We start from the raw sequence: 144,179 nt of genomic DNA on the forward strand, positions 1-144,179 counted from the left end.
TGTTATTGTTATTCATTCTTTCACCTAATTATATCATGCTTATTCTTTCCTCCCCAAGAGTCCTGTTCTAGATACTTCAGGACTGACCTTTGGCACTGTAGAAACTATTTTTCTTTCATCCAATGAAATTTTTATGCACATTTCTCTTCAAATATAAGTAGAAGGGCTATGGTGCACTATTTCACAATTTTTTATGCCCAAAAGTCAGACATGTCTTTGAAATAAGTTGAATGCAATGGAGGTACAATCAATTGAAATAAGACACTTTTTCTCACCTGCTTTTATAACTGTTTTGGGTAGGATGAATCACTTCAGATAATTCTATGCAAAGATATGATCAACACTTTCTGAAAGCGATGCTAAAAAAAGTCACATGTAATGATGAGACTCACAGTAGCTTTTAAGTAGTTTATACAGTCATCTGTACATAACTCCTACCTGACAGCAAATATGCATGAAATTCCAGATCTGAGATGGATGGCCTGCATGTAGAGCAAGGATCTCACATGGGAGGGCATCTCTGTTTATTTCTGTGCTCTCAGCTCTTGCTGTGAAAGAGGCACCTCTGTGGAAGCACAGGATCATCTGCATTTCTGCAATGCTTGTAAAATATGAGTGGATAATAAAAGTCACAACCTAGCCTACAGGCAATCCAAAAGAATTTGCAACAGTTTTACAGTTTTCCTTAACCCTAGGTACTGAATTCTGCAACCAGGAAAAACAGACTTTGACTGCATAGATACAAAACAGAGTTTTAACTGCAGAGGGCATGAAAGAGCTACTGAAGAGCAGAGTTCTTTACTTCCAAGGCATTATTACCCGCAACAAAATTTCATTCAAGTTTATTTTTTTTCCACACTAAATATCTACAATATGGCATTTTTGTTTCTAAAGATCCTCTGAGGATCCATCTGAATCCTTTCTTGCAGAAAAATACAAACATAATAAAGAATATAAATTATTAGACTCATTCTAAAGGATATTTCTTTATGATAATCATTCTGTTATCCTCGCTGAATCTAGTGGATCTCTTTTCTTACTGAGATTTCTTTCCCATTTTACTTCACATTCAAAACAGGAGTTTTTTAATTTGCATACAAGATTGTTAGTGTAGGCTGTGCTCACATTCATCTGTTTCCCACTTACTGCCATTATGCCCAGCCATTCATTAATGCTCATTTGAGTCATGGACCACATCTATCACAGTGCAGTACAGATAATATTTTATAGGTTTTTTCTGATGCTTCTAAGGTTTTTATCAAATCTGGCTTAATAATTATAAAAATAAAAAATTTTTTTAAAAAAAGGAAAAGACCTGAGGTTTTCACTAAAGTACAAAATAGAATTCAAATCAACCACTTGAATATTCATAATTTGAACACAGAATTGTTCAAATGCCCATTTCATCTGTAATTTAGGGTTTTCCGGAAAGCTGAAACGAATCTTACTCAGTGTGTGTTTTGAGAGGAATGAAAAAGGTCTGCAAAAACCAGTACCAAAAATTCAGCCTGAGGCTGATACCTGTTGGCAGGAGCCGTCCCAGACAGTAACAAATGCCTTGCCATCCTCCACCCACACACCCTGATTAGCATAAATCCCCATTTTTCCATTAGCCCACATGCCAAGGGTGTTTTCCAGCCTCCTCTTGAAGGTAGTTGCGTCTTTGTTTTTCACTTTGTAGCCGACACCATGCCCAGAGTTTTTTCATCCTATCTCAACACCTTAGCTTATCACTGCTGGGAGGGAATCTGAAAAGATGGAGAGAAAAACATTGACCCTTCCTCTGCCATCAGCAGTATTTGTTGGTAGTTAACTTGGGGAGGATTTTGGATAAAATATGGATGAACACCAGCAGAGGGTGCATTGCTGCCACTGTAATGACCATTCTTATACTGTAAGTAACCAAAAGTAACCATGGTGCTGCAAAGCTTTGGACAAATTCTGCACATTCCAAGGCTGTGGAGCTGCCTACATAAAGCTGCACAATCGGTAGCAGGATTAAAGACCAAAGTCAGTGAAGCCAGTTGCTTTAAAGATTAAGTAAAAACCAAACAACCAAGGAGAAGTAATCAGTATTTTCTGCTCTGCACTCAAGGCATTTTGCAGCTTTTCTTGAAATATCCATCATAAAAGTGCTTCTTTGATCTGCTGTAAGCAGCCACTCCCAGAAGGGGTGAGAGACACCTCGTTTCCTTCCTTCCTTTTCTTATCCTGACCTACCAGTCTGGAATGCAGTTCACCTCTGAGCATTTTCAGATTTATCATTTTCAGAGAGGTTTGCATGTCACAACACACAGCCAGGCTTCCTTTGCTGCTCACAAAGACTGCACTGACAGCCAAGGAGAGGAGCCACACCCAGCAGTGCCTGACCCTCCTGCACTTCACCCATGGATACACGTCCTTGTCTGCCGAAGGGGCACGACACTGTCAGAGTAACACTCTCATCTTGCCCTGAAGTTGAGTCACCGTTTAGGCAAATCTGTGATTCTGCTGCTGCAGCCCTACAAGCCTCCAGCACATCCCTTAGCAGCAGGAATTACAATGAACCTTCTCCCACAAAGGCATCTCACCTGGTGACTGCTGAGAGCTAGCCACTTTTTGCAGGGTTAGTTTGCAGACAGGTAACAGTTTTTCAGCTTCCTTGTCTAAATTTCTACACAGCAGCACAGCCCTAAATGCCAGAATACAGGAGAGAGGGACAAAATACAGTGTCCAAAAGAGGCCAAGTCTTTTTCTAGCCCTGCACAAAATCATTGTTTTAGGCTTATTGTGCTGTCATTGGATTCAGAGTGAGTGCTCAAGACAGACTTTAAATTCTGAACTTCAGAAGTGTCCCTATAACCCCACGTACCACAGGCCTGTGGGTACTTAAGCTGGAGTCACAACTAAATTCCAAAACATAGTGGGCATAATGAAGACCATAATGTTCCCCATAAAATGCAAAGGGAGTCGAGCACAGCATAAATACACACTTAGAACTGCAGCACAATAAAAATAATGATGATGATGATAATAATAAGCCCCTAGCATAACCAGCATGTTTATGTGTGACTTAGCTGAAGATGCCTGGAGGGAGGGGATGCCGTGCATTCTTGAGTGCACTGCAAGGAAATTTCAGTCCCACTGACTTCGGTGGGGCTTCAGTGAGGCCACGTCTCTGCTGTGCAAAGGAGCTGCTGAACACAGCGTCGTGGGGTTCCTTGCTTTCTGTCTCTGAGCAACTCCTGGCAAAACCACTGGTTACTAAGTGAAAACACACTTTTTCCAGTCACCAGGACTGTAAGCCATACCTGGATTTGGCTTTTTTTTTCTTTCACTTTTTGTTGCTGTTGCCATTCTGATAGATTTGCAAATCTGGCTCCTCGACTAGGCGCTGACTTTACAAACACTGGTTTGGCTACCGAGGCAGGGGAAGGGGGGTCTGGCCTTGGGGCGGATTGTCCCCCCTCCGTGGGATGGCTCTGCTTGCAGCCTGGCTCGGGCTGACAGGCAGCTCTCAGTGTCAGCCCAGCAGCTGCCATGCAGGAGGTCTGGCCCTGGGGCAGCTGCTGCTCATCTGCCCGCAGCTGGCAGCGGAAGTGACATCTGTTTTCAGTCCCAGCTGTGAGCGGCGCGGAGGTGCCAAAGCCCAAGCGCCTCAGTTCTCGATCCAGGAGCGAGGAAGGGTTTCTGATGCCAGACCACGGCCTGTCTTGCAAGGGAAGGGAGGGGGGATCGTCCCTTTCGACCATGGTGGGCCGGGAGGAATGGAAAAAGAGTGACAAATACAGGGAGAAAGAATAAGCAACAGAAGTAGGGGAAAGGATGGGAAAAGAGCACAGGAGAAAACAGGAATGGCTGAAATGAAAAATAAATTTGAAATTTGAAGTGACTGGCGTGAGGCACAAAAACAAAGGAGGCAGAGTAATGAAAGAGATGCAGAAGTAACAACAAAGAAAGACTCAAGAGAGAGAGTTATCTAAAATGGCTGCTGAAGAGAGAAATGCCTTGTTGAGCTGCCATCTGAAGTGCTACTGAACCTGGAGAGCATTCCTGCCTGCAGCCCTTAGCCCATTGTGCCATTCAAGGGGTCTCCCCTGCAGGTTTTGCCATCTGGTGGAGCTCTGGTATATTCTCCCTTACCTCCTTCTTCTCTATGCTATTTAAATTCACGTCACTTTTTTCTTGTCCAAGTCTCTTGCTCTCTCATTTATCTTGGTAACTGTATTATATAATTTGGTGTTGTGGCATTTTAACTGAATTATAATTTTAGTTTCTGAGACAGGATAGGTGCAGGATGAAGGACAAGATCCATTTCAATCTAAATATTGAAAGCATACTTTAATTAACCTTAGAATAAATGTATTAAGAAATGCCACTTTGCTCCCCAGGTTTGTGTTTGCAAGAGAAGTAACTTTATCACAAAAAGTATCTTTACAGTTGGGACTGTTTCCTCAGCACAGGTGCTGAAATTGTGTTTTTTAGATCTCTAAGCTAATTGAGTATTCCTGGAAGAAATAATGAAGGAAAATGAATATTTAACAAGTGCTTTACAGCCCTGTCAATCAAAATCAAGCTACACTGGGAAAAAATGCAGTGTCAGTGACTGCTTCTTTTCCTTGGTGCTTGCCAGAAGCACAATAAAAACTGAATTCTGGTAAACAATTGGGCTGGGAAATGGGCTGAGGGAGACAGATGTCATAAAAAATTACCAGTCTGAAGCTGAAAGTGCAGGCACTGGGGCACAAAGATTTGAACCCATTTTCACTCTGCCTTTGGTATCTCACTGTAGGCACCCAGAGCAGGGCATTAGTCATCAAACTGTGTGCCTTTACAGACTATTCAAAATCAGGTGCAAATTGGATTGAGTTGGGCAGGAATAATCTTGCTGCAAACTCTGGCCTACAGGAACACTGTTAGCATCAGCTTATTCTTGAACTCCCAAACCTCCCTCGACAGCAATGAAGGGATTGTCTGCACATTGGTGGATGGTTGATAAGCTGAACTACAATTTTTCAGATCAATGTTATGGGTAAAGAGGAAGGAGATACAAAATAAAAAAACACTTTTTCAGGTCTCAAAGTGAATGTGCTTGTCTTCAGAAACAAAAGCCAAACAAAAAGCAGTGAGGAGTGGCAAGTGTCTGAGGCAGGGAGAACAGAGCAACCAAAGTGTGACCCTTCTCTGGTGGAATGACCTACAGACAGGAGAAGTTGCTGTATCTTCAGAAATTGCCAAGTGATTGGAAACTTTATGTCTTTGGAAGCTTCTCTTTGGATGGCACATAGAACAACACTGTGGGGATGATGATATTTTGATGTCACATAGAAATACAAATCTGAATACACCAAAGGCTCCACGAGATCCAAAAGATTTTTGTTCTGCAGCCTACATTAATTTTTAAGATGAGCTTAATGAAAGTTGGGTCTATTATGCCACTTATTACAATAGGTAACATCTCACTTTCTTTCTCTTTGCTTTTTGGTATAGTTTTGGGGTGTTGGGGTTTTTTTGTTAATAATGCCACCATCTTCTATTCTTTTCATTTCTTCTTCAGAGTACCATCAAGCCTTTTTTTTTCAAGCTAGGTTGTCTGAAAAGCTAAACAAAAAAAGACTGAATAGAAAATCTTCTACCTAACTGACTGAAGACAAAGTAATACAGATTTCAGATTTTGCATGAAGTGGGTTAGTTTCAGTATACAAATCTAATTCACTCAACTTTGCATTTGTGAAAAGCATTTCTTGGGCCACATTTTGCATTCTCTTTTCTAAAGAACACTACCCAAGGAATACTAATTAGAGTGCTTAAGGAGTAAGGTAAGCAAGGCTGGCAGAGTCTGAGCTTCTATTTACTTTCTGTTATCTCTGTCCAAATGTTCAAAGCAATATGGGTGGTGACTGATTCACTAGTTAAATTCAAAACAGCATGTGTGTACAAAAGGCTGCCAAGTTTCTCATGTATACTGCTATTTGTGAGAAGCTATGCACAGACAAAAAACGATCAGCCAGTTTCTTAATTTCATTTTATATCTTTATTCCCATTGTAAGTACTAACAATCACCCAAAAACCATTTAAATTTGGTTTGGATACACAATAGCATTAATCATAGCCTAGTTTCTTTTCTTTTTTACTGCAGTTTTAGTATTTTGTGATCTGTTCTAGTAGTTCTGTTGTTGGTGTATTTGCTTCCAGCAAATTGGACTTCTCAGTCTTTGTAGATTATTTTAAAAGATTGCTAAAGATTAAAAAGCCATAATGCAATGATTAACAGTACATTAATAAAGCTTATTATCTTCCATTTAGGATTAGTACTAAGTATATTGGATGACCCAAAACTTACTTTTTCTTGTGCATTGTCCATTCTCTTTTCAAAAATAAATCCATAAACAACTAAACAACCATAATATTTTTTTTTTATTACAGGACTTCACTGCGGTATAATTTTTAATTGGATTGAAATCCTCTTAGGAGAATGAGGTAAATAAAACAATCCTAAAAAATAAAAGCTCTGTTTAAGCAAATGATGTTGCACACAAACCAATGTTAATGCAGTATCACGGTGTATAAATTAGAGTGGATAGAAAACATGAAGGGTTTTATAAATTCACCTTCTTATTATTTGTGGAAAACACATCACAGATTGCATTTTTGTCTTCAAGCAAACAAGAATAACAAAATACAGTCAAAGAGACATCTTTCATCATGTCTTTTAAAAGCCTGTGGGACAAATTCCTTCATCAAATTTATTAATGTAAAAGCACATTCAGAAAACTTATTTGTGAGAGCTGTCCTGTTAAATTATGAATACCAGTAATAAATTCTTTAGTTCTTCATTTATTTGTGTGCTCTGCATATGGACAGACATGAATATATGTATGAATAAAATATGCCTATTCTATAGCCATACACAGAGCTAATATGAATGCTTATGTTGTACAATGTCAGAAAAGGACAAATTATTAATCAAAGCAGAGAGAAGAAAGAAGCAAAGAAGAAAGCAGATGATGCACAAGAAATTTGTTAGTTATCTTTGCATGACTTGTGTGTGGAATAAAATGTATGCCTTGGGTATAGAACCATCAGCTGACAACTCTTTATTTTATTTTGGAATGAAGGAAGTTTGGGACCAAGATCGGCTTCTAAAATGGATTTAAACCAGAGATATAAATAGTCATGTGAAGGGAAAGGGACCAAGCAGGGAGCTTGTTATCCTAAGTTTTGTCTGAGCACCAGAGGGAGTGGAACATGGTGGGAGTAAGGGGAGGGATGCTGTTTATAGAGGGAAACTTGCTGAACTGACAGTGATAGACTGAATCAGGGACTCACTGGACAATTCTAGTGGGGATGCTTCTCCAAGACTTTATTCATATCAAATATGTAAGACACTAACCTAGCCCCTTCATAAATTGCAGGAGAGACAAAATCCTGGGTCTGATGCATAGGGAAAGACACGTTTTCAGGGACGCTGCTTGTATTGCTCTTAGTGGTTGTGATACCTGGAGACACTCCACATAATAACCATTCACCATTTCATCTTCCTGTCCCAATGGTCTGCACTTGACTATCAGTGCTGAGTATCTTTGAGTTCATAATGCTTGCTCTCCTTGCTGCTATTTACTACAGACCTCTGCTAACCAGCAAGAGATACGAATTGTATTCTTATGCATGAATTAACAGACTCTTCCTATTTCAGTGGAGCTACAGGAGCTCTGAATGATGGCACACGGGCACTGGAAGAAGTGCAGCACCACGGAGGCTACAGCCAGAGCTCACTGCGTCTGGAAAACTGGGGCTTGGCACCTCCTTGTACCCATGTGTATCTTTTCTCTGATTTGAGGCTACCTGCATTCCACAGAGAACGGGCACCTGACCTTTCCAATACTTCCTGCAATTGGCATTTCTCTTTATGGCAAGAAAGCCACACTCTGTAAGGAACTCTACACTCACTAAGAGGTATTACAGCAGCAATTTTAAAATAATTTCACATAAAGTTGAGCTGTGCTTTATCTGAAATAAAACTTAATTCATGCAGTCCTAGAGTACGACACACATACATACTTAAAGACCATTTTGCATGAATGCTTTGGTGTCCTCTGTGCACCTTTAAAATGATCAGTACCTTGAAAAACATTTCAGTATCATTCCTCACAGTATATACCCAGTGTATCTCAGAATTATTTGTATTTCCTTTTACACTTTATGCATAATATTAGACTGTATTTTAAATATCAAAAATATGCTATTAAATGATCTTAATAATAAATGGCATAAATCCAGAGTTTTCAACAAAGAATAAAATTACTTAAGACCTTTGGTGAACAGATGATGAAAACTAACATTTCCAAAACCTACACATGATTTATGGTCTTATGCTACCAGCAGCTGGCCAATAAGCTCTGGGTTTCTGTCCTTTATCAATGCCATGATAAGAGCAGCAGCAGAATTTACTGTCTCCTGAAGCAGCAAAGGGTCCTGGAACAAAGAGAAAAAGAAAAATGAGGGAGTAGGGAAAACAATGTATTTACAAAAGTGGAAAAAGTAAATATTTAAAATCCATTTTCAATTATGCCAAATTACCATATTATTGCTGAAGGAACAAAGCTCTTTATTAGAAGAAGAACTTCTAAAACTTTTATTTTAAGAAAGTGCAATTTCATGGTAATAACTGTTTTCTCCAATCTTCTTGTTGCAAAACTGCTAGAATTCCATCTATTCAGAGACCACCAAAAAACTTGATTCTGTCACTGGCTTCCTAACTGAATTTTAAAATCTAAAAGGCATTAAAATTTTTGGGGTTGAAAACATGGAACAAAATACAGGATTTAATTGACTGGCAGAGTTAAAGACCTGCAACTTTAGGCACCTACTGAGTCCCATCTGCAGTCTACCAACTACTTGAATTCACAAAGGCATTCAAGCACTGTGATTTCAATGGTTTAGGTTGATTTTTGTATCAAATAACTTCAAAAAGTAGTCTGGTTTTGATAGGCAAGTATAGAAACCAACAGAGGAAACAGCAATAAAATGAAACACTGATTATAATTGAGCACTCCAGTTCATATTTGAAAGATTCCTGTGTCTAATTACCAAGTTTTCTTAATTGTATGGCCTATAAAAAGTTGGCCTCTTGCTACCAGTAAGATTTCCATTTGTGCACTGGGGAAATAGCAACAGGTATAGTCAGGCATGGACACATCCCTGGAGTGAGAAATAGGAGAGAACAATTTCTGTGAAGCAACAGAGAAAAAGAAAGGTCTACAAAACTCTAGAGGTAGCGGGAATCTACAAAGAGAAATCAAGAGCTGTTCTCCATGGCCATGATGGATGAAACAATAGGTTTTATCCATCCATTTATTCCATGATGGAAGCAATAGATCAGGACGAGTATACAGTGGAAGAGATTATTGGACACATCAAGGAAACTCATCAGGAGAGTCCTATAACATAAGACTCACATCCATGTAAAATGTGACACAGATAGATCTTCCTGCCTTGGGTAGGAGGATGGAGCAGTTTGATTCCACATCTTTTCACCTCTTTTTCTAAGATGCTGCACAAAGGAAGAATTTGTAGAGAACACTTAAGAAATTTGGACTAGCGGACAAAGAAGAAATTGTTTCCACAACTTATACAAAAACACAATATCAAAACATGCTCTTTAATAAATAAGGCAACTGCTGAAGGGACCTGCCTATTCAGCTAGCACAGAGGGGAACTGGAGACTAAGAAGTTGCAGGTGAACAAGAAAAAACTGAATGGGAAAAGGTGTCCCTGGAACATTCTCAGTAAGGAAACAGGTCCAGTGGAGAGTCACAAAAAATGATGAGAGGGCTGGAGCACCTCCCATCCTATGAAGAAGGGTTGGGGTTGTTCTGCTTGGAGAAGGGAAGGCCCTGGGGTGACCTTGTGCAGCCTTTCAGCACTTCGAGAGGGCCTACAAGAAAGATGTGGCCAGATCTTTTAGTAGGGTCTGTGGTGACAGGACAAGGGGCATGGTTTAAACTAAAATAGAGTCAATTCAGACTAGATATAGCAAAGAAAGTTTTTGTGATGGGCAGGTAAAACAATGTAACAGTTTTCTTAGGGAGGTGGTGGATACCCCTCAAGACATTCAAGGTCAGGTTGGTCAGGGCTCTGAGCCACCTGATCTAGTTGAAGATGTTCCTGCTTACTGGAGCAGGGTCTGAATAGGCAACTAACTTTCCAAGGACCTTCCAAACCAAACTATTCTATGATTCTACGATAATGCTCTTATTAACTTTTTTACTTATGTAAATGAAATTAAACATGCCAGAGATTCTAACTGGATTGAATTAGAAATAGCTAGTTTATAACTGATTTTTTTATCATTCTGGAAAAAATTATTTTTGTATTTGCCTAGCATTTTGTCATAAATATCATCAAATAATTAAATTTGTAACCTCGCAAAAGATTACACTTCTCACAAATTCATGTTATATATTTCAATATGCAGTAAAATTTTTTTATTAGAGTTCTACAAAACTGTGGTAGAATAAAAACGTTGATGACGTGTGCCTTGCTCGAGTGACGCCTTTTCAGTTAAACAAGGAGTGCAGAAGGCTGCTGAGGTCCTGCTCCTTCAGAACCCTTTGTCATGGGCCAAGGGTGCAAAGGCAAACTCAGACTCCACTGCTGTGGTTCAGCAGGGCACTCAGTCCCTCTTTTCCCATGGGTATGGAGTGCTGGATAAAGCACAAGGAGAGCGGAAGTCTCATGCACAACCACTCAGATGGCAAACGCTGCAGCTGCTTTCAGAATCCAGCAATGCAGCTCTTGCTATTCAGCAATGCCAAAGCTCCTTGTGCCCTTCATCACTTTTTGTTCAGTCTATCTCAAGAAGCACTTCACAATTACAGACACTGTCTTCCAAATGGGCTTCCAGCCATATCTGAAGTTGGCTGGAGGTGTATAGTATTTTTTTTCCATTTCACAAAAAGAAACAAAATACACCTGGCCCAGAATGCTCTTAATGTTTCTCCCAATAAATCTTTCCACATCCTCTGTTGGTTACTGGATTCACCGCACATTCCTTTGCAGTAATAAATTATTTAAGTCTCTGAACATAAAAGGAAGCAAGAGAAAGAAATTTAACTTTCACAGGAGAGATTGAAAGTGACACCCTAAGATTCCTTTAGACTGAAAAAAGCCTTTTCTAAAGCTAAATCTAAGGCTTTAGTGCTAATTTCCATGTTCTTAAGGAAAAACATGCAAAGAATTATGAGCAATATTTGGAAGGCAGGCAATGTGGCAGAATAATGTGCACAGAAACCTGCATGTAGAAGTTGTCTAAAAACCACTGAAACTGACTGCTGAATTGAAATTGGTTCAAAACCAGAAACATAGTAAGTAAGCAGCACAAATTAGAACTGCAAGCTTTACAGTTACTTCACTTCTAATAATCTGATTATTAATACCATCATTATAACTCTTCAGGAAACCTACTGGCCCCTGTGTAGGATTGGTCACTCTATGTCTGTTTTTTGGAAATAACCATAAGTGTTTTTCTTTAAAGGAATATATGTCATCTCATTTAGGAAAACTATGTAAAAATGCAATAGAAAATATATTCTTATTTTAAATACAGTTCCATTTGATGGTTTAACTGCCTCATGAATTACATAGTGAGGATTTCAATTAGGCAATCCTCTAAAGTATTTATCATAGGGGTTATTAATTTTAGATTTGTGCTAAGGGTCCTTCCCAGTAACATTATCCCATTCTGATCTCAAGGTCACCCATTCACTGAAGAGTGTCCAGGACCTGGGCCCAGGAGCCAGCCTCTGAGTGCAGGAGAAATCAGTGCCACAGAAATCAAATCAAGTACGTGCTGACTTCAACTTGCTTTACTCTCACAGCCACAGTCTCACTGGAAGGAGGTAGTGAATAACACCATGAACTGGACTCCTCCAGGAATTTCAATTTTTCTATCCTGTATCTTTCTGAGAATCAAGACTCACTCTTATGATAAGAATCATTATCGTAGTATCTCATGGTCACTGCCTGGGTATAACTTAAAACTTTTGTTCATCATTTCTAGTCATTATCACAATCACCCACCCCCAACAAAATAAAAACCAAAAAACCCCAAACAAACAAACAAAAACAAACAAAAAACCCAGAAAATAACTTAGCAAAAATTTTAGCTACTGAAAGGTAACACATTGTTCAATGACTGATGAAACAGCTAAACTATATTTTAGGTATTTTTTGTTTCAAAATCCTGCTAGGACTCTATTTATTTTAGGCCATCACTCTGCCTGTAAGCAGTTATTTTCAACATAATTTGAACACCAGAAGCTGTTCTAAAGAAAATTAAAAAGAAATAAAATAACAGGACTTAACAACAACCCGGGAAAGGAAAATAATCCTGTGGGCCCTTATTAATTTAAAGTTAAACAAACAAGTGAACACTTCAAGTCCTCTGACTATACCCTTGAAACACTCATGGTTTTGACACTGCAATGTTATTTCTGGCAACAATGCTGATTACAGCTGATAGTGCCTACAGGGAAGCTTCAATAAGGATGCCAGGACAAACTTAATCTACCACACCTAACTCCATTGCACATACAGGCCTCCAAACTTCTTTTATATTCAATGGCATAGCACTAAATCTTTCAAAAATCTCCTTATTAGTTGCAGGAAGTCAAATAACCAAGCAGAACCACGTCTTCACATGTTTAATTGCCTGACATGTTTGCCTATATTGTAACCAGGATAAAAGCCAGGATGTCAGAGCAGGAGGATCAATACAAATCCTCCTCTCCTGCAGCCCCGAGAGCTCTCACACGTTCCTGCCCACCCACTGCTCAGCACGGCCAGTCCCAGGCACAGAGCACCCTGCAGCGCGCCAGGCAGTGCCTGCACGGCCCTGCACACACTGCTCTGAGAAAACAGGAATAGCACTTGCCCTCATTAAAGAAATCCTTTAAAAAGACTGTGACCTTTGAAGACTTGGAGGCAGTAATGACTTTAATGGATTAATAACTGAAGTTCCACATGATCAGCTGGTGCGCCATGAACTCCCCTCAAACCATTGTGATATTCACTGTCTACTCATTTCATCCAGTTGACTGAAATGATTCTCCTGTAAAAAGAAAAACCACCCCCCAACCATTTCTTGGCCATTATTAAATAGAAATTTTTATTGTTTGAAAGGATTATTAACTACATTTATAAGCTAAAACCAAAACTTTTACCACTTTATATTTATGTACTTTGGAAAAAAAAAGTATTCAGAAACACTGCCAATGTTAGAAACCATAAATCCACATAACAGCACTTTGATTCCAAAATAAAATATCTACTTTGTCTGTTATTAAATAGTGAAAATATTCCAATGTGACCATGTTGTGTGATGGCTGTAACTCATACTCAGAATTTATTTGATGTATAATTTCTGACTGTAGGGGTTCTCTGGTCTGCAGATTAAGACTGGGAATGGCTACAGGGACAGAGTTAAAGTTGTGTTTGGAATATGTAATCTGATATTTTACAAATGTGCATTTATTTAAGAAACTGTGAGGATATCTGAATACTTACTGACATTTCCCTTACAATTAATTTCCTTGCTTCAATCTGTTTAGGATTTCGGTTTTTTCCCCAACTGAAACTTCACATATAGGCATTTCAATGTACATATGTACTAGCTTTGTTTAAGAATAGTTTGAAAAACACACCTATCCTTTTCAGCTCAAAAAAAAGAAAGCCTCTGCAGGTATCACCTCTGTCTTGTACTGCTGAAAGAATAAAACTGCTGTGTTCCATTATTTGCACTCTGTCTTGCTCTAATATTATTTGACATTCCATTAAATAAAGTTTTTTAAAACTAATAGAATTGTATAGTCCTGATTATATGGCTGACAGAAAGCCTGAGAACAGGATTTAAAGACACTGCTAAACTTAGGCAATATCAGTATGAACACGGTTATGTTTGCACCAGGAACACAAGGAGGGTCAGAGCATGTGCTGGCATGCAGGCATGCTCCTGCCCTTGCTGTTCCATTGTAAGCCTGCTCCCTGGCACAGTTTTGGCTCCTGACAGCTAACATGTTTCCAGACAATGGCTGGGCACGGTTCAGGGGACAGCACAGGCCAAGGAATGCTCCCAAGGGACAGGCTGAATGAGGCCACCCTCTTTTGGGAATGAGAATGTAGCCATATGGAGATGACGCATGCTGTGCCTTTTAGCCCTAGGACAACAGAACCATCCCTGGCCTGTTTTTCTTACCAGTATGGATACAGCCTACACACCACTGGGAAGTGACACTTGAGCCTTTCTGTCCTTACCAGATGCATCAAGAATACACAGAGCCACAATCAAACAGTGCCCCCCAGATTAAGGCATAAATTTCATGTTGCTACCACAGCCAAGCAGTGTCATTAAAAAAACAAAAAGTAACTCTGTAGACACCTTTCCCACTAAAACAGAGAAGGAGAGAGGGATGAACCACACTACAAGACAGTAATTGTGCTGTACTGCACATTCTTGCTACCTTAGGGAAAAGGCTGGAGCCAACAGAAGGAACTCATGCCCCCAGGAGAAATGGGCAGAAAAGTGCTGAAACAGCCTCTGTTCTGGGAAGCATCTTGCTAAGGAATATGACGGCTGTACAAGAGGAGCTGCTGCTAATCTAAAACTCCACAGAATGCTGCAATTTATACTAAGGCTATACCAGATCCCTCCAAAACTCACCTGACATCACATACTGAGTGTTTCATCTGCTCCAAGAGAAACTGAGTGGAGAATCTAGCCTCTAAAACCTCAACACTTGAAATGTTCTTCCTCAATTAATACTTTCAATTGAAGCAGTTGTTCTGAAGAGGGACTGAGGTTCTTCCACTACCAGAAATCAATGACCTAACATGGTTTGTTGTTTAATCATACCAGGAGGAATTCATCTGTAGATTCACAAAGAAGCATTTTTCCCCCTCAAGATATGTACTGGCATGCATCTACACATTAAAGAAACCTCCATTTCTGTAATAGTACAAATTATCTGAGGTCTCCTTTCTTCTTAAAATGCTTCCACATCACATTTTTAATCCATTTGCCAAAGGATCTATTGATAAGTGTCATCTCATACATGATATCAATGCAACAATTTATCTCAATAAGGAGATAGCTATGCAGATCATTCTAAAAGATAAGGAAAGTATTTCTGTGGATATTTTTAGGTTTTCTTTCAAGTAATACATAAGTAATTAAGGTAGCACTTGAGTTCAGGTAGGTAGCTGGGATCAAAATTACTAGAGCAGGTTCATAATTGAACGTCTGTACACATAGCCTTCCTTTCTGAACTAAGAAAATGCAATCAATTTTTCATTAGTGGATACTCCTCAAAATAGAAATAATTTTGAAACCTAGATACTGAGGATGCAATGAGGATTGGAAAAAAGTGAGTGGCACAGGAAGAACCAAGCTGTCACTGTGCTTATGAAGTTTAGCAAACCACTTAATTGGTGAACTCTGATAGATCTGAGTTAATTCCCTGTAGTTAAATGGGCATACATTCACGATAATCAAGCCAAATCTGGATAAATTGTGCATAAATACTGTACTGTAACTCTCTCTCACACTTTTGATCAGCCATGTGTCTTATAGCTTATACAAAGAAATTGGAGAGCCATCAAAATTTAAAATGTGTGAATCTACTGAGAACAAACAAATATTTTAAATCTTCTGGAGTCTGTGAGGATTAAGTCTCTGGTGCTTTTGCTTTTATCTTTTCATGTAAGATTCACAGATTTAAACCTGAAGATAAACATTACTCATTTGTTAAAAATAAAAAAAGTCCAACAAAACAGCACAAGCAAATAAACAAACTAACAAAAACTCAAATAGGATTCCTTTCTTTAGTATGACAAGAATAGACAGATTCACCCTAGACCAGCAGGTTTAGAACAGCTCCATTATCTGCATATTCTACAGCATGTAAGTGGCCAGGATTCAGTTCCTTCCTTCAGTTCTCCAATCTTTTTTTCCCCCTGTAAAAAGCACTGCTTGCGTGATCATGCCGAATGATCAATAAAAATTCCTGGACCAAAAAAATTCTGTGAAGAGCTTGTTATGAAGAACACTTTCAGTACATTCAATCACTGCATCTTAGGCAAGAGTTTTCATTCAGCACTTAGCCACTATCTGATGGAAGCTCTTTACAAGAGTGAGTGTGCCAGCAGTGACGGCACAATGCCTGTGAATCATCTTGCCCTCTAAGTTGCTCCAAAAGCTACCTAATCCTTGAGCTAGCAGCAGGTCTGCCACCTGTATGGGACTGGTACAAAAGTACTGGCAGAAATAGGCCATTTAACAGATGTGGCTGTCTGCAAAACTATATTATGTGTTTGAGGTTTCTTAAAGGTGGTCTCTTAATACAGTATGTTACCAAATATGAAATATTAATATTAACATAATATGTATTCATGTTAATATATGTTACTGTGCTACCCACAGGGTCTATGAGGTGTCTCTCTGGTAACCTTGCAAAAAACAACACCATCAGGGTTTTTAAGGGGAAGGAAAAAATTATTCTTGTCATCAGTACAGGAAAGCTGAAATGTTCCAGAGGCACAGGAACCTTGCTTTCTGCTCTGAAAAACTTGCTCACTGTGACTTGCTGAAAAGCTAAGACTTGTCTGAAGTCAGCTGAAGCTGTAGCAAGTCACTCCTCTGTTTTCAGAAAGTTGTGGATCAATTCAATAGCACTAATAAATTCAAGTGGAAGTAGGATTTAAGCCTTCCACACAGCAGCAGGACATAGAATCACAGAATATCCTCAGCTGAAAGGGACCCACAAGGATCATTGAAGTCCCAACTCCTGGGCCTGCACAGGACAGCTCCAAAAATCACTCCACGGGCCTGAGAACATTTTCCAAACACTTCTTGAACTCTGCCAGGCTTGGTACTGTCACTACTTCCCTGAGGAGCCTGTCCAAGTTCCCAGCCACCCTCTGGGTGAAGAACCTTTTCCTGTTATCCAACCTAAATCTCCCCTGACACAGCTTCATGCCATTACTTGGGTCTGTCACTGGTCACCAGAGAGAAGAGATCAGTGCCTGCTCCTGCACTTCCCTTGTGAAGAAGTTATAACAGCATTCCCCTCAGAGTGTTTGTGTCGTGGGTTATCTGCTGTCTTGTCCACTGTGAGAGTCCATCAATACTTCATTGGCTGCAGCACGGAGTTTTGCAGCTAGCCAGGAATACAGAGCAGACCCACCACAGAAAAAATGAGTTAACAGGTGCTGGCCTCCTGCAAAACATAACATCCTCATCACACAAATCATTTACAGACCACTGCACTTCTCCAGGCACCAAGCAAAGATGGAGCAGCTACAGATCTGTACGACTGCATTTGACATATGGGGGCTGGTAGCAGAGCAAAAGCAGCTCAGCACAGCTTAGCTGGCTTTCTCCTATTACAAACAGAGAAATGCAGCAGTTTCAAGCTCTGTTTCACTTGATGACTGTTGTTTTAGCCCTAGCTGGCAATGAGAAGGAAGGCAAAAATGAGATTGTAGAGAAGACAAAGAGAAGTGGTAGGGGAGCAAGTCAGAAGGGGGAAAAGGAAAAATCACAGAGTTAAAAGTTTTAATAGAAAACTATCTCACCCTGAAAATATTTTTAAAAACCCACTGCTAAAGATCAGGTGAGATTATATCAATGTCAGAGGCTCTGTCGACAGATAGCTGTGCCATATACTGCAGGTGAAATCAGTAATTTAAAAAAATCTTCAAAGAAGCACAGAGGACATTTCTACCCAGTGAGATCTGGGGTCGTCAGTGTAACTGTATTACAAAAGAAAAATAATAAATTACAAAAAAATTCCAAAAACTACCTATTGGGAATAGAGGAAACAATACAGCACTTCTTCAATAAACTTCTAGCACAAGCAAAAAGTACATATTTAGGGTATATTCAACACAGTATATTTCACTATTAGAGGTTTTTCCTTTCTATACCATATTGCATTGACAACATTGATTGGTTTTGTCACTTTTCAAGAAAATAATTAACACAGTAGTTCACAAACATCTAAGTTGATAACATTGTACAAGACATGAAATGCTTTCACTACCAGATTACAGAACTTGGCATACAAATGTGCTGCAACAGTTTCATATACTTTGTGACATACAATTTGTGATTGTGACTAGCAGGGTTATATAAAAAGACTGGACATCTTTTAATTAATGACTAACAAAATTGTAAGGTTTTTGGAAAGAATGAGTGATGCATTTGAATCTCCTGGGGGGATGCTAAAAATCAGTGCAGAGGAAATGTGAGCTTTTTTTTTTCCCTTTCTTCCAGTCTAAAGCACATTTTTCTTCCCTTCTATAAGTGCTAACTTTATATGTAATATAAGCATAATAGATATTCAGCTCTCCAAAATAAGAAGAGGCATGTGTCCCTTCAGTCTTTAAAATCTTCATTATACAACTCCTACAGACTGTGAATAATCTGAAATACAAGCACACGGCTGCAGTAACGAATTGATTGGAAACATTCCTTTTGATTACAGATATTTTATTTGAGATGGCTCAGAGGAAAAACCATATGGCCTTCTAAAAAGCAACAACAACAGAAATTCTTCTTTGGGGAAAGAAGTAAACAAAACCCAAGAGATACTGAGGGACAAAGTATGCGTAGACATGTGCTGGGCTATTGTTCACATCCAGCCCTGTGGCTTCCAAACTTTTAGGATGATAAAATCAGTTCAGTGGGGTAAAGGCCACATTCCAATCTTGGTTACAGAAATACAAACTAAAAGCAATGACAGTATTACAAGCCTGGTTACTTTGCAGTTGCAGAGACTGAATTTCAATTTTAAACTCTGTATTTTGCTACAGGAGATCTAATATGCAATTTGTTTTAAACTGTTCTCGCAAAATTTCAAAAGCATCTTTAAAGTGACTCAGATGTCAGTGTTTTGGGCAGCAAGACACAGTGAGAGCGAGTGACTGTTCAGAAGATCACTGTTAATCATTTGATATCACAGATTTCCCTAATTTGATACTCTTAATTGAATCTAGCTAGTTGCATACAAAGTGGCTCTCAAGTTGCATCATCTCATCATTCTGTGAGGAGGGATTGATTGCAGCATAAATCATAAAAACTTCGTGTATACAAGTTACACACTGAAATATAAAAACATCTTTGAATCACACCTGAATGTCCATCCTACAGCTTTCATCTTATCACTCAGATTCTACTTCTCTGACTACATGTCTGTGATGTTAAGGCATAGTTTATGTCCATCTCTGTATTTTCCTGTCTGTAACTGAGGCTCTACACCCTGCTGCAAAAATATAAATTCCTTGCAATTCAAGACTTTCATGTAAGGCCAAGCTAGTTTACATTTAACAGAAGAACACAAACTACATGAAAAAAACTCAAACAAAAAAACCCCAAAAACAACAAAAAAAACCAACACAGGCTGATGAAAAAGCATCCAGAAATGAGACAAAAGTTACAAGGACATGAGGTGACATCTCTCCTTGGAGAGTAAAAGGAGAGGAGTCAGCAGGGGTAAAACAAGTTACAACAGAATTTAGTAATAAGATTTATTCCCTTTGTCTCTCACACCAATATTAGGTTTTAACACATCAATTTTGCAGTAATTCTGATTGTTCTCAACATTCTTTTGCACAAAACACAAACTTGTTCCAGCTCCAAAGCAGTCTTCACACAGTGAAAGTCATAAGCAGAAAAGGAACTTAAATTTCTTGCAAGGATGAATGATTCCATAAGCAAAGTACCTCAAAGCACAGGTATGCTCAAAGACACTCAAAACTGCTGTGAATGGAGAAAGTGCATTTGCACTCTATTGTTTTCCTTGAGGTATTTTACCTACACAATGTTTACCTACTCACTTAAGACAGGACAATTTATCTGACCAGCACTCTAGGACATGAGCTGAATGAATCCCTACTCAGAAGGCACAAGGAAATAATAATAATAATAACTTCTGAAAATGTTGATCCAAACTCTCAGTTTCTCTATTCTTTATTTCTTTGTCATCCTTAGTCCATAGTCTAAAGTCAGTGCAAATAGAGCATCTGTCCTTTACTTAAAGTTTTCAGCTAAGCAACAGTGGGAGCATATGAATTTTGAATGATTAATTCTAGAGGAAGGATGAGTCTTAAAATCTGGTGTGAGCAGAGGTTCAGAGAGCAGCAGTGACCAGTCTGCACCTAATCCAACAGACAGGGCAGGAAAGTATAAAAACACACTAGGAAACCACTGTGGTAAAGTGCTCTGTTTTCAGTGGGTAGCCAAGAGGAATGGCAAACACCTGACACTCTCTCTTCCCAAGGAAGTGTGGATGGATGTAAAGCCATTTGCTCTCTACAACTCCCTGAGAGGAGGATGCAGCCAAGTGGGGGTCAGACTCAGGCAACCAGTAATAGGGCAAAGAGGAAATGGCCTCAAGTTGCATCAGGGGAGGTGCAGGTTGGAAATCAGGAATAAAATTTTAACAACAGTTAAGCACTGGAACAGGCTACCCAGGGAAGTGGTAGAGTCACCATCCTTGGAAGTATTAAAAAAATTATTAGATGTGGCACTTCGCAATATGATTTAGTGGGAACTGTGGTATTCTATCAAAGGTGGAACTTAATGAACTTGGAGGTCTTCTCCAACCTTAATGCTCCTGCTTTGATGGCTACTCTGAGTCTCACCCCCACCTGCTCATCCTTCTACTGTTAAATCAAATGGAGGCCTCTCTCCTGCCATAGCTACTGATTAAACCATGGCACAGCTGGAGGGTAAATAGCCAGTTTCCATAAAAAGCCCTTGAGTGAAGCCCAGTGATAGGCAGGCAGAAAAGAGCACATAACTTGCCTGGCAGCAAAACCATGGCAAACAGATAAAGCAGTTAGTAGCATTCCTCAGGGTTCACCAGTAAATCCTTATCCTTCAACTCATAATGTATAATCCTTATAGCTGTAAAGGGACAGATGTGCTTGCCTTTAGATTCTAGTTTTCTCTTAGGCTATGAGGGTCCAGCTACACCACAAAGATAGAGCTCACAGATGTTCTTTTACATAAAAATCTGTTTGCCAAGACAGACTTCTCTCTCTTTCTGCCAACAAGTATCAGCCCAAATCACATAACACAATAGCCTGTCTATACACAAACAAAAGCACTCAAAATGAAAATATATCCAAGTGGTAAAACTAGTAAAATAAAAAAACAATATTGTGCTTTTAGAAGAAATGCTATTTTAAAGATTTTAAAAGAAACAGAAAGAAATAGAATAAAATAAGAATAAAAAGGGGATGAGTCTTGTTTTAGCAGATGGATTAATTTCACCCTATAATTAAGATATTCTATTAAAAATAAGGCATATTAAATATTTTATTAGCTATGAACACATATGTTTTTATGGGATTATCATTCAGTGTTAATCCTTTTCTTCGTGTATGTTGTATCTTGAGTTGCATAACAGAAGAGACTAAGAGACCTTTAACACTTTCAATTAAACTGTTACCAAAGTTTCCTTTCAAAAATTCTAAAACCATCTTGTGCCTACTTGCAACTTAAAATATGTCTGTGACTGGCTGCACAGGCAAGTTTGGTTCTCCCTAGTACCTTCTGTACTAGGCATTGAAGAAACTATCTATAGAAGTTTCCAAGGGCATGATTAAACTTGATATGTAAGAGTTTATCACATCACTCAGTCTTTACTTTAAAATGTGGGTCATCCAAAGCTAATTGAAATGCATGGGCTGAACAAGTGACCAATGTTATTTTCACAGTGATGGATAGCATTAATATTTTTCATAAGAAAATGGACTGCCATTTTTCCAAAATAGTAAGGTAGAAGAGGTGATATTGTAGACTCTTGTAGACTACCTGCATGTGAAATGTTTTTTTTACCTTTCCCTATAAAAATTGAATATTCATCTAAATTGCTGTTGCCACTATTTAGAAGTGATGCAAGAATCATGATTATCATGAGACTTGTATAATTCACTTGCAAAATGTCTAAAGTATTTTAAAATATGCTAATTTTGAACAATATTTAAAACAAACTGAAGAATAATTTAGAGGGTTTAACAAAATTGTTGGCTTATTCTCTGAATAGAACAGTCAAAAATGAAAGCAAACAGAACACTAAGTAGCCTCCAATCTCATAGCAAAAATCTTGATAGCATCTAACCATTACAGATCCTGGATATAATACTGCTGAGGAATTTTAAACTCCTTTTAAAAAGTCAATACTTTTTTTTTTATAGAAACTGCATAACAATTACAACATTTATGTTTAAGGGAAATGTAGTGGCTTAGTTTTGCAGAGTTCTGGTCTCGGTATCCACAGTTACCGAGGAAATAATACTTATGAAAAGGTCAGTTAGTCAAGTGGGAACACTGGATGGCACAGATATGAATCCCAGCACTCACCCTGTGGGCTCAGTTATGAGAGCCTGCAGAGTTATTATGTCATAGATTTATTTGGTAAAAAAAGGAAAGGAATGTAGCTCTGTTTAAGCCTTATCCAGCATTAAAAACCAGTTCTGCTGTTCAAATAATTTACGTGTTAGTTCCAACTAGAAAGCACAACTTTTACTTTTTCTCTTAATTTGACTCACTTTTATCTTTTTTTCCTTCCAGCTTCAGTATTTGCTTCCAAATTCACAGCTGCATTTAGCAGCGCATGTATCCTTTTACATGGACACTGATTTCACATTGTTCGTCTCCTCAGCCTGTATTGATTAGATAAATGTGTGGTTTGGCTTTTCATGGACATGCTTTAAAAGTTTCCTCTGGACAAAAGAAGTAATCTCAGACTCCATTTCCACTAAATCCTCTCTTGATTCAATATCTCTTTTGTCTTCAACAAACTGTATTCCCTTGTGCCCGCTCTTGGCCTCAGTTTTTACCCTGCAGGTTCTGCTTCCATAAATCTGCTGCCCATTCAGTCAGCAGAATTATGTCTGCAGCAGTACAGACGTGCCACAGCCTCTTCTCTTGACACTCCAGCTTGTCCTCAGTCACAATGTCCCCTTCACAATAACTGCTGAGATTCTCTTTCCATTACTTACTTGAAGCTTACCTGGTAAGAACTTCAACTTTTGCTGCTCAAAATGAGATTCCATTCTCCCAGTCAAACAACTCCAACAGCAACATATTCCCTTCAAGGTCCATTAGGAAAACACAGGCTTCTTTTGCTTTAGTTTGTTTGTGGACTTGTTCCAGTCCAAAGACGGGATTTAAAAATCCTTTCTAAGTTACTGCATTTTGACTATTTTGAACAGGTTTCTGTATAACCAGATCAGACACTAGCAGAAAGGATTTCCTGAACTGTTTAGGCTAATTTTCACCTAAAAAATATTCTTGTGTCCATGCATCAGTGATTTACTCTTCCTATAACAGTGATGGTGCAGCACACATTTTTACACTATATAAACTAAATATAGACAATATTATAGAAACATGTTAGAGAAAAAACTTCCTGTCTTCCACTTCCCTGATTTTTTTTCCAAATATTTGCTCTCTTACCAATATCCTGGACAATATAAGCAATGAGTTCCATTATCTAAACTTTCAAGACAAAGGTCTTAGTTTTACAGAGAGAATCATTAAGTCCAAACTCACTACTGAAATCTTTTTCAGTGGCAATTCATATATATGCCAAGAGTATTATTCTTATTGAGAGTAAATTATCTGACTTATTCTTCCTTTTAAGTTTTTCAATATACTTTTATAGGATTCTGAGGATGGAAATTTGAAGTGTCAATTTTAATTTGTGTGTATTTCTTCATGACCAATCTCAAAGCTTTATGAATGTACACTAGAATTAATTTGTTCCAACAAATTTTAAAATAAAAAAGGGCGTTGTACAAAATGATAATAAATATCAGTTAGGGGCATTATAATTTTGCAATGACATTTAAAATTATTAATCAGGAAATCTCTAAACATCAACCTAAATATCAGAAAAAACATATTTTAAAATTCAGAGCTATTTATAAATTGTAAATATGCCAAAAATCATCTTTCCCAAAGCACTTCTAGATTAATTCCACCTCATTAGGATGCATTTAGAGAAATAATAAACTTTAAAGAATCCTTGTTTCTGCAACTACCATCATACTAAGCAAACAAATCACAGAGTCATCAAGGTTGGAAGAGACCTTCAAGACCAGCAAGCCCAACCATCAGCCCAGCACCAGCAGAATCATCCCTAAGCCATATCCTCATGTGCCACATCCAGACACCTCTTGAACACTGCCAGAGAGTGTGACTCCACCATTTCCCTGGGCAACTTATTCCAAAGCCTGACCACTCTTTCAGTGAAACATTTTCTTTTCTAATATTTAAATATGTAACAATCAAATTCATATTCTGGAGTCACTAAATACCAGGAGCTGTAAGGCCAAATCAGTAAGTTGAAGCAATCCTTTATTGTGCTTAATTGATAATGTTCTGAGAAATCTGCCACGGACCCCAGAAAATTTTCTGTGTCCTTGTGTTGGCCACTGTGATGTTATATTCTGCTTTGACTTTGGTATGTGCTTAAAGGAACCAATACTGTATTTACACAATAGATAATACATAAACTGTAATAAGTTATGACAAGCATTGTATTTCAAGACAATTATAATTTGCCTCTAGTAGATTTATAAGGCATGGAACTAAATACCTATTGAGTTTTACCACCCAAGAAGTACTGTTTTGGACTGAAATGCCTGGATTATATTACTGATATAAAATGGAAAATAAACATCAAAATAAGGAAACAAGAAATAGACTGATTTGTGAATCATGTCATTGCACACCAGTTCCAGGACATTAATTTTATCAAGAAGACTGAAGCTACTTATAAAAGCAATTGCTATCAGTTACTTTTCAATTTCTTAAAAGTGTTAGGCAAAGAGAAATACAGTTCAGATGAAAAGAACTAGAAAAGTCTGATAAGCAGCATTACAAAGCAGAAGAATTGCATGATTGTGAGATTCTGCCTGCACCCACTGTTTACAGTTAAATATGATCTGATTTGATAACTTAGAATCTGAAAATAATACTTTTTTAAAGTTCAGATATAAAGAATAGCACTCATTCATGACCAAACAGTCAAAATTCAAGAAGCTTAATTGCTTGCATTCATTAAAAAAGACAGTACATGAATCCTTCTATTTAAGTCAGGTAATTCAGACTGCTGTGTCACTTGCAACTGCACTTAAGGTTTGTAAGTTGTGGAATCTTGTAAAGTTAATTTTGGAATCAGTTCCTTTTCTTGAAAGAACAGCAAAAACATAAAAAGCATCACAAATCACCAGAACAGATTAGTTAGCTACTGCCCAGGTTGCCAGTCCCACCTTATGTAGAGACACATCCAAGATTCAACATCAGCAGATCACCAAGACTTGGTTTTGTTTATTTCACTGGATGGAACCACGTCCCAGCAGAGGCTGTGGGCAATAACAAACTCCCTCAGCCTTACAGTGGGTAGATATGTACTTTCTGATATCACACATAACAAACACCATGTACTTCAGCTGCAAAAACTGAGGATGGCTTCTGGCCACTGCATTGCAAGGTTCTGATGGCATCCCAAGAACAGCGTCTTTCTTGGAAAGGTGTGAAAATGGCTGATATGAATTGCTCATTTGTCACAAATTTATCCATGGTGTACTTAATCTGGGATTCTAAATCTCATTGGCTTTAAGACAAAGCATTATTGACAATTATCTGTACCTCAGATACAGTTAAAATCATTCTTCATAAAACATGTAAAATGCATACCTTTGTTTCTACTATAAAAATTTTCAATTACATCTTCAAATGCCAGCCATCAGAAGCAGAAATCAGCATGAATAATGTGTTCACCCAAAGTATATTTTGTCCACTTCTGCTATCTGTGTATTGCTTTCACTCTTTGGCAAATTCTGCTTTTCAGCTGTAGCTTCAGACATTACATGAAAAGTAAAGAATGAAGACCAGAAGGTGTAACACTATTGTGAAGCTTAAATGAGCAAACTATAGAATTCCATTACATAAATAAAAGCAGGAATCAGATTCCAAAGGCAAGTAAGAAAGGTGAGGAATTTGGCTTGTATATGGGTCAGAGTGTTTTTAAAATGTCCTTTTGTACAACATTAACAGTTCTGAGTGCTTACAGGGATGAAAAAGGGATGTAGCTACAAAAACTTACTTTAAATTTGGACAACCAGATTGACACAATCCACAAAAAAGTCAGAATTACAAAACTAGGCAATGGGAGAACAGCTTTTAACATAGCTAGTAAAATTCACTGCTACATCAGATGAGAGAATCCAAAAATATATTAGAATTAAACACAGATTCACAGAAAAACTTCATTATTTTCAATAGATCTTGGACAGGAAAAGGATGAGTGAGTTCAGAAGTATAATTTTCAAAATCCAACAATACCTGCAAGTCAAGTAGTTGATGTGTTTGACACTATGCTCCTGATATATTCTGCTTTTGGAAAAGCAAAACTGCTAAAACACAGAATCACTAAACCTAAAAAATCTATAAAACTCTCTGTATTAACTTGTCTGACTTACTCTACTCTAACATTACCTCCAATAAAGTGGATGGCTAAATCAGGAAGCTTCTTCCCCTCACGCCCCTTCAAAGATATAAATGAACCTCTCCTTTCCTACACAGTGATTCAGATCAGGAGCCTAACACCTACCATTTATTTAGATATCATAGCTGGATGAAATAATCAAATAATCCATAGTATGAAAAGAAATTATTTTCTCCTTTTATCATTCCATAGAGAACTTTGTATTTGTGAGAAAATCTCATCTAGCAGAGAAAAATTCTTGTGTGGAAGAGGGGCATTTTAAAAAAATCTATTCTAAAGGCAAATATACCCTGATGTATATAAGCAGCAAAACACCAAACTAAGTCCCACAGATTCTTATTTCTCATAAATGCTGCACTTTGTCTGTTGTGATAACTTATGAAGTTATTACTTGAATAGTCACTGAAAATAAAAGCTATATATTGTAAAAAGTATTGTTTCATAATAGAAATATATGTAATTCTGTGCCTGCATTAGCTGTCAGTCATGAACTGAAAATTACAACAGAACTTGATAGAATTAAATTCCTATAAATGGTACCTAAGAGGAGGTTGGAGTTTGTTCAAATTGTACTTCAAAGCAGTTGCTATAGCTGCTCACTCACTCAGCCTTGTATCTTCTGCCTGTCGTTCTCTTGCAGGTTTATTTCCAATTTCCATTTACTGAGTGTCTGTGTAAAAGTTCTACACGTTAAGTAACAGATATATTCCTAAAGACCTGTGATTGTCTGTCTTCAATTTAATTAATTTGCTCAGAATCTTTGTAAATAATGTGAACATAAGGAAATTCAGATTCCAGGCATCTTGATTCCATAGTTTAGTGTAGCAAAGAAGGTTCTACAATGCAAAGCATTAAGTTCAAATATATGGTGGTTTAGTTTACATTAAAAAAATGAGAATTCTTAAAAGAATTTATTTTTACAATTATATTATGTTGTGTTATTTTTACAACTTTTGTAAACTGTGCATAGAAGATTTTGGAACTGAAAACACTGATCTAGATACTTATATCTAGTAAGAATTCAGCAGAATTTGAAGTATCCCAATATCAGGATGGAGACAAAACAAATTAAAATGGAAGAAGTTTCCATTGTTCCTTGTGGTCAGTAAAAAGAGTGGCTCTGCACGTTAGAAGTCTCCATTCGCAGTATTTACTACACCTGTCCCCCAAGGTAAGGTAAACCAATTAAACATGAACATTTAAGAATCCTAACACCTAACTGAGCATAATTGACTTAAGAAGTTCCATAAGCTTCAGCGAGGGTCAACCTAATATTAATCTCATTTGCATTTGCTAAATGCCTAGATTTATTAAACAATTGACAGAGCATATCAGAAAAATGAAATATGCCTGCCAGATACTGTTGCTTAATTCATGGAAGGTATACAGTGAAACAACAGATAAATGACACATACTGTATGTAACTCACAGATACTGCCAGTTCACCTACAAGTTCATTTTAACAAATGAAGAAAAGAGCTCTAAAAATGCCCCCTGCATTATCTGTAACTGCATGAGTTTATTGAGTCTATTCCCAAGCCATACCTATCAAATCCACTCTGTTAGGCAAAGACAATTGTTAATGAAAAATTATTTTCTAGTTCAATCTGCTCAACCTCTGCTACCAATCAGTATTTAAATGTGCACTTCCAAAGTTGCCTGAAGTCAACTTCACTTCAGGCAACTTTGGAAGCAAACACACCTGAGGAAAGAAACTCGACTCTTCCTGTGCCATACCATGTTTCCCCATACTTCCAAGTTTGAATCATTTCTCAGGAAGTATTTTTCACATCCCTTGTCAAGTACAGTTCAATCTGTGCCTTAGCTTTCCTGATCCCATCCTTACACATCCAAACTGCATTCCTCTACACTGCCAAGGTTACTTGTCTTTGCTTCCACCAGCTATGCATTTCTTTCCTACTCCTCAGTTTAAAATCCTTGCTCAGATCTCAAGACATCCCTTCCAATCTGAAAAACATTCCTGACAGTGCTGTAACAGGCATCAACTGGAGGCATAACTGTCAGCATTTATCAGCGTATGAAGCAAAACTGGGAGCAAAACACCAAAACAAAAGCACAATGTACTTTATTATCATACTTTCTAAGCAGTGCTGTTCTCAGCTATACAACACATCTCAGTGCACCAGTGAAATCACTGCACATGCATATCCTCAATGCTCTCTTAACATACCTCTTGGAATTGCCTACTTCTCTTATAATGTCTAGAATGTTATTTTGCATAGAGGTGTTTACTCTTATAAGTCATATCAAACACAGTCCTTCTTGCTTAAGCTGGAGTGTGTGTCTCAGCAAAACTTTCAATCAACAACAACAAAGTTTAAATGGCATTTATGTAGGTGTTTAACAAACTCTTGACAGAACACATTATCTGCTTGTTACAAGATTATTATTGATGCTGGCCTGTGTCAGCAAGACTGTGGCCAGCAGGAACAGGACAGCATCCATCCACCTGTACTGGCGAGGCCAGTGCTGAGGTTCTGGGCCCCTCACTACAAGAAAGACATTGAGGTGCTGAAGTGTGTCCAGAGAACGGAGCTGGTGAAGGGTCTGGAGCACAAGTCCTGTGAGGAGCAGCTGAGGCAGCTGGGGATGCCTAGCCTGGAGAAAAGGAGGCTCAGGAGGGGCCTTATCACTCTCTACAGCTGCCTGAAAGGAGGTTGTCGCCAGGTGGAGGTCAGCCGCTTCTCTCAGTCAATCAGTGACAGGATAAGAGGAAATGCAGTGCCAAGGGAGGTTCAAGCTGGACATCAGGAAGAATTTCTTCACAGGAAGGGCTGTCAGGCATTGGAAAAGGTTGCCCAGGGAGGTGGTGGAATCACCATCCCTGAAAGTCTTCAAGAAACTGCTGGTTGTGGCACCTAGTCCCATGAACTAACAGACAAAGTGATGTTGGATCACAGGCTGGATTCAATGATCTTGGAGGTCTTTTAACAACCTGAATGACTCTGTGACTATTCACAGACAAGCCCTACAATTGTTCATCAAACCAGCAAGTCACCAGCTGCCTTGGATACCTTTGTAGATAGATGTTTACACTTAAGAGAAAAACACATTCTGACCTCTGAGCATTAGAGCTGACAAGGAGACTGGGTAAAACTGTACAAAGCTGCTATGTTAATGCCAGCTGGCTTTAAATGTCCCTGCACACTGTGACAAAATGCTTTTTTGGTAACTGCATTCTCACTACTTCACATTTTAAAACATTCTCTAGTTAATGACCAAAATACTACTGAGCAATAACAATGCTTATTGTTTTCACACTTTTTTCATCTTCAGTCTATAAAAATTAATTGCCATGAATAAAGCAGATGATGAAGACTGTTCCTACCAAGACAAGATCCTTACGTACATAATTTTTTTTAAAATTCAATTTAAAATTTTTAAAATCAATCGTGAACTGAACTTCATGAAGCATTTCCCATCACAGTTTGCTTTGCACTCAATTTCAGGCACACAGTACCTTCACTATCTGCACTGTCTTCCTCATAACGAAGCACAATCCTGAATATCCACGAGGCAGCTCGGGTCTGTGTAGTCTGCTCATCTCACTGTAAAAGCACATGAACAGCACTTAAAAGGAACCACCAGCTCCACTTAGGATCATGCTGCTCTTGCAGAATGATTCAGATTACCACACATACCCAGTGGAGAGTGTTTAGTGAACTTTGGGATATGTCAGGAAGAATTTCTGATAATCAGTATTTGAGAAATACTACCTGCTTGGGGCAGCCTGCTCAGAATATTCTCATCTGATGAGGGACATGAACAAAATAACATCTGGAAGTCTTTTATATCCCCCACCCCTGTTTAAAAAAAAAGCTATTGTCTGAGTTGATGATTCACGGTTATAACTTTTCTAGTAACTGTCAACTTTTTCATGCCAATTATTTAAATATCAAAATTATATATTTGCCTGAGGCAATAAAAAGCAATAAAATAAGAGCTGGCAGTTTTACTAACATTATAAAAATCTTGATTCAAAGAGTTCATCCAATTAGTAAAAGAAGAAATTGCATTGTGTACCTTTTAGCTAAAGTGTTTAATGCTGTTTTCATTTAGATTGTATTTGTGTTTGAGTCCAATAACAGTGAGTGAGAGTGACAGGGATCCATTTTGTGGATCCTGCCATCTGGCACAGGATCCCCTGGAAGAGTCACAGAACATCTGTTTAAGCACCAGTTGCACCAGACAACTTGTGTGAGGAGCACGGAGGGTAGAAGGTCAATCAGATGGGTGTCTCACTGGGCTGGAGGAGGTCTCCTCCCAAGCAGAGCCTCTATACTAGCTGCATCCAGGCTTTTTGGGTTTCACTTGAGCCAAACACCCATTCCAGACCACTTCTGCTCCATACCAGTAGCCAAAAACATAGGAGCTGAGTGGAAACTTCTGGACAGAGGTGGGAAAATAGGGGAAATGAAAATAATTTAGAGTAAATAATAAAAGTAACAGGTAATTCTGTTGCTGAAAGGAGTAAGGGACAGGGACTATTTGATTATAAAAAGGATGCTGCTGCAGGTGAGAGGAGAAGAGAATTTCCTGTACCAAAAAGATGAAAGGAGAAGGGACGATTGCCTGGCAAGATGGAAAGGCAAGCAGCTGTTGTAGGGAGAGGAGAGTTGCTGCTACTTTCCAGTGCAGGAGGGATAGGAAACTGAATCTCAGGTCAATATTTTAACCCAAAGAACCCAGGAAAAGAGTATCTTCTTAGGAGTTTCCTAAATTCAGCTGTCTTCACCAGGTAGAGCAGCACAGTAAGAGCAGACCAATGCAATGATGCTGCTGAGGACCTTGTAATTAAGCAATACACATTTTGCAGATTTTTACTTCAGTCTAGTTCAAATCTGAGGTCTAGATCAGGTGTGTTCACTCCAGCAATTCCAAGGACAGTTATGTCACAAATCTTTGGTTTCCAAAGAGCAGATATATCAGGTGGATACTCAGTGAAGCACTACATCATCCTTTTGTCTGTCAGACATGGTAACACCAGGTGGCAGAAGCAATGGCATGAATCTCCTTTATAAGCCTCATATATGGAGTCAGTCCTTTCTTTTCATCTTTGTTTCCACTTTGAGTCTTCCTGTCTTTTGTTACACTGCCACCATAAAGCCATCAGGAGTTCCCTCCTTTTCCTACTCTTCCATCTGTAGTAGACACTCTGTGACAATAGCCCAGATGAACAGAATTCATGGAGCCACTTGAGTCTGAGGAGAGAACGTTTTCTAGGAGTCTTTAGCACCACTGCTGCTTTGACTCTAGTCTGGTACCAGCTGGATGAGACAGCATCACCCTGCGACATGGATAAAGCACACAGCATATGCAGAACTTCAAGATGCAGAGGCTTACAGTCAAAGCCTTCTGCTATGAGTTGGCATTGTGATTTCACCATGCTCATTATAAATTTCAGGTGTCTATAATTTTTTCAGTTATAGTAGGCAAAGATATAATCAAGACTGCCGGGGGCGTTTTTCAAGCTGTATTTTTTGAAAGTGTGTACATAACTCTGTATGGAGAACATCTTTCCTCACATGAAGCAGTATGATATGATCAAGTCTTGAACCTAGAGATGTTCACATTACTCATGAAAACTCCAGTGGAACTGGTACTGGAAGGACAGTGACCACTGACAGGGATGTCAACAGCAAAGACTATGAGGTTTTATTGGTCTATAGCATGAGCAAAATATTTCAGTAGTATATTCCACATGGAGCAATACAATCTAGTATGATTTCACAGAGGTTCCCTTTGTTATACTAGTGTTACAACTTCACAAAAAAACAAACAAAAAAATGAGGCAAAACACTGTAAACATACTTAATATTTGTCAGCTATGCTAAGATACTACAACACTAGTACCAGAGGGTTACTTTGGGGAGATCCACCTGGGGCTCTTCCTTCTATACTGACTGGCTCAAGTACTGACGCAGCCTGAAAACATTTCTAATCTGACAACCTAAAGCAGCAATGCATAACAAAAAGGCTTCTCCAAAGCTTGTTCTGATGAATCACAGTATAAACCCAGAATTTTACAGTTAAAACGTCCAGAAAATATCTAAAAGTCTTATGGGAGAAGTTTCTTATTCTTGCAAGTCTTAGCAAATCTGTGTGTTTATTTTGGGGGTTAAATTTTGCAATTCCAAAGGAATAAAGGGCCCTACCATTGCTTTATGTCACTTTTATAATCTTACTTTAAAATGCTATCATCACTAATACTAAACTTTCCATTGTCTTTCAAAGTGAAAGTTTTACTTTGCTAATGTTAATTTTTATAGCATCATCAACCAGTCTTCAATAAGAGTGGGGTTTGGGTTTTTTTTCAATAGGATATACCAGCATCACTGCATAACTCAGTTGATTGATACTGAAATTATTTTTCCCTCAGCATCTCAGACAATAATTGGGTCTCTACTGAACATCTTCATCAGTCATTAAGGAAAGCTTTTTAACATGCATATGCAGGGAAATATGATGAGTAGTCTGGCACAATTATTTTCATAATTGAGTAGCTGTTAGGAATTCCATTTTTGTAAACAGAAGCATAAATTGAGGGAATCACCACAACTTTCCTGTTCAAACTCTTGCTCCCAAGCTATCCCCATGAAATTGAAAAACTGAAGTACCATTACTATGTCAACACGGACCATAACACTAACAAAATCCTGCTTCTCACAACCAGACATGCAGACAAACCCTCCATTCTCCTAGAACTCACAGGTCCCAGGCTTCTATCCAGCTTACTTTAAATTCAGCTTCCTTGAATATAATTAACCAAACCCCACATTGTGTATAAACATATATAAATACTAGAATGAGGTATCAAAATAAATTCTGAAATACTGCATAATTAATTTGCATGCCACTTATTTTTAAATGAATGTTTTTCTTAAACACCATAATTGTGGAATATCAAAGCAATGGAATAAATCAAAATCTTACAAGGTAAAAAACAGGCAAAACAAAACAAAACAGAAACCAAACCCCCATTATTCAGCCTTAATGCTCAGAGTGAGGTAGAATATTTTCTCTATTCCAAGCTTATGATGGAGAATTCCTCACCACTTTTTCTTTCTCTCAAATCTGATCCTGTATGTTCATTCCTCCCAGATCTTCTTACAAAGGATGACAGAGACTAAGATCTGTATCTCCAGATCTGGCCAGACACAGCATTCCCTAGAATGTGTTCCCCCACACAGAGCATAGCATCCGTGGTCGTGTCATCAATCACAGATGCAGAGAAATGAATATAAATGTGCTTATTTCTAAACCTGATAGCTTGTTCATACTTGAAAAGAGATAAATCACTCTACAAGTATCTCATAAATAATGTTCACTTACAATGAAAGCATTAATAACTGCAATAGTATGTATGAAGAGCTATGCAGAAGGCTATTCACCTATCACAGGGTGTGGAGAGAAAAAACTAATAGCATGAACAGTTCAAAAACTCTGAGACACAATAGACTTAAAAGACATAAAATGCTGTGGGGAGGAAAATGTGGAGTCACACAAGAAACTTGTGAAGTAAAGCTGTGAATCCGTACGCATTCCACTCCTCCGCAGATACTGGCCTGGGGCTACTATACGTCTGGAAGAGGGTGTCTGTGTGGAGATTTACGAATTAACTGCACTGCATGTCCAAAAACTGCTATTCATCATCACATGGTGTTTTCAACAAGGGCAGTTAAGCTAAAATGCTTCAGCTGAAGCAAGCCACTAAGTATTTGCTAACTTGATACTGATGTCAATTCCAGGGTGGAGAAAAGCACAGAAATTAAGGATCGTGGTAGGCAAATTTCACAGGAATTTTACAGAGAACCCTATTTTCTGACTTTTACAACTCCTTTCTGCTACTTGAATTTTTACTACAGCTCACTCTTCCTCTTAGCTTACACTAAAAACATTGCATCCTAGTTTCTTTTCTACCGAAAGATGCTGATAAACTCCAGCAAGTGAGAAAGATGGAATAGCAAGAACATGATCTGTATCACTGATACTTTCACTTATATCTGACTGATCAAGCAAAAAAGAACAGTTTTGTAGTTGCTCCCACTTTAGCCTTCTCTATGCCATGATGAACAGATACTGTTCATCAACACAATAGCATGCCATGTTTAAGTGTAGGGTGCATTTGTAACTCCTGGTAGGCCTTGAGTGTTCCTGCATGGATGAGCATGTTTAGGAATGTCTTGGTTTAAAATAAACATTAGAAACTTGAGTAATAAATATATAATTATCATCTGGATAAAGATACCTAAAATCCTACTGCCTCTGACTATAATTATAGTAATAAAAGTATTGCTGACTGATGAAGAAATGTACTATTTATGCTGCAGGGATTGCAAATCAACACTTTTTTATACTGGGTTAAGAATCCAGTCTGCATTATAAAATCTCATTGGTATATAAAATAATTACTCATTGGTATATAAAATAACTCACCTCTGGACTGCAGTGATTAAATCTTCTGGCTTTCTCCTCCTGTAATATCTTTTTACTATGATCTATATTATTGCCATGATAATAAACTCATCAATTCAAGACAATACTTGGTCTTTACTGGATAAAACATGTTTATGTAAAATGTATGCTCATTGTCCTAAATCACATCTTCAAGATATCTTTCATATGTAGTAAAATATTGTCTCAGTAGATTAGAGCAAATATTTCCAAACATGCCTACAAAGCACAACCCTCAGAAACCTCTTATCTTATTTTAATATCATATCTTTAATCTTATTTTGCTCGCTATATCCCTGGAGTGAATATTAAAAAGAAGACCTATTTTACAGTTGCCAAGTGGGGATACATCATCTGAACTGCAAATTTAAATTTAAATGCTTTAGATCTTCTAGAAAGATTAAAAACGTGAGTGATATTTTCATCTATATTTATGAAGTATGTATTGATAGAGTTTCCAAATTTCGGCAGTAGGAGTGGAAGAGCCTTCCCTCATTCAGAGATGATGTGGCTATTGCAATGCTTTTCCTGTTCTCAATGGAAGAGTTATGGACCATGTTCTACATTCAATGAGCCAGCTTATAATTAATTTTACATTAGATGCCTTTTTGAGAAAATAGCGAGGAAATAAACAGTTCACTGTATCAGTTTTCAATTGTAAAATACAAAGATTAACACAAGTCAGAACTCAAAAAATTAAGGAGTTTCTGTGCAGACTATTTCAGGATATTTTTGCATAAAGCATTTTAATAGCATATGATTATTCACTTTTCAATCCACAAGACACATTGGGAACAGCACTAACAAGCGTGGCAAACTACCAAGACTGGTAAAATGACCATGGACTCCACTGGCTACTCCACCCATGCCATAAAAAGCCAAGTTCATTGCTGTTGCCCAATTCCCAGTCTTTTTTATTTCTTTCTCCTGCAACATTCCCTCCTGTCTTGCCTTTTTTCTCCCCCCTGCCATAAGGGAGGTGTCTCTTTACCCCTTATTCTCTCTTCTTGACACCAGGTGCCCAAGCTGAGGGTGGTTATGAACACATGAAAACCCTATTACAACTAAAACATATTGTACACTACCACCAAATAGGAGCAATGAGCTGCAGTGTATTCCCTGGGGGGAAAAAAATGGGGAAAAAATGCCAAAGCCTCTGTGGGGTCTGTTCAAAGTCTTTGTGGAAAGGGCAGCCACAAAGAAAGCTGAAACCCATGGACAATAATCCATGACGAATACAGAGGAACGTCTGCAAATTTCACAGCTGTAGCTTCCACTAGCATCAACAGTGTGTGTACAAGAGAGAAGGGTTATAGAGCTGAATCACTTGGCTAAATCTGGATTAATCATCAAATCATATAATATCCTCAGCTGGAAGAGTCTGACAAGGTTCATTGAGTCCAAATCACAAGACAACCCCCAAAATTACATCATGTGCCTGAAAGCATTGTCTCACAAGAAAACAGTAAAAATTGTTCCTAGTATTATGTTGGCTCTTCCTACCAGGATGCAGCTTACCTTCTTCAGCAAAGAAAAGTGGGAAGTAAGAATTCAAAATTAAATTTAATTCATTTACTGTAGATTCCAATCCCACCTGGGCTCATTGTTCTGATTGGACAGTCTCCAGTAGCAGGAACTCTAACAAGGATCCCTGTGAATGGACAGAAGCTAGGACACTATAGTGGCTGCACAGAAGGAGGAGTTCATCTGATACATAAGAAAGCATGCCTAATGCATATAGAGCCAAGACACTGCTCACTTTTCACAGAACACAATGTTAGGACAGGCTACAAGTACTTTTAAGTAAGTGAACAAATCACACTGCACAGAGTAAATCCACCTTCATCTACTAAGAAAACTATACAAATAAGAACATTCCTTTCTCAATTTTGAGAACCACCTCTATGCACAGCCAAGAAAGTTTTTCCTAATGTCACCAAAAAAGCATTCTATTTTTAAGTGGAAAGCTTCTGTTAAATTTTACATTCATCTTGTTTTTACCTTGATTACCAAATAAAGTCAAGTCCTACAGATAACGCGAATTTAGAGTAAACACAATTTATAAAGATATCAAGTTACAGTGCTTACTAAAGCTTGTAGAAATAATAAACATGCTGCTATGAATGATAAAATCACAGGAACAAAAAGAGCCATTGGACTAGTAGCATTGAAGTGTACTAGCTTAACCCAATACCAAAGTACACAATCATAGGATCACAGAATGGTTTGGGTGGGAGGCACCTCTAAAGGTCATCTAATCCAACCCCCCTGCAATGAGTCTTCAACTAGATCAGATTGCTCAGAGCCCTGTCCAACCTGACTGTGAATGATTCCAGGTTCTGGGCAACCTGTGCCAAAATTTTATCACTCTCAGTGAAAATACTTCTCTATTTAAACTAAAAAACTCTAATTCAGTTAAAAACCAATAAAGTTTCTAGTGCTTCTTTGCAGTAACATCACTTTTGCCTGTACACTTGAATGTGCGTATTCTTTGGCTGAAAAACATCAGTGAGGAGACACAGTTGCTACATTATCAGGATACAGAGGGCTTTTTTTGCAAAACACTTCACCTAGGATTAAAATGAAAATTGTTGCTGCACTTCTGTATGGAAACAATGTTAAGAGCCATGTGCAAATGTTCCATTTCAAACTAAACTGATGCTGTCTCAAATCATTTAGCATTGTTTTAGGCTAGACACTGAATATTATTCTGATTTTGGCATAATTTGGTGCAAGCTTATGCTATGAATTAGCACTCTAAGGTTCTCTGACCAATGTTCCCATCCCAAGTGAATCTGATCCTTCACATCCTTAATTATATTGGCAAGTACTCTCTTAAACACAGCTGTACTGCTTCTAGCAAAATGGAATATTGATACAGAATCTTTGGGGGGAAAAAAAGCCAAAGCCAACCCTTGGTAGTTTCAACAGTGCTTCACAGTTTTTAAGAACTTTTTATTTTAAAACAAGTTTCTCACTCTCTTTTTCTGTAAAGAAAAAGCTATCTTAGCTCTGCCCCTTTGTAGCACTTTAGTTTGTGGTGGTCTTAGTTTGTGGATTTGAGGCAAGAGTGAACATTATTTTCAAAAGGCAACATGAAGAAAGATCCTGACTTACAAAAAAAAGAAGTATGTTATTCTGATTTGAGCAGTTGCTTTTCAATAATAACCCTGAACATTTCTATATGTCTCTGTGTTCAAAAGGATGCTGCTCATGTTCCCCTTAACCAAGAATATGGAGGTGGTAATTAGGCATGGAGCCAGTGAGTCTCCAAGCAGTTTGTCTTAATGCTATAATATCAATTAGTACAAAATATGCCCTTTTCAAACAGAAGGAGAGAATGGCCTAATTCATACTATAAAGAATTAGAAAAGGAAAAATATACAGAGTTAATTACATAACAATGCTTGCCAAGCAATGAATAGCTGAAATAGATGGGTATACAAGACAAACATGTTTCAGATGAGATTTATCAAGTCACATAGGCAAGATTGATAAAGTTACTAAAACCAATACAGAAGGAAGGCAAAGACAACAATGTTTCCTTAAAGGAACAATCTTGCATGTAGAGCGAAGGGGTTGGATGATGATTTTTTTCTGTCACTTAATTCCTATTTTTCTATGCGTGAAGAAAAAGCAACATTATTAGCCACTCATTTTGTTCAGCACTGACATTGAAATCCATCTCTTTTAGAAGCATACTTGTCTCAAGCTCTTAGAGACATGGCTACAAGCAGTTGCTGGCACATGAAACCACAGTGGCCCTTCCACTAGAAATGCAAACCCTGTTAACAACAAAAGCAGCAGTGCAGCTGACAGAACTGCCATCCTCCCTTTGCTATTGCTGTGACTGACATGCAACCTGTCTAGGAAAACTTTCAGTGGCTGTTTTCTTACACCACTAAATTTCATCCCCACTCTCACTCTTGGGATAAACTATTTCAGCAAAGAGATTATATTGTTTAGGAGAGAAGGAGGTTTTTTTCAATTCATGCCTGAAAAAAGTGGGGTGGCGTGACATGCCATTACTAGTTATAGTACATTAATCAACAAAATCTTACATCAACTGGACGTAGGTGCACGGTTAGCCCTCATTTAGTAACAGCTAACTACTTAAAATTTGGTTTGGAGTAAACTTTAGGAAGTGGAATTTTGACAAAAAAACATGCTTAAAGGAACTTCAGAGTGCTGTAAATAATCCCAAAACATTTTGAACCTCTATAAACAAAGCAGATTAATCTTCTTTCCAAAAGATTTAGAAACAGTACATGCAGAGAACATATAATTCCATAAAAAAATAACTCTTCACTTCAGAGGAAAAGGCACATGCTCTCCCTTTTGACATGATCAATATTTTGGTTTATGAACTCAAGAGCTTGTAAACATAGTTATGCCATAGTTCTGTGGAAGAATCTCTGTGCCTTGAACATGGCAAGCATAGAGCACACTTGGATGACAAAAATCAAAAGCTGAACTATGGAACTGGTATCTGACCTAGTTGAAGGAAAGTTCTGAACCCATTTTATTTCATTTTGAATAATGAAAGACCTCACAGGAAAAACATTTATAATTGCACAGTTCTGGGAGCAAGTGACCATGGAAGTTGCCGTGTAGTGAGCCTTACAAAGCATACTTCATTATACTGCTGCTGTTTAAGTAGAAATCACACATTATCTCCATCTTTCATATCATTTGCTACAATTTTGCCTACAAAATTCAACACCTGGTCTACTCAATTTAAGCACAGAACACTGGAATTAAATAAAGAAGGGAAAAACACTTGAGCTCATAGCTGCATAAGAATGGAAAGACTGAGTCAAGGAAAAAACTGTAGGCAGAGGTTCTGCCAAAAACGTGCATTCATGTTGCTGCCAGTACCACACAGGTTGAATAAAACTCAAATGTAAACAATCCCCTTTTTTAAAAGATGCTGCTGGGTAGAAACTTCAAAGAGCAAAACAGTTATAAATCAAGACAATTTATATAAGTACATTGCAAAGCAATGGGCCATGATGCTCAATAGAAAATGTGACCTCTGACCTGGTGAGAAAGTATACTGTAATGCTTGGAATATGGTTAAAATATTAGTTTTGAGGATAAATAAAAATTGGCTTAGGAAAGCAGCTCCTCAAAGAATACTTTAAAATCAAATTTAATGAGTTCAGACTGAAAATGCTGGAAAATCTATAATGTAGACATTTTCCACTTTTATTCAATCCAAGTATTCAGCTGGAAAATAACTTCCACGATATACTTCACAACAAAATTCAGATGAAAATCACTACCCAGTGGAGACTTCCTATGATCTTTCTCTGATTTCTGTTAAGCCTCAATCCACACATTTCCACGTCTTAAGAGAACAGTTTCATCTAACTTCAAACACTCTGCATCTCACAGTCTTGAGATATGAACATATTTTCATATTCAGATGTTCCAAAACATATTGAGATGAAAGCCAGCTGAAATGTTTAGAAACTTAACATTGGTGAGATGAAGATGCCACGAGATTTGCTCCTGTTATCTTTGAATGTTAAAATAAATAGCCCTCAGCAACCACAAGCCAGCACCAGAATGCACTGTGATTGTTCTGGCCTTATCACTAATGAAGAGAAGTACCAGGTTCCTAGTGGTGTGCATCATCTCTAGTTTAAAAATTGCCTTAGCAGGCACAAAAGCCTGGTAATAATTTCCAATTTAAAACAAGAAAATTCTGAAAAGATACAGGAACTACAGAATAGAAAGCTGTAACTCTGTACCAGAAAATTTAACAAACAATTAAATACTCAATAGTAATAGCAGGGAGCAATTTAAGATTATGAGAAAGTCAACATGCTTTTGTTTTTAAGTTTGAATGTGCATTCTCACTATATTTCTTCAAAGGAGTGGGTGACAGTTGATTGAATTTACTGGGATTTTCAAAACTTTCAACAAAATTCCTCCCCAAAGATTTTGAGGAAAACTAAGGTTCCAAGACATAAGACAGAAGACCTGCCAGGGATAAATCCTTGCTCAAAAGACTAAGTAGAGCAGGTAGGAGAAAATGCTTAGTCCTCAGAACAGAACCCACATAAGTTCAGGTGGGATTTGTTATAGGATCTATGTTGTTCAACACATTCATTAAAAAATTGGAAAAAATAGTAAGTAATAATATGAGTTTGCTTATGATATGAAGTCCATTAGGGTAGTGGCTGACTGGCATGGAATGCAGGAAGCTCATTATGAACTGAGTAACTAGACAATAAAATGATAAATGAAGTTGAAAGTAAGTGATTGTAAAACAATTCATCTCTATTTCAAATTCTAAATTATGAGATCCCAGCATACAGTAGCAAGCTCCTGTGCTTAGGGCACTACTTTGCAAAGAACCACCTCTTTCTTTGTTTTCCAATCTATGTTGCTGCTCACTAGGGGACACACTGGAGGCTAAAAGTTTACACAGATCTCAGAAGACAAGAGCATGGAGCAGAAACCCATCAGGGCTAATACTTCCACAGAAAACCTCTCTGGCTCAGGAAATACTTAGGAATTACTGAGTGTAAGGAGAAAGTTTAGGGATGTCATATATGCTTGCCCTGGTCTGATTCTCTCCTAGGGATTTCCTTACAGCTACTGTTGGACACAAGACAATGACTTAGAGAAAGTTCTGATCTGGTCCATTATGGCCATCTTTGATGCTGACATTTTGCAGTATAATAAATCCCACTGCAGCAAAACCCAAACCTGGGATGTATCAGGACAGATACTTCCACAGGCGACGGGTGACAAAGCTGAAAAAGGTCCAAGGGCACAAAGCAGCTACTAGGACAGACCAGGTATCACTGGGATCTGATGGCTGTGCATGCTGGGGCATTTTTCATTCTTGACATTACTGGGCCTTTGCCATGTGTTATATCACATTTTTAAATACTTCAGCATTTGGTATGATGCATAATGGATGACTTTCACAGAACAACTGGACACAAACAACAAATAAGACTTGAGGCTTAGTGTCAAATACATACAGAACCCCCAACCGCCGGTCTTCCAGCCCTTCCAAAGAAATACCCCAAAGTTAGCCTGAGGCTGGATTACTTGACTCCTGCTAACATATAGCAGTAGAGGATGAAAGAGGAAATTAATACTCCCAATATAGATTTGATGGTTACTGCTTCTGCTGCACAAATTTTAGGAATTACCACACTATAAGAGCCTGAAGATCTGTTACAACTACTAAAATGTACAGCTTGAAGAGAATTTTTGTGTTTAAATGGCTGAAGAACTTCCTAAGTTTTCCTGGTCCAATATAGTGATGAAAATTGCTACAACCTTTACATACTTTCACTATAAAACTAAACTTTGCTTTGAAACTGGAAAAGTTATCTGAAGAATTTCAGCCATATTTTTAATTGAAAAAGTGCACTCAAAATACAAAACTCTTTAGGAAACCAACACAACAGCAAGCTGTTAACATTTTCAAAATGCCTCTTAAGCACACAGAACAATTTTAGAAAGCTTCTTTGTTACTGTTGTTTCATGTAATCAGAGCTAAGCTAAAAAAAAACCAGAAGTATTCTGTACTATAGGTATTTTAGTCACCTACTAAATGATGCCTCTGGGAGACAGCATGGAAGCCAAGTGAGAAGATTCATTTTTGATGTCCAACTTAGACAGTAAAAGAGTACAAACACCACTTTAAGTGGAGAATTGCAGCACTAACAACTCAAAAGTGCAACTGCCCTTAAACAGATGTAATGGTCTTCAGAGGTTTCTGTCAGGCAGGCTAGCAATGGAAAGAAAAGTTAAAAGGCATTTGTTTGCAAACAAAATTTTGTGTCGAAGTCCTTTCATCTTAAATGTTTATGTTTCCATTAAGAGATAAGAGGTCAACATCAAAGCTTTAATAAGAAATAAAAATCAGAATAACTCATACTATCAGATTTGAAGATGAAACTCAGATTTGATGCTCATAGTATTTGTTTTTGCAAATGGTTCCAATTCAATGTTTGTTTCCTATTACAATAATGTATCCAGAATAATTTAAAGTAACATACTTTTCAAGTTCCTATATTGTATATTACATATTTTCCTTTTCACTTGAGAATCTGGTAGTTCACCTCAAATCCACTTGTTCCCCAAAATTCTTCATATTAAGGAGCTATTTTTAGAGGAATATGTATTATACAATTAAAATGTCCACAAAAGAAACAACTGGCAACATTTATTGAATAACACTGTCAGAATGGCTGAACTGAGGTAAAAGAGCAAGGATGTTTAAAGGGCAATTTATGAAGTCACGACTTTTAGGATATGCCTACATGCCTTAATCACTTTGACTGACAAGTTGATGGAAGAACTCTGATTTCTCCAATTAGAAGTTCAATAGCTGAAGCAAGTCTAAAAAGGTCATGTGTAAAAGGCATAAAATATTAACCTCATAGTTTTCTGTGCAGCTTGTTAAACTCCCAGAACTTGTAATAGCAGAGACAAATTGAGCAACTTTCTGACCTTTCTGTGATAAAAACCTACAGTTATTTAATGAAAGCCGTAAAGGTTACCAATTATTTTTCTTAAAAGCCCATCTTCCTCAGACTGGGAATTTGGTACTGCACTGAGAAATTAGTTTGCAGAAATATTCATTTGAGTGCTTTTAGAAGAGTTGCAAATCTGGAGAAAATCTGCTGGTTTGTTACCTGTTTTGGCTAGAAGAGGAGGAAGACTTGAGGGGAAACAAGAGAACAACAGAGAAAGGTGTCAAGAGAAAAAAGCAAGGAAATAAAAGAGCACATATGCATGCATTCAAGGTAGACACACCAAAACTCTGAAATAAAAGAATAGCAATCCCAATTTTTTGATCAATATTATCCAGTATCAAGCTTCAGGATATCTACTAAAATGAGCAGCCAAGCAGCTGTGCTTCCCAAATTGTCATGCACCAGAGTGCTGCAAGCAAAAGTGAGGTCACAAAGTTCTGTGTTTATGACCTTTCCTGACTCAAAGCCCAAAACTTCAAAAGCATTTTGGTAAAATTTGACCTAATACATTTCTTAATTGACTAATGTTCCAGAGACATGTTCTTTTTTTTAATTTCTTGACATCCTGTGAATGGTACAAAAGAGATACAAAAGTCCAGCTTGATCAAATAGATTTCAGTTCAAAATACAAAGCCATGTTTGTAAATCTTTCTCATCATGTCAGTTTAACTTATTGCAAAATACGCATCCATGACTGATTGCAGATAGTACTAATAATTAAGAATAAAAATGTGTAAAGCCTCCATAAATATCAGTTTCTGGTTTTACTGGTGAATGACTGCCTATGAGTTTGTATTGAGAAAGCTACAGATTCTGATTTTTATGGGCCTATCCATATAGAAAGGTTCAGACTCATTTGGTTTTCTTTTTTGTCCTAAACTCCATGGAAACAAGACCACTCTGGCTCATCACATAATTTGCACAGTTTTCCTTGGTGAAAGAGTGAATAGTCCATAGGATCACAAAATTTAAAAGTTCAACTTCTACCTCTTGAAAATACTAAACAGTAATTACTTGGCCTTAAGGATTTCTAGGAATAAATGTAAGTAAATAAATGCATTACAATCTATTACATCATTGCAGCTGAAATTTTTTAAAATGTCATTTTTGCTGTCTCCAGACAGCATCCCAATCATTTTAATCAGATTGCAATCATTTGACCAATTCTATGCTGATTATTAAGGAATTGAGAAGCATGCAGCGGTCATGTACAGCAGAACCTATTTTTTTTTTAATGAGTTTCCAAAATTTTATTTTGTGATTTTGCTTCATTTGCCCTCCAGGCTCATTATCTCACTACTGGTTGCCAAACCAACTTCTAGTTTGTGGATTATCCCATTGAGGGGTGTGTTCCCTCTTTTGAGAAACATTGCCTTAATGTTTACCCATAATACTATTTTAAGAGATCTTTGATGAAAAAGAAATCATAAATGTTTACCTTTGGGGTTTACCAAGACAGACATAAAACACTTCTAGCACACTAAGTATTTCTTGAGCCATCAACCACACTGCAGACGAGCCTCTTGTCTTCAAAAAATCTTTAAGGCTACAGTAAGTGTTCAGTATGTTTGCATAAGAAAACACCCACAGTTCAGGTTCCTTTCAGTTTCAAACAGCTTCATAACAATTATTCTATTGCATCATTTGTCTCTTTTTATTGTAGGTACTGTGATTTTTCTGGCTGTCAGTGAATAGTTCCTTTATCTTAACCAAACAGAAGTTTCAGAGGCAGAAGTACTTGGGCCCACTGTACCCTAGGCAAGGCCCAGCACATATTTGCTGCTCTGACACAACATTATGTCAGTGCTTCTCTGAAGTAGGATTATTTTGAATTCACACAGTTCTATAACCAAGATATATTAATGTTACTTTCTTATTTTAAAGCTTTCTGTGGTTTACTATGTCCATCCAAATGTGCTTTATTTTGGATTATTACTGTTCCTTTTTAATCCTTCCAAACAGTAACAGTCTTTATTGAAACTTACAGGCCAAGATTTTATTTCTGTAAACATTACAAGCTGTTAAATTTGAACTCCCATGCTAGGAAATGCTTTTACTTGTCTCTTTTTATTATTTTATTGATCATTTTTGTAATTCAGTCATAAGACTGTTATTATTATTACTATGAATATTTTTAAAGGGAGAAGAGCAGTAAATAAAGAAAATAGGGGTTTTTCTTAAACATTACTGTCATATTCAAGCATAACCCCATTAACTACCTAGCACATGTTTAAAGATAATAATATATGTGTGTGTGTGTGTGTGTGAGAGAGAGAGAGAGAGAGATCAAGGCCCAATTTCAGTATAATTCCATTGTTCAGAACATAGAACAACAACATGCAGCTGAGGTATCCTCCTAAATCTTGTGCCTCCAATGATAAAAATCAATAGTTTTAATATATATCCATCCCTGCATGCATGCAATGGTTTGACATTCGCTTTCATATTCTTTGGGGTTTTAGCAGTTCTTAAGTCTCCTTCTAAGTACGACATTATTTACTAATAATTTGGCATCTTTTTATAGGTTTTCATCCTAATATTCAGAATTTGCTTTCTCCATTACATCCTTCTTGATATGATTATTAAAACAAAGATTCTTATTCTAATATATAATACCATACCAGTCATTGCTATTTTCAATGTGAACTTCTCATTAAATTAAGGAATTGGAATTTTACTAACATTTTCATCAACCCTTGCCAGTAATATCATCCATTAAAAAATGCACCTTTCTCCCTATTTTTACTTCACATTACTTATCAGCTATTTCCTTCAAATTATCTGAAAAATGGTCATAAACAAATTCCCTAAGTTCAGACTCAGATACTGAATACTCTTTGGCCCTTTGCATTTTGAATGTGTAAACCACTTCTAGCATTGCAGAACTGTTTTAGAAAAGAAAAAAAAAACATAAATGGAAATTAACTGTATTTTTAGCATGCAAACTAGAGATTTTATGAAGTGGATCTGTATATCAATATCAGTAATGTGGTATTCTATGCGTGATGTTTATAAGACAAATAACTATTTGTGTACCATGCACTTGTTATAGGCAAATGAAAGGTTAAAAGCAGGTCATTTATACAGCACATTAAAGCCTTTTTCTCTCATTCTCCTGATTAGTTTCTTGGTATATCAAATAATCATAAAAATACTTCGCATCTTTTTCTACATACCAAACAAACACTGCTTTTAAGAAGTGAAAGTAAAGGCTCATACTTTTTCTTAGGGCTTCACAGCTCCTTCAATACCATCAAAACTGAACTCCATGATTCTACAAGCATTTAATTTCCACTTCCAAAACATAAAAAAGCTATATTTTCAAAATGTATTTATTTCAACAAACTTGCTTTTCTAATGCAAAATCCAAAAGACTGCCCCCATTTTCTTTTATATCAACATATCCTTACACCCACTTAATCAAATAACCCTATGAAACATAACATAATTTCACCTGAACATTACCATGGCCTTGTCTCAATAAATTCCCCTTTTTTTAAATTAGGAAATGTGTACCTATCAGCTGTGTATGTCTGGTAGTGATGATATAAACCTGTCAGCTAGAGGAAAGCTCCATGAAGTAACCTGTCATCACTCTTTTCCTGAAATAAACTACAGCTTTCTGGGACTTCTAGAATGCATCTAGTGACAGAAGTTATTGCAATAATAGGGTATCCTGCATTAGCACAGGTGCTTTTTTGTGTTTCTACTTCTTCTGGACTCCTCATCATGCCTATATGAATGATGGAACTCATGTACAGGTTCATCTATTAATGGCTTGTACTAGAAGTAAAATACCTTGGTGACTGAAATCATGAAATTATGCTTTGGACTTCAGAGTCAAAAAAAAAAAAAAGAAACTATTTTAAAAATGTTTTTTCATGTAAAAATTTGCTTTTGTTCACAGTCTCTCAGTCCCACCCAGACCAGCAATAAATTTGGGGCTATGTAATTTCTAGATTCATACATCAAATCTTTCCATAGGCCTTTACCTAGAAACAATAATGTTCTATATAGATCTGCAGCCAAAAGTAAACTTGATACATATATCACATATATACAAATGATGTGTACAACCTATTCTTTTGTTATTGATCAAAGTAGACAGCAGGAACTCAAGACTATATTCCTGTCTCTGTGAGCATGGACATGTTTTAAAGCCTTTATAAAACAAGACAGTTAGAAATAGTTTACTTACTTTTTGAAGTGTTTTACTCTATATAAGACTTTCTACATGCTAATAAGTGATGATTCTCCCTACAATGATCTTACATAATGATTCTAGCTTTTATTTTCAAAGAATGGAGGCAGCAGTCTGCTGCAATTCTCTTATCACCACAGATCAAGAATTCCCACTGAGATCTCAATTGCTCTTATATGTGCCCATTAATATTAAAATGTCTTGTTGACATGCACATCAAAATCCACTGAAGATTATAAAAGATTTTTCTGTCTTCCAGTCAGGTTTACTAACTGTTGCTATCCACATGTGTCTATTTGATTCACTTGAATATAAAATCACATACACACAATGAAGTCAAAAAGGCAAAAACTGCAGTTAGACCACAGCAATATCTGAAGTGTTCCTTTTTACCATGATAAGGCGACTCTTAGAGCTATATTTCAATAGTTATTCAAATTATTTTTATCAAAAGAAGCCAGAAATCAGCCTGAAAAAATGGGATTTGATAGCAGCAGAAAGAAAACTGATCAGTTGTATGTCCACTGGTGTTTTACAAACAAGAGATGAACTAATGTCATATAATGGCAATGTTCATATTGTGTTGGCATTAAAAGTCTATAAAAACATAAACTGATAGGTATTGATACTCACAGCTCTTAATAAAGCAACAGAATTTGATGGGAAAAAATCAAGTGCTTGGTATACCAGAAAAATATTTAAAATTAAAGCCACATGTAGTCAATTATATATAAACCCAAAGATATAATTAAAAAAAAAAGCAGTTAAGATTACATTTATTCTTCTTTATTAAAATTTCTAGTTTGCTTCTTCCTTCAAACTTCAGTTTGCTGAGTTAAAAAGCTGAAAAATTTTATCTGCACTGGAGGCAAGGCAGCCCACTCTTCTGGTTGACAGAACATGTTTCCCAGGCAAATGGTTTATTTTAAAATAGCTTTTGTGAGTACAAAGTATGTTGGAGTGCAAACTCTTTTTGCCTCCAGCTGAGGCAATTTGCTGCTATTACAGACACTGTTTCAACACCTATACACCATGCCCTTCCTGTCACCTGAGTACCAAACTCATTTTGATGAGGGACATAAAACACTGCAGAATCACTGGCTGAATGTATTTCACTATTTTTCTCTTTTTCTAATGCTGAGAAAAAGCAATTTCCTAAGCAGAAAAGCAAAAAGGGTCCTGATGTTTTCATGCATTTCTAAAAGGTGTTTATCATTTATTCCTCTCTAATCAAAAAGCTTACATTTTTGTTCATAACTACAGGCTTGTCTGAATTTTGAACAAGAACAGGCAAGAATCTTCCAAAAAAATCCTTTTCGTGTCATTTTTATTTCCCTTTGATTTTGTTTTAAATGAAGATTCTATCATTAATCATATAAACTGCAAAAGAAGATAATTTGCACACAGAAAGATAATTACATACCTTATATTGGATAAGGAGACCATAAACTAAAATATTTTTCTTTTTAGTTTCTCTTGCAAATTTCTTGATTGTAGTTAGGTCTTCCATCCCAATACTGAAAGAATTATTTTCTGGAATATCCAAGTGCACCTGCAAAAGAACAGATGAGGAAAAAACAAAATCCACTTTTTCCATAGTGTGCCAGTTTAGACTGATGGCTTTTAGTATCTGATTTTTATGTGTTAAGCATACATAAAAATACAGACTAAAAAAGGCTTTTCTTAGCTTCTATTTACTACTGAATTCCACTGCTTACACATTTAGGGACATGAAAACTATTTTTTTCAAAGCAGAAGAAACCAATATGCCAGAACATGTCATGCATCTTAAAAATATTCAATTAAATTTGAAAACAAACAACATTCTTTTATAAGCTCTAGATTAACTTTCAGAGGAGTTTTTTTGCTTGGGTTTTTTACTATCAGAGGACTATAGAATACACGTGTCTTTCATAAGTATCTTGAAGGTTTTCAAGACAAAACTAAATTCTTTAAAGTTTAATTGGAAATGTACTATCCTTTCAGTATAGCAAATTAGTTGCTTTTATTGGGTTAATTTCAAGATAGCACTTCAAGTTTAAAAAGCAGAAACTACCTCAAAAGAAGCCTGAGCCCTTGGGCAGGGAAAGGCAGGTCTCATTTCCATCAAGGATGCTGCACAAACATGGCAGATCTTACAGGACCTGAACTGAGTTTAAGAAGTGTTTGGACAACACTCTCAGGCACAAGGTGTGATTCTTGAGGTGTCCTGTGCAGGGCCAAGAGTTGGACTCAATCATCATTGTGGGTCCTTTCCAACTCAGAATAGTCTGTGCTTCTGTAACTGGTATTTCAGGGAGGTACCAACTAGCTCAATCCTTTCCCAAGTCTTACATATACCACATTTTATTCAGCTTCCCTCCAAAACTTCTATTAGCTGTAGAAATCAAAATTAAGTATGATGATTTGTACATATAAGGTTTCAATGTCTATTAATAGCAGAAATACCTTTACTCCTAAAAGGAAAATTATTTCAAGTTCTATTTGTACTTTGTGTTCCATTTACACTGACAGAAAATAGGTCCCCACTCATTTTCCCTTGGAGCACTTTTTAAAAAAAGCTGTTTATTTCCTAAATGCATACTTACCAGAAGCAAAGCTATTGTCTTCTACTACACAAGTAGAGATTAATTTTCACACACACTCATTATTTCATTATTTTCTACCCAAAACAAGGCTAAGTAAGTACTACTCATTTACAGCTATTTACAAGAAATTATTAAACCTATTATTTTGAGAGAACTTAACCTAGCTCTTCTTTACCATTAACCTCTTTAACAGCTTTGAAAAGAGATTTTTCTCAAACTAACTTTGGTACTGAAATGCAAATAATTGCAACTACAGAGCTGAAGTACTAACATTCCTTTCTTTCTAACCCTAAGCAAAGCAACAACATAAAAATCAAATCCATTCATACCCTTTACAAACATGAAAATGTATTGCTCAAAAAAGCAATGTCAGTTTAAGAATATGATTTGTCAGGTTACAGCATAATTTAAGATACTGCCTTGATGCAAACAAATAATTGCCTCAAGTTTACCTCTGTGATGCCTATTTCTCCTGCAACATTAATCTTCCTTTTTGTCCAGATAGAGTGATCCCATTGCTGCTTCAGCTTACAAATGCCATGAAACAACCCAGTCAGGCACCAGGATAATGGATAGACTTTGAATCTGGGGCAACTGATAGGTGGGAACATGAAAAAAGTCATCGTGTCCAGTGCAAGCTCATCTTTTTATTGGATCAATGCTCACTGGGCTGGTTAAACAGAGAGTCTGGCACAATAATAACACCTGTCATTTCTACAACTAAAGAAGATGACTATTGGAAGGGAAAAAAAAAAGACTTTTTCCTTAATTATCATATTATTATGAAGAAATTGCTTTTTGTCATAAAATCAAAGAATAGACAAGACCTTTCCAATTACCCAAATACAATTGCATTAGACTGTTCCTAGTTATGAGTTTGGAATAGAAGCAGTCAGCTGCTCTCCCCATTTATTCTTTCAAGAGTTTTACTTTTGAGAGTAAAAAAACATGTTTCCCTTATAGCTGGTACCTAAGACCTATGCATTTAAATGTCAATATACTGCTTAAAATTCTGATTCACATTTGTCTGAGAACTATTAATATTTCCTTTTACATTGAAAGAAAGTGTACTACAGGATTTTTCATGAACAATTATTTCAGTTATTATGTTAAAAAGGTATATATACAGGAAAGAATAAAGTTGATGAAAATCCCACTCATGAGCCTTAGAGAAGAGGACACCGAACACTGAATTTAAATTAAGACTGCTGAAGGAAGTTTCTGTCTACCATAACATCTGTAATGAGTTTTAGAGCTCAGAAGTTTAAAGGACTCCAATACTTTCCAGTGATTAATAGGAGACAATGATTTGTTAAGCTAATTCTTGGCACTCTAAACATACCTACAAGATCTCTTCTTCTTCCCTTCTGGTATTTCTAAAAGATAGAGTGGTACATCCACCAGATGCCCAAGTGCAATTAGGCAACATAATTTTAACAAATGTATTTCTATCAGTGTTTTAAATATTCACAACTGTTTCCACCTAGTTATGAGATTTTCTTCCAATGTCTAGTTCTTAGAAATTTCAAGTAGTTGTCAGAAACAACTGATGCATGTGGAGTATACTAAAGGGATTAAATTTATTATTTTCTCCTACACCTATTTTAAAAGGAGTCTACCTAAATAATTCATGCATGCTTCAGGCTGTTCAAGCAAATATACTTTCATTAAAAATGGTTCTGGGTTCTACAATGACTTCAAGACCTAGTATCTCAGGGGCAAAACCCGAGTTTCATGGGGAGATAGTGTAAGAATTACTTGCATTACTATTTCTTAGGAGATACTAAGACCAGAATATTTATAGCTTCAAGTATTAAACTATTTTCACATTCCCAGCATCACACTCAAAAAAGTATTTAATTGAAAGTCCAGACTGGAAAGTGCTATCAATTGGGCAAAATAAGTATGCTTTTGACACTTTAGCATTAGCTAGTTGATAAATAATTCCAACTTTATCTTCACACTCAAAATACAACAAAGATATATATAAATACAACAAAATATAACAAAGATATATGGTTTTGTATATTCTTGCTAAAAGACTAATGAAAACTAATGGAGTGCAAAAAGGACTGTTTTGCACATCCAGTGGCTTTGCAAATGACCAACAGAATTGGAGATATGTAATTGCTCTGATTATGAAAGGCAGAAGTAATTTATCTTTGATAATTCAGTAAAATAAGGTTATACCCTGAAGTTTCCCAGAAACAGGGTCAAGAAAATAAGATGGTCTGGAAACAAAATGTTAAATATTGATATTCATAGAATCACAGCAACTCACTCCAAGAGAACAGCATACAATAGGTGAGGCTATAATAGGTATGATAGGCTCTACAGAAGGATCTGGACAGGCTGGATCCATGGGCTGAGGCCAAGGCTAGGAGGTTTGAGAGTGCAAAGTGCCAGGTCCTGAACTTGGGTCACAACAACCACACCCAGCACCACAGGCTGGCAGAGTGGCTGGAAAGGTGCCCAGTGGAAAGGGCCCTGGGGGTGCTGTTTGGCAGTGGCTGAGCAGGAGCCAGCGTGGGCTCAGGTGGCCAAGAAGGCCAAGGCATCCTGGCCTGTACGAAAAACACTGCAGCCATCAGGACCACACACGCATCGCAAAAAGGAAAGCCACTTAATTCTGTTCCAACTGAGCATCCAAGCACAGCACAAGCTTTGCAGCATCCCCACAGAGACAGAGTACAACAGCAAGGCAGGAGTTAACAGTTCAGTACAACCAGCCAGCCACAATAAGCCCTTCCAGAAATATATAACTAATAAACTGTCATTTGCTAATGTCAGTTTGTTTTCTGACAGCATGCAGTACATTTGTTGAAGTGAAAATGAGTTTCTTTGGAGACCAATTTACAGTTTGATTTTACAATTTTATTCTGAGTTAGCAGCAGTGCAAATCTAGTCTAATTTTAAAATTATTTATATTACATATTACTTATATTTATATTAAATAATACTTTAAAAGAATAAATGAGATGTTTTCTACAGTAACTTGCAGAAGTTACCTACCAAAATAAGGACAACTGGATATAAGAGAGGAATAGTTGATTTTTCCAACACATCTACTAGTTCCTGGGTTTCTTGAGTGGCCCACCTTTTATCCTAAATAAAAAGAAATGTTTAGAATTACTGAAAACAACATTTATTTCATAAAAATGGAATTTGCAGAACTGTTATTTACCAGAAGAACATACATCACTTTTTTACTTTTGGGGTGGGAGGGGGATGGGGTTTGGTTGATTAGCTTATTGTTTTTAATATGTTTTTAATATATACTTTCATGATATTTTCTGGTAAAGTTAGATGTTTGAAAAATAATGAGATTAATAATATTAATAACCCTTCATATATATATATATATATATATATATATATATATACAACCAAACAAAAAAAGCTTAAGGGTCTTGATTGGTCTCAGATATGCAGATATGGTTCATCTAAAAATCAACCTGTTCCCATACATGGACTCAAATACAGATCACATGGCATGCACATGTGCAGAATGGGAAACACTAATTTAGACACAGTAGTAATGAATGCACAGTTAGGTGACTTCATATATCACAGGCCTCTCCTTATAATAACTCACTTTGATACAATAGTTATGAGAGGAAATTTTAAACTACTTCAGATTTTATCCCTCTTGTTCAAGAATTCACATCTGGTTAACAACACAGTGACAGAAGTGTGGAACCAGAGGAGAATGGACAGACCAGTATCTCAAACGTCGATTTTAGTGCACATTAGAAACACCAAATATCAGAATGAACACAGCACATGATGACAAAAATAACAAACAACTTATTACTCAAATATTTAATTATTATTTACCATTACTAGTAAGTTTAAGTGTAAAATAAAAGCACGCATCCTCACTACTTACATTTACACAAACAAAATTGTAGCACCGTCCTGAAAGGATGTTTTGTAGACAGCTATCATTTTTGCTTAGAGACATTGAAATAGCTTCAACCTGATTAGACAGAAAAAGAAAAAAGTAAAAAATTCTAATTCATCATTAACTATCTGCTAAAGTTTCCACCACTGTAGCAGAAGTTGTTCATTTAAATGATTTAAAACTGGCAGTTATTACTTCCACTACAAAAACAAATTTGCTCAAAAGTTTGGGGCACTCAACAGTGAATCAAGGAGCCCAACATTTGTTGAAGTATGCTGCCCAGGGTAGGCATTCCAGAAATAGCCCTGGAAGCATCAGACACGAGTGCTGCTGCCTGGGTTCGGATGTTCAACTGTTTCGAGGGATGAAAACACTGTCCATAAAATGATCTAATTATTTTAGACCTCTAATTCTGAGAAAACCTCTACAATACTCAGATATATATATTTTGTCTTCATGAAGTTAAAAATAAAATAAAATAAGTATGCAAGAAAGACCAGGTGCACTGGTATTCCAGGATTCTGCCCAGAACAAGAGTACAAGACTCATCTAGAGTTTCTCCTTGAAATAATTACCTCAACAAATATTTTAAAATACTTTCTTAGGCACAGACATATGTATTTTGCAAACTTTAACACAAGCTAAATAATCTTATCTTTGTTAAAATATAAAATAGATTCTACTACCTTATCAGCTTTGATATTGCCTTAAGTACAACAGTAAACCAGGTAGCAGAGGGTGAATCTGTTCCCTAAGAGAAGATAACACTTTGAAGCAAATAAAAAATCTTGAAATTCAGGAGAAAAAAAATCTTCATATTACTTCCATTAAATCTGCAAATCCCACTGTTTCACAGTACAACTGAGCTTTATTTCTTCCCAAAACACATGTTAAGTATCATAGCAAGCAACAGAAGTAATACACTGCTGTGCTCCCTTAAAATGCCACTTAATCTCCAATCCAACAAAAGTACCAAACACAACATTTAAAAAGGCTTTGCAGTGCTATGTAAAGCTGTATTTGTTAATTTTTGTAATAATCAGAAGCTAACTTGTTTGCAAAGGAAGATGATTTGAAACTAAGATGTTGATAGTGATAGTCTAAATATTTTAGAAACATTTTGGGGTCAAAATTTGATAGCATAGACACAAATAGCTGAAATTTAATTTTTTAAAATTAATTTTTTTAAAAGTCACAGAAGGTACTAATTACTTTGAATTTCCAAAACTACTCGGAAAATGCAGCACTCCAGGGCTCACCTGGCTTGAATCTCTGAAGATGTAAAAGCAGAAATCCCTGGTAACTCTACAACCTTGCACATACCTCAATGAACATGAGCCTACTGCAAGCCAGTGTCTTTTCAGAAGGTATTTGGAACATGACCCAAGGCAGAAGGCCTACTTTTATTTTTTGCTTTGAGGTATTAGAATACATGACACTTAAGTTTTGCTGAACATTTAAAAATTCCTTTAGTGCATAATTTGATTAAACTTCAACAATTTTATTAAGTAACACACTAGCATTTTTTGAGCGCCACATAATCCAGCAAAAATGAAATAAAAATTTTTTGTTGGAAAAGAAGCACAATTGCCTAGGTAGAAGCTTCAATAAATCATCATTTAACTAAAATTAATTATTATTCTATTTGCCATTTAATATCCTATGCAATAGTACTTTTTTCAAATTATAATTAATATTCATCAATGTTACCAGTAACATTAGAGAGGAAAAATTACCTAAAAATACCACCTTGGTAAAAAGTGATTCTCACATAATGTTTCAGTGTTTAAATAGAAAGGAGTATATGGATTTCCTTAACTACTTCTGGTCCTAGTAAAAAGTGATATTCTTTAAATTTTTTTAGTTACCAGATGCCCTGTATTGAATTTTTAACTTTATTCAACATCCACTTCCATAAAGTCAAAAACTAATACCAGAACATTTGGAACCTGCAAATTTATTTAAATTATATCAGAATTTAAAATCACAATTAACACCAATGCCACAGATGGACAATTCAATCACTTAGAAATTGGTGAATTTTTACTAGTGAAATGCTAGCTCTTTTTCTATTTGAAAGCAACCAATTTTTTTCATATCCTACTCATGGATAATTATCCAGTCACAAAAATGGCACACAGCTTCATCCAGTTGATTCCATTTCATGTGACAGCAGCACTTTGTCACTAAAGAAACAGGAATACATGATTCCCACTCACAGAAGAAAATACCTTCAGCTCCCATTTAGGTTTGTTTGCTAAAAAGAAAGGGCTAAACAACAAATGTAAGGGAAAGGGATAAACAACAAATGTAAGGGAAAACTCAAGCTATGTCTTTCACAGTATGATATCTTAGACAAAACATTGATTCATTAGTCATACTGTTTACAGTAACACTGACTAAAGTACTGTTAAAGTACTTCATAAGAAACAGCTGTAGCCTTAAAAAATTTTTAGAAATTATTTTCTTTATCTTATTAGTTAAATTTATAGTTCTTTTTTCCCCCTGCTATTTATATTATCATGTTAGTAGAGCCTCTCTCAGAAATCCTTCTAAGAAAATTTCTTTTTAATTCTTCTTTAAGGACATATGTAGAAGTTAACAAATATTCCACAAATACGGTTGCTACAGAGAACTGGAGTGTCAAAAGTATCTAAAATGTTAAAACAGTGGTCCCAGATAATACGTACTCAACAGAATGATTCCCTGTTGGTCTCTTACTTAGATCAATTACCTTCCAATTATACCTTTGAAAAGCTTTCAGTGCACTACACCTACGTTGCTTAAAATAAGTATTTTGCAAAAGTCAAATCTCTCTCACACAAGGTACTGTGCTTCATTGGAGAACAAATAGGCTTGTGCATATATTCTTTCTAAGGTTTGAAATTCTGTATATTGGTAAACTTAAAAATTAACTCAAGAGATTTTACTGTTTAAAACATAGGGATAAGTGAGTCCTCCTACTAACAGCAGAATAGTTTATACAGAGATAAGAGATTTAGCAATGCATCTGGTGTCAGTGAAATGGAGACATACTTCTTCCCCATCATACAGCCATTCAGATTTATTCAAGTCTGCTAATTTTTTTCACTTTTAGATGTTGACAATTAATAGATATAAAGCAAGATTCCATGCTAAATACAGTTCTTCCTGAACAAAAACTTTCAATGCAATGTCAAATGACACTTGCAGATAAAGGACAGCAATACAGGTTCACAGGGAAACATATCCTTCTAATAATTAACAAACCATGCAGAGGATCAACAGACATGAATAAAGCCATTGCAGAAGTAACATTATGCAAATCAGAAAACTTGAATTTTTGAACAGTTATTCCTGTCTGTTTCTCTGGGTAACAGGAACATGTGATATCATCACATACTATAAAATTAGGAATCACCCCAACACCGGTCTAAGCAATTACCAAATGTCAATCACCTTTGGAAAATGGAAATATGATAGCTCTAGTAGAAAGAATAATGAAAAAGCAAAAGACAGTTAAATGCCAGTAGAACATCCCATCAATATCCTAAAGCAAAGACTCCTATGAGCATTCACTGTGAGGGAAATGTACCCCTATTGCTCTACAAATAGGCTGATTAATTTGATTTTGCATTCACAGCTCTGCAGGAAAACAACCTACTCTAATTGGTTCATACTCCAAGTCAGACTTCAAAGTAACAAAAGCATTTCCTCTGTAACATATTTGTAACAACTTGGGTTTACTAAATTCATAAAATCTAAAGAAAATTTCCTCTCTGTTGTCTGCATTCAATTTCTCCTCTAATCTAATATGGAAATTTTAAGTGGACTGTAAGATGCCCCTCTACAGCACAACTGGAGAGAAGATGCTTCTTTCTTGGTAACTTCCACACCTGATGTGAATCCCCTGTGATAAATACTACAGTGACACAGGAAGTCTCAGTTTCTGTTTTCACATTATTAAAATAATTTCTTAGGAGTAGTGACAACCAGAAACATTAAATTAATCAGACAGTTGATAGCCATAGAGTTGTACTTACTTTTATTTGGCTTTTCAGAGATTCAGGAAGGAGGAAACCTACTTGTGCAAGAGTTTCCTTCACATTGGTGATAACACAAACTTGTTGTGATAGGTTGTCTGTGATAAAGAAAAAAACCTTAGACTTCATGCAATAATAAATTAATCCAAATTACTAATCTGCTAAACATTACCTTCAATCCACATATTGTTGTTTCTTGACAGAATATTATCAACAGCTGTAAATTTAAAGGCTACACAGTACAGTTAATGTAATTATATAATTTATATAATATACATCTCAAAATTCAAATTATATTTTATATTATTTTGTACAACATGAAACCATTACAGGTCTACCTCCAAAGCCCATTTAAATTTATTAAAAGATATTTGTTCAGGTCCACATTGACACTAGATGACAACCAAGAAAACTTTTTGAAAATTTTATCTCTCATATCACTTCAACAGATAACTAAATGCAGTGTCAGTAATATTGAGTAAATAAAGGGGGAGGCGGGGGGGAAAGGAAAAAAAACCCAGGAGATAATATAAGTCATATTCTCAACAATATATACTAAAAAGTTGACAAAAAATGAATTAATGATACTGTTTAAGGAGACAGCAGAGGTAACTCTTCACCTCAATAGCAAAGTTGCAAAGTTGTGACAAATATCTTGGCCTGGGCAACTTCCTAGATCTTTTACTAGGGGCAAAATACAGTATTTTGTTGCTATGAGGAACAGCAGTTGCAAGTTATTGCCTGATTTGTTCCACAAAGCCAGTATTTCACAAAATTAGTAATTTCTCTTGTTATTGACAACAGGTTTTAGATTCAGTGAACATTTTCCTTTCATTAAGCCAACAAATCAAAACTCAAGTCTGAAACTCTCAAGTCTATTTAAGGCCTTTATCCTTTAGATGCTGAATTAACACAGAGAACAAACCACAAGATTCCCAATACTTTTGGGATAGCCATTCCATAAGTGACTAGAAATTTCATACATGTAAAGTCTAATTATTTTTAAAACAGACTTCAATGAAACTCCAGAGACAGAAATATACCAAACACCACCACAAAATAAATTAGGAGTGAAAGACAAGAAAAATTATAAAAAGATGGGGTAACTGGTCTTCAAACAAATCTGGATATAAACAATATGTATTTGTTGCATATGGAAAGTTATTTCTATAATTACATACCACACAATAAGTTCAATCAGATGCATAACCTCAGTAGTGCAGAAACATCTCACTTTCTATTGTAAACTCACAGACTTCTTTATAAAAGTAGACATAAAGACCTGAAATTTAATTTTAAAACTGCTGTAGAGTTAACACTATTGGAAAGTGACTTGCAATTTTTAAGCAATTTTCTGTGACCAGGAAAAGTGATTTCACCACTGAGAATTCCAACAGATAATTAGAATGATTTTTTGAATAATGGATATTTATTATGTTTAATATTTATAATGTGACAACAAAAATACTGGTGGCAACTGAGTTTGTATTAAGTTAGCAAGAAGGGGAGGGAGGAAGAAAGGGAGAGAACAATAAACATCTGCTTATAAACCATCACAACCAGATGGGAGTGAGAATTAAAAAAATGCATGGCCAGTTCTCACAGGATTGGAAATCAGAGGATACCACAACTGTGGGAGAAATTATCTTCCCATAGATTCACTGGGCAAAAAAAGTATACTGAACATGCATCACAGTTGGCTTCTACTTAATAGAGAATAACTTTACAGTCTGAAAAATGGGAAACCATATTGAATTAATTTCTTATCAGCAGAAAGAAACTAATGGGTAGATTGAAATCAGAGCAAGAGCCACTTGAATTTAGTACTGTACACAAAGTGCAGATACAAAATAGATATACATAATAAACCAGACTAGCATATCAGATTTCAAGAACTCAGACTCCATTGAACTAAGTAATTTAATGAAGAAGGTCAGATTGGAGCTATTACAAAAATTCACATGTGGAAGAAGGCTGTGGAATCCAAAAAGGGACCATAACTTAGGCTCAAACAGTTCTTTTTAAAAAGAAGTCTGTAATCAACAGCAAGTGTCAGAAGTATTCTCACAAAAGACCGCTCAAAGGCTGCAGCTATAAAAACCCATCTCACTACTCTCTCCAGCCCTCTTAGATCTCTAATTTCCTGTAATATAAATGAGAAAGGAGAGGCAATTACAAAAAAGCAACTGAGATTTGCAGGCTGGGTTTAATAAAGAAGAGAGAAAACACAATGAAGTGTGGAAAACTGTATTTTTTATCCAGAGAAGAAACAAAACATTGCAAGGGGAAAGTATGTTAATAAAGTAGGAGGACCTTAAAGTAATGATAATACAAACATTGAAAAGATGCTGCATGCTTTTGAATGATCAAGGAAATGAATGAAGGAAGTCTGGAAAATCATCTTCTATAAAATCATCATAGTAAAGCAACAGTTCTGTTCTAGTTGAGGTTTGAAACTCAACTACCATTTAAATCCAAGCTATTTCAAGTGGTCAAAAAAGATCCATATGTTAATTTAGACTGCACCTTTGCTGCACTGAGGGAAGGAAGACTGAGTGGAGCTTTCCTCCCCAGGACTGCCTGTGTCCCACTTCTGCTAAGGTGATGGAGCTCTGTCACTCAGTGTAGTCACACTGAACCCAGTGAGCCCAGCTGGAGTGCTGGCTCGTAACTCCAGGGATTCCATGGGCTTTGCTGCCTGCCAGTGAAATTCACTGTGTGCAGCATTTCATTCCTGGTTTTTCAGAATTCTGTTTGGGTGAATGAAATATCCATTCTGGAAAGCCATGACATGGCCATGTCATAAAGAATTTTAATACTCAGCTAAAAACGTTTTGTTTTCCATTGGACCCCTGGATAATTGAGGCTGGAAGGGCCATCAGGAGGGTCCCTCATTCAAACTCCTTCTCAAAGCAGGATCACCCACGAGGTCAGGCCTGGTCACTCAGCCCCTTACTGCTCTGCCAACCTGTTCACTACTTGATTGTCTGTCAAGGGTGAAAGATGTAATTCTTTTTATCAAGTTGGAACTTCCCTTGGTTGAGTTTTAGTGCTTCCTTCTGTCCTCCCACAATGAACCACAGTTCTACTTAACTACTTTCTGCCATAATTTCTTTTTCTTCATTTGCCCAACACTTTTTTTAGTTGCTTTCTCTCACTGTTACATTACATATCAAACTCTCTACCTTTCTTTGGCTTCCTCTACTTATTTAAACTTGCTGTTTTCCTGGAAAATGCCTCTTGCTAACACACATCAGCCAATTATTGCCAGCTTCATTCCAGCGGTACCTGATAATGGAGTAGTGTTCCCTATTCACATGGATCACATTTGATCCCTTCCAACACTTTTAACATACGCTCAGAGCATATTTTTTGCATTAAATAAAAAATAGCTTAAACTTTGCGCTGTCAAATTTAAATATTAAATTTCCCTATCAGGGGTTTTCTTCATTAAAGTTAAATTTGATACAAGATTTCACAATTTATTCCATCAAACCTATTTTTTCTACATCAGAAAACCTAATTTTCAATTTCTTCACACCCTCCTTTGATATGCTGAAAGCTTTAGATCACATAATTATGCAGCAACACCTGCCACAGTCTTTATCCTAGAATCATACACAATTATAAATTAAAATGTGTTCATGTTTATGGAACTACCATAGTTAGATGGTGTATTAAGTGTACTCTGATGGGAGACTTAGAAGTTTACCTTGAAGAGCATGCCACAAACAAGCAGCAATTAAAATAATACTTTGTTTGAATAAAGATAATAAATATCATATCCTAGAGAATTAATACCATAAGAAAAAAAATGCATCTGAATGGCAAATAGGTTTTAGCCTACAGACATAAATTTTTTTCTCTTAATTGCACATATACATGTGTACATACACTTGTTTTTGGAAACATGCTTGTACCACACCATTCTTAGTTTTTTCCTATTATTTTGGAAGCACATCCTAATCATCAAAATGCTTTTGAAGTTTGTAGTGAATTCCGAGTAGTAAATTAATTTATCAGAATTCCATTTGCACTTTCTCCATAGCAATGGCTTGACTGGTCAGGAAATTCAGGATGGTTTCCTCTGGCATCTTTAGAAACACCTTTGATACGAAATGCTGCTACTGTAAATATAAGAAAAATTAAATAAATACTGCCAAGCATTCATTCACACCTAACAGAATAGTTGAAGTTGTTATTTGAATAATATAGGTAACCAAAAATATCTAACAATTTTTTTTTTGTTGCTATTTACCCATTCCCCATGTCTCTGTAGCCACAAAAACTAAAAGTCAAACTTGACATTGACCCTATCAATATTAGTACAGAGGAAAGAAAGGAACATTTTGTGGTAGAAGGCAAGAAAAGAGGGTTGTTTTCACCTGACAGTAGCTATTCCAAGGAGTATTCCCCACCTGCCAGTCTATTTCTTTGGCTCAGAGCTTAGAATAGCCATTTGTTCATGAGCATGCTCATGAAAATGCAGATAAAATCTCTGTCTTTGCTAAACAAGGCTTATCTCAATTTTTATTTTTATAAACAGTCACATAGTTTCTTCACAGAACACAAGTCATAAACACTTTGAAGGCATTACAATCTTTTTCTCGGCAAAAAAACTTGCAAAAATCATCATTTTATCTGCCTCAACAGATACTTTTTTAGCTAAATGTGATGGCAAATTATCCAATCTGCAAATGCATGCTCTTGTGAAAAAGTAATTTATAAAGTAAGGCCCTTGAGAAAAGAAAAACAAGAAGGAGGAGGACAGAGAGTCAAACTGTAAGTTACAAACTTCTGAGAAGCACCATTTAAGTTTACATGTTGGAACTAGAGTTCAAAGTTATCTACCTTCAGGGCAGTAATCCTAATGGAATTTTTTTAGGATGTTTTGTATTAGCCTGATCTTAACTACATTTCTAGATGAGTCACCCTTATTGTAAGACAATGTTTTCTTACTTCAAGACTATTAAAAATAGGCGTGTACCACCTTGTCTGCATACTCTACAAGTTTATACCTGCTTAACTAAAGAAAAGCATTAAATTTGCTTTTTACAGAAGTTATAAAAGAGAATTGAAGAAGTCAGGAAACTAAAAAGAAATGTTTTAAGAAAACAGTCTCAAAAGAAAAATAACTCATTAGTCTATTTACATCAGTGAAATGTATCTTTGTGTTGCCTTGAAGAATGATATGCATGCATATAATATTTAAGGTAAAACAAATGCATGTAGGGATGTATATTTTTCTTACTTCCACCTGAGTCAAGTTTAGCAAGGGAGAATTTGTTGAATTCCTGAGGAAAACCAAAAGTTTTGATCACTAATAAACTGCAGATGACAAAATTTGGAATCGTAGTCACAAAATTAAATGTGTACACCCAGTTCTTCATCACTACTGCACTCATCCAGAGATAAAACGTGTATCCAGCACAGTAACTTAATAATAAACAAATAATAAATAAATAAACAATAATAAATAAATAAATAAACAATAATAAACTTAATAATAAACAAATCAGCTGTGAAGACTGAAACAGCAGTGGGGAGCAGTGTGAGGTCAGAGCCCTTAGTACCCAGCACCCTCCCAGCCCATGCATTCAGTTTCTGGGCCATCTCTAGAGGACCTTGACAGCATGCAAGGCAGCATTTAGCGAGCTGGTATCTTGCAGCTCTACTTGACAGTCATGTAGGACTTCCCCCTGAGGCACTCTACATGGCACAAGAAGTGATAAGCAAGAGCACATCACTTACACAAGAGCATGTAGTGATAGGGCAAGTGGGAATGGCTTCAAACTGAGATTAGATTAGATTCAGATTAGATATTAATAAGGAATTCTTTACTGTGAGGCTGGTGAGGCAGTGGAACAGATTGACCAGCGATTATGTTGATGCCCCATTCCTGGAAGTGTTCAATGCCAGGTTGGATGGGGTTCTGAGCAACTCAATCTAGCGCAAGGTGCCCCTGCTGATGGCCATGAGCTTGGAACTAGATGGTCTTTAAGGTCTTTTCTAACCCATTCTATGATTCCATGATTCTACAATATAACACCACATAGTGGGTTCTGAACTCTTAAGAAAAGCAGACACTGTGATATAGTCAATTACCCAGCTTCTAGGAAAGGCCTAACTGAGCATGCCTAGGCTCGTTGGGATGGTTGCCATTCTCTAAGGTGACCTGTCCTTGAAGGTTTCCCACAGGTGCAGCACAACACAGCAGAATAGAGCTAATAAGATTTCTTCTGTAAAACTAACAACCATAAGACAAAAAAAGGCCATACAGGGGTACATCAGGATGATGCTCCAAAGGACAAAAATACATACTCCCCTTAAATATGATTTAAGTGTGGAATTAACTGTGCATAAATCATCTGCCTAATATTAATTTACATGGCTCAAGTGTCCACTACCAAAATAATTCATGCTATAGTCACCTGAAGGTCTGAGATTTTAAGCCTTTTGAAGGGCACAAAATAGATAAGGCACAACTTTCAAACTGCTAACTGTGCCAATTCAAAACCCCATTAAAGATAATTAATGATGCAAGATAGCTCTGTTATGCAGTGTCCTAATTTGCTATGAAGGATTCATTATACTACTTGCATAATGAGCAAAGAACACGTACAGCTTCTGCTTCCTGAACTCATGCAATGCAGCAAGAAGCAAATCTAAACTTCAACAATCTTAAAGTACAGATTGTCATAGAGACCACCATAATAAGAATACTGTGGTAACTGAAGCAGATATATTGGATGCTGCCACAGCAAAGGGACATTAGATAAGTAAAGGGATTAGCCTGACTGACTACCACAAAAATCTTCATTTTTACTTTAAGATACACAAGCTTTTTACTATAAGCATTAGCTGAAAGAAGACTGTACTTTAAGAGGCTTTAAAAAAAAAAAAAAAGGTGGTAACATGACATACATATATATATGTCTATATATACATACATAGTCTATATATATATATATATATATATATATATATATATATATATATATATATATATATATATATATAACAAATGTAACAACTAATCTCCTTTAAAGATCTATGAGATTACTGAAGCCCTTGTATACACAGGAGCATGGAAATTCATTTGGATAAAGGTTAGTTTTGTTCCAAGTCTGTAATTTTTTGACCACTGAGGAAGAGTCTGGCTCCATCTTTACTGGAACCCATTGCTTGTCAGAACCAGAAATTTCCAGGCTTTCCACTTCCATCTTTTTGATTTGTGCCTGAAAAATTCAGTTAAGTAGTTGTAACAGGGCATTCTAATGTGAAATATTTACCTGCTGTAATAACGAGACTGAACAACTAGCCAGTCACTCTCTGTGACCTCAATAGCACACAGGTTTTCCTCAAATTTCCTTAAATATTTCTCTGGAAAGGAAATTTTAATCCAAAGGGAAGTCCCTTTCTCTTCATCAGTTTCTGGGGTTTTATCCCTCAGTTCTCAACGAGGAGTCAGGCAAGGGTCCCCTGAATCACTGCCTATCAGTTTACAATAACTATCTCATTGTACAGTATTTGAGAATTCTTCCTTCCTACATTGTTTTTAGAGCGAGTCCACCTAGATAAAGGCTAAATCCAGTCTTAATGTTAAACTGGTATGAAACCACTGCCACCAGGGGAAAAAAAAAGGTTAACAAACTGTTCAACAAAATATTTAGAAATTAATGAAATACCTCCATATCACATAACTGCTATATCAATTTAGGCAACAACTGCCTGTATGTAAAACAGTGAAGAAGCCCTAAAGAGTTAATATCTCATTTTCACTGCACTATGTAGAATAGAAAGACTCAATATATTCAGAATTGACCTGAAAATGAAAGAAAAAAAATTGCTTATTCCTTATAAGGTGCTTCAAAATTAATATCTATTTGACTGTAATATACACAGTCTTTTATAAGGTTCTGTATTCTGAGAGAAGTAAATAAAGATAAATATTCCTAATAGAAAGATATCAGTAAACAAGCTAAAACAACTTGCCTAAGCACATTTTATCCATCACATAACTTTTCTTAAAGACATTTCAAACTATCACACACAAAACTCTTAATTAGAATCAGGAATATGCAAACTGACAGTCACAAGGACAAACACGTACCCTTAATGATTGATTCAGCTGCATACAGATCCCGCTTGTAGGTCACCTAAAGGACAGACAAGCCTCATTAGATTTAACACAGCAAGAAGGAATGTAAAACCAATAAAACAATGCCCTGAAGGCAATTCTTTACATTTTAAACACCATAAACAAGTGATATTGTCAATTTCTTAATTTTGGTAAAATATCACGGGCAATTTATGAGAACAGAAGTTGCAGAAACTACTGGAGACTTGAGAAAACCTCTTTCCCAAACACTTAAATCTGCTTAGAACTCATTTGAAATCTAAAGCTTTTTTCAATACTTTGAAAAATCATGAAAACATGATAATGCATCAATTTTTTTACACATCCATTGTACTGTAATTTTACTGCAAATAGATTAATTTTTAACAGGACTTAGGAACAAATTTTTAACAGGAGTTGGGACACATTGACAGCCAGGGAGAAACCTTGTTATTGCTTTTACTGATAGAGATGCAATCCTTCAGTAGTGCAATACCGTTACTGTTAATAAGAGTCCAATTAACCAGTGGGAGTCAGTGAGACTACAAGTAAACAGTGTGAGCTTTCAGAGAATTGATAAACATCAAATTCTTCTTGAAGATATTAATCAGATCAAGTTAGATGAACAGTAGGATGCTGAATATTTACTTGGTACTTGCAAAAACACCCTTCATAACTGTCTTTGTACCCTCATGAAGGCTGACACTCACAAACATAGGCTTTGCAAATAAAATAACAGAGCATTAAAGTCAGCATCTACCCAGGACATTGGCAGTCTTTGCTAGCAATGTCTTCACAATGACAAGCAGTGACTTGAACTGACACAAGTATTAAATATTTGTATTTGTTTTTACCGTAAATTCATTTTATGCTAGATAAAATTTTACTGGACTTTCTGAATTTTTTTTCTCTTGAATCTGAATAATATTTTTTCTTTCTTTTTGAAATGAACTGAACAGGACTCCAAAAGCTTTAGTCCTGCAAGGTAAATCTTTCAGCAGGACACCACTAACAGTAGCAGCATCTTAGTCTCCAAGTGATTACTTGATTTTAACGTAAGGATTCTTGTAATCACTTTCCTTTCAATCTCATAAATTAAGCTCTGGATTATAGTCAGACACAGACTAATAACATCTCATGATCTCCCCAATGCATTATATTATTTTAAAATGAAAAACTAACTTACTTCCGTACAGTTTGTCCTGGAGGAGGAGGAGCCAGAGAATTAATCTACCCTGATAAATCTTTGGAGTCTGACTTTACATACAGACATGTACATTACTACTTACTGTTGGGAAGAATCAATATCTTGAAATTAGATTTAAGGCTGGAGTGAGCAACTGAGTGACTGACTTTGCTGCAAAGTTTCTATTCACCAGATTCTCGAGGGCCTTTATACTGAACTTTCAGTAAAGTGAATCAGATTCATATCAAAACCTATCAAAAAACAAGACTAAAGTCTGTTAGAAATGGTCTCATACCCTAACATTTAGTCTCTTTGAGGTGCAAAAATATTTTTCAGCAGTCTGATCTAAAAAATGATAGGTGCAGTCTTAGAGAAAAACAACACAGGAGAATAAAAACTTAAGAATAAACCTTTAAAAAAATCTCTTCTGAAATTCTGAGACAGATATCAGTAAATGGTTTGTTTTGTAGAGAAATAAATCAACAAAGTCCATATCACATGCTTCATTTGTAATTCTTTCCAAATCTTTAATCCTATAAGATAATTTCAGATACAAGCTCCTATAAGTTTCGTGAAAATTGGAGAGTTCACAGAAAAAACCCTTCCAGATACCATCTGCAACCACCCCTAAGCAGTCTCTACACCTCTTTCAATTTGACTAAGATGTTAAATTCAATTCCATAAATGTTCCCTATTTATAACAGTTGCACAGAGCTTGAGCCCAGATTTCTCCATAATATTCTAGATGCACTGGTAATACTTGAACATATCTTTTCTAATTTCATATTTTTGTTTCTCTGACATACAGTATTTTGCCCACACACAGTGTAAACTTCCTGTCCTCTGAATGGGATGCCTATACTACATTTAAAGTCACTGCCTTCCAAGAACAATTCACTAAATATGACCTACACTTCATTTGTTTTTAACATCAGCTCTTTATATTTAGCTGCAATGAAAAGCATACTCTTTGTTGAAAATATTTTCTAAGTAATCCTTATAAATAGGTTACTTCTCATCAATTACATTTTTATTTACAGATCCTTAAATCTTTGTCTGCAAACTCTATCAGACAACTGTTAAATACCTTAGAGACAATAACAGTTTCTGCAGAAACTGGTGAGAATTATCTTTCGAAATATATCAATTATCTAATTTTTCATCTATTTAATAAGAACTAGTACACTTACAGTCATCCTATTTTTAATTAAGACATCATGCAGTAACAAGTCAAACTTCTGCCAGTCGTACGTTGTATCAGCACTACCATCTTTATCAGCCAAGATTACAGTCTTGCAATAAAGTCTTGAAGTCAATTTCACAAAATAAATAAATTCCATGTTGCCTGACATTAATTACTTTAATCCCATGACTTTATTGATCAAGTTTTGCCTGTAGCAGTGCACCCTTTTGTTTTGTTGATCAATATCAAACTCACAGGCTCCCAATTACTCAAATTCTCATTTTTCATGTGAAAATATTAATTTTCATTTTGTCCTCTTGAACATACAGTGATCCAAGATTTTCAGAATGTTATTGCTGCAATGCAGCATATCACTAGGCCAAATATTAAAACTCAACACAAATACCTCACATTCACAAAATATGAAAACATGACCTGCTTAAAGCAAAGTCAGAACAGTCTTACTTATTTAATATCTCTACTTTTCTGTATAATTAACAATCTATTGTACCTCAATAAAGCCTCAAAAATCAACAGAAGAGTTTGTTTCTCTGTGTGTCTTTTTTTGTTAATTGTCAGACTACTAGTTTTCACTACCTAGGAAGATGTTGTTTTAGAAGTTATTCCCCAAAATTACTTCCATGTGATGTTTAAAATTCTTCTTCAAACTGATTTAGTTTGATGGATGGTTCAGACTTACAAAAATGTACATTAAATGCAAAAATACAACTCTTTACACAATAAATACACACAAATGTACTGCATTTCAGTTTAATGAAGTTTTTCCCCTCTTATACTACAACATTGTACAGAGCTCCTTTGTATGAGATAGTCTTGTAGGATTAGAAAATAAACTGTTGTTTTTTAAAAATAGTGAGGAATTTTTACACTGTCAACATTGTCTATAAATCTGTCTCAATTTTTAGGAAGTGTTATTATACTGATTTTTTTATCTACAATACACACATACACACACATATTAGAGTACAACAAACACATTCTGTCAGTTAATTTTTAGCCTATTTAGAATATTTAAAGTAATTTTACTTCCAAGGTATCAAACACAGAGAAATTGAAAATGTGGTGTTGATAGAGACTTTATGTTTCTTTTTTTTTTTGCTATCCTGATCCCATGTATCTTATAATTATCTATATAATAACTATCTTTAAAACAGAACTTATGAATATTTATAACACTGAAGTAATTTGAATCACTTGGTTGTTTTCACTACAAAAAATTATTTTAATTTTGTAATTTGTTCCCAGAAAATAAAAAAAAACCTATCTCCTGCTTTAGCTCTAACAATGACTTTGAAATGTTAATCTTTCTAATGTACAAATGCTCAGGTAGAATAATTAACGTTAATTCAAGAATATATAAACACACACAATTTTCCACACCTTTGAGTAATTTAATGTTATGTAGGTTGCACACCTCATGCATAAACTGAATTTTTACAATTATCTGATCTGCTCTTTAAAAATTCATGGTCCACATAGGATGAAACTGGTTTTCAATACACAAACTGTTAATTGACTGCAGTCCTTCTGCTATGCATCCTCTGAAACCTCAATTGAACAATGATTATTTATTTCAGTTCTTATTTATCTGGATGGAACATCTCTTGGCCTTGTCTTGAAAATATAAGACTGGAGCCATTGAGGGAATATCAGTCCTTGGCATATGAAATTTCATTTAGCTCAGGTTTAAAAAAACCTATCAGAAAATAATAACAATATATTACAAATTACAGTATTATGACAGCTAAGGAAAGAAAATTGTGTTTCTGAGAGCTGATTAGTAACAACAATAGTTCCAAATCATTTTTTAAGCAAGTACCACTTGAGGTGACTGCAGTCTTCTGCATTTCATGAAACTGCAGACCAAGCATGACTGTTCTTTAATGGTACTGCTCTAGGTCACCTGCCAAACACCTCAGTACAGAGTGACCAACACCAGGCGCTATTCAAGAAGGAGCTGTTCTGCTCTGTAGGCTCTAAACTGAAATGAGTATTTCCTGCAGAAACAATGTAATATTTTACAGACCTTGTCATTTTTATGCCTTCCATTTTTAATGTCTTTACAAGCCACAGAAGACATCAACAAGTTTTAGCTACAAAATTAGGGCACAGCACGCAAGAAGGTATTTCAATGGCCTGGCACCAGCACCTCTGTGTTCATGTAAAATATTCACTGCTCTGCACTGCCTGCAGCACAGTGCCTGCACATAAATGGATGCTCTTGCTACTGTCACACTGCACAACACTGTCAACACTGAGACTGTGCTGGGTTGACCAGGTACCCACCAAAACTGCTCTGTCATTCTCCTCTTTAAGTGGACAGGGGAGAGAAAATATAACAAAAGGCTCATGGGTCAGGATACTGGCAGGGAGAGATCACACAAACCAGACTCAACTCAGGGAAATTAGTTTAATTTAGTTTAATTTATTACCAATCAAATCAGAGTAGGATAATGAGAAATAAAACCAAATATTAAAATTTCTTCACATCACCCCTCCCTTTTTCCCAGGCTCAAATTTACTCCCAATTTTCCCCACCCCCTCCCCTCCAGTGACACATGGGGATGGGAAATGGGGGTTGCAGTCAGTTTATCACACAATGTCTCTGCTGCTCTTTCCTGCATAGGGAGAGGACTTCCCTTCCCACATGTTATCATTTTCCAAATGTTTATAGGCCTCTCTAAAGTCCAGTGCTACTGCAATGGATCCCGCATGCTATAAAGTTTAGAGCATCAGGATGTTTAACTTTTTCATAAACAGTGTTGGAGGTGACACTGACACTTCAACAAGTCCTTTTTAAAACAGAGATGTGCACAACATGTGGACAAGTTCAAGTCCAGATGAAACTGGGGAATGGTTACTAGTGCTATTCCTTGGGGCCTGATACTGGGGACAATACAAATATCATTATTAACAACCTGAGAAAGGGGAAATACCCTCAGAAAACTAGTAGATGATAACAAATGAACAAGTATCCATTCAATATGCTCAAGGATCCAACAGTAACTTAGAAGGCTCCTGAAAGCCTAGAGAAAGGAGCTGAGAGAAACTTTGTGGTCTATAAAAAACATAAACACAGAGTCCTGCATCTGGGACAGAACTATCCTGGGCAGCAGCAGTCCATGCTGATGCTGAAATACAGAAAACAGCTTTAGAGAGAAGGACCTTCTGAACTGAGCATGAGTCAGCAGTGGGGAGCAGTGGAGAAAAGGAATGCAACAGGGATGTATCAGTACAGAAGTAACACTTATTACAAGTAATATAGGGATTATTCCCCTGTATTTGGCCCTTCAGAGAACACTCCAGAGTACTGCTTTTAGCTTTGGGCTCCCCAGTACAACACAAAGAGGAACATGAGGAAGCCAGTAGAGGGCTGCTAGGATGGTGTGAGAGAACTTGGCTTGTTCAGCCCAAATTACAGAAGATGGAAGGCAGGGAAAGGTTAATTAATGGCCATAGTGAAGAATTGGACTTTTCTTGCTTTCTGTTGGCCCTTCTTCCTTTCCCAGTGCAAGAGGGATTAAGGGAAATGTTGATGAAATATTATGAAAAAAGTTCCCATACAAGGTGATACTCATTAGAATTGTCTTCCCCAGAGAGCCTGAGAAATCTCCCTTCTTGGAGATATTCAAAACTTAGCTGGACAAGGCCCTGCACTGCCTAACCTGGTCCCACTTTCAGCAAGGTGTAGGACTCAATGACATCTATCTATTTCGTTCAGACTTTAAATTATTCTGTCATTCTAAGATACATTTATCAGCTGGAAACCAGTAGTACCTACAGATAACAAAGAACCAGATGAACACTCTAATGAGCTAAATGAGCATTAGTGGTGTATTTTGCTGCCCTTCACATAAGTACCATGCTTTGCAATGCAGAAGATGAAACCATCCAAAAAACTGTGTCATGTAAATACGCATGACATAATCTGTCCCTCAGAAGACTAAATAGGAAAACAGACCATATTCTGTTTCAGAATGACTATATATCCCCAACAAGACATCAAAATAAGTTCTGCATGCAACCAATGCACAAGTAAATTTTGCTGTTGAAGTGCACAGGAAACTTGCACTGCAGATTCAGGAAACTGCCTTTCTTTTTCATGAAAGATTTGAAGATTTATGGTTATACTATTAGAAATAATGTCTCATTGGAGGAAATTTATTGTCAAAGACAGATGCAGTGATTTAAGCTGCTTCTAGCTCCTTCAATGTGGTAATGAATTAAATAAAATAAATAAAATAAAATATAAAAAACTTTAAAACTGCTTGATGCAACAGCTACTAAAAATGAATTATGTCCCACCATCCAAATCAATGACATGCAATACTTTGAAGTAGAAGGGACATATGCTTTGGCATCTGTACACACAGCTGCTTTGTCACTCATCAGGAAACTGCGAGATTACCAGACAAGGTAAATGATGCTTAAATATATGTAAAAGATTATTTGAAGAAGTCTTAAATATTACAGTGTTACTGAATGTAATGAGCCACCCTAAAAATAAAATTGTTGATAGCCAGATATTTGCCATGAGAAAAAAAAAAAGTGATGTCCTCATAGGAAAAGTGGAGGAAAATAGACAAAAGATGTAGAAATAGCATGAGAAAGCTCATATCATAAAAGAAAATTCTTAGTTTTGGAGATTACAGATTTACAGATTCTCAGGTCATTCAAATACCTAGATGTTTTTCCTATTTACAGGAAAATGCTGTCTTCATTGATTATCTCAAGTAACACCTGCCCAAGTCTCTCTACAATAATGAGCTCTAAAAAGAGCCGAGACAAAACCAATTCCGAAAAATGAACTATAAAAGCCTAAATTACAATTGAAAACACATCTGAAATTTTATGGTAATATGCAAATTTTATTAATTTTAAATCATATATATATACATATAACTAGATATTATTATTGTCTTTACCTTCCAGAGGTCAGCTGTTCCTTCAACAAGTTTGGCATTTGTTTTACAGTATTTCAGAGCCAGATGCAAACATTCAGTTCCATAATCCAGGTCATAGTCTGTACACTGTAGTAATTAAAAAGAAAAAATATAGTAAATTAGTCTTAGATACTTCTAAGCAATAACACTTTTTCTTTCATTAATGAAACCTTACATCTCAACAGTCCTATCCACAGTAACACATCTGTATTAGGCACATAGGTTAAGCATGGATCAGAAATAAAACCATTCCAAGAAGCTTATTGTGGCTATTCAGGAAAGTCCTACAGAAGTAAATAAACACTTTATAAGCACAGATTAATTCAGTTAGGTGCTGCAAGTACTTTGCTAAACCTTTACATTGTTAAATAAATGAATGAGAAGTTACATGAATAAAAATATTCTTGATGGAGTTGAGAGAGGCCTCACTAATACACCACTGACCTTCCAGCGACACAACTTTAGAGTACAGGAACAATTTAATAGATGAAGAAACATGACCCTTCAAGCGCTGTTTTGGTTATTGCAGCATCAAAAAAAGGGATGGTAGTAACTAAGAACCTCCATATTCCTTATGTGATTCCCTCTATCTTTTTCTCCAGTTATCTGCACAGAAAATAGCAGTCCCACACTGCTACGTGAGCCTTACTGATTAAAAAAAAAAACCCAAACCACACCAAACAAATGTTTAGCTATCTTTTAGTCATCTAGAAAAGATATTATTCTCTTGACACACCCTTCCCAAGCAGTTTGGCTTCCTATTGATACTGATTATAAGAACCTCATTAAGGAAAAACTGAGTAGGGAGAAGAATATCCTGAGCCAAAACACAGGTGAAAAAGCAGGAACTGGGAGTTTATCAGTCAGGACTACCTCAAGATGAATTAGCCTAGGATAAGGAAGTTCTACCCTATTTTCATATTGCTAAATTAGCAGTCCATCCAGAAACACAAATTCCATGTAACGAGGATAACTTAAGATAAAATCTTGTATTAAAAAAAAAAGGAGGAATTTCAGAAGATCACAGGCTGGCTCGCCCACTGTGTCCAGTCTCTATTTCAGAGTGAATTGTCAACAATAAGTAATAATGAACAAGGCATTAATATGTTCTTACTTTCCCAGAATACTCCCTTTGCCTCCTATAAAGCTATTATTCTGCCTTCAGAAATCCCTATAATAAAAAGTCCCTGAGGGACACACTAAACCAGAAGCAACTGCCTTAACAGCACTCAGTGAATTACAGGAAAACTAAATTTACCCAATTATTTTTTGAATAGCAGTATTTTTTAGCAACTGCAGCAGGGAGTATCTCATTCATCACTCTTTTCATCACATGCTCTGGTATTCTGACAGAAAAAACACCTTCTCAACTCTTCAAAATATTCCACCACATCTCAAATCTTTCCACAGAAAAAGAGATCAATATCTATTCAGTCATTTCATGTGTGGAAACTACTTTAAAACTTGGCTCAACCCTTTTGCCCTTTTACACTTAACTATGAATTTTACCATAATATCCTTCTACAAACCTTCTCAGTTAGCCCTCATCACTACTATGAGGAAAAAAAAAATGCACACCTCCACTTCCTGTTTCAAATTGTTTATGAACAAAATAACTGCAGAAGTCTCAGTACACACCATCATGCAACTCCAGTGGTGATTTACTGCAATGAAAACTGGTCATGCACTTGACCTTGTTTCTTATCTTCTAACAAATAATCTACTCTACTAAGTCTCAAATCTTTAAATTTCCTTCAAGAGTCTTCAGTAAAAGCTTCTGTGAAACATCTTATTAATGCACTTAGGTTGTTATCACCTCAATCAACCTCAAACAAGATGCCAGTGAAGTCCTCAAAGAATGACAATTAGCTCCGCAATACATAACCTTTACCTTACAAACAATTTCACCATGTCAAATTTAACCACATGTCTACAAATTCATGTTTCAAAGATACTGTGCTCAATAGTTTCCAGTCCCCTCCAGGATTCTAGAAACCAAAATTGTCAAGCATGTAAAAATTTCAGTGGATTAAAGAACCAAAAGAGAGTACTGCAATGCAACCTGTCATTCTATTAATTCCTGAAGAAGTTTATTAAAACAGATGAAGACAATTTTTAGTTTCTATTCTTGTTTTATAATGTATCAGTGAAATTCAAGAAATTCATTGGCATTACACATCTGAATTGCAATACTCATACACACAGACACCCTAGGAAAAAAAACAAACATAACTATCACTTTTATATTATTTAAATCATTGAATTCTGACATTTTAATTTGCCAGCCAACTTAGAAAAGTACTTTAAAAGTTATTGCTCTTTACAGTTTTTTAGCTTGAGTTACAAAACAAAATGGACACAAGAACACAGAGTAATTTAAAAAGGAAAGAATTTCAAAAAACCACTTTGGAACATTTTTATACTAAGCAGAAATTTAAATATACAGGATACAAAAAAGGTCAATAAAGAAGACAAAAGAAGAGGGAACTCTATCTCCAAAATACATAAAAATGCAGTGATCCCTTAAGTAAAGAAGAGATAAAGTGCCAGTAAAACCAGAAATGGCCTACTAACTTTCAATTCCAAATATTTATTACCAAAATTATTCCTTCTTCCACTTTTTTAAGGAAAATTTTCTGGTAGAACACAAAAAAATTTCCACTAATGTGAACAACATACAGACCAAAAAAAACCCATGCATTTTTATTTTTGCTTCAGAATGGAAGAGAAAATTTCAGGAATAAATTCAGCTGTGAAGAATTTATATATCATTTGAAATATATCATTTTTAAATATACAGGTAATTAATGCAACTAGGACAAAACTAAGCAATTCCAACTTTTTAGCAAAGTATTAATCACAGATAATTAGTAGGGATTGGAGAAGTTCCATAAATGGGCTAAGGCATCTTGAGCGCATTGCTTGCTTCAAGGGATGAAATATGACACAAAGCAAAGTAATAATTAAAAACATATTTCACTAACACTTGTATATCATGACATTTACCACTCTAATTATCTGTAATTGTTTCAACCTAAACATATTGTCAGAGTGTACTGTTCTCCAAGTCTGATACACTGATGTCAGAGGAGAACAATGAAATGAAGTAGCAGCACAAGGCCAGCTGTTTATATACCATCTCATGCTAAACATCTTCATATGTGAAATTTTAAATTCATATTCAAAGTGCAGAATTCAAAAGCTTCTATACTGCCCTAAGAAATTCAGTTAACAAATTAAGCACTATTAAAGAGCACCCATTAAAAACGTCCTGCATCAGCCACAGCATCACCAGCCAGTCAAGGGCAGGGATTGTCCCGCCCTGCTCTGCACTGGGGTGGCCTCACCTCGAGTGCTGGGGGCAGTGTTAGGGCACCTCAATATAAAAAAGACACTAAACTATGAGAGAGTGTCCAAAGGAGGGCAACAAAGATGCTGAGGGGCCTTGAGGGGAAGCCCTATGAGGAGGGGCTGAGGTCACTTGGTCTGTTCAGCCTGGAGAAGAGGAGACTGAAGGGAGATCTCATTGCACTTACAACTTCCTTACATGAGGAATCAGAGAGGCAGGCACTGATCCCTTCTCAGTGGTGATCAGTGTCAAGACCCCAGGGAATGGCCTGAAGCTGTATCAGTGCAGCTTTAGGTTGGATGTTAGGAAGTGGTTCTTCATCCAGAGGGAGGAACAAACTCCCCAAGGAAGTGATCCAGCACCAAGCCTGGCAGAGCTCAAGAAACATTTCAATAATGCTCTTAGGTGGTGGGACTACTGGGGATGTCCTCGGCAGGGCCAGGAGTTGGATTCAGTGATCCTTATGGTCCCTTCCAACTCAGGATATTCTACAATTCTACAAGAAATCCAGAATACTTGTGAAGAAAATTCTTACTGACCCAGGTATACAACCATTCTCATTCTAAGTCTTCGGTATGTAATTCAGTGTACATCTAGATTGAAGTAACAATACAAAAATCTGTTTAAAACTCTTATTCTTCTAAAGCCCCTTTATTACTGAAAGCCTTTTTAACATAAGTTTGACAGTGTACAGTTAACTGAACTTGACATGCACACATAGCTTTGTGAAACAATAGACATAGTTTAAGTTTCAGACCACAGATTTGAAATGATGGAAACAGCTGGAAATATTGGCACAAAACATATTCACAAAAGAAAGAAAACATAATAGTTTAGCTCTTTAAATGACACAGAAGGAAATATGTTACTTAAAAATGCTTTTGTACTGTTGAATATTCAAAGGCATTCTAATAGGTAGCTTTGGGGACACTTTTTTGTGGGTAGTTTTTTTGGTTTGTTTTCCAAGAGTGGATATTTGAATAAAGTGCTACAAGTGGAATGAGATACAGATTTTAGGAATACACAAAGTCTTCTTCCTCTTCCCCCAAATTTGTTTGAAAACATTTTGAAAAATACTACTACTTCCTAAAATGCAAGGTGTAAACATAGAATAAGAGGTTAGAGAAAAGAGCAGCTATGCAGCCTGTGTCTCCCTGGTATTTAATTTACTGTATCTTTATATGGAAACTGGCAACCATAAAACAGAACCAGCACAGATTAAAAAAAAAAGGTTCAATACAGGACTGTTATTTTCTTATATTTTCATCATTCCTTAGCTTATAGTGACACAAAACAATATTCTTTTATGCATGAACTGAAAGAAAAATTTCAGATATGCTCCTTTATACAGGTATCTTTAAAGCCTGTGTAGAGTCAGTGTTTTCACTTCCCTAACCCTTGACTGTGTAATCTTTAGCACTTTTTCCACTGTCAGCAGCCTATCCATTTTATTCTCCCATGTAAATCCATTCAGTAACAATATCAGAACACTTGCCCTTAAAATGCATAACTAATCAACAATAGCAGAGCCTTAGGATTTTTCCAGATCCTGGCAAATCAAGTTTCCATGGCTGAAATGCCAGAATACATCATGAACATTCATCATAGGAACATTTTACTGAGTTAAGAAAAGAAGTAGACACAAACTCTCACTGAACCTGAATTGGCCCATTTTTATAATATTTTATAAAGATTTTTTTTTGGCATGCTCATTACCATTGAAACCAAAAATTGCTGAATCCAACAGTGGATTTGCAGAAAGTACTCAGTCTACATCAATATGCCACAGCTAAATAAGAGACAGCAGAAGCAGCAAACAGAAGGAGGAAACATGAATGAGGAAACATTGAGATCAACATAAACCAGATTATCTCATCTCTGAAACTATTTTTACTGTAGTTAATTATTAAAACTGTTGTGACAAACATCCAGATGCAGTAGTAGTGAGGAGAACAAAGATAAAGAAATTTACTCCCTAACAGAATTAAGCAAGCCTTTTTTTACACGATCTGTATATATATTCCAAAATCTTTCAGTGCAGTAACTGCAAGTGCCTTTCCTGTACATGCCATGATTTCATGGCAATCTGCCATTAAGCCCCTGAACATTTCTTGATTGCTCATTGCAACATTTTGGTACTCATGCTGCTTCCAAGTACACTAAATATATACACCCATATTTTAGTTACAACATGAAGAAATAAGAAAATGGCAATAATCTATGTGACAAGAATAGCAGTCAAAACACTGTGTTAGGACTCATTGTTTACACTTTTTAAATTATCTTGCAAATTGGAAAAATACTTGGGAAGCAATTATTTGGACAAGACAAAGACAAGAAAAATCTTGCCCTCATGTAGAAAAGACAGATTATTTAGGTTATTCTAAGAATATTTGAAGACGTAATTGTTCACATTCTCCCAATAAAGAGATTTTTAAATACATCACATGATAAAATTAAGAAACCAACAGATAATTTAATCAAGGTTGGAAGCAAAGGCTAGCCAAATTCAGGCCAAGCTAAAATGCATTTTTAAATTTTAAATTTTTTTAACAGATAAGACTGTTCTTGGAATAATTTACTTCAGAAAAATCACCTCTTGAATTATGCAAGATTTTAAATGGTCCTTTTCCTTGCCTTTCAATACACCAAACTGTCAATAACAAGAGATTAAAACCTCTAGCTTCACTACCTTGTCTCCTCTGTTACTCTCAGAACACGCAGCAGATGACAATTTAGGTGGGTGATCTCCCATACACAGGGTACCAGGATCCCCACTCAGTATTCAGCATTTTCTGAGCCTGTGCCAAACAGGTGATTCTCATGGATACAGGACACTTACCAGGGTAAAGCCAGTAACACAACAGTATTCTCATAATCCAATCTAACTTCCAACTTGAATATTTGCATTGTGTCTTCTTAGCATACACCTTCCAAATTATACCTGAAGACAAAATGTCTTTTCACTGCCATAGAGATGCCAAATTTCACCCATGGAGTGGAAGCTTTGCACCACTGCAGCAAACAGTTCCAAGAGCTAATATGTGAATTTGCAAAGTTCTTTGAGATCCTACAGGATGAGGAGTGACATAAAATGGAAGTAATTATCCCATTAGCAAAAAACCTTTTTTTTTCTTGTGCAAGGCATTAGAATCTCTCCAAACATTCTTGTGGCAGAATTTAATTAGGGCAAGGTGGGGATTCAGACAATATCCTGGCTCTACCATTGTGCCAAAGAACTAATCAAGTACAGAACTATCTAAACTACCATAGTTTTCTCCAGACCACCAATCTAGCTTCACTTTTTGAATAAAAGAAAGCATTACTAACAAAATTTATTTTAGCACATTTACCCTGAAAAGTATTCTTTAGAATTGGGTAGGCTTTAAGGATAGGAAAAATTATTTATTCCTCCTATTCCTCAGGGTAAAGTTGTCAGGTTAAAAAGATGCTAGATAGAATAGCATATCTCTTTGGAAAATATCTCAGTGTTACAACCTTCAGAATATAAAAATTAGGATATTCATTTAGGTGAGGTTGACAGCACTGTAGTTAAACACTCTGCATGCATCAGCCTGATGAATGGAGAAAGGCAGAACCTCTGCAAAACTGCCTTATTAAAAAATTAGCACCATAGCAATTTTGCATCAAAACAAGGAAAAAATTACCAGCTTTCAGTGTGCATTAAATGGAACAGAACTCAGGTTCTACTGAAGTTCCAAATAAACATTTTTTTTTCAAATGTGACTAAAACAAGTCATGAAATCAAAGCTGAAATGGACCACAGCAATGAAAGGGTGCTGTTGATAATGTGAAATTTCTCATGTAAGAAGAAATAGATTACCTAACACTTAGTAGTAGACAGATTTCCTTGTGAAACCATTATATCTAAAATCCTAATGACCTATGAAAAATCAGAAATGCTTCCTTTTTGTAAGATTATTTCATATGCTTAGATTGTACATTGGAAAAGTCACAGATATTTGCCATCTTCATACAAGTAGTACACCAATAATTAAAACCAGGGCTAGGAACTTCAAAAAACTGTTCAGCTGAGTATTCAGCTAACTTGGACCAACCAAGTAGGTAGTTACACTAAAACTGTAAACAGATGGAAGAATGATGCCTTTAAGATTCCATACAGAGAACATTGGTTTGAAGCACTGCCTCCATACAAATCATACTACAAGATTACTGTTAGTCTAGCCAGCTCTTGCCTAATTCACAAATCACTTCTTGATTCAGTATTTCAAAATACCTTTAATGAGAAGGAAGAATACCTATAGACACAAACTAGAATGCAGAATTAGGACAAATACAATAATGGTGTTACATGGCATATATTTCTAAGACCTGGACATATAACTATAAACTGTAAAAGTAAAGTGGGTGACTAGAGCCTGGGGATGTGGAAAAGGAAGTGGACCTACACACACACAGAGCATACAAAAACTGCAAAATCACTTTGAATAAGAATGAATTTTGAATATAAATTATCACAAGACAATACACTTAATAAAAGATTCCTGATTTTTTTAAAAAAAGACCAAGGCCAAGAAACAACCCAGTACAACTTACAATAAAACATATATTCTGTGCACTATTTGTCATATGTTTCAAACAATGGTGATCTCTTTTTCAGAGCTTTTACACTACACTAAATATGAACAGCTCTGACCCATACCACTAACTCGGGACAGAAGAGAATCAGACAAAAAAATGATCCCCAACTGAATGCTTAAAGGAGATAAAATATTAAGTTGGTAAACCTTGGTGACAACTTACATGCCTTGATATACACAAAGTTTCATGTTTGGTGAATGTTAAAAATAAAGGTTGAGGTGCCTTGAAGATTCAGATATCTTTAGTCTTGGCAAGCAGATGAGCAGTGGTTTTTTCAGGATTCCAGCACTAGAATTAAATGCCCAAATTTTGTCTCATTTATATCTTGATCCTTCAGTCCTTTTTCAAATCTGACCCTTTCTCCCAAAGTTGCCAAGGTTTTAGTCAACAATTTGTCTACTACCGTTCATCTAATCGCTTTTTGCTCCTGGCAATAATAATTTGACAGACATTGATGTTTTTAACAAAGAATGAAGCCACAGGAAAATCCCCAAATCAGTCTAGACATTTTGCCTCGAAGGACTTTGCCTGACCTATGCCAAAATATTGCTAAACTGCTACAGCTGACTCCATTTCCCTGCTACAGAGAATACTAAAATGCTTCACACATGTTTGAAAAAGAATGCCAGTAATGTTGTGCCCTTTCAAAAAGTACTTTAGAAGTTTACAAAATCCACATGGAATACACTCCCTATTATTTACATACAGAAAAGACAATACTTTGAGCAAATAATTTTACAATGGCCCTAAAAATAGCCAACTTCCTTTCTTAGTCTGGCAAGATCTTCCCTGCACATTTCTAGGGGTTTGTTAGAGGAGAACCATTTCAGGATTTCCTTTTCTTCCACTAATGACCAGGTTGGACAGTTCGCAGACTATCTCTTTCCCCATCTCCACCCAATCCATGGACATCTTGCAATGATTTTTTTGGGGGAGTGGAAGAACATCTGCCTCCCAGAATTCAGCATCAAAGTATGTGAATGATTCTCTCTGACACACTATTGTTGTGTATCTTGTCATTACTATGTTTATATATAGCTGTTCTCTCCTATGCAGGCAGATGTTGTAATGGCCCATAAGTAAATGTAATTGCTTAATATTCAAAGAGTGCTTAATATTGGCTATGAAGAGTTACACTAATTCAGTGTAGCCCCAAAATGTACTAATCCCTACATATTTTCTGCACAGATTAGATAGAATGCCTAAGATCACACTGATCTGTGTGGAGATCTGTAAGGAGGTAACAAACATGAATCAGAGAAATGTCTCTAAACATGTTGAAGCTCATTCTCCTTCAATGAGTATTCCTGCTTCCTGTTCCTATTTTTTTTTCACTTCAGCTTCATTGTTCTGATTAGCTAAATATAAACTTCCATGCTCTGCAAAAGGTCTACTATGGACAGATGATTAAACTAACTATACATGTAATACAAACACCCCACCCTCCCCAAAAAGTATGTAATTCCTGCAATAAATTTCCACAGATATAGCAGATCTTGAGGAAAATTGTAAAATAATGCATAAATTATCAGCAGAACAAAAATGTGTACTTTTTAAATTAGATTCTTAAAAAGCTAACCCTTAATTTTGAATTAGTGATCAGACTTTGCCATACCACTCACATATCAAGGATTCCTGCACACAGCATTCTAACATATCCTGCTCTTTTTTCAGCTGTTGGTAACAATTCCCTCTCACAAGGTTCTTGGCTTCCCTGGACTGGTGGCACTGGTGAGCAACTCTCTGGTATTCTCCACACCCATGCTGACAACTCCTTAACCATTGCATCATCTCAGCAGGGCTGTTTGTTTGCATATCTGACATAGAAGCTGGTCAGAATCTCCCACCTACCCCACTCCTCTTCTGCTTCCATTTTTGGTTATTTCTCTTCCAGATCATGGAAGGGTAATGCTGTTTAAATGTTCCTGTTACCTTTCTTGCTTTAGCAGATGTATTTCAAGTGTTCAATGCTTTGAGTATTTCAGCCTTTATGTACAGTAGGTGCATTACTTTGTACAGAACACATGACATGACACAACACGATGCTTTGTGTAAAAGAACAAAAAAACCTTTGAGATCTTTGTGCATTTCACAATATGTCAAAAACAAGTATTACAAAAATCAGTCTCAGCCTACTCTGATTAAAGGAAAATGGTAGTCTACCTGACTTCCTGATACTCTAATTCTTTTAAAAGGTACTGCTCCAGGGAACACTTGACTTCTGGAAAGTGAAGTCTTTCCCCCACCCACCTCCTCCCAGGCTTGCAGGCTCATACTCCACATTTGTTCCTATTTAAATTAAGAAGTGGAACAGAAACATGAAACTACCTTAAGCAAAAATGAACAAGTCTGGTCCAAGGAATCTATACCTTATTTGCTATCTTTGGATAGGATGGATTTTCAAGTAACACTTAAACTTTCTTGATTTTCATTGGGATTGATAAAAATAGAAAAAAACCCAAGTATTTTAAAAGATTAGGAAATTGTTATTAACATAATAAAATAAAAATAATTTTTAAAAAGTTCAATTGGCTGATTTTGCCCCAGATAGTTCAGAACTGAAGTAAATCATAGATTCTGCCAATTTTTTGGAACTTTTCCAGAGGTTTTACTAGTTATTAGAGATTTGCATTTTTGGTTTTAAATTTTTTTATTTGTCCATTTACTATGGTTCATTACATTGTGCAGGAAAGGAGAACTCACAAATTAGGACGTAGCAGAACTAAGAGTAGTGATGCAACACCACTAAACAAATTTATATGTCCTTTTTATTCCCTAAACAAATTTATATGTCCTTTTACCTAAAACCCTGAGGAAAATCCCAGGCTGACATAAAGCCTCCCACCTGCAAGACCCACAAACACTATAAATACAGTTCTTTCTCCGCTTGCAGTTATTTGCATTGCTCTCTTGTCCACCCCGAGCCAGATACACATTGTACAAATAAAATTGGTAACTTTTATAAATGTTATAAAGCTTATAAATTGTATAAATTTGAAAGTTAATAGTTATGAAGTCAGAAGTCTTGACATCATAACAGTTGAAGCAGAAAGTAATATGTGTCTGAACAAAGATCTGTTTGGAATACTTGTTTTAGGCAACAGGGAAGATGTAAGACTGAAAACTAAATTAAAAGTATCACAATGAAATGCAGGTGAACAACCTGACTGAATTCCTCAAAATCTGCCCTGGATTTTTGGCACCAAATGTGAAGGGGATTCCCTGTAGTACATATATATTTTAAGATACTAGTGTAAATCAAACTTTTGATATTTGTATATAAAACTAATTAGAGGAGATTCAACAGGGCATGTATTTTTCCCCAAGTCACTACTATCCTTTTTTTATTTGAGCTAGAAATGGAAAATGTTTTCTAAAGAAATTACTTAATTTGGTAAAAATCATATAAATATATTTTTCCATATATTAATAGTGTTAATACCTTACTCTGTTCTAGTTCTAGATAAATTTAAAACAGCTATAAAAGGAGAAGCACCTCTAGACAAATTTAAAACAGCTATAAAAGGAGAAACACCTCTAGACTGCTCTTCCCAGATTGCTATCAGAGAAGAAAAGCCAAAAAACTGCAGATAGCAAAGCTGTAAGGGTCAGGTATGTGACCTTTAACTAAATTTTGCAACTTGTGGTAAATATATTCAGACATCTTACACTCACAAACATATCTGGAAGTCAACAGTCTGAACCTACCTACTCACATCTGACAGTGCACTTAAATAGAGATGGAGTTTGAAAGCAGTATTCCACATTACCACTGTGTAACTGCAAAGCTTGTGTTACTCAAAGCACTAATTCAAATGGACAGTTTCTTTCCAAGGAATGCATGTTTGACTGTTGTTTTTCCCCCACACTGTTGTTGCATAAAGGTCACAACTGTATAAAATATACAGGCATGGGATCATGATCCCAGGCAGAGTCAGCCAAAACAAATTCCATTCCCAGCTTCGTGAATGACTTGCAACATGACTAACAAAATTAGTTTCTCGTCTTTGTTCATCTGTACAATGGTGCTTACCTTCACCAGGCTATGGGAAGTGATTATGGATACCTTAACATTTAGAAAGCATCATAAACTGCATCCATTCCTACAAAAATCTGTCCTACAGTAGCTTGACTAGGTTTTTCAGGACAACGATTATCTGTCTTTTTTTATTTGTTTGTACAGTTCCCAGAACAATAGGGTCTTAATCCTTGACTTGGACAGCTAGACACCATTGAAACATAAATTATTAGGAAACAATATGAGTTGAGAGATTTTAGCAAAGTGTTATACTTCCCAAGGGTCCAGGCACAGAGCATTAAAATGACCAGAATTTAGCCAAAGCAAAGGAAACTGGGGACAAGAAACCATAGCCTTGGTTGCTTCTAACAACTTTGGTGGCTTGTTCTTGAAAGAGCAGGGATACAAAAAAGAAGACTGATGGAATGCATATGTGAGAAAAAAAACTCTATTCAGAGGAGCACAGGAACTGCAAATATGGTTGTCTTTTTAGTGAGGCATTTAGGACAAGAGCTTTTTGTGTATTTGCCAGCTCTACCATATTTGCAAATTATAAAAAAACACGGTAGAAAAAGTACTGGGTTGTTTGGGGGGTGGAGGGGAAGGTGGTTGCAAGAAACAGCACATAAACATGAAATTTGCTAAAAGATAAATCAAAAAGGGTTGTATAACCAACAGCAGCAGTGGTTTCTTGAGATGTGTTCTTATGCACATAGAGGATACATTTCTTATAAGTATGCCCACTAGATTCAAGGTAGAATCTCAGAAGTATCAGCTGTGTGTCATATACTAAGAACAACCCCCTGCCTCCTGTCAGAAGCAAAAAGGTTGAAGCCAGTCCAATCACTTGAGTAGCTCTTCATTTTGGATAGGCCTTCATCTTCAGCATTTAATATCTTCAAGTATCAAGCACAAAGGGTATGATATAGAATTTGTGCCAACCTTTCTAAGGAAAACAATTACTGAACAATTAAGTAACAGCTTCTTCATTGCCTGTCCTCACATTTTTCTCTTGTTAGTGATTTCTAAGCTTTGTACTCTCTGAAAGTGAGTATCAGAAACTTGGGCTTGTTTAGAATTGAAAGACTGATGGGAAGCATGACTGTCAGCATGAACATGAAAAATAATTGCTTCCAAGTGACAAATGAAGAAATGCTCTGCTTCCAGTCAGTCTGGAAGATACCTGGACAGGCAATTTCCACAAAGTGATGAATGAAAAGGAAGCAGTGCTGAGACGAAAGCCTGGAATGTTTCCAGTAAACTGTGAATGCAGGGTGGGGCAAATGAAAGCAGTCTTCAGGGCAAATTAAGGCAAAAGAGTCAGGGTTTAATACATTACCCACAACTTTAATTTTCCTGAATAAAGTTAATTTCAAAGTAATATATTAGGAAAAAATGAAAAATTACAACAGAGACAAGTAAACTGTTTTCAGCCACTAATCAAAGTATGTAATACACATGCAACAAGAAACAGAATGAACATTTACCTAGATGTAGCATGTTATATTATCTCAGTATTTTAGAACAGCCTGTATCCCACTAAATTACTATAAAATGTCATTATTACACTGTGCATCCAAAACCCTTTGATACTCTCAGTCGACAATACTTTATACAGACACCTAACTTGAAACATATAAACCACTCATTTAAGTATTTAATACACAATAATGTCTTTCCAGCCATTTAGACCTATCACCCCCTCTTGTATTTAAAAGGTAACTAATCAAAAATTTGAATAAATTAGAATTATAAGCCTTTTTTAAAAAACTCAGAAGTAATAAGCATACAGTTTGATGTAATCTGAAATAGGTTCTGAAGCTCTATTCTTGAAAGAAGAGAAATAAAGTTACCTTTTTCTTTTTTTAACTGAATTAAATGGAAAAAAGGTCTTAGAAAGCCTTAATATCTTACCTGTTGGTATGCTCCATAGATTATATCAAACAAGAAAGCCTGAGGCATTTCACTTGCTCTGTACCTGGCACGTTCCAGTGAGTGGTCCAAGCAGCCATCAGCAGCAGAGGCAATAACAGTAGAAACTAGAGGACGAATTGCTCCTGCTGCCTGTGGAACAAAACACAATGAGAGACCTACATGTTATCCATATTAATTTATATCACAAAGCTTTTGTCAAAAAAGCTTGAAAATTCAGTTTTTTCCTTCTTTATCTTTTCTATTTGTCATAATCTGTAAATCATGCTACTTAGTCTGTATGAGACTTTCAAGATTAATGTAGCAATGGAAGACTGTATAAGAACACTTCAAGGGAAAATTTACCAAAAAAAGAAAGAAACCATAAGCCCTTCATAAACATCTACTGCAAAGACATGTACAGATCTAAGACATACATTCTTCAGACTTTCTTCTCTATACACTGTAGGCAGTTTCCATGAGGACAGGTCTAGGCCTATTCAGAGAGCAAACAGCAGCAGACACAGCTGAGAAGTCTTGACAATCCACAACATCTATTGCTTTCACAGATCTCAACTTGATCTAAATAGATCTGAATAGATCAGAACTAAGCTGCAAGAAAAGTTTCAGAAGATTGAGCTTGTTCCTCTGTGCTGAATTCACCCTGTGAAATACTGAGTTACCACACTTACCAGTGAAATCAGAGGGAACACAGCAGATACATCTGAAAGTACTCAATATCCAGCAGCACAGTGCTGCAGAGCAGATATTTATATGCTTATATTTCAGTTTTAGTTTGCTTAGGTTTGAAATAAACTGAACATTTATTTACCTTTGATTTTTTCATCAATATTAAAGATCTGTGGCATCTCTGAAACAGAACTCTCCTACATGGCTTTAGGCATTTTGATAGCAGAAAGTTACCCACAATTCATCAGTAACTCATCAAATGCTCATGTGCTTTGGTTGTAGCTTAAGACACTTGGGACAAGAGTGGTCTATACAATAATGAAGAAGAGAATGCAATGGCAGAACACTGCTTACCAAGTCACAGGGCAAAAAAGCATGCTCTCCATCAATGATAACCACTGCTCCATCATGCTCTCCATCAATGCTAAACACTGAGAACAGCATCTTCACACTATTCTGCTAATTATGAATTTTTAAGATGAATAAAAAAAGAATAATTGATGCTATTTCGAGATATGTGGATATATCCAACATCTTAAGAGAATGCCTAGAGAATAATTCCCAGTGGTGAATTCTGACACTCTTTACTGCAGACTCATATTTTCTGAAGTTTAGTGAATTTTGACACAGAAAAAAAATAGGTCCCTTATTACAAATGAGCAATTTTACTTATCACTGTTGGCAAATCCTGCCCTAATATGAGTCCTGTCCGTTCTTCGAAGATTTCTGACCTCAGATAATCATAAAATGGCAGAAAAAGACAAAAGAGTTCTTGCAACCTCAGAAGAGAAAGAACAAGTCCTCTTCCCTCCCCATTTTACACTACTAAACAATAAAACAAAGGCAAAAGCAGTTTGCATGTTGAGCACTTTATGAGCTCCAAACTACAGTTTCTGAGTTCATTTTTTTACAGAATGAATACAGAGATGTGAACCAATTTCTCATGCCCAAATAGTTCTGATATGCATAACCAACCAGGGCAGGGTGAAGGAAGAGTCAAGATTCAAAAGATAAATGTGAGAAGAGAAATATTTGAAGTACTTTCTCAAAATCTGAAAAGCACTTTTCCTTTCTAATACATGGAAAGAGATAGCTATACAAAAGCTACATGGAGCAAAACACTATCATCCAAAGACAAAATGTGGTACAGAAAGGTCAGTAAAAAGCAGGCAATCACATTAGAACTGTCTGTAAAGAATCTCAAGAAGTCATCTAGGCCACCTTTCTGTCCTAGCCAGGATGAATTTTATTACTCTAATAGAAAAGACAAACTGAGAAAACTAAACACCACTATAATTTTAGTAATATGTCAGTGTATTAAATGAGGTGTAAATTTAACAGATGTACTTAGAGCAAAAGCTATGCATAGCAGAAGTAGAGACTAAATTATCTGCAACTTGTCCCCTCTCTATTTCCTATGATTCAAGGACATGGATTATTACATCTATATCCCAGCTGCTGGGCATTTGGACTATGTTATTTTGCTGTGCCGTCATACTTTAATTGGTCACACACACACATACACATAAAATTATAAAATTAGAAGGTCATGGGAAAAGAGAGAGAGCAGCATGTTACCCACAGTTTTTCTGTAATGAGCTATATATTTGAATTTTTTTTCTGGAACAGTTACCATTCCAGAAAGCCATTTAGCAAAAGAGGCTTCCTTAGGCTGATCCAATATTTTATTACAGTTTTTAACAATCCTGTCATGTTACATTTTCAGCATAAAACAGGCTAGAAGAATACAATGTGACTTGCGTAACCAAATCTCACAAGTGAAACATGCACTCTGAGGAACAAAAAACCAAACTGCAATTCTAAATAAAATTGAATACTCAGAATTATGTTCTTAAAAGAACTCTGAAACACATTGTTTTCTTGCCATCTGGTTTATTGCACAATAAAAAATTATGAATATCTGTATTGGTATCTTTGTGACAATACTGAACCACAACTCCTGCTCTGCTGAGGCCTAGCTCTTCCAAACAATTCAGAATGACCTAATTTCTACTAAATCCAAATGCAATATTTTTTTTAAACTCTGCAATTAACTTCTCAAGTAATTGAAAGCTTCACGGCACTTAACATTTAACAAGTGCATTTTTTAAACAACTAGAGTTTTATTTTACAATACCCCATAACTGAGTCCAGCGTGGCAGGGTGAGTTTTTCCCCCTCTCCTCCTGCCACTTCAATAGGAAATCACAAGTTGGGCACAATAAGATTTTTTTCTGCAGCAGGTCCCCTCAAACTATACCTGACACTGATTGAAAAAATGAAATTCAATACAAAGAATAAGATTCATGGCTGACTTCTGATCACACAAAGGAGAGAAATTCTGTGTATGCAAAAACAGGACAATAAGCAGTCATTTGATTTAAAAGAAAGCCTCAGCTTTTACTCCAGAAAAAGACAACTCAGTCCATGACTGAAAGCAGAATGGAGAGCTCTGGTACCTAGTAAAGCCAAGAAGTTTCAACTCTTCAGAAAAACTTCATATGATAAAGAGCTGCAGTCCAAAACCCCAAAAGCTGAGCTTGAGCACACTTGCTAAGATGCAGCACTGAGTCAAAATCTTAAAATCTTGAGACAAGGTACAGAAACTGATTCTGTTTTGCTCACTACTGGCTCACTTTCCACAGGACCTTTTTCTGTCCCACAAACACACATGAGCTGTCTCAACCAGATGATGTTGAGCCCATCACAGGGCTGCATTTGCCACCTCAGTGACACATGAACTGCATTAATTCTTAAGGCCACTTTCAAACTGTGTGAAATTGGGACCAAGCAAGAGAAAACACTGGCCTGTGGCCCTGTACTTTTTTCGTAAGGCACAAGAGAGCTGAGTCCCAAATACAGGAATCTTTGCATCTGCAGTACTGCTGGCAACATCCCTGAGCTGCTATAAGGCAACAGAGCTGCCAAACCCCTGCTGGCTTACACAGACCTCACCACTCGTGCTTCTGCTTCCAAAACTGGCTCATTGCATCTTCATCCGTGGTCTAGGCACAACAATTGGCATGGGAAATCAAAAGAATTGAGCTGTGAGTTTTGTCTTATATACAGGCTAAGGAGGGGCATGTTTTAAGGATATATGCCTCATTCTGCAGTACTTCTTTCTGGTTAGCACAAACCTTCCCCCCACTCTGAAAAGCACAAAGCCTTTCTGAATTCCACCTAGCAGCCTTGCAATGAACTGAATGGGGAGTTTAGGAATTTAAAACAAGGCTATAGACTACATTTTTTCATTCAGAAACTTAAATATTAGGGCACAGTAGGGACAATATTACAATGAGGCAGTATTGCATCTAAATGGACTTCTGTCCCTGATAATTGTGGGGTGTAAGTGGAGAACACAATCATTCAGCTAGTCCACATCTATTCAGTTACAACAGCAAGCATTTTAATCTTGGCAGGGGATTGCCAGGTTGGTTTTTGCAGTTATAAATCAATAATAAAAAATTATTTCTATATTAGTAAAAGAGAATATATACTGAGTTTCAGGTATTTGAATTTTATTTGTTCTAATTTGAGAAGTATTGACTTGCTCTTTACGTCAGGAATGCACTTTCTCAGTATTTAGCCTGGCTCTCAGGTGAGGACTTGAGTTCAGACATGAACTTAAAAATTAATAAAACAAAGAAAACCTATCCTCATTTAAAATTATAAGTACTTGCTAATGTCACTGTAGTTCTAAAAGTCTTTTTTGCACTTTGAATTACCAGAGCACAAAATACATATGATATGTGTGTCTAAAGCAAGTGCCTGAGTCTTATACTGACATTTCCCTACTCAAGAGTACTTGTCTTCCAATTTCTAATAATTTTAAGCCAGACTTCAAGTAGGTTTGCTTTCAAAATCACACAGAAAATGCATCACACACCCTTCCTGAAGGTGAAGTGGATAGTTAAACTGAATTTCTTTAAATGTGCACGTTACAGCCTTCAAGCCACCCTACTTCAAACACATTCAAGCACTAACCTTGGCATGTCCAGGAAATGCATTTCTTTTCCTCGTTTTTGCACATTTTGTTAAATAAATCAGTTAAAGTATCCAAATATGAGTGACCAAGCTCTTAAAATACTGTTTCATAGCATAACAGACATTGAAACAAATACCACTAACTTGTTATTTTTCTTTTGCAAATAAAATATTGGAAGAAAAAAACAACCTTTTAATCTATAACTTCCTTAAAGCAATGCTAAAATGTCCTAAGAATGCAGAATTCTATCAACTTCAGGGGAAGGGACAGAGTCCTGTCCCTCAGAGGCAAGCTCATCCCTTGATCTGGTGTAACTGAACCCACTTCCAGATGCTTTTTGAAGCAACAGGTGTCTTTTAGGACTCATTTTAAACTGTACAAATCAAAAACATTTACAAAATCTGTCTCTTGTGTTCATTTTTTTGCATAATTGCCTAGACCATAACATGTATTCAAGAATTAAAGATTCAATGGTGACTGAAAAAAGGTAGAGAATGAAGTGCATGAGGAAGGTCAGTATAACAAAGCATCACAAGTGTTTCCAGTGGATCCAAGGTGTACTAACCCATCTTTTCACTAAACAGTAACATATTGTTCTCAATTTATCATACTGTTTAGATGTGTGTATTCAGTGAATCCATAACCAGGATGAGCTTTAAGATCAGACAGCAAAATCAGTTCAAGGACTGCTGAATCCAAAAAGTATCAATGACATGTTTTATTACAAAATTAAATATGAATTTTTAGATCACAGAAGCTGACACACAACATAACAATTTGGCTAACATAATGAAGTACAGCTTACTTTTACTGAAAATTCATAAATAATTAAAATCCTCATTTTATTTATAATAAGGTTATATTAGGTAGTAAAATCCTAATATACAGAATTATTATCCTAATTAACAGAACCCATTAAAATTTTCATAAGGATTAGGGAGGGAGATGGAGCTGTTATCAAAAGCAACAAATTATCCAGCTTACAGATATCCAAAACACACTGCAGTATTCAACAGGGACCAGCACTCCCCACTTACAGCACAACACACCAAGAACAAGTTATCATGGAGCCAAAAGGTCCAAAAGAGCATGATAACCAACACACTTCGCTGATTTGGTCATTCTGGGTAGCCAGTGCTGAAACAGAACAATGATAAATAGCTGCAAATCTCAACAAATTGAATGACATGGACTAGGAATTAAAAAAAAAAAAAAAAAAAAAAAAAAAACAAAAAAGTTGCAGTGGCACAAAATCCTTAAAAAAAATGTCAGAACTACAATTCCTTTTGTTTTAGAACAGTGTGGTAACAAGTTCAGACAACCACAGATCCTCCGTGCCAGCCTACTAAAACAAAAGTATGCTGTGCCTTTGGCATGCTTACCTTGTCCCCAGTAAGCCCCAAGTACTAACACAGACCCCCAAAGTCCAGCCACACCACCAGCCTGGAACCCTCAGCTTAAGAGAGTGGGAATGACAGCTTACAACTTTACAGAGTCTAGTCATAAATGAGCAAAGCCTTCCATCTCTAACATGACTTCTTTTCATTTTTTGATTACACCAACAATACTTTTCTTCTCCATTCATAGCCTCTGCCTCCCCTGAAATTCATTTTCCCTATGCTATCTTCTCAGCTGTCTAGTACTATTAAGTGTATATTTTATGTTTTATTTCTTTAATATTTAAATCATTCCAACTAACAATTCAATGTTTTAATATTACTTAGGAATAGGCCTGATATGAGACATAGAAAAACAAGCCTTTGAGTGCTAAGTTTAAAAGAATGTTCCTATTCTTAAGCTTTTACATGTTTTCTCAATATTCATATTTATACATTTTAATTCTTTATTCAGACTTGTTTTCAGTTCTGACAAGCAAAATATGACTGAAGCAAGACTCACAAATAATTTAGCCACCCTGCCTTAGAAAAAATAAATTTGGCTCGCATATATACACTGAAAACAGAAGTACATTAGAAATACATTATCATCATTTCAAAGCAGGTAACTTCTTTGAAACTGTATGCTGGAGATGGTGGGGCTTGTCACACTTAGTAGGGCCACTATATCTATCTTGGAACACCATTAAAGTCAGTTTTATAACTGTGAACTTGGTAAACATACAAGCAATTTTATCTTGCTTTGCCATGAAGACAAGAATTGCATTAGGACACTGGTGAACTACGTAACAATAACAATCAATGTTAATTTAGACAAGCTAGGTATCTAACAGTTTACAAATATGTCCTGGAATGGTTTTTGTTGGGTGAAAGACTGTTTATATGTTTCCAAACACTACCATCCCATAGGGATTTCAGTCTAAATTAGGTCTGGCTATGAACCAGCAAAAGAAGCTCAGAATAACTATGATTAATTTCTTCTCATTTTTTTCCATCAAACTGTTTCCACATGTTACTTCAGGGAGAGTATTCTTTTACACAGATCAAACTACTTTCCAGGAAGGGCATTCACAGCCATCCACAGTATGAAAAAAAATACAGAAATAAACACAGTATCTCTGATACATGAAACAGGTAGAAACCTGCACTTCTATTCAGACATTTGCATTCAAACTAATTGTATCTACAGTAATCAACATACTTCAGACACAATCAGTAATTAATATTTGAGTTAGAAGAATTGTCTCCACTGAAAGAGTTCCTATTTCAAATTTATCAAATAGAACGTTCAAACCAAAATTCAAAAAGTTAATTATAAGATTAAAATATTTCACATATTTAAGAGGATGTTCTTTTCAGATTCCTTCTATATCTAATAAAAGAAAAGGCACATAACCTTTTTTGTAAAATAAAGCAATTAGAGAATTACTTCTAATAAACATTTACGGTATAGCATTAAAATACCATACTTTAACCTTTTCTTCTTACATTTCTTTTTTTTTTTTGGTTTTCATTTTCCGTATTTTGTATCCAGCTCTTATCTAGGACTACATTTTTTTTTCTATAACCAAAATTTTAATCTATGAGAAGTTATATGATTCCAGTGCAGAAATGGAAGATTTAGGGTATTTCCTCTTCCAATCTATAGAAATCCTAGCAAAACAACTCTGTTTCAAGGGACAAGATGGAGGCAGAAACAAAGTCATGACACAAGCCATAAGCCACCACGCCTTTACAGAAGTGCAGTTGAAAACAACTGCTCAACCACGCGAGCAAAGTTTTCTAAACTTGGATGTGAACACTTGTTCAAGCCCAAACTAGCCAAGCTTCCAAACTGAACTAATACAAGCCTGCACATAGTCCTCAGAGTTCACAACCTCATTCTGCACCCAGAACCCACCTACTTTCTGGATAGCAAGGCAAGGCAGCAGTTTGGTCGCATGGTCTTAACTCAAAGCTGTCACCATCTGCCCCCATAACTCATTTTGTAGATGTTGTATCCAAAAGACCACCCCAAGCCAGCTGCACACTTCTCTTGAAGGACCAGCATGGAGTCAGTCAGGACTACAGGACAAGCAAGATGACTCAGTAAAGGACAGTGCACCACAATAAAGGTAGAGGTGCTCTCATTAGCATGCAGAAACGTAAGTTTGAGGCCAGGGCATAGCATACTTTCACCCACACTCACACCCAGACTCTCCCATGTAGCATAGGAGAGACACAACTTATGTGACTGTGCTGTGGTGGGGCCAGGATTCCTTCTACCTATTCCTTCTACTGACAAACAAGCACAATCTGCAATCTGGGTTGTGTATCCATTAGAAATTAGGTCTGAAGAAAAAGGATTACCTTCTTTCTGCAAGGGTATCTTCTTTAACAAAAAGAATAATTCTCAAATTACCTTATTTTGAATTTTTTTGGGCAAAAGAAAAAACCAAAAGACAAAATTCATAATCCTTATGGCTACGCCATATTTGAGTCTCATTAGTGAGCACTAGAATTTCCTTTATGTAGGCAGTATCACCAGCCAGTGCAATTTCAGCTATCTTGACACATTTGCACTGGCAGCTTTTAATTGCCCAAGGACAGAATTGGTTGAAATGTTAAACAAGCCTAGTCTTACACAGATATTAAACCTAATCATCAGCCAGACAAAAAGAAGGTTAATTAGAACACATGTAAGGAGTTTTGAACACTAAGAAAAAAAGGTTTGTATGCTAAACTTCACCTAATTTCCTTAAAGTCTGTTTACCCAGCTGGCTAGAAGCAACAGTCAAACTCACTAAAATTGGGCACATGTTAATCTTAAACCAACACCAGGAAGGAAGAAGTTATAATTGTGTTTATTCCTAGCTGAAAGAGAGGGGATGTTTAATCAGAAATTTAATATACACTTTGATCCAATGTTAATGAGCTGACACTATGTTGTACATTGAAATGACTTCAAAGACATAGGATGCCTTAAACAAATGTAATGTATATTTATGACACTGTTTAGAAAAAGAAAATATTTCTTCTAATGAGGTCACCTTTATCAGAATATACTATCTGAGTAATTGATGATAGCACATGTACATATAGACATGTCAGAACCCCAATTAGCTAGAGCAAACTAAGGAAGATAACAGCAACTGTTGCTCAAAAATTAAGATTGCACATGTTCTTTTTTACTTTACATAATTTCTGTTCTTTTGTATTTAAAGCCTTTACTTCTAAGCATTAGTAAATATTGTTTTGGCCTGATCAACCACATGCTAAATTCTAAATGTTATTCTGTGGAACAAATAAGATCTCTCAGAGAAAATAGAAAAGATTCCCCTCAAAAAGACAGAATAATAGGAATACATATATTTTAAAAAAATTATAGATATTTAAAGCAGAGGAAAGAAGCAGAACTAGATGTATAACAGGGTACAATTTTTCAACACACAGCACTGAAAACAAGCTCAAAAATGTACCATAAGTGGAGAAGAAGGAAAACCAAGTACATATGCACTAAGGAAAAGGGAAGAAGAGTGGTACTGCAAACAATGATGCAACAGTTATGTGAACATTTGATTTCATATCAAGATTGGATTTTTTTTTTTAAACAGACTGAAAGTAAGTCATAAGAATGTCATTTATGTTGTTCTTGTATCATGAATTACTGACATAAATTTTTAAAACAATGAAGCATAAAATAGAAAAGTTCATAGTATTAAACCAATATATACATTTTCAATGTGTCATACAAATAACATAGCATTTCTTCTAGTGCATTCTTTATCTGTGCATTCCTTGTGAGAATCCAAGAATGGTCAAGGAAGTTAGCGTTTTCCATTGATACAATAGCACAGTACATTACATAAAATACTTTTTGTCACATTATTAGCCAAAAAAGATCCTACTACCTTAGTCAACATATTTAACTTTTTCTTTTAGTCACAGCGCATTAACTGGAAATGTTTAACAACATGCTCTTGTTTAATAAGTGATTTTTCTTCTAGATACATTTTTTTAAAATATGTTAAAGTTTGGCATAGAGTCTGTATAACGCTACTAACAATTTAATATTAAGTATATGATACACACCACACATGGCATCCCTCACCTGAAGAGCAGCACATGCTGGTGCAGAGTTTCAAGATTTTCTTATGACCTATTTATTCTTTTCAGTTGTTAGCAATAGTTGTACACTAAACACAATTACAATGGATTCCATAAGATGTATAATTCGGTCTAAGCAATTCAAATATTTCAAAGCAAATCACATGGCCAGTAACCCACCATCAGTTTTCAGTAATTTTTGAAGCATTTTAAATCATACTTACAGCTTTACATTTTGGCATTCATTCAACATAACTGACAATAAGATGAGCTACCAGAACTTTCTTGTTCTAACTCGTGCTGTACTGCAAATCTAGGTGGCAAAATTTAAACAAAACATCTGCTCTAAAAATCAATGAAACACAAACCCAATAATTGTTGCCACTAAAATTAACAAAACTGTTTATTTTATTTTGACTGCATAGTATTACCTTGCACTAACAAGTAATGAAGCACAACTTACAGTCAACAAGATATCTTTCATACCCCAAATACTGATTTACATTGCAAAAAGCAATCAGTGAGCGCGCACTCTGCCACCAAGGATTTTGCATATTACAGTAAATCAATATAAGGACAAGTTAGCACTTGTATTCAGTGGAGCAAAAATCTTGATGCAACTGCCACAGGAGTTAAACTTTTTTTTAGGAGGTTTATATTTTAAGAAGGATATTTTACCTCCAGACAGCGTGCATCATCACAAAATCAACATCATGATGTGAAGGATACTGATCCACTGCATATCATTTAACACATGATTTGCATCATTTTATGTGAAGAAAAAAAAGCTCAATGTGTTGTAGGAAGACTCTTGCACAATTTAATCAACTGAATGCAAAACTGCAATGTTTAATTAACAACTCTTTTCCCACGCATACAGTCCTGAGCAACCAAACCCCGTGGGCACTAAAGTTTGTGGTCACACAGTGCCCTAAGCAACTCTGCACATGCTTATCAAATGTCTTTGCCTTATGAACTTGCTCAGCTGCTTCTCTTAGAACTCCTTGTGCCTCTCCTTGCAGCAAACCTTGGATTCAGGTTTCTTTCCCTTAGAATTCATTAAATTCAAAATTTCAAATCACCTCTTTATACAGGCTTCATCTAACACTTTCTGTTACAAAGGGCCTAATAATACGGATCACTACACCTTGCCATGTCAGTTTGGCTCAAACAGTGACTTAAATATATGTATGTGTGGATTTGATACCTCATGAATTCTCTCCTACATGCTCCGGGGCTCCTCAAGGCAGTTTTAGTTCTTTCTGTACTACAGCCCACTGACTTCTTGGAAACAGGAGCATAAGCACAGAACCAGTCCAGCAAATGATTACAGCAGATGAAACAGGCCAAGTTGGCTTTCAGAAGCTCCACCTAACCTGCAGGGTTGGTGTTGTCCTTGCCACAAACACCTAGATTACAAACTCAGCCAAAATGCAGCTGAGAATATATCTCTTTCAAAATTCAGATAATCTTTCTTTTCAACGCAATATTTGGTGAAAAGGAGTAAAATTTACATGCCTAATCTTTAGTCAGAGAAGTATGGCTAAGACCCTCTTCCACATCTTGGAATGTAGGAGTTGCTAGAATGATCCAGGGCCTTTATTCAGCTTCTCACAGATGCTGGACAAGATAAGATTTCCCTTATTTTAAGGAACTATTCTTTAAACCTTTTATCTGCTGCAGGAAGGGGAAATCTGAGTGCTAAATAGACTTATCTTTGCATAAGGCTGCTTCATGTCCCAAATGCAACATTGTTTTCTCAGATAAAGCACACAGATTTTACCTAGCCTCAAATAAACAGCAGTACCATATATGCTGTTTCTCTAAATTTAAAGGGGGTACATCTCTAAATTTAAAGGGGGTACATTTTATAGACATTACAAAAAAATGACCCAAACAACCATTTAAGTACAGGAAACTATGCTCGGAATGTATTTTCAGAATAAACTAACCCCATCTAAAAAAAAAAAAAAGAAAGGAAGGTAAAAAACAATGTGTGTAGATTTCCAGAAACTAAAAAGTGGTGGATTAAGCCACCTTTTAGAAATACTGGTTGTGTTAGTACTAGGCTGTTTCTATTAGTGCAACACACAAATAATGCCAAGAAAAAAGGGAGACTGCAATTTGAGTTTCTGTCTATGGTTTCTGTATTTCAGTTGGGTGAGTTGCATCCTTCATAATAAATGTGATTAATTATCTAAAACACTTAAATTGAGACTGGGAAATGACAGAGTTGTTTTTCCCCTACCAATGTCCTCCCACCATCAAACATTACATCTTCTTAGGACTAAGACTACAAGTATTTAGTAACAATGCATTAGTTCTCCATTTAACACAGAAAACAATTAACAACTTGGCTTAGATGGTTTTAATTTCTATGGGACCAAAAATGCCATAAGCTATGGAAATGTCATTATACTTTCAATAGTTATCCATTAAAAAGGAAAAATGCATTGTATACCTGTTTTTTGTACAACAGCATAATCACACTTCATTTCTTCATACAATCAGGGCTGCTAAGGAGCTCCTGATCTTTACAATAATGTAGAATCATAAAATAGTTTGGGTTGCAAGGAACATTTAAGGGTCATGTAGTCCAACCCTGCTGCAATGAGCACAGATGTCTTAAACTCTGAGTGAGATCAGGTTACTCAGCCTTGTTCAGCTGAACTTTGACTGTTTCAAGGGATGGGGCATCCATCATCTCTTTAGGAAAACTCTTCCTGTGTTTCACGACCCCCCTGTAAAAAAAAATACTTGTCTCTATCTAGTCTGAATGTACTCTACTTTAGTTTAAAATCATTACCACTTGTCCTATTTCAATAGACCCTGCTACAAAGTTTGTCACCATCTTTCATATAAGCCCCCTTCAAGTACTCAGAGGCCACAATAAGGTCTCTCTGGAGCTCTCTTGTCCAGGCCAATTGACCCTAACTCTCTCAGCTTTCATCGTAGGAGATGTTCAATCCATCTGATCATTTCTGTGGCCCTCTGCTGGACCTGCTCCAATAGGTCCACATCTTTCCTGTGTTGAGGCCCTCAATGCCAGATGCAGTACCCCAGGTGGGTTCCCATGAAAGTTGAGTAGAGGGACATAAACACCTCCCTGGACCTGCTGGCCACAACACTCCTGGCCCAGAACACAGCTGGCTTTCTGGCTCTAAGCGCATACTGTCACTCATGACCAGCTTTTCATCCACAAGTACGCACTTTTCTGAAGTGTCCCCTCAATCCTTTCATTCCCCAGCCTTTACTGATCAGGAGCTTGCACTTGGCCATGTCGAACCTCAGTGTTTGCACAGGACCAGTGCTTGAACTTGTCCAGGTCCCTGTGCAGAGCATCCACCCCTTGGGCATATCAACCACACCATTCACCTTGGTGTCAGCTATGTACTTGCTCAGGGTGCATCTGATGCCTGTGTGTTTGCATCAATGATGAAGGTATTAAAGAGTACTGGTTGCAGCAGGAACCCCTGAGGGACACCACTTGTCACTGATCTAGAGCTGGACATTGAGGTGTTAATCATTACCCTCTGAATGCAGCCAGACAACCAATTCCTCCTCCACTGAACAGTCCACCCATCAAATCTTTCTCCAATTTTAAGAGAAGGAGATTGTGGATGACTATGCCAAAGGCCTTAGGGAAGATGAGAGAGGCAACATCCGTAGCTCTTCCTCATGCCACTGATGTAGTCACTCCATCATGGAGGGCCAGTAGGTTGGTGGAGCAGGACTGGCCCTTGGTGAAGCCATAATGATACTCTCTAATCCCCTCCCGGTCCTCCATGTGCTTTAGTAGGCTAAGAGCATGTAGGTGTTTAAAGGCTATTTTATTGATGAGTAACACCCCTACAATTCATTAATAATTACTTTTACACTGATGTTAGTCACTCTCCTAAAGTACAAAACTCATTCCATTCAGTCAAGATGGTAATAGTAGTATGCCATCAGTTCTTAATCCTGTTTTTGCACAGGGGTCTGACAAGACAGGGAGAGCACTGCAAAGCACCAAGCATACAATGAAAGCAGAACTTCTGAGAACACAGCAGAGGATAACTTCAGATGACCCAGTGTATAAATATGAATCAAAAACAATCTTGTCATTGACGCAGCCTTTGCTGCTTGCTAAAATCAATCTTTGAATGAAACAAAGAGGACAAAGACCAGGTGTAAAAATATTCTATATATGGCAAAACCATAGGAGATAAGAAAACAAAAATATCCAAGAGCAAAAGTGCAAAGAAAGGTCAGAGGGGGTAAAACAACAGCATTCTGTCCCCATTCAAGTACACTACACCAGATCATCTTATTTATCCACCCAAATCTTCCTTTACTGTCAGTGAAGAAAAAGAGGTGGTTTTTGGTTTGCCACCCACCAAGTTTTGCTAATGTAACTCAGCAACCATGGACAGCAAAATCAGTGGGGGAAACAGAATCCACAGGGTTTCATGTTTTCTGCTCCAGCCTTCTGCTACAGTAAGAGTGAGGAACAGACTGAGCACAACACGAAGTGTTTTCTGTCTGGGGGTATTACCTTCACCAACTGCCACTGGGTAGGAGTCCACGAGACTGAGCAGTACTGCACAGCTGTATTGGCATGTAAGCTTTGTTCAGGTCCTTGCTAAAGCTCAGAATAAAGTAATGATGTTAGACAGCTTCCAGAAACCAGCTTTTAAGAGTGCCATTTTGACTTAGTCCTTTCAACATAACATATTGTACTTTCAAATCTAGTTTATGTTAACCAGAGGGGAAAAAAGTCTTTGGATGTGCCTACTTTTTGTAAACTCTCAATAGCAGAACTGACAAGTTCCCCCCCACCTTCCTGATTTCTTTTCCATGTAAGCATTTTTCATTTTAGTTTTGTTTAAAATGCAATGTTGGCAATGAGATATTGCTAGAGGCTTTGGACTGATGCCTTCTGAGGCTTCCACTTTTCCCAACTTTTACTGGCTGCAAAGAATTTGTTTCTAGAAACATATAATTTTAATTGCAAAATTACCCCAAAAACATAAATGGAATTTAATTGCTTACAAAGTAATATTTTGACATAATCAAGGAGTTGTTTGGGGGTTTAAGGCATAATTTATTAGTTCTGGTTAAGGTACACATTTTTATTCCCACAGGCAAATAACAAACCGATTAGTAAGTGCAATAAAGCAGTTTATTTGTCTGACAATTGGCAGCTAGAAGTGAATAACTTACTTGATCAATTGCCATTTTAAAGAACATTAAAGCTTCTCATAGTTATGTTATCTATCTGGTATGCAGACATATAACAATACAGCATTACCCCTATTAACATAAGTCATTTAATGTGATGTTTCTGCCAGGTTTTGTACCTTTCTACATAATGCAAGAGGAAGTAATTACTTTTTGTACTGAAAGATTGAAGAACTGACATCCTTTTATATATGCAAAGAATTTGACCATAGGAAGAAGTAAACATGATAGCTGCTCTCGATCAATTTTTTTCTGATATTCAAAACCATGCATACCAGTTTTGAGAAAGTCAGAGCTTTCCATTTAGTTCCTCAGAATTCTGCAGTTCTCAAGTAGAAATAGCCACCTGTCTCTGGGAAGGTGGTTTTGTGGTTTTCCAATTTGTTACATAAAATGAAATTCTTCTCATGTTCCTTAATTCAACTTTGTCACATAATATCAACAGCAGGCAGCTTTTGGAGACTTTGAGCACACATCTCTCTGATGGCCCAGCCTTGCTGAAGCCAGTGGATCTCAGCTGACACAGAAAGCCACCACACACATTTCAGTCAAATGTCATGCAATGGAATAGCCTACTATACATGTACACAATCACCTCTTTAAGATCAAATGATACTTCAGTGATCCAGGTTAGGAAATATTTACTGCTCAGAAGTTCAGATGAACTAGAATACTGACTTGAGAAGGTCCATGGAGACTGCCTTGGTTCCCCCTACTTTTTTACTTTAAATACCTTAATTCAATTTAAAAGAAAACCAGGAGAAAACATTATACTAAAATCACAAAACTTTCAAGAAAAATTGAATAAGTTAAATTCAAATGAGATATGACACACCTTAACATGTAAAGACAACACAAACACATTGAGAAAAGTTATTCTCATTTCAACCCAAAACCAGTACAATTAACTCCATTCTTCTACCACTCTCAAAGAATCACATTTAAAACTGATTTACAAAGAGGATTTATTTAGAAGTCTTTGGCAGAAAATCAATTCTTAAATGCTACTTTGTGCTATATGAGAAAGACTTTTAACAAATTTTTGACCAAACAGAATTTAAGTTTTAATAACTGGAAATCTATGTTCCAGACCACTGAAAACTATAGTGCAGAGTCTCTCTTTTATTGACATTTCTTATTAAGTCTATCTAAAAAACTATAGGCCTACTAAGAAGAGGCTCAATATATTTAGATTTGCAACATAATGTTCAGAGAGACTTAACATAGTTTGATTTTCATGATGATGCTTAAGGCATCAATAATAAACATTTTAACAAGCTATATATTCCCCTTCTACACTATGAAAGTGTAGGAGCACTAAGGAAACACCACAGTTCATTCTTTGGACTCATTAATCCACTGTGCACATTGTGAACCACCTGTCAACTATCTTTTACCACATTTTCTGGAGGAAGACAAGCAGTGGTACATTTTTCGAGTTTTCTAGTACCCAAACAATCTGCTGTCACTAATGACTTCTACCTCAAACCATGTCCTTGAAGCAGGGAAGCATTATGCATCTCATTAATGGAGAATTCAAGAACAAATTAAAGATAATTAAATTTTGCAAACAAGCCTGTGGCTAAGTCATGATTTCTTACATCTCTGACTTGGGCAGTTCATCTAACAGTTCCTCTTGTTGCTAGTGCATACCTCTCCTATCACCTTGCATAACACAACTTCTTACCAACTCTTCTCTTTCATATATCTTACTTTGTCAGAAATCTTTTTGGTTTCTGTGAGTAATCCCAGTCCTCAGATGCAGTGTTAAACAGGAGAACACCCAATCTACAGCTGGAGGCTTCCCACATACCCTGTTTTCCAGAGTCTGCAATGCTTACAGGTTCTAGAACAATTTAGCATTAATACAGCGACAGCTATTCTGCTGTTTATTCAGGATTTGCATACAAGTTTGAGATGAAAGCACAAAGTCTGCACAAGTACTGCAAGTCAACCAATGCAGTACACACACTCTTTGCTATTATTAGTACTCACTAACAGAACTGCTCTAGCATTTAGAGATAATTCTGCATGGAAAAAGGGGTAAACTATCATTACATAACCTACCTTTCAACTAACAAATTGCTGATTGATTCAATTGCTTACTGACAGTCTCCATGGCAACAATTATTCCCTGTACCAAATAATACCTGCAGTATTTAAAAATGTCAACCTCCCCCACCTGACCTCTCTGTGTAATAGGGAATCTGGATCTGTTCTACTTTAAAAAAAACTCATCACACATTAATAAAATTGCTAGAAAATTCCTGATTTATCAATCATGAATTTAAGCTGTACAGTATAAAGCACATTACAGAGTTCCATTGCTGTATAGTACATACCCCATGTTCTTTAGCAGCCATAACCACTTTTGAAACAATATCTTCTTCAACAAAAGGCCTCACAGCATCATGGATAATCACTACTTCTGGCTTCTGGAGCAAATGGCTGGAAAATTCATTCTCTGCAAACACTTTCAGTCCATTGAATATTGACCGGTGACGAGTTATTCCACCTTGTACTACCGTAACTCTTTTGTGGCCATATTTTTCAATGATAGTCTTCATTGTTTCAATATTTTCAGGAGAGACCACCACAACAATGTCAGATATCCAACTTATCCTAGAAAAATCAGTACAAAACCAGAGAAAGTAGACATGAATGACTAAATAAAAGTGAAGATATGTGAAACAAAGAAATTCATAACAATAAAAAAATCAAGATGGCTAAATAAAGCCCTTCTCAATATACCCAAGTCCACGTTTTTGTACTCCACCCCTTAAGGGAGAGCTATAACAGAAGATTTATACCAATGACACTGGAGTTCTGGGAAGGGACTTGCTTCCAACAACCACTTTGCAGAGGGGCACATTCTGATAACTCTTCAAAAGCCTTGAAAACTTTTCTTACTCCAGCATCATTCCTAACTTCAAACAGAACTTGTAAATCAAACAGGAATAGTTTTCTAGTCAGTTTCTAATAAACTGGTAAATCCTGTGGCCTGGAATATTCCATGTTCCAGTGAAGCACACAGCGTACATGGGAATAAGACAATCATGAAAAAGTCTGAAACAAAGATCACTATCAAGACAGGCATGAGCAGTAATTGACAGAATGGTAATGAATGAAAACTGTAACACTTTAATACTGACAAGAAGCATTACCTTGTAGTTTGACAAAAAATATATATTTATAAACACAAAGGTTTCTGCTGTAAGAAGCTAGACAATGTAAAAATATAGCTGTGTTAGTCAATAATACCATATCAAAAATACATTTTCAGAGATCTCCAAGATTTTACTGTTGGCATCAGCCCTGCTTTAGAACTGAGGGGTTGTACAGAGGGAAGTGAATGACCCACAGACCACAAAATGAAAACCAATCACAAGTGAAACTACGCTGAAATCATACTTCTGTCAAAGTATCTAGTAATACAAATTCTAGTAATATGGACCATACTGTACTTCAAAACAACAGAAATACCATAATCCAAATCCATTGTAGTGTCCTATTTTCTAAATACCTACATAGAGAACATTAAAAAAAGTAATTGTGTTCCCTGTGTCCCCACAGATGGCAGAAGAATGTTTTAGCATGTCAGACAAGAAAGTCACCAGACAAGCAATGATTAAAAGATAAATTATTATGTTCAAATTATCCATATGTAGCTTACATGCCCAGCCAGGGAGAAAGAGAGACAAGTACAACACACTGACTAAAACTAGTAAAGCTACTGGAACTAATATTGCAGACACAAAAAGAATGAAGGTACTAAGAACTGAATATTTACAGTTAGAAAAATAAAAGTATGAAATTCACAGTTCAGAAATACACCGGCTCAAGATACTGATTTCTGCAATGACACATGACAAGACATTGCCTGGGAACCATTCTTACTTCAAAAGCAAAATTAATCTGTGTTACAAAGCAGTTGCCTAGAACTACGTGAAACAACAGAGCATCTTCCACCTTATTAATGGGGGTGGGGGTTGTAATTAATAATACTCCATGGAAAACTGTTTAAATGAATTGTAAAATAACTATTTTAAATAAAGTTCTATTAGCATTCTGCAAAAGAAAAATACTTGTCCTTGTGTTCATTTTACTATTAGCAAAGGCAGAGAATACAGCCAAACTAACATATTCTCAGTATTCTTTAAGTACTGAAGTTGCCCAAAAGTAAAATCTGGAATCATGTGGTTTCAAGTTTCATTTCAATTTGTCCCTCACCACAGTTCCATCAAAAGGTTTAAAAATCTCTCATATGATTTCTGGCATACTCTTATATTTAACTACAAAACACAGCACTTCTGTATGACTTCAATTTGGAACTAGGGCAAACTAACTGGATTCATCTCAGTTCTTTTAAATACACAGAGTCTGTCATTTAAGAAAGCAAAATTCAGAAAGAGCTATTTCACAGTAATCGAGAACAAGAGCTCTGTATTTTGATTTGCAGAAGGACTGAAGCCTTACACAGCACCCAGAAACTGGACAGTCTGCATAGTCACAGTCACTGTGTCAGAAGAGCACTGACACTGCCCTTTCTGGAGTCAAAGGAAACAGATTTTGAGGCAACTGGGTAGTACACAGCATGCTCTGAGAAGCAGGGAAGAGAACACAAGTACTGGCCAGCCTGTGATAAATCTCTGCACAGAGGGGGTGGAATGGCTCAAGGCCTCCAGTGGTACAATACACCAAAAAGTGACAGGATGCGGTCACAGCTCCACCCTGTGTCTGCATAAACACATTTGTAAACTTGAGTATGTCCTCCTTAAACTCATTCTGGGCCCATGTTCTATAATTAGAGCTTGGATTCAGGAATGTAACATATTCATTTAAGAGCATAAAGGTATCCTCCGGATTAATTACATACAGGACAGCTTAGGGTTTGTCCCACTAAAACTCATGAAAAGCACTAATACAGTAAAGTACGCTACAAATTTTAATGAATGAGAGCTGTGCACCACACAGGTTGCTAGCACTTCTGAGGATCTGCTTATGGAACTGTTGCAAATGTTTTAAAGAAGGAGAAAGAAGTAGTATACACTCCAATAAATTAATCCCTTTTCCCTCCCTTAATTTGTCACATCCTTTCCTTCAGAAACATTTCATACCAAAATAACAATCTCTGCATAGATTCCAGTTTACTGGATTTTCCAGTCTACTGCTCAAATCCAGTTTAAAAACACCATTTCAAACACTATTTCAATTTCATAACTGTAACATTGGATCAAGCTTCAGAAACAATCAGCATGACCCATAAAAAAGATGACAATGCTGTACTCCAACATGCTTTAACAACACACAAGTCTATTGCTTCCATACAACACAGGCTGTTGATCCAAAGTGGAAAATCAAGTCTGACCAAATGCCCAGTTACAATCACTTCACCACTGCCTTGGGAGGATCCCAATACTAGCAGAAAGCAAACAATGAGGCAGAAAGGACTATATCTTTCTTTCCTGCAGCTATCCTTCTCCTCATCACCTACATACAGACTTACTACCTAGTAAAACATAGTATTGTTCCAGTAAATTTCAAACAGAAGTGCAAACACAGTAGCTGAGCTAGAACTGAAACTGGGGGAGCTCTTTAACTCTGCAGCAGATTAAGGTATTCCTTCAAAACACAGGCTGCAGAGGAAATGAAACAAGCCCACTTTGAAACTGTATCACCTAAATGGCATGCTGAGGTACAAATGTGACCCAGATTTAACCCTCTACTTGACTCACACAGAAACCAGTGCTGAAATCTGATATAAGACTCAAATACCCACGCTCAATCTCTTGCAACTCTTACACTGCCACTAAAAAACTCTTCAATATAACCTACTGAGACCAGCAAATAAAGGCCAGAACCAGGCAGTCACTACTGAGATGGCTTTAGCAGTGTTAGACAGGATCTTTCACTGTCACAGAAACTTTCAGAGGTGCAAGATAAATAATTGTATTACTTTTGCTAACCTTATTAAAAACCAAAGGAGAAAAAGAAGCATCAAGAACAAAATCTATTTGCCAAATGCCAGTGTAACTTCCTTTTGCTCCATAAAAGCTTCATTATGAATTTACTGATTTATGAAAAAACACATTCAAACAAATGTATCTCTTACAGTACAATAATGAAAGCAGGAAGCTTTTACAGTAGATTTAGAAAGTTTGGAGGATCTCATCTCATCAGAAACCACTCAATTTTTTCCAGAAATAAAATGCTTCTTATGAGTCAGACATGATAAAAAAGACACCTCCATAAAATTTGCTGTAACTATTTTTTGCTCTTACACTATTTCAAAAAAGAAAAGAAAAAAAGCGAATGACAACTGGGCAAAAAGAAGTATTAGAGTAGATCCACTTAACAAAACTGTAATTGTGTGACTTACAGACCCTGTGAATATGCATCAGTCAGTGGAGAAAAACACTTGGCAAATAACTAGGCAAGACATTTCCAAAGAGGTGCTTCTCTGGGAGCTTCCCCAGGGGATTTTAAAATACCTCCCCCTGTTTTAAGATACTACAATAAAGAAAACAAAGCTGTCTGAAACCTTTATGGAAAATTTTAATTCTGACAGTGAAGGCATCAGCTCTGCTTTCCTTTTATAACCACTCATTGTACTTGCAACAGCTGGTGAAATATGAGCACAGCGAGAATACTTTAAAATCAATCTTTACCTTAGTTTTTTTCCTCTCTAAAGATCAGTAAAATATGCATGCATGTGTGCATACAGAGCTAAGATTCCTCCCTGCCTCAGAGAAAGAATTGAAAAGGTTCTATTCTAACAAACATAGTTACACCAAAAAGAAATCAAATGAAGGAAAAACTCTGCTAGTTGTTACAGAAGCAAAAACAAGGAATGCCACTCTAAATCAGTGGAACTTGTTGCAAAAGCCTTGCATAGTTCAACAAAAGCAGGAACAAATTCAATAGGAAAAAGAGACATTTAAGTTTTCTAACACATTTTAATTTTAGCCTGAAGCTAAGGCCTGACCTTCCTATCAGTGCCACTGCAGTGACAATTAAAACCAACAATTTCTTCTTACCCTAGTTTTGTTCATCTCCTCTTCCTCAGAGTATCATCTGTGATTACTATTGGCAGGCCAATGTCCTACATTATCCTACACAACAGGATGCAGTGCTTATTCATTCATGTCTGCTCTTGTCTCAGCTGCCCATTTTTCCCACACTGATATTTAAGAGTCTCACCACTTTCAGCTGAACAGCATAAAAAAATTCTTCTACTGATCTTTAAAAAGCACGTGCAAAAATAGCTGCACATCCTTGAACTGCTCGTGTGTTCTTGTCTATACAATGCTACCTCTTTTCTAGATTTAAAAAAACTCCAAAACAGTCACACCAGCCCAGATGTCCAGTTAAACAGAAGTTATTACAGGCTAATGAGTCAATGACCCATTCAGTTACATCAGGTAAACAACAAACATAAGACACAGTATCAAACTAAACACAAAATCTGCCATTTCTGGGTAGATTATACATTATGTGATAAACCACAGTTCCACAATATTACATGCTTGTGCTTACATATGCACAAAGTAAGAACAAGGTACATCCTTCACAGTTTCAGAGCCAGAAGTGAAAGTGTTGAGATGAAAATGAAAGCCATTCCTAGCTTTGGATTAGATCTGTTCCAGCTCGTCATACACATCTATACCAATCAACACTGCAATTCAGCAGAGGTGGCAGGAAGCTCTGCCTGACAGAGCACTGGCAGGGGTTATTGAGCTTCTGAGCACAAGCACCAAGTTGTTACTGTCACAATCAACTTGGCTGAACTGCACAACAAGAAATCAACCCAATTTTTTGCATCTTTAGGACAAATATAATACTGCTGTTCAAAGTATGGCTATTTTCTCAGGGCTTACTGGCAGTAAAAATAAAGTGTTGTTTTTTGGGGTTTTTTTTAATGCATAACATTTCCTTCCCAAACCTCACTCTGTTCTCTTTTCCAGGTCTCCAATACACTGAGTGAGGATATAATTCTTCTCTGTAGATTCCCATGACATTTTGGCAGAAATTATAGTTGTGGCAAGCTTTGGATTGGATGCTTTGCTTACTCATGTGCTTAGCTTTGCAACTGGCTGCTGTTGAAAATTAAATAAACAAGCAGTATTTCTTTCATAAAGTAACAAGTGACCTGAGGGAAGCCTCCCTGGGTGGGAATGGAAAAAGAGTTCCAATTTTGAAGTAGTACAAGTTTCCATGTGTTAAGAACTTTGGGACATGTTGGCAATTTTATTTCTTTTACTAATCTCCAATCCTTCCCATTTATTCTCTCTAAAAATCTAAAGGTTTGTTTTCCTATGGGTTACTGCAACACATCCAGAATGTCCCACGACACGGCTCCAACCTGCAGTGTTTCAAATGACACTAGATACAAGACTTATATTATGTTAACATTTGACAATAATTTATTAACTATCAGTCCCATGCCTAGAACTCAACAGCCTTATGGAAAGGAAAAGCCTGGCTGCTAAGAAATCCCATTACTTTAATCCTTTGCTCCAACACAGAATCATAGAATGTTAAGGGTTGGAAGGCACCCTAAAGATCATCTAGCCCCAATCTCCCTGCCATGGACTGTGACATCCCCAGACCAGACTGCTCAAGGCCTTATCCAACCTAGCCTTGAATGCTACCTGGGTTGGGACATCCACAATCTCCTGGGGAAACCAGTTCTGGCTCCTCACCACCCTAACAGTAAAGAATTTCTTCCTAACACCTAACCTAAATTTCCCATCATTCAATTTGTACCCATTACTCCTTGAGATATCACTACAACATAAACATGGAAAAGTTAAACTTGCACCTTCACACTACATAGGCCACGAGCTTCTAGTCCAGCAACTATAACTTAAACACTTTTCTTTCAAACTTTCTGCTGATGTCCGTGTTTTTCCACGGGCAATAGTGGAGCATAACGCAGTGCTGGACATCAGTGAGTTCATTCATCCCATAGTGAGGAGTGGATCATTTTTCGAAGCCTTTGGACATTATAAAGACCATCTCCAATGGCAGAACAAATGCCTTTTCAGGGCTGATGGATAGTCAGTCCTGTGACTGTCCCCAACAGCTGCGGTGGGCTCACAGCTCACCAAACCAGCCACTGCAGCTGACCAGCTGATCTCCAAGAGCCAAGGAATGCGGCACAGCCTCGAAGCATGGACAGGCTGGGGGAGGAGGGCGGAGAGCCACCCGGGATGGCGGCGCTAGAGCCAGGCTGGGGCGGGGGAAGCGCCAGCTCCCGCCCGGGACTCGGTCCCAGGTGAGGGGGCCCAGGCACACCTCGGTCCCTTCCCGGTGTGACCGGGCGGGGAGGGACGGAGTCACCGCAAGGAAAACTAGACCCGCTCTAGTGCCCAGGGCCTGAGGCGAGGGCAGCGAGGGCTGCCTGCGGCTCTCCGGGGCCCGGCAGGAGCCGGCGGGGCGCGGTCGGAAGCCGAGCGGCGCCGGGCTCGTTACCTCTCCATGGCCCGCACCGCGTAGCTGACGAGCGGCCTCCCCTGCACGGCGCAGAACTGCTTGGGGGTGGCACCGCCCAGGCGCTCCCCGCTCCCGCCCGCCGGCAGCACGGCCGAAACCGACACGCCACCGGGCGCGGCGCCGCGGCCGCGGGGCTCCATCTGCGCCGGGCCCGGCGGCGGCTCCGCTCCGCGCCCCCCGCGGCACCAACAGCGCAACCGCCCGCCCGCCTGTTTTATTCGCCCACGACGTCCGCGAACCAAAGAATCCAGCGCCCGCCCGCTCGCCTGCCCCCGGCGCACACCGGGCCCTACCACTCGCCCCCCCCGCGCTACGCGAGCCCCCGCAGGAGCTCCCCCGGGCCCCGGCAGCCCCGCGGGAACGCCCGGACCGCGGCGAGGGAGCGGCCGGGGCAGCGCGGCCGGGCCGAGGCGGGCACACAGAGCCGCTGCCCGGGCATGGCCGCCATGGGCCCTTTAAATGCCCGGCGCGCGGGTGGCTCGGGGCGGGGCCGCGCTGAGGGGCGGGGGAGCCGCGTCTCGCCCGGTCCCGGCGGGAGAGGGGCCGGGGAGCACGGCCGGGGAGCGCGGCCGGGGAGCCTGTGGTAGTGAGGAGATAAACAGAGCGCCAGGGGCGCGCAGGGAAAAGCAAACCGGAACCCTGGGCCCGGCGTGTTCGCTAGAGCCCAAGAGGCTGGCAGGGTTTAAGTCATCGAGTCCAATCGTTAACCGATTGGATTAGCGTGGCCGTATTCACTGTTTAACTACATTTCCCAAGTGTTACATCCATGCACCTTTGGAACACTTCCAGGGATCCGGACTCTGCTACTTCCCTGGGCATCCCGTTTTAATGTCAGCCCTTTCAATGAAGAATTTTTTCTTAATATCCAACATAAACCTCCCCTGGTGCAACTTGAGGCAATTTCGTTTTCTGTCCCTCGCTGCCCGGGAGAAGAGGCCGATTCCCACCTGAGTCCGGCCTCCTTTCAGGCAGTGTAGAGTGATGGATGGGGTCTCTCCTGAGCCTCCTCTTCTCCAGCTCTCTCAGCCACTCCTCACAGGACTTGTGCTCCAGACTCTTCCCCAGCCTCTTTGCCCTTCTCTGGACTCACTCCAGCACCTCAATGTGTTTTTTGAAGTGAAGGTCCAAAACTGGACGCAGCACTTTACGTGTGGCCTAACGATTGTCAAGAATAGCAAGAGTACCACACACTATTTCTGATACAAGCCAACATGCCATTGGCCTTCTTGGCTGCCTGGCTCATGTTCAGCCACTATCAACCAGCACCTGCAGGTAAAACTCAGTGGTAGTCAACTCACTGCTAGGATCTGGGATGTTCCAGCTTGTCTCATGGTGTTACTGTAAGCTGTGATGGCTGAGACATGTTTGGAAAATTCCCAGGGCTGATATTTATTAAATGGCATAGGAGGCACAGCCTGGTGATCACCTGTCAGGACCTTAGTGAGGTGGCAGGTGCCAGGCAAGCCAGGAAGCTGAGCCAGGGGGTGCAGGTCGAGGTCAGGGAGGCATCAGACCAGGTGCAGACATAGGAGGCCAACAATAAAGACTGCTTAAAAGCAGCTCCCAAAGCACAACAAGGAAAGGAGGGTCGAGAAGAGGGCTGCTTCTAGCTTTTTCATTACAGCTCTTACTAGTGGAAGGACTGTGTTTGTACTTGACAAGTTGGACTCCTTAACTCAGTAATCCAGGCTTGAAGGTGGGGGTACTCAGGGCCCTGGCCCTTGCCTCTTTGACATTATTTTTAGGAAAATTTCAATGTCTTACATGCACCAAATAAGCCAAATATTTAGAGTCTGCAAAATTTCCTTATATCTTTGAGAAGATAGGTTATTTACAGCTTTTCAGGGTTCTCTTAGTTGTGTTAAGAGGAACCTAAGAAAATCACATACAGAGACCTTTCTGAGGAGTAAGCATGAAAGTTTATGTGCCAGCTGGGCTGCTTTGCAATGCCAACAGTGGACTGGAGTGAAATGATCATATGGGCTTGCAGAGGCATCAAAAGTAGGAGCCATACAATAGGAGTGCAGTGATCCCTCCTAGCAAAGGCAAGACTCCACAGGTATTTTTGATACCTGCAGTAGCAGGAAAGTCATGCACAGCACAGGCACTTTGCATGCTGAGGTGTCAAGCTTTTGGAGTGGAGACTTTTCACCAGAGAAGGAATTGGCTAGAAATTGAACTGCCTTCCTCCCAGTGAGTGCTGGTCTCATTGTCTTCAGGACAGTTTAGCATGTGGGATTTTTTTTTAAATCCATTGGTTCAGCAACTATGTTCTTTTTTAGCAGGTCTTTTGTTTTCTTTTCTTGGAAAGCATTTCACTACCTAATTCCTGACTGATGACATATATTTGTCTGTTGTCCCTTGATGACATATATTTGTTGTCTCTTTTAGGACTTCCAAGTTTGCACCATGAGTCAGCATCACTTCATTATTATTAGATGCCCAAAATTAATTTTTCTTCTTAAGCTTGGCACCTCTTAATATCCACGATGATCTTAGATTCTGATTTTTTCTTGCAGCAGTTCTATACAAATGTGTTCATGGAAGCTTATTCTGCAGCATTCCCATTTTTCCAATTTTTTTCAGTGTAACATATTCTGAATTCCTGCCTCAGGTCTTCATGCATTCATTCATAAAAAACATACCTCTTGTTTGACTTTCTGTAAGGAACAAAATAAGTTCTTTTTAGTTCCATGACTTCTCCCACTGTACATGAGTTCTGAGGAGTAGGTAAGTGAGACATTGCCAACACCAAAACAGCCTTCAGAACTACTTTCCCCTTCCTTCTTGACACTGTGGTTTTGTATGTCGTCACCTATACCCACAATCTGTTGTGCCCAGTGCCTTCTTTCTTGTCCAGCCAGTGTTTCCCCACTTCATCTCATTCATTAATATTAATTTCTGTGAAGGAACATGTGCCAATTCGGTTGTGTTCTTGCTCTGAAGTCCATTTCCCTTACTATGCTAGGGGTATTACACTTGATCAATCCAGAATAAATTATATTTGATGGGTGGACTTTGCTGCATGCAGACTTCAGTGTCATCAAATCTGTTGTATATCATGGTGAGATTTTACAATCCAGCCAAAAAGCACTTTGAAGCTGCTTTTGGCTGCACTTGGACATGAAATGTTTCTGAAGTTCTCATGCTTTCCACAGTCCCTGTGGAGTCAAAAGATTCTTGACTTGTGTTGATAGCCCCTGGTAATTTCTCCAGAAGCCCATCAGATTCTTGGCATCTTGGTTATACTTAACTTGCTACTGCTATTTCTTTTTTTTTCTGTTTTCTTAGACAATGATGTGGAAGGAAGAGCATATATAACATTCATATATATTTATATTATGCTTTACCATGAATTAAGAAAACCGGGATTTGGGGGTTTACATTTTTTTAATATTCATTTGTTATTAACGTGCAGTGAAGCACTTTGTGAATGCAGCAACACTTTGTGCATACATAATTTATCTTCAGTTCCATTCCATTATACATTTTGTATTTAATCAATATAATATTTTAGTTGCTGTGCATATATATGCATGCTCATACATAGACATTGGAAGTGGGTAAAATGTAAATTCACACATATTGGAAGAACAATTTTGCACAGTTTTTTTCTGGATAAAAAGGGACAGAGGCAGCATTTACCTCAAAGCAAGTAAAGAGCAGGCTAATCAATCATTTCTGTGCAGGGGTATAACATCTGAAACCACAGTTGTAGTTTGCAATTATGCAGTAAATATGCCAATCATATCTTTGAAAAGAAAAGTGGGCTTTTTCCTTTTTTTTTTAATTGGAGAAAGAAGATATGTACAAATTGGAATCAAATTACAATAGTGAAATGCACCTGACAATTTGACTGCTGGGAGAAAAAAATCATCTGTTTCTATGACTGAAACTCATAGTAGGGTGTTTAGAGAATATTAAGTTATGGGAGTGGTAGATATAATTCTGAAAGGCTTTTGTGGGAAAAATAGTGAAAGAATAAAATTTCTTGATTTGAAATTGCCGTTGAGTCTTCTGTAGATGGGGTATAGCTGAGAAATTGTCCTTTTCTCAAAACTCTTGAAGCATTTTATTTTTAATGCAGGTGAAATAAGATTAATTTGCCTGTTCCTGACAAGCTGCAAAGTTCACTAGCATTTTAAAGGGAAATGCATGCAATTGAAGAATATTTTGCAAGTTAAAGTAAATTGTAAAAGCAAAATTACAAAACCCCATAATATACTGTGGAGGTGCAGGATCTTTTCTAAAAGACAGCATAAAGATAAAAATATTACAAATCTGAGAGCTCTTCTTGAAGCTAACATGGTATCTATAGCCTTCTGAGCAGTTGTGCAGGCTTTTAACCAGAACCTTGTGTTTGCAGGATTGTATTTCACTAATTTTATCCAGATATATACATTTTTACTTCAGTGGTGGCAAGCCATAAAATGAACATCCAGGTAAGGAAGGAAGTGGGATGCCAGTTCTCTTTAGACAGGTTTTGCGTTCAAGTAGGACAGCAATCTTGGCTCTCCTGAAACCACCAATAACTGTCTCAAATCCTAGAATTCACTATTTACAGAAACTGACACGGGTTCCTTGCCTATCTAAAGAGATTAGGAAGCCCCTCAAAGGATAGAATTTCAGTTTTTATCTTGCATGTCCGTTGCTGTTTGTAGCACTTTGCACAAGATCTCCAAGTCTTGGGCTTCATAGAAAGCATGCTTATTTTTTTCCAGATATTTTATTTCAGTTCTGACTGATCACTAGAAAAAATAATCATGTTATTTTATGCTCTTCACAATTTTCTAGCTGTTGCCTGAGTCTGAGGGCTGATCAGCCATCCACATGTTCCTTTAAGACTGACTTACATCTTCACCATTTCAATCTGTTGCACAGCAGCTGCCTTGAAGTGTTTGCTCTGTGGTGACAGTGGTTTCCAAGCCAATATAGTGTCATAGGGGACACAGAGCTTGAGGCAGTATAATAGATGGGGCAATGTTGAAAAGGGCAAAAATATTTTCTTTGCCAAGTATATTTAGCACCTTTAGGGAAATCTTATCTTATTTCACATTAGCATATATTTATAGTTGTATTTTTAGAAATATGACTTTTAAGGGTTATTTCTTGGTCTGAGATTCTTTGATGAAAGATGCTATAGATGTGTGGAATACTTAGATAAAGCGTGCTATTGATTTTCTCCTATTGGTATGTGGAACTGAGATCAAACCAGCATGTACAGCAAGGGAGTTACACACATGCATAACTTAAATTATGTGAATGTTGACTATCAAATATCAAAGACTGCTTACATGCCTTATATACAGTGTGTGTAGAGCCACCTATAGATCAGATCCCTAAGGGAAATTCTGTGTGCTATTTCCTTCATAGGCAATTCTGCAAAATATATTTTTTTACTAGTTGAAGTGTAAATAGAGATTATTAATGCTAGAAATGTAAAGGAAATGTGGCCTTTGAATACAAAGGAGTTTTTTCATGCTTGCATGTCATTGTAGGTATGTTGAAAAACATGCATTGCATTTCACCTGTTGTGTCCTGTGTGCTTTACATGTGTAAACCCATTTGACATTGTTTTACATGGTTTTGATAGCTAAATTTCTTCTATGAATACTTGAGGCATAGAGGAAGCATCTTGCTTGTGTGCTGTGCAAATGCTGGAAAAAAAATTGACACACATTGATTTTGATGTTTGGCATGCATTTTAAAACTTCACCCTAAAATGTTATATTTCCCCTGAAGTGTTTATCCATTCTCTATCTGATAATCATCTAGGCCTCTGGGATGAGGAAGGTCATTTCAGGAGCTGATTAGTATTTTGTGTACACAAAGTAAAGGAATTTAAAGATAAGAGAATTACCCTAGTATGTAATCCAATAATTCATGAGAGTGAAATTCCCTGACTGCGGGAGAATTTTTGAAATTCAGAAATATTAAACATTTGAAAAAAGACTGCTACTGCTTTGGGGAGTGCTTGGGCAGGTAGGCAATGAGATGGAGGCCTTGTAATTTTTCATTAGAAATGGCTGACTAGTCTTAGACACTTGGCTCTGGAAGGGTCTTTGTAGACTGTAGGTGTGTTGGTCACATGCTCAGTAGCGCCAGGCTTGGGTGGGCCCATCTCAGCTTTAACATCACCCTGTAGTGTGCTGTGTATAGGAGCTGTGGGTTGGGGTCCTTGGCTGTCACAGTGCCCTGGATGGTGACACTGATGAAGACATGCATGGGGGATGGAAATTGCTGTGGCTGTTTTCCTCCGTCACTGGGACATGAGAGCCACACCAGCCATGAGGATAGTGCCCTATCATGTCAGTAAAAAGGAAAATGTTTATTTTTGACTGATGTCCAGTCACGACTGAAGAAACAGTTACCTCTGAGGAAAGACGGATGGTAGTTTCCTTTCCCCAAGATGATTCAAAGCAGACAGAGTCCATGAACTGGTTAAGTGGTGTTGAGCCACAGATGTCAAGATGCCAGTGATATAGAATGATGTAATCAAACATTAGAAAGTACATAAGAGTTGAAGTTAGATTTGGAATAAAGTTGGGATTTTCATGGCTCTGAATCTTTGTTTTAATTTTGATGTGTGTATATTATCATGTTGTGTTTTACTCTTTACCGTCTTCTGTGTTATTTCCACTGAATGTTTGTGAAGGAGTATTAAACAGTTCACCAAACTTCAAGTGATTGAGACAATCAAATAACACCAATGAAAATTTGCAGATTTGTTATGTATAGGTATACACGTTTTACTGTTTATTGCTGCAATGAAAGCATTGTTTCTGCATCCCTTGTCATGTTAATAATTGTCCTTACTTTAAGAATACCAGGAATGTTATTCATTGGCCCCTTGTGTAAGAAATAAAGGTGAAGTCAGTTTGCCAGAGTTCACGTAGGAGGGATTCTGTTCATGTCAGCTTTTACTCAGTAAATGAAGACTGGTTCTGACTACTCCATTGAGGACTGAAGTTGCAGCAGACAAGGCAAGGTACAATCCAACACAAAAACTGGACTTAGTCTTCATTGCCTCTTTATATGGTATATATTAGATAAAACAATCAAGTGCAAGTAGTCCTTTTTCTCCTCTTCTTTTGATTTTTTAGTGCTAATTTCTAACCCTTTTGGTAGTCAGTAAAGGGATGTGCCTTAAAATGCAGTCTGCCTTGTGGTAAGATATGTGAATCTTTTTTCTCTTTCCAAACAGTTGCTTTATAGTGAGCAAAACATGCAGGATGGTAGTCCCTAAAAACAGTAATTTTGTCCTAGTCCTTTGCCTTATCCTTTGCTGACTTTTGCAGTTCTAGCATGAAAATGTCAGATTGGAAAGGGTCAATCCTTTGATCCTGTTCAATTTTTAGAAAGATCAAGGTTACAGATTTTTCCCAGCTGCAGAAATGTGGCTACCTGTCGTCCAACAATTTATACAGACTCAGCTTGTTTAGGATACACTGCTGGGCAACCATCAAAGGTTAACCATTTTCCAGAATACCGATCTAACTGGATGCAAGCCAACTACTTGATGAAAAATGCTCTTTATCATGCTACTGTTTTTCTGAGTATTGCAGTCCAACCAATTTTATTTTAAAAATTCTTCCTGGAACTTACCTGTGCCAATACTATTGTGTTTTTTCATATTTTGTTTTCTTCAGTACTGGATACTTCAGAAAATAGATCAAGTAATGCATCCTCCTGTGCCTCTGTGTGTGTGTGGGGTGTGTGTATGAAAAGGAATTGTGGGAAGGGTAATGTCACTATTGTAAAGAAACGAGCCTGATCATTGAAACACCATGGGAAAGAGGATTTGATTTTGCTAGAGCCAGAAGTTTCAAAAGGAAGGGCAGAAATGAACAGATTTGCAAGGGACTGCAGTATTTGAGATAAGACTACCACAAATTACTATGTTCTGAAGATTCAGACAGTGGCTTGAACGGTGTGTCTAATGTGGGCTTTTATGGAAGACATATGCCAAGAAGTATTAAATTAAGCAAATTAAAATGGAAATCCTTAATATTTACCTTATTCTTGGCAAAAGATGTTGCAGACATTTTCTTCTGGGAGACATGTCAAGATTCATAACTGATTTCAAAAAGATGAAAACAAAATATGGGGACAGTAGTTGCATAACACCTAGAAGAGGTTTTATGTATAACTCACTAGTGTATTCTTAATGGTCTTGTGTGCAAAATCAGATTACTGTAATTTTATACATGTATACGATATTTGATATATTTTATGTAGGTGATAAGTAAGATTTTGAGCCAAATTCTTCAACAAGCAAGTCCAGATGTGTGGCAGACTGATAGCTTTCTAAGAAACCTGTGCATGCATCTTGTCAGCTTGGGCAGTATTCATTCTCCTCAGAAACAGGCAGCTGTGGTCACTCATCAGAAGATATGAACAGTGCAGTGGAATGTGCATTTCTGTGAAGACAGCAGATTCTAAAGTCTCCCTGGTTCAGTGTGGAACAGGACAGACACACTGTGCTGTGCATTCTTCCCTTTGCTTGGGAAGTGAAGGCACAGAGACAGTCAGACATGATTTTCTGCCATGTGTATTCAGACTTGACAGTCTGCTACATCCCAGGGGTAGTGGACTTGGCAATCTGCAGATGGAACAAGTCTTTTGAAGTCTCATGAAAAGTTGTGAGGACAGAAGAAAATGAAGAACACACATATGCAGTCCTCCACCTGCCATTTTGTTCCATCTTCTCTTTTGATCCATCTTCTCTTCTTTCTCCTCTTCTAGACCTACCCAGGTTCAGGAATTTCAATACCTGAAAACAGATGCAGTGCAGTGATACAACCAGTTCCCAAGTGCTATAAGCTGTTCTGGCTAGCGTCCTAAAAATTGCAATAAAGATGCACTAAAGCAAAATTTCAGCAGGCATTTCAATGAAGACAACAAAAATACACCAAAAGCAAGTGTCCCTTGCTAAAACCAAAATTTTTGCAGCTTTACATTTTAGAAATAGGCTCTGTTCTCCATCCCAAATTAATGGCCATAGAGATTCTAAAAAGGCTTTCTCCAAGCCATCCCAAAGTAAATGAATAAGTAAGCAAATAAATAAAATCATAATCTAACAAGCCACAGATGCTTAAACTTGCTTCAGCTGCAATTCAAACAAAGTCTTTGTGCTGCAGAGTGTTTTTGCATAGTCCCTCTATTTCTCAGTTCTTGTGGTAGGGCTAGGCAAGTACTTTTCTCCTTAGGCCCTCTCTCAATTCTCCACTGTTTTATGTAAAAGAGTTTTAATGACTGTGCCTGGATAGCTCTTCTTTATCCAACCAAACACCAGACTTCACAGAATAGTTTATGTTTTTATTAAGTTGCTTTACAGCTTCTTCACTAAGTCACTTCTCACTGGGCCTAACAAAACAAATTAAATATGGAACTCCTAAGCCAAGTCAGCATTGCTTTTCCTCTCAGTAGTCAAAATTAAAAAATAATGCATCCAGATATTCTAAAAACAGATTTTAAATATTTATATATCAAAATCTGCTGTAGTAATGTAATTCAGAACAGCTAAGAGTTTAAACAATGAGACAATTATACATTATTGTACAACTACTAAAATAGAGCAGGGGACAAGAAGTAAAGAAAGTGTTCAAAACATTTTTTTGTGATTTAGTATTTTTTACTTAAGCAGATGGTAGTAAAAATAACTTTTTGACATGAATTACCATTGCAGTTTAGTAAACAAAACTATATTATCATTTCAGGGGATCTTAAATAAGGCCTCTTTTCTGATGGCTGAATTATTTTATTTTATTTCATTTCATTTTCCATTACATTCAAGAAGTACCATATTCCACAAACATCCCTATAAAGAAGTTGTCCAGATTTTAATTTCCATTAAGACATCCTCTTTCTTTGGGATTGTAAAGAAGCATTAAGAAGACCTGAACTTCAGAAAACGTAACATCACCTCTTTTCACTTTTCATGTCAAACCAAAGGGAGGTAAGAAAATGCAAACTCCCAAAATGGAGTTACTATCCAGTGTTTCTAAAGATTTCTCTCAACAATTAGTAGAGACTACTTATTTTCATGGCATGTTGTTCAATAAGCCTTAATTGAAAATTAAGAGTATTTTCTTGTCATGGAAGTACTGAGTAAGGTAGATGTTTGAATATTAACTCAGTGGTAGGCAATACTCTTGCAAATCACACTTTCCTAGTGTGTCAGTCCACATAACTCACAGAAGGAGTGAGCTGAAGGGCTGGATGTCTTTCAGAAAGATGCATGGGCAGGCTTTTTGTTGTGGGGGCGACGTTCAGGCAAAATTAGCAAATCCAGTGACAGAATGTCTGCTTAGCTCATAAATCTCTAGAGAATTTTCAGGTTTAGCCTGGAGTGATGTTTATATGTATGTCAATGAACTTAAAATCAAAGCCCCTTGCCTGGCCTCCGGGAAAGGAAATGCATCATGAGAATAGGATACCTTCCAACTCTAAGGATTCCTTCTAATTTTCGACTGAACACCTCCAGGTTAATACTGTAGCAACAAGACTCTCACAGTGGAATGTATTGAACAGTCCTTTCTTGATTAATGTTGTACCACTTCAGGAAGGATATAAAGGTCAAGGTTAGAAGGACTAAAGTGATTTACTAGCAGAAATCTGTTAGGTATTTTGAAGGCTGTTATTCAAATGTCTGCTTTATTTCCAAACAAATGACTGAGCTTGGATTGGGTGATTTTGATTCCAAGGCTGCTGGAAAGGCAAGAGCAGCAGATTTGTTACTATTATTAAATAACTGAATAAATAAACTAGTTAAAGGCCTTTCTAGTCTAGATTGCAAATGTCAGGCCCTTATGACTTCCACAGTTGATAAATGTCTTAATGGCACATACTATCTACCACTGCCTCTAAGAAGTGTGCCTCTGAGTGCCTCCATGCTATCAAAACAATCAGCATCTGGCTAAGTTTATTTCTAGTAATGTCTAAGGAAAATTGATTTCCATTCATTATAAAACAATTTACCCCTTAGCTGGGAGCAGATTTCATCAACTCAAAAATAATGAAATAGTGATGGCAGATTAACAGATTATTTTTAATTTATTCAATTTTAGTTTTCTAAAGAAGCAAGTATGAGAAATTATAAAATTATTAGGTTCTTTTTTAGATGTTTGAATGCTTTTTAAGAAAGCATGTGGAATTCTGATCTGCCTATGTGATTGAACATCACTGAGAAAGTCAACTTCTATATAATTTTAGTGTAATAAATCTAGACTATTTATAGTCTAATGTATTAAAAAAATTATCTAATCTGCTTCTACACTGTACTTTTTCAAAACATTTACATACTTCTTGTACCTGTTTGACTTAATACTTTAGGTGAAAATTTTAACATGCTTTCTCTCCTTTTTAACTCAGAAGCAAACTTGAGATGTATAATGTCTAAAATTATTTCAGTTTAAGCAATACTCTTCCACTGAGTCTTTGAGAAACTTTGGTCACTGACCTCACAAGAGCAAAGGCCCATATCCTGCCCACTGCAACTTTACCTGTTAGAGATTCTCCACGAGAAACCAGCTAGATGTACTTGTGTAATGCCTTTTGTCTGGATTCTTGGACAGACCCCTGTGGGTTCACATGTAACAGGATGAAATAGAAGGCAGACTGTATAGGCCACATTGAAGCATTCAGAGCTACAAGCTGCATCACAGAGAAACATTATTCCCTCAGAAAATTCTACATTAACATATTTCTATGCTGCTTTCCTGCAGCTCTCTCCCACAAAAGCCACTCGAGGCCAAAGAAGAGACCTTAGCTAACTCAAGTGGCACGTCAAAATTAAATTGCTGCTGATGGACACAGCTCCTGCTGGCTTCCCTCATGTTCCCTCAAATATGCCAGACTCAGAAATGGGCCCCATGGTCATTCTATAGCATGTGCAGCCAAATTTCATAAAGTCATCTTAGCAGAAGTGTGTCAGATTAGTCCCCTTTGGGTAGTTCTGCCAAAAAGGACAATCTAGAAGTTATTATCCCTATTTCTAAATGTAAACTGATATTAAACATGTATTTTGTTCCTACAGACCAATTTCATTGACTGAAGAAGAGTTATGAGCAAGATATGCAGTTTTTTTACCCTTCTTATTTCTGGAAGTTAAACACAGAACAGGTAGAACAGCTTTACTGATTTTTAGTGACTGTTGGCATTAAAATTGGTTATATTTCAATCCATTATCTCAATATTTTATGTTTTATCATGTTGAATAAGTAGCTGGATAGCAATTTAAAAATAGATAGGTGTTTGGCATTTGGAAGAAAATTTCTGTCATGAAATGATTGAATGAGACTATAATGTCTGTTAAAATAATAAAAAAATCTTTAAGTCTGCTGAGCTGATATGCCTAGCAGCAATGTAATTTCAGTTCTCTCCCTGCTAACTCCTTTATTCATCATCTCTCCTTTTATGCTTAAAAGAAGCACCTTTAAGATCAGAGAATTTAAATATAAATGGTCTCTGGTCTCATAATTTTGATATTTTCACAGTCAAAATTGAATTTGGAACAACTACTTCATTAATGCCATGGGGGTTTTTAACTGTACTACCATGTGAATCACTTAAAATTGAATAAAAAAGTGTATCTCTCTTTTACATATGGCAAATTTAACGTGAATTCTTGAAAGTAACTTTGAGGGAAAATCATTACATTTTGTCAATAAAAATTAGGATTCAGTAAGTCGAGTCAGGCAGCAGCAGTGATTTTCAAGCGGTTCAACATTAATGACCAAGATCTCTGCCAAGAACTTCATGATGAATCTTTTGGAATTAAAATGCAAAATAGGATGAGATAAAAAGAAGGTCAAAGAGAACTTGGGTGAGACCTTATCAGGTAAGATTTCTCATTACTCTCCTCTTGTGTAATTTTTACTTTGGGTGCAAATGGATTGTAAAAGTTAATGATTTAAGAACAGCAGAATCCCATGATGAAATCTTGCCCACAGTGTCTAAATACAGCTTGAAAGATTAAGAACAGGTGATTCATGCACTATGTGTTGAAAAGTAGATTAATTACTAATTTTCTGATACATTCTATAAGAATTTTGTGAATAAAAGTGCAGGACTCTATTGGTTCTATAGAAAAATGAAACCATATGTAATTTGTACCATTATACTGAATTGATCATTACTAATGAAAAGAAAAAAAAAGTGGTGTCTCACTAGTTTGTAAAATTCCTCAAATACACACTTCTTCTGAAATCTAGAGCTTGAGAATTGTTAAATAAGAACCTGACTTGTACCATTAATAAACACTATCTGTTAAATGGTCATATAAGATTTTTACATTGAGAAAGATCGTTCCAGTGCTAAATTTTATGGATAGACTTTTAAAACCAAATAATATTCTCCTTTTTTTTAAGTTTAAGTGTTGTGACTGGTTGAAATGTGTGCATTTTCATAGAGAGAGCCAGACAATACCATTTTTAGCAGTGTTTATTTTTGTAAAAAAAAAGAAACCAATGAATTTGAAAGGAAGTCATATCTGTTTTTTGATTGCACACTTTTTAAACAAAAATAATACAAGATGAAGAATGAAAAATACAGGTTTTATGTTGCCATGTCAAAATAACACCTAAGTCTATGAATGTTCAAAATTAAAATATATATACCTAAATGCTAAAATGTCTATTTTACATTATCTACAAAATGTATGTTCTAATCCAGCCCCAAATCATAGGAAAATACTTTGAGACATATGAAAAGCTATAAACATAAGGAAATTTTGAAGGGAAATACACATAAAAGCTCATTAAATAATTACAACAACAAATAAATAGTTTGTTCAGCTTTACTTTTTGATTGCTGCCATGCATATTTTAATTTTTGGTATACTGAGATAAGAGAAAGGTGAGCATGCAAAGCACTTTTTTTAGAATTAATCTGAAAGCAGATACACAGTGTTGTATTTTAAGCTGTTGTCAGAAGGTCATAAAACATGATATAAAAGGCAATAGATCTGATAAATGTTCTCAGGAAAACACACAACAAAGCATCATTTTGCAAAATTGACTTCAGTGAATACTCTTGGCAAATTTTCTTTTCTTCCATGGCTGGAGAAATTGTAAAAGTTTATAGTGTGGTTTTGGAAGGCTTGTATTATTCCCCATCTTGAGCATTTGGAAAATCACCCAAAAAGTCCATATGCTGAGAATGCCCCTTTTGATTTTGGTCAAAGCAATAAGCATGTAGTGTCAACTGAGAACACAGCAATGGCAGACTTGTCTTTAAGCAGTCAGAATGGTAAAGCAAATGGTTACAGGTGAGTTCAATTTTGGCACAAGGAGAGGGAGATGAGAGAGCAGAAGATGTTTGACTTCTAACTTGTACTATGCTTGCTGGATTTACTGGCTCTTTTCCTTTCTTTGTGGTGCTGGATGGGTTTTGCTTGAGAGGTTCCCTCGAAGTTGTGGCTGGACTCATTGTGCTGCCTGGTGTATCTCTTGCACTTGCAGGCCGTGACCACAGTTATTTTGTAGGTTCTTATACTTCCATCCTGGCACTGCAGCTGGATCCTCTGAGTGCGAGTTTTGTCGTTGACACATCGCCACTCCTGCGAGCTCCGCCTGCTCCAGTACTTGGTTCCGTAGCCTCCTCCAATCCAGTTGGGCAGCAGTGGCAAAGGGAGGCATTCTCCAGCACACACCAGTTCTTTCAGGGGGTTAATGCTGGTGCACTGGCCGTCTGAGATGTACTTGGTGGATCTCAGCTCCCGACAACCAACCTGAACGCGATCTGCAGAATGCACAGAACAAGAAACACTGAGATCAGAATGGAGTGATTGCCTTAGCCAGTCATTTTCACATTAACCAGGTATGTTTTACAGAAGTTAAAGCAGGCTGTAATCTTTACAGGACATCTCTTTACTGCTGTGTCCCCCAACACAAGGGCCTTAAGTGCTGATGGTATCTCTGGATAATACCACAGCATAAAGAAATCCTAATGACATGCACTCCAGCAGTTGTGGTAGAAGAGGCAATTTTATTCTCTGTACTTCTTCTCAGGGACATACCTTTTAGAAGAGAAAAAATGCCCCAAGGGAAGAAATGTTTCCTGCTCGTTCTCAGTCTAGGGAATCTGCTCTGTGATGTTTACAACAATTATGTTGGATCATTAGCAAGGGGGAAAACACTGCTTTGGAAACAGTTGAAATGCTTTTAAATTAATTTCAAACAGTGTGTTTCTTCTTGTTCCATTGTTAGAGTGGACTGAACTCTCCCATGAACTCTGCGGCTCTGAGCAGACACTGCAGAAGTGGTAACAGCTGAAGTTACCACAGAATGGGGTTCTGCCTATGAAGTTTGAATGATTAGCAGTAACAGTTTCAGAGGGGTGCTTTTGCCCTCAAGAGAACACCGTCTTTGTAACTGTAGTAGTCTGTATATTATATGTAACATAGAGGATCCTGCAAATTCTCTCAGGCAGCTGACAGAGCCAACATGCAGAGCTTCTCACACAGGCATGTTTGTACCCGTCTCTGTGTGCGGCTCTGCACCCTGCAATAAACACAACTGTTTATTTCAGTAATTATACTTCGAAATAAACGCCCACAGTGTGCTTAATTTTAATAAGCAATCTTTACTGTCTGTGCTCTCCCTCTTTCTGAAGGACAATTACGGCACAGATTCTACACACAATGCAATTAACTAACGCTTTTAAAATAGAAGTAATTACTAGAAACATTTCAGAATGAATCATAAAAGGCTTTGAAGGTGCATCTACATATCACAGCTACAAGCTTCTTCTGTTTCTACTTGGATTTTTGGAAGCAAGTTCTAAACTGAGGCACTGCGTTAAGATTGCTTCACCCTGTCCTCTGTGTCTCAGGGTGGGCAAGAAGAGGGGACTGTAAATCTGCAGGCTGATCCCAGGGAATATTGACAGGGCTGCTCTACTGCCTGCTTTGCAGAAAAGATCCAAGCTTGCCTTCCTGCAGCTGCACTCAGGAATGTACCTGGAAGCATCTGGTCACAGATCTGAGTTTGTCTTTCCTTCTGTTTTTCTGTCTTCCCCGGCTCAGCTTTTCACCAGTGACAGCTCAGTGACAATGAATACCTACTGGGCTGTCCCAGTAATCTCATAATGATGAGATGTTTCCTGTGCATTAAAACCCTCTAGCATTCATAAAAGCTGACACACCTGGCTTAGCTGAAAGGTATCGGTGTCACTTGTTGCCTTCACTTTCCAGGGATGACTCTATTTTTATCAAGTTGCTGTGGGTGGGTTGGTGTGTGTGTATGTTTCTCTATCTGGATTTCTTCCATTTTAAGGAGGTGTGCAGGGTAGGGAACAGATAAAGTCAGCAGGTTTCCACATCCCCACATATCTGACTTATATACATAAAACTCAGAAGGAAAAGACTGGATATAAAAAAGGCAAGTTAGAGCAGAGATCATAGGTAAATTACGAGCTGATTTGTTTACTTTTGCTGGAGGTGTTAAGCGGGTAAGTGCTACGGCAGGAAGTAAAACTAAACAGCGGGAACAAAATTCAGAGTTTTTTATTGCACTTGAAAAGTAGCCCAGACACCTCCCCTGCCCGCAGTGGGAGGTGAGTCAAAAAAGCGAGCGCTCTGGAAATGCCTCTCTCTCCTTTTTCTTTATCTCGCTTCCCTGCCGGATAGATGCCATAGAGCCCGGCGTTCCTGGATGAGCCTCGCTCAGGAAGTAACCTGCCCGAGCGAGCCGGTCCTACAGGACTTCCCAGCACGGGGGTGGCGGGGCGGCTGGCTCGGAGCCGCCCGGCGGGGCAGATCCCGGCCCGGCACCGGCACCGGCAGCATCTCCCGCGCCCGGCCCCGCTCCTGGAGCGCCGCGCTCGGGCCGGGGCCGGGGCCGGGGCGCTGCCGGGGGTGCGCGGCTCCGGCCGGGGCTCGCTGCCGCTGCCGGGGCCGGGGCCGGCCCGGGCGGGGCTGCCGCCCACGGCCGCGGTGGGATACTCACTGTTACGGTCGGATCCAGCGCTGCTGTAGTGCCTGCCTCCGTTCCTGGCTTGATTCAACGTGCTGTTGCTACTTGGGCTCGCCGCAGCGGGTTTAACGACGTGAGAATAAAGTATCTCTGTGGCATCGTTCTTGAAAGCCAAGTAGCTTCTCGTGGAGATGCAAGCCAGGAGAAAGCCGTAGAAGTGAATGGCAGGGAGAAGCATGGCTGGTTCAGGCTGTCTGACAATGCTGGATGAAATCTTTTCCTTCTGCTCCTTCTGTGTAACTGAAATTGCTCTTGCAGGTTTCCTTTATATATTCAGAGAGGTTTGGCATTCATTCAGGTGTAAAGTTGTGGATAGCTTCAGAATGAAAACCCACAAAAGGGGTGGGGTCCCTACATGAGCTGCGAAGACCTTTCACCAATAGGAGAGAAGACTGCAGCAAAGGAGGAGTTAGATGCACTAATTGCAGGATTCCTATTTGGGGCTTTTGAGGGTATCAGAAAACTCTTAGGAACCGGCACACAGCAGCATTCAGGCTGAGATCTAGAGGCTGCCGGCTCTGCCCTGCCATTCCCTGTGGTCCTGCATGCCCTGGCACTGTGGCATAATGTGACTAAGATGGCGTCAAAATGAGTCTCTCCTGCCCAACTCATGCAAAGTTATGTACCCTCTTCTCAAACTCAGCTGAGCTCTATGTGGATGCAAATTTATAGAACTTACAGAAGACTGCTAGTTACACAAATACTGTCTGCAATATACCAAAATTATTAAAAAAAAATATTGTGAATAATTTAAAGCTGCCTCTAGATGCTTTAAATTATGCAGCTTTGATCAACAGGGAGTACTGCAAGGGAAATTACTTGGTTTAGGGGAATATTCTCTCCCTGGTGTGCAGAGTTATAAGTCTGTATTTCTGTATCACCACACATAAAAAGTGTCTCCTCTAGGCTCCTTGGTACAAAAGTATCCATATTCATAGCCTTACACCATGCTCGTTCACCAAACTAGTCTTTTTTCGTTTTTTACATTGCCTAGAGCGTTCTTATATTTTAATGTATTATTTCATGTGATAAAGGAAACAAAGAAAAAACATGTAAATCTTTTTTTTTTCCAAAATTTTGGAAGAATAATCCTTACTTTGGCATACTTTTTTGTTGTGGCATGCACTTGATTTTACATAAGATTGCATAGCCCAGATCCAAATGCCCGTGAGATAAACTGAGATATTACCAATAGGCCAATGCTTGTCTGCATCATGGTGAATGCTCCATAGACTTTCGAAATAAATAGAACACCAGTGATCAACACTGAAAACTCTAGTGTTCTAACTAGAAAGGAAATCCTTTTCTTGGGAAAAAGCACAGCCTTGCAGAAGGCCATATTATGTAAAGATTAGACTGTAATCTCATTTACACTCTCTGTAACTGAGTTGGTATCTAAAGTCACACTGAATTTTATTGCTGTAATAAAATCATAAGTGGAACACAGGTTAGTTCCATCTATTGCCAGGATCAAAATCTGTCATTCAGAGAAGACAGCTTTGTTTCACCCTGGTCACAAGCAGACATTTGTCTATTTTAGCAACACTTTCCTCTTGCATCACTAAGAAAGTTATCCTGGATTTCAGCAGGAGTAAGGACACATCCTCAGTGAGTGCCAAACTGATAGCTTCTGCTTAAAGGACACAGGAAGAACAGGAGTGTTGCAAGGTGAAGTGAGTTTTACTGGCAGAGCTGCGTGTGGGGAAGTTGAGTTGATTGCCTGCATCTATTATGACTAGCCCAACCCAGTTCTGGAATAACAAGAATGTTGCAAGGCAGAGTGAGATCTTTCAGCAGGGTAATGTATGGAGGAATGGGATCACTGCTTACCCCTTAAAAAATGCCACGTTCCACTCTCATGGAGAATCTAATCTAACCCCAAAAGCAAAGATGTCCATTTTACCTTCCCTTAAAAAAAGTTTTCTTAAGCAAATAATCAAAAAAGAAATGTACATTGCAGATCATTAATAATTGAGCTTTTTTTTTTCAACAGCAGTGAACCTTGTAGATGTTGAAGTCCTACTTAATTTTTTTTTTCAAAATTCACAGATCATAGAGATTTTTACACATCTCACCTACCCTGAAGGCAGTCTCTGTGCTGAACTGAGCCACTGTAATTAAAAGCATGGAACCAGTTTTCCAGTTATCCACAGTACCTGTGTATACCAGTCAGGATCTCTCTAGTAGAGAGATTTTCCCACATTTAAAAAGTCTTTTAAAAGTCAGAGGTTACCTTGAGAGCTGTTTTCTTTGAAATAAGTTATATAATCTTCTCACAGGGAAAATGAATGGGACTTTGGGGTCGTTATAGGGCTGGGTCTACAAGGAGCTTGCTGGGCCTCAATCTTTTCAACTTTCAATGAAAGCTTTCAATGACAGCATCCTTTCAAATTTAGTCTAGATTAAACCATTAGGTTTGTCAGGTACATCTCTTGGTCTTGTCACTTAGAGAAGGAAGATCTCAAGAAAAGCCTCTTACTGCCTTTTTAAAGGAAAAGTTTGGCCCTGAACTTGCCACAGAAAGATAATGCAGATTACCTCATTTTTTTGTGCACTAGACACAGAGTAGACATTGTTTTTATTTTATTTATGTTTTCCACTTGTTACATATATTGCATGAAAATATTGTGATTTCAGTTTCTTGGTCAGTAGTGTCAGCTTCCCTGCTTTGAAAGATAAGCAGGCTTCTGAGGAGTTTGTCAGTTAGTTTGTCATTCTTTTTTATCAAACCTAGAGCTTGCAGTCTTTCACTTTTTCTGAGTCTCCCTGAGAGAGATTAGAAATTGCTTGAAGGAATTCTGATCAGATAAATTTGGTTATTCTTCCTCAGTGAACTTCAGAATAAAAAGGTGTTTCTTAAGTCAGAATGAGTTTCTAGACTTAAAATACATTTTACTATCATTAGTTAAATGTTGTGATAAATTCTCAAAAGTGAAGACTCTAAGTTATCCTCATAGCCTCCAAAACAGACATACAGTGTATAGTCTGTTCCCATTCTAGTCAGATTTGATGGCTTGTGTCGAACATTGCTCTGCTTAATCTGTAATATTGGCCATAAGGAATATATTACACAAGGTCTTTGAAGTCTGTGCTGGCTTCCTTTTTGCCCCTGGGCATAACTCAGGATGTTCTTATTGATCTATAAAACTCTATGAGCTTTGAGTCCTAGGCAGTAAATTCCCTCTCCTTTATCTTCCATTATCATGCTTAAGATTAGCTGGGGCATACTGACTATACCTGAGTGTCTGGAGAGGTTGAGTGCTCAGTGTGAAGGGTCCAGGAGTCTGGGTTTCACTGCTCCCAAGGATACAAGAGAGCTTCATTCTGCTGCTTGGCATAGTGCAAAAGACCCTTGTTTATTCAGGTACTTGAAAAGTGACTGTGGGGAAGACACAGGGCAGAAACCCATTAACCAGATTAATTTAAATGCTTGTACATGTAGCCAGGGATAAAGTGCTACATTTAACTACACGCTTTTTTCAACTTATCTGCTCCTCCTGTATTAACAGCCTTGCTTCTGAGTGAACCTAAAAAGAGTGGTAAAGCCATCCATCACTCTTCAGAGAGAATGGTATCCAGAGTTATCTGCACCTTAAATCTTGCTTTTTGCATTTTCTGTGATGGAGAAACCACACTCTCTCAATGGATGTGGAATAATATAAGGCATACGTTCCATAATGATCCCAAAAGAGAATTCCCTTCCTCATGGTCATTTATAAGTCTGTCAGGATCCCATTCTCCATGTTTCTTAGACACTCTAATGATGTCCAAAGGGCAAAGTTTTGTGCAGAGTGCACACACCTGTCTAGCAGCACAAAACAGCCACAGGGAATAGAAGAGTATGCACTGACAAGTACAAATGACTGCCAGAGAGACTTGCAAACCACATGATCACAGAATGTTCACAAAAAAAAGAGAAGCAATCCTCAATTTTTCATAAAACTTAGGCCTGCCCAATTTTAATAATGACAGAATAGGGCCCGAATTAGAATGAAGGTGTCTTGGAAAGAAAGGTTCAAAATTTGTGTTTATATTTTTATTGTTAGTTCCAAGAAGAAGACCACTGCACTTTTGACTTGTTTTGAAGCCAGATACTTTGAGAGTAAGCCCAGGCTCAGATAAATGATTGCAAAAAATAAGCTGACATTTATTACTTTGCACCTTAAAACAGAAAGGACTGTCAGGATATTTTCTGTTAAGCAATAAGTATATTAGTAATGTACTTCAAAGCTGCCTAAAATGTGATTTGGAGCTTGATAAGAGAACTTGTCTGAAAGTGAGGTAAAACTGTAATAAATGCAACTGTTGAGAACTTGTAAGCTGTTGTGCAACATTAGCATAGTTTTAAAGCTCATACAGAAAACATGTTAGAGAACCAAGATACCCTCCCATGCTGCAAATTCTGAAACCAAAGATTTTTTGGATACTGAGGTTTTTCTATACTGACACTTTTTAATTTTCTCAGTAAATTACATTTGAGAGATTCAATGGAAAACATAACATATATTCTCATTAATAAGAATTACTAATTAGTTCTGATTTAGGTCTTCTTCATCTCCCTGAATGCCATATTACAATTTTTTTTTCTGCTTGCTCTTATACATAATGTAGACAAAATAATTTAGGTCAGGCTGTGGCTTCAAAGGAGGTAAATTATACTTTTATCAAAAAAGACATTAAATAGACTGAAAGGGGGGATTTTTAAATTTTTTTTTTATTCTAGGAAAATTTACAGTAGAGTGAAGAATCCTTCTTGAACATTTGCAGTAAGATTTTAAGACAAGTTTGAAGACAATGTGGCTTATCATCCAAACCATATTTTATGATTTCTGCATGTGTTGAAGAAGAAAAAATACCAAAACATTTTACAAATTAAAAAATAATGAGAATAACAGCCTGTTCATTGGTGATAACATTTCGGAAACTCTTAGATGACACTGAAATGTAGCACTTTTCTTTTAAAGAAATTTAGGAGAGGAAAGGTGGAATTTTTTTTTTTACCACACATAGACACTGAAGTGAACTGGACTTTGGTATCTACATATTTTGTAAAGTGTTGCCCTAAGGAGTGAAAGTCCTATTGATTTTCAGTGAGCCAGTCACTTAAATGCTTTTGAAAATTTTACCCTCAGGTTAAAATTCTGAAACTCCTACTCAGTGTTAAACAGGCAAAGTCCCATCAGCATGCCCCAGTTGCAAATAAACCAGAAACTGAGTAAAGGTTTTGAAGTCTGACTTGTTTCTTTATGTGTAATTAACTGAACTCTTAATATATCACTATGTTTCAGTAAACTGCTTTGTGTTTCTAATTATGTGGTCTGAAATGATTACAGTGTATTTAAAAAATGCACACTCTGCTACAAACCAGCAAAAAAAATCTGGCACGGCGTCAGGATTTCCAAGGCAAACACTTGCCAAACCTGTTGTTAGATCCAAAGTCATAATTTAAAAACAAGCCTACAAGGTATCTGGAAGAAGATCCCTCTTTCCTTCCTTCTGCTCCATCTCCCACTCCCTTTACAAGGAAATCACTTTAGGTTATCAAAACAGAACACTTGCTGACATTTGTCTCCTGGTAGGAAACTTGTCCCTGCTACGTTCAGATTTTAGTTTTGACTAGTGCACATTCTTGTTAAAGAAAAAAGTTACCTTCACCAAGAATGATAGTGTCCAAATTCTTCAATCAGATAAACATGCACAAGTCCCTGCTGAAATTAAGGAAGCTCCTGAGGGCAAAACCTGGCCCCAAATTAGAATTTTAATAATTGTAATACTGTATAATCCTTTCCCTGCCAAGAGACAAAAATGGCCCATCCTGCACAAAAAATTCACAGGTTTACCGCACACTCAGTATCAGGGTTTCACTCATGAATTGCAATACAGTTGATCAAAGTCTATAGAGCTTATTTTATTAAAATTAATCCATCTGATAGATATGATGGTGCATTTGGACAGTACTGAGAATTTCTTATTTGCAGCTGTGGGATCTGCTACAATCCAGCAAATGTTTTCACATTTTCACCCCAGACACAGTTTTAAACACTGGAAAGGAACCTTAATTAAAATGGAAATCTGTCTCTTTCTTAAAGGATCTATCTTGATGTGTTGGTTTTAACTCTTGGCTACTGAGAATATTTCCTTCCTATCAGAAATTAGTTTTACCTAATTTTTTTAGTTCACCTAGTTTTGTTTTTTTAGTCCCAAACTGTTTCATGCAATAAATTAATGAATCAGTCTGAATGAAATTAAGACACAAGGCTAAGTATCATCTGACTACACAGACACTACTGCCCATTCCAGACTTCTCTTTTTCATTACCTTGAATTCACATGTAAAAAGAAAATAAAACAGAAAGAGTTGATTGAGATCTCAGTGGAATGCTCTCGAATCTCTTAAAACTACATTTTTACTGAACTAAAGCTTAATAGAACTTATTTTGACTACCAAACCTTACCTAATAGAGTGGAAAAATGCACACTGAGAGTTAAGTTTCCAAAATGCTAGGGCTAAATGCCTAATAGTTTTTTAGGCATTTTTACAGTGAAAACGTTTTGTTGTTGGAGTTGAGTCATGCCAGTCACAAATATAACACATAGAAACACATGCGCAGTCTGTTTGGTGAAGAGTGTGAAAAATGTTTTTGACATGAAGTTGAGAGGTGGGAATGAATATTCAGTACATTCCACCCATTCTCCAGGTTCTATGTAAAATTTAATATCAAAACACTTCAGGAAAGAACAAGAATGGCAATTCTTTGCAGCCATAAATGTCAAGATTTCAAAATCTTTTCTTCAATCCAAGTCAGAAAAAAGTCTTCCCATTCTGAGTCTACTTACAGAAGAAAATTCAGAGAAAGACGAAAATCTAGCCAGATGTTACTATTCTTATTTTTTCCTTGATTAAACTTGACTTTTAATAGTTGCAGTTCACCAGCAATAGGGTAATCCTTGCCTTAGATTTTAAAGGATTATTTATCTCATCTTATCTAAGCTTAGAAGTCACTTAGTATGCCTTCATGGTAAAAAATAATTATTAGCAGTACTTGCTTCAGAGAGTTTTAAGCAAAACAATCCTCTGGCCTGAAGTGCAATGGGATTTCAGTTTTCATGTAATGCTCTATACATCTATATGGTCACAATAGATCAGCACTTTGAATTAAAATGTAGTTAAAATTATATGGTTACAAAACAACTTACTGAAACTGCTGTCAGCAGAGATAATCAGCAATGATTATTTTAAAATTACTACTTCTTTGAAAATTAAACTTTGTCCATTCTGCTCAAAACTGGCCATAACAGTAGTTCTTGTCACTGTTGCACCTCACATCACTGTCCAGGAACTAAACAGGCTCAACAACAAACGCATGTTACACAATATTCAAAATCTTGACTCTATTTATGCCTGTAACCTTCAGGCAACTAAGACATTCTTTTTCCAATGCAAAGCCTGGTTGTTGTGACCAACATTTATTTTGGGACTTCAGTCTATAGTCGTTGGAATGACAAACTGGTTTAGATGACTTATAAACAGTATTCAAGAAAGGAAATGTCAGAACATTCTGTTTGTTCACTTGGTCTTTCTGCAATTCTTCAGAGCTTTTCAAAGGGTTGCTTTTCTAAAATGTATCCTAGCATGGAAATGTTAGACAAATAAAGCTTTCATAACTGTCAACATCTGAGTTTGTTTTTCAGGAGGAATATCTCCAATAAATTTTCACTCTGAAAAAAAACAGAGTAGTGGCCTTCCTTCTTGGAGTTTTCATCTAAAATGTAGCTCTCGTCTCACATATTCATGCCTGCCTGATTAGAACAACAAAACATTTACTGTAAATGGAAAATCCTGCAGGTGGAAATTCCTGGCCTGATTCTCCCCTGATGATAACCAGACTGGCCTCCTGTCAGTCTTGGAGATGCCCATTTACTTTGTAGGGCTGGATGTACCAAGCCGCCTTGGTATAAACCGTCAGTAAGAGACGGTATTTTGCTTAATTTTTGTTTTTTCTCATTAAAAAGGGTACCTTTGCTACCTCTTAGGAGGGTAGGATCATGAAATCTTGTCTTCCAGCCTCCCTTCAGAGTTTTGCCTCACAGATGCTCATTTCCATCCACCTCTTTCACAGCTGAATGGAATTAGTGCCCTGTGCCGACTCCCTCCTTTTCTTTTTCCATTGCAAACTCTGGCAAGCTGTTGGAGCATGAGAAGGGTGATAACAACTGCCTGGCATTCCTGTGTCTGTCCACCTGGTTCCTCTGTGTGGGAAGCACATTTAGCAACCAAAAGAGGAGACACATACACTCGGGGAGTGTTTCTCTCCAGAGATTTGTTTTTCACAATTGAATTTTCAAGGAAGGAAAAGCATTTGAAATACCTATAAAAGCTGCATACTTGCACAATGGAGGAAAGAGCCAGTTGATTAGGAACTGCCACTATTAAAAGTCAAGATTAATCAAAGGAGGCAATTTGGGGACATATTTTATAGATTTGGTATTCTGGGGAGATTTTACAAGTTCTTATGATCCTATGAAAGTACCTGTTGCTATAGAGTTCCTTACAACAGTGAAGAAACATATTTACGATGGATTTCTTACTTTATGCAAATCACATAAAGGAAAACTACTTAAAAATTACTTCTATATGTAAAAGAAATTATAGCATAAGTTTTGTATTTTATAGGTGTAGAGGATGCTAGTAAATGTTATAGCTCAAATGCCTACCTGAACTTTGAGGGTTTGCCCTCTCTGGCTGATATAAAGTTTCATGACTGCTTCTTATTTGAACTTTACCACATTTATATATGTAGCCTCTTACAAATTGTGCATAGAATAGATGTTTTTGCTCTTTCTAATAATATAGAGAACCAAAAAGAGGATCTCTTACACAGAATAAACTCTTTATTCTGGTCAACCCAATCCATAATTCTTGTAGACATAGTACCAGTATAAGGTCTGTTAAGAAAAGAACCAGATCTGAAGTACTGGAGTGAACTTATTAATTAATTCCTTTCTCTGTTGTAAAGTGAGGAAAGTTGTTATTTTATTACAATTAATTCAATCAACAAGTATAAACAAAACCAAAATAATATGATGGTTACTAAGGACAGAGTAATGTATGGCCATGAAATGCATTTTATTGTACATTCTAGAAAACACTTAAAAAATAAACTGTTTAAGTTAGATAATTTGTTTTCTAAACTGTCACAAGAAAGAGCCATCAATACTTCTTGCTTCAGCATTAGGGATCCTTGCCGAAGTCAATGGAAATCCTTCAGTCATCTCACAGCAGTTGTGTTTAGAGCCTCCATGCAGTAAAACACTCACCAAGGGAGTAGCTGGCAAAGTTCTGATGATCTGTGTTCTGAGGTTCTGAGTGCGCACTTTAAAATAACCCAAAACATCTTTCCAAGAGGCGGCACATGAGATTTCATAGTCTAAAATGTAAATACAGCTATGATATGTCACCACCAGCCCAGAAAGCTCTTAGGTAACAAGTTTGGACTTAAAGGCCAATACGAACTTTAACTGTCTATATGCAGCCATCAGAATGGTCTTTTTACTAGCTTTGGCTCAATTAGCACTAGATTCACATTTTCATGTTAAAAAGAAACATTCATCATATTTATGAATAGCATGGTTATAAAAATTTTAATTTATCCAACTTGTTTAAATAGTTTACATCTTTTCATTGTTTCCATTACTTTATGTTTATTAGTAGTGTCAGCAGACTTGTGCTAATTATGTGATGGCAGTCCTTCCCAAGTACTCATTCCAAACATCTGAGGGAGGACTTCATTCATTCTTCCTGTTAGAAGTGTAGTCTGTTTTGAGGTCATTAATGAATGTATCATATCCATCCCCCCAATATGCATTGCTTCCTATGGGCACTCAACACTGAGGCTCCAATTTCAACCTCATGCCACGTGCAGTAATGCCACTATGTAAAAAAAAAAAAAAAATCTGGGACTGTCCTTGAAAGAGAAGTTTGGGAATCCTCCCATTCCCATTTGGTCCTTTTTGTATCACTAACAGTTCTTTATTTTGATACAATAGGTAATGTAGCAGTGACTTAATGCCACGTCACCACATAAGACTTACCGCAGTTTGTGAAGCTATAATACCTGAAAGAACTTGAAAATATCTTAATTATCCCACACAGAAAGATTAAAGGCAGGAAGAAAGTCCCAGGAATACAGAGGGTGCTTAATGTAATCATACTTCAGGATTACTCTTGGCTAGGGGTGTTGCAGAGGATTGAAGTCAGTCATTGTTTGCCTTATTACCTTATTACCGTGTGAGGAGCAGAAACACTGAGTGTGCTCTCCAAATCTAGCCTTCAGCTTTGTGGCACACATAATCTTTTCATGGTAAAAGTTCAGACTGTATCCTGAACCTTAATTGGTTTGGGCTCCAGCATCAAAAGATGGCGGCATACTTGAAAATATTTCATTAATCTAATCTCATGATTTTGGGGCCATTACGATGCATTTTATGTCTAGGATTTGCCTCTCTACTGTCAGGCATGTGTGGATTTCTGAATATTCTCAAGACTTAACTCTCCCGTAACTCACACCGCAAACCCTTAAACTAATACCGAGGCGTTATTTAGATGAGTGCCAGGAGGTGGAAAAACTCTCACTCCTCTCAGAAACGTTGATTATACTCAGTGGCTTTGTGTGGGCCAAGCTTTTGTTCAGGCAGCCTGCCTGGCCCACACCCAGGCAAAATCAATCATAGTAATGGTTCATCAGCTCGTACTGGGAGGTTGGCTTTCTTTGTAACAGTGTAAATTATTTAAAACCAAGCTGCGAGTGGGCCATGTATGAAAGTAGAGATGGAAAAATTGTGGGACATGTGGCTTAGGGTGCCCATATGTGCAGTCAAACCCACTTTTCAGTTTGTAGTCTAGACATGGCCTTATGGCTTGGATTTGGCAATACTGAACCTCACAGAGATGAAAGCAGGATTTAATACCCTAAGGCAGATAGATTGGAATGTGGAGAAAACCTAATAATGCAGGTTACTTTAATGTCTGCAGTATGACTGTGGTCAATCCTTCTCTTTTAAATGGGGAGGGGGAATTTCATGTCATCAAAATTTGGCAGGTACAACTCAAGACAAATAGTTTGAATCTCTAGTGAGTGTGGTTTGGAAGTAAAATTTAAGTTTCTAATACATTTCTGTAAATTTTCTTTCTGAACGTTCAGCTAAACATAGCTTCTCTCTTGGAGGCAGCTGTAATAATAAAATATTTTACATTTATAAAGTACTTTTTATGCTGAAAAGTCACAACAGACTTTGAAAACTGCATTCAATCGAAATTGCCTAGATATGACTAAACTGCATGGGGAGCAGCAACCAGACATGGAGGCACAACACATACCTTGGGCTACAGAAGTTTTGGCCATGAACATGAGACTAAAACTCTACCACTATTGAATGAATGCTACAGTTTTTATTTACATGAAATGGCCAGGGCCCTGGATTTTTCAAAATACTCAGTTGATTGTAAATTTTACTGGTCCACTAAGTACCTGGAAGGGTAGAAGCAGTGAAATTATTTGGTTGGGATATGAACAGTAAAAGTCTGTGTGTCTTAAAGTTAATGCTTAGTGTGTTAGGCTTTGCTTGACAGATATATCTGGATAATAATTCCTAAGTTTTGCATGCTGCTGAGACTGTTGTCAGGTACAAAGCCTTCATGAGGCTGCAGACAAGCAAAAGTCCTTTCCCACAGGAGAGTGAACTGAATATTACCAGCATTCATTTGCCTGATTGATATGTTTTGCTAAAAATAAAAAATACTAAAAATAACAGTTACTTTGAAAGAAAATAAGTACTTCATGCAAGCAACTAATACAAGTAATAATATTGGGTGAATGCATATGTTAAAATCACAGGCTTTTTAATGAGAGTGGAATTAAAATGGAGGATGCAGTGAGTGCTCTTTCTGTTTGCTTGCAGAACTGTCATGTAGCATTGTATTTTGGCATCCAGTATGCTGGAAGATCCAAAAATGCTCGACACAAGTCAGGACTGAAATGTGTGCTTCTTTAGAAGCAGGAACTCTCACACAGTTCAACTGCAATTGTGCATAAGTAAGGCAGGATCTAGCTTGCTGAAGAGTAACTTGAAATGCTGAAGTGCTGTTAGTTAAGACTGGAAAAGTAAAGGATTTATGACATGGCATCAGAAATACTAAACCAAATTGAAACTGCACTTTTGTGTATTGAGGCAAAAGTCTCAAGAAACTAAAAGATGTATTTCATCCAATGAAACAGATTTTTGGTTTATGTACTCCATGCTAGCTTACTCCTGCCAAAGGGCCCGTCCTCATCCAAGCATTTAATGTAAATTATCAATAGAACACTTAGGGACAAAACACAACTCATATGGTACAGATAATAAACATGTATATAAAACATTTCAAAATATATATTTTCTTCCCTTTCGAAAAGTAAATTATAATCTACATACTTTCTTTTTTCTTTCTTTTTTTTTAACAAGTTTTTGGAAGAATTCTCTTAAAATTGGGCCAAGTTCATTTTAAAAGAAAGTAATGATTGCAATTGATGTTGCTTTTTGGGATCTGTTATTCATGAAAATTTTTTTAGCTTTCCACACATGGTCTACCGGCCAAGTTGAGTACGTTGTTCTGTGTCACAAACTGTAAATTCCTTAACAGTATAGCTCTGTTTCAGGGATAACTGTTAAGAAAAAGAAGATAAATACTCTTTTTGTAAGTGTATGAAATGCAAATTTTTCTTGTTTCTGATTTTGTGTTTGTAGGAGAAACAATGGACAAAAAAATGGAAAATTGATTTTGGATGAAGTCTTTAAAAGAGATTAAGAAAATCAGCTGTCCACTTTAGCTGGTTCACAAGGATGGTTTATTTTCTATCACCTGGACATTTATCTGAAAAAGACAGTCATTAAACCACTGTTTTCCATTACAGCGAAAGAATCTGGGACTATGAAAGCCACAAAAATATATGTAAATTATTAATTCTAATAATTATGGCAAAATACTTAATGAATACACATAAAAAATATTCAAATGTTATTTCTTAAATGGAAGAGTAATCAGAACATAAATCAAATGTTATTTCATTTCTCAAGGCTTGTTTAAGATTGAAGGGCAAGAGGATATTGCCAGCTGGTTTTATACAATACATCCAGGTTCTTTTGTACTGAAATTCATCACCTGTATTGACCAAAACATGTGTTCCAGAAGGACACTGAAATGTGAAGGAAAATTTCTTCAGAGTTATGGGATCTATCCCTTCTGCTAATCTGGACCTTCTCCCTTGTTATTAAGAATATGTATCTTATCTGCAGCCTGAAAGTTTGGGATTTCATTTTTTGACCACAAAGACTTCTCAACTACAATACTACCTAGAACTTTCCCCTGTAAAGGTAAAAGCACACTAGGTCTCAGAGATTTCCAAGTCTTCTTTATTTCTCTCATTTATCACTGTTCAGTCTCTCAGACAATGCCAAGCTACTCAGCTGAACACAAAGGAGTTATTTTTGTCTCTAAGAATATGCTATGAGGCATGCTATACACAGAGTACAAAACATCAAGGCATTCATGACAAAAACCTAATATAACAACAGTGCTGTCAAATTCTGAGCAGTGTAAGAGTGAAGAATACCTTAATAACAATAGTTATATCTGTCTTGATCTTTTACAAGCTTTGCTTCATCATGCAGGTAGGTACTTCTAGAAACTGAATTCGTTGAGGTGGACTCCCCTTGCCTCTGTTTCTTGGGTTTTTTTAAAAAGATCATATAACCAGAACTGGGCCTATTTCAGGCTGGCTGCTAATTTTTCACTGAATGCTGATAATTTGTACCTCTGCACAATCCAATTTTGCATTCTCTCTAGAATCCTCTTGCAGTATAAATTCCAGATTTATTAGACTGATCTCATTGAACTGTACTGGTTTATGAATAAGTTCTATAGACATTGTCTTAGATTCTAAAGCTGTGCACAAATTGGGAAGTTGGTGCTTTCATGGACATGAAATAAATGCCTCCCTAGAACTTGTGGGATGAAGGTTGGTGTCATTTGATGTGAACTGGGAGCAAGGTTACATGTTCAGGCGAGCACTGTGGTTTCAGACCAAAATTTCCATCCCCTAGAGGTATATTTCTATATTTCTTCTGTATTTCATCAGGCAAACACATGAATCTGCAGAAGGCCTTAGCAATTATACTGATGCCCCACATACCAGTGGAGTGTGACAGTCCAGGAGCATACCAAGGAAGAAAGGCAGTGAATGCTGAATTTTAAACCACCTAAGGGTACATGTAATTGTTCCTCATGCTTCATAAGTGCTATAGAAAACACTGAAAAGTAAAAACCCTGGAAATTCTACTAATAAACAAGGATTTAACACAAAGATTGGAAACTAATTAGAAAATCTGAGACAGAATATAGTGAATAAAAGGATGTGGCATACTATTAAATGGGATGCCAAGTATCTGCACATCATCACTAAGCACTTCATACCAAATTATGAGCTCTATCTTAACCATTTCATAGAAATCTTATGACTTAAAGACAAAAGAATCCTGAGTTCTTGGGCTTTTCCTTTTTTTCTTCCCCCTTGGTTTTTTGGGGTTTTTTGTTTCCTTTTTGTGTAACTGTTATTTACTTGTCATTCTGGGCCAGTTTTCTACATAGGACGTCACTCCCCACAAATCACGCTGCTTGAGAAG

The 144,179-nt window shown here is 37.1% G+C and overlaps 2 protein-coding genes across 2 annotated transcripts; both read right to left on the minus strand.

The window, feature by feature from the left end:
* Positions 1 to 6,003: 6,003 nt before the first annotated feature.
* On the minus strand, positions 6,004 to 112,626 carry CRPPA (CDP-L-ribitol pyrophosphorylase A). Its single transcript, XM_058040479.1, has 10 exons — positions 112,466 to 112,626; positions 105,334 to 105,613; positions 87,618 to 87,767; positions 73,696 to 73,800; positions 66,375 to 66,420; positions 58,262 to 58,359; positions 54,225 to 54,314; positions 53,348 to 53,440; positions 49,171 to 49,299; positions 6,004 to 8,454 (listed from the first exon to the last, which is right to left on the minus strand). The coding sequence occupies exons 1-10, from the start codon at positions 112,624 to 112,626 to the stop codon at positions 8,350 to 8,352; spliced, it is 1,257 nt and encodes a 418-aa protein (XP_057896462.1). The 3' UTR covers positions 6,004 to 8,349.
* A 13,287-nt stretch (positions 112,627 to 125,913) lies between these two features.
* On the minus strand, positions 125,914 to 129,749 carry SOSTDC1 (sclerostin domain containing 1). The gene is made up of 2 exons (XM_058031240.1): positions 129,436 to 129,749; positions 125,914 to 127,228 (listed from the first exon to the last, which is right to left on the minus strand). Exons 1-2 carry the CDS (start codon positions 129,638 to 129,640, stop codon positions 126,813 to 126,815), a joined length of 621 nt encoding a protein of 206 aa, XP_057887223.1. The 5' UTR covers positions 129,641 to 129,749; the 3' UTR covers positions 125,914 to 126,812.
* Positions 129,750 to 144,179: the final 14,430 nt, after the last annotated feature.

Source organism: Melospiza georgiana, chromosome 1, assembly GCF_028018845.1.
Source record: "Melospiza georgiana isolate bMelGeo1 chromosome 1, bMelGeo1.pri, whole genome shotgun sequence".
Taxonomy (NCBI): domain Eukaryota; kingdom Metazoa; phylum Chordata; class Aves; order Passeriformes; family Passerellidae; genus Melospiza; species Melospiza georgiana.

Coding starts and splice junctions, on each gene's coding strand:
- CRPPA (XM_058040479.1), bottom strand. CDS start 112,626: ATGGAGCCCCGCGGCCGCGGCGCCGCGCCCGGTGGCGTGTCGGTTTCG. Junction 53,441..54,224: donor ACAATTTTGTTTGTGTAAAT/GTAAGTAGTGAG, acceptor CTTTTTATTTAG/GATAAAAGGTGGGCCACTCA. Junction 8,455..49,170: donor GTCTCCTTATCCAATATAAG/GTATGTAATTAT, acceptor TCTTTGTTCCAG/GACCCTTTGCTGCTTCAGGA.
- SOSTDC1 (XM_058031240.1), bottom strand. CDS start 129,640: ATGCTTCTCCCTGCCATTCACTTCTACGGCTTTCTCCTGGCTTGCATC. Junction 127,229..129,435: donor CGCTGGATCCGACCGTAACA/GTGAGTATCCCA, acceptor TGCATTCTGCAG/ATCGCGTTCAGGTTGGTTGT.